Here is a 144,179-nt window from a genome sequence, read left to right as displayed (position 1 = left end):
CAAGGCCAGTTTACACTGCAGGAAACTGGCTGGATGCTTTATTGTATTACGACTCTATTTATTCAAAACCTCCCAAGTCAAACAAAAAGCAACTTAGATCAGGATTCGGTTCTTATGAAGTGATGGCCTCTCCCTGCAGGGACCACAACTTTCAAAGGGATAAGCCAAGAAGGGCCCACACTCCTGCTCCAAGGTATAGTTTGGTAGAAAGGGTGGAGGCTCGGGGTTTGGGCTCAGGACAGGTCCATGGCACATGGGGAGGGAAGATGGTGCTTTTTCCACCTGCAGCAACCTCTTTAAGATGCTTCTCCTTGTGATCCATCCAGGCAATAGCATCCAAACTACCTCAAAAGATGATGTTTCCGAAATATTTATGGATTTATGGGTAGAATGACATGATGTCTGGGATTTGCTGCAAAATAATCTAAGTGGGGGGCGAGGGGGCCTGAAAAATGAAACAAGATTGGCCATGAGTAGATGATTATAGAATTGGAATAATAGGTAAGGATTTATTATACTATTCTCTCCACTTTGGTATTGCCTGAATTTCTATAACAAAAGTTTTTAAAACATGGTGCTCGTGCAAAGGCATTAACATAAGGCTGTTACATGAAAAGTGGATTATGACACTATGTGGCTCTGAACTCTATGAAAAAATACTCTAGCTATCTGCAGAGAGTATTGTCTGGAAGGGAAGGTACCAAAAGTTTATGTGTTTATATGTGTATAGTGGAATTATGAGTAATTTAATTTTTTCTTTTTGTTTTTTTATCACTTTGTGCATTAAATGTTTTATATAATAACAAACATAGTAATTTGAGACAATATTTAAGGAGCATGGTTAGGGCTGCATCTCCCAGGATCTCAGGTCTGCGAGTCCTGGTCTGGCGAGTAAGAGAGAGGGGCTGCTGAGGAGAAGGGACTCCTTTCACTTCAGGGGGTGTTCCCAGAGCACCCATGGGGTGTACATTAAGCCCTGGCACCACCGCTTGGAAGAATCTTCACAGCTAGAAAAGGGCTGCTCTCTGCTTTTAGAAATCATCCTTTCCGCTTGCTTTCTCCCCTCCTTGCAGCTTAGAACCTGGACTTCAGAGTTCTCAGAGGTGGCATCATTAGGGGAAACAGCTCTGGGGTTGATGTCACGGAGGGTGGGCTCTGTTGTAGGTAAGTTTTGGGTCCTTGGACATCACCTAATTTCTCTGTGCCTCAGTTTCCCCACTGTCACTCTATCACTCTCCAATACACTCTCCACACAGCAGCTAGAGTGTTCTTTATAACAGACATCTGTTCAGAAAGCACCTGTGCTGAAAACCCCTAAATGTCTGCCCATCACTGTTACAATGAAGTCCCAGGTCCCAGAAATAGCTAACGAGCTCTCCCTGACGGCTCAGCTTCATGGTGGCAGTGTTCCAGCCCACTCCCATTTCCATGGCCTGTGACACCGGGTTCCTTTTGGACACTTGAACACACCGCACTCTCTTCCAGTTTGAAGCCCGTGCAGACATCATTCTTTCCTGTTTTCTTATATTTGATTTCCTTCCCGCACTTCACTTACCGACCTCTAGTCATCCTTCACTCCTCAGACTAAACATCACTCCCTTGAGCATACATCCCCTGACCCTCCAAACCAGGGCAGGTCCTCACGTTATACTCTCATATGAATTCGTTTTTTCATTTATTCAGCACATATTTATTGAGGGCCATGTTCCCACATTCTAGTGGGGGAGAGAGATACTGAACAAATAATTCTGAACACGGCCACAGTAATGGGTCTTGTGATGGCGTATCCCATAATAATGCAAATTAAGACAGACAGCAATCGGCGATTGGCTCTCATCCTTGGCAGCTGGCTCACCCCGGTCACTCCACGAGCCTCATGATAATGCAACACACATTCTACACGACTGAGCGTTTTGGGCCTCACTTAAGGAGTAAGGGCTTTACTGTGCGACCATCTGCAATAGGAAAAAGAAAGGGAGTGAAGTGCTTGTATCACCGAGGATCTAAAGCACTTCTTCAAGCCTACCTTCCCTACTATTTACTTATTTAGCTAGTGTTTAGTAAGAACCTACTACGTATCTATGCTGAGTGTCGAGGTTACAGAAATGAAGAGAGGTTCTGCTCTTATGGAGCTTACATTCTAGAGGAGGAGGTAGAAAATAAGTAATTAAAAAATTATAGAATGCATATGTGACATTGTGATTTATAATGAGAAATACATATTTGGTCTTCGCCTTCTTTTCTGGTGCAGAGCTCCTAAACCCTTGGCATTTCCTTGGTGACATTTGGACTGCACCTAAGCAGGTGGGCTGGTTGCAGGAGAATCAATCATGTGATTAGAGGGTTGGAACTTTCAGTCACCCCCCGCTCCTCCTGCCATGTCTGGGGAGGGGGCTGCAGGTTGAGTTCAATTGCCAACGGCCAATGATTTAATCAATGACGCCTCTGTAATGAAGCCTCATAAAAACTCCAAAGGATGGGGTTTAGGGAGCTTCTGAGCTGGTGAACATGTGGAGACTCTGGGAGAGTAGCGTGCCTGGAGAGGGCTTGGAACCTCTGTACCCTTTCCCCAAACCCTGCCCTGTGCATCTGTCCCATCTGGCTATTCCTGAGTTATATCCTTTTATAACAAGCTGGTAGTCTAGTGAGTAAACAGGTTTCCTGCATTCTGTGAGCTGCTCTGGCAAGTTAATCGAACCCAAAGAGGGGGTCATGGGAATCTCTGATGTATAGCCAGTCTGTCAGCAGCACAGCTAACAACCTGGGCTTGTGATTGGTGTCTAAAGCAGAGGGCAGTCTTGTGGGTCTGAGTCCTTAGCTTGTGGAGTCTGATGCTGTCTCCAGGTGGGTGGTGTCAGAATTTAGTTGAATTGTAGGCCTTGCTAGCTGGATGTGAGGGAAACCCTTCCCGCCGACACTCATTGGAACTGGGTTCTCAGGACACTTTTAGCATAGCAAAGGGAAAGAATTATTTTTCGGAAAGCAATATATTTTGCAAAGATTTCTTCTGCTCCACACAACCAGAGAATTTTATGACACAGACCAGTTTCACCCCCTGTGACTCAACCTCCTCCTTTCAGGCTTCATCCCAGGAACCCTTCTGTCTCAAGTAAAGATACCCATTAAAGTTTTCTTTCTCAATAAGTTACAACCTTCCTTCTGTGTTTCGTAGGTGCATGCCCCGTGTTCATCTCCCTAAGAAGTTTTATTTGTGCTCCTTGAGAAAAGTGTGACCGTGCCTATTCTGGCATGCTTCATAATGCCAGGCACACAGTGGGTCAACAGAGAGCCCTTCTGTGCGGCTGGAAGTTCCTCCAGGGCAGGGTCCATGACTTATTCCTGGAAGTCCAGCCCCTGGCACCGTGCCTGTCTAGATAGAAAGGTATTGAACTAAGACTTATGGAAGGAATAAAGGAATTGCTCCTTTTAATCCATTAGCAAGTTGTCATGCATGGATTTATTTAATTCTTTTGAATACAAATTATGTTTTTAGCCCACTGTAGTAACAATCCCTTACGTATCTGAGGGCTTTATAGCTTGCACTTTACCTTTGAATAATGATGCCTGATGGATATCTGGTGGATCAAGTGGTCCTTATTTTGTGAGTGGGGAAACTGGGCTTAGAGAGGTAGAAAGGCTTCACCAATGAAGCTGTGAAGCATGAGGACAAGGAGGAGAACTCAAGGTCTGCTACACCAAGGCTCTTGACACCACAGCTTTCCCAGACGTGACTCTTGCCTCCTTTGGGCACTGCTCCTTGGGTGAGCCATCTCCTCTCAGGCAGTAACCATCCCCAACCCATGGCAATAATCAGATGAGGTGGAACGGAGAGAATCATGGCCAGTTTCTTGGTGCTTTCTGCTTTCCTGTGACTCCGAGCCCCCGTCAGCCATCTCTGTGCCCGTGATGTGCCCTGGACACAGGCTGAGCGGGCGAGGAGGAGCCCAGGGGCAAGGGTGCTCTGTGGAGTTTGGCCTCCCTGTCAGAACTCCAAGCACCAGGAAAGGCGAGCAGTTTGGTTTCCATGGCAACCTGCCCACCGGATCCCTGCAGCTGCAGCCCCTCACAGGCCCCTGAGGCGGGGGCTGCGGGTGGCCCAAGCCAGCCCTGTGCCCACGTCAGCCCCCGCTGGGTTCAGGCCCTAGGCAGGCTGCTCATTCTAAGCTGGAGCTTTGCCTGACATGGTTCCCATGGGGACGGCTGTGGGCACATGCTGCCTGTGGTCAGATCCCCAGCTCCCAGCTGCCCTGCAATTCAGGCAGCTCCTCCCAGGCTCAGAGCCTTTGGAAGAAACAGTGAGTTTCAGGTGCCCTAGTCCCTCCACCCACTCCCCAACCAAAGGTAGATTTAAGAACCTAGGACTGGGAGGCTTCCTGTGTCACATATAGGGCATTCCTTCTGCGCCAGGGCCTAGGGACACCGAGATGACAGGGGCACAGTCCCCACCCTTAAGGAGGAGTGAGGAAGACGGCCCACTGAGCTGATAGTTACAGTGCAGAGTGGCCCGGCAACCACGGAACTAGGAACGGGAAACAGGAGGGATGGATCACCTGTGGGACAAAGTTTCAGAGGAGGGGCGGGAGGTGTTCCAAACGGAGAGAAGGACTCCTGCAAAAATGCAAGATGAAAGAACATGCCGTGTGAAATAACAAAGTTCAGAATGTTGTGGAAAGAGAGAAGGAAGAGGTGCAGCTGGGCGAACGAGCAGGAGCCCCAAATGGAGTTAATGAGCTTGGGCTTGAGTGTCTCCTATAGGGAAAGAGGAGTTATTTTACACAGGAAAGACCTGAGGCTGGATTAGTGATTTAGAATGCCACCAAGGATACTGTGAAGGGCCCTATTCGAGGAGGAGGATGTTAGAGGTGGGGAAGATAGTGAAGTGGCTGCAGAAATCCTGGCCCGGTAGCAGAGGCTGGTGACTACTCTCTCAGAGTCAGGGGTCTCCTTCCCCCTGGGGTGTGGCCAAGGACATTGATTCTGTACCTCTACATGGAAATGGCGGGAACCAGGAGACAGAAGATCTGCCTATCAGCCGACAGATGTCTCACCCTCCGACCATCACAGGTCAGGTTCTCAGCAGTACTCTTGGAGAGGGAGGTTAGCATGCAGAGTTTTATTAGGGAGAGCTCTCAGGTCAACACCTGTGAAGAGAGGGTACAGTGGCAGGGTTGGGAAGGAGGAGAAGTCAACTGTGATGCAGGCCTGACAGAGCCCTGGCCAACCCCCTGGCTAGCTCTGGAGCTGAGACACCTGTCAGAGTTGTCCTGCACTGGTGGGACGGCCAGGCCTCTACATTCCCGCCCCGGTTGGTCATTGGATGTGGGCCATCCCCAGGAGGGCATGACCTCAGGGAGGCAGTTGCCTGCAGCTGAGGCCATCCCTGAGGGGCTGGGTGCTGGAGTCTGCCTCCAGCACTCCTGGAGCCGGGCAGTAAGGTTCATGGAAAGGGATCTGTGCACAGTTCTTACCGTGTCAACCACATCTACCAACTTTGCCCTACTCGCTGTGGAACCTTGGGCAGCTCTCCCAGCTGGAAAATGGATGGGTCTGGACTAGGTGATCTACAAAGTCCTCTCAGGCTTGATCCTGATCTTGTGAGCCTCTGAAGGCAGGGAGACAGTAACAATCCAAAAATAATTTCCACGTACTGAGTGCCTACTACATGCACGTGCACTCTAGGCCTTCGCTCTTTACTTCGGTCATCTCCTTTCATCCTCTGAGACAGGTACACCTATGAGCCTAAGTTACAGAGGAGGATGCAGGGGTCAGAGCAGTAAAGTAACTGCTCAGGTCCTCAGCACCCAAGTGGAAGAGTCTGGCCCTGTGTCGAGTGTCTCATCTCTGGACAGAATGGCCTCCTTCCTCATTGCAGCTCCCATGGCTGTGCCAGAGGCCCCAGAGTTGTAAGAAGATTTGGGGGGCAAATACGTGACTGTCATGAAAGTATAGGCCAGTCAATGAGGCATCTCTCCCTGCCAGGAGCCCCATGTACCAGGCATGAGGCTTGCAGCGCCCCCCGCCCCCACCCACCCAGTGCCTACTTTAGCATGCACGTCTAGGGCCTGAGACTGTCCTCAGGGCCTCAGGGGTGGACCTGTGACACAGAAAAGACACTGCCCTCAGTCTTGAGAAATGCATCTGTCTGGTCTCTAAGCAGAAACACATTCAGTGAAAGTGGGGGAGCGGTGGGGAGTGGTGCTCTGAGGACCTGAGTGTAATTCACTTGGCTACCCTTCCTCCCGTGCCTGCACACCCTCTCTTCCCTTGTAAGTACTGTCTTCCAGGTGGACTCTGTTCCTACCTCTGCACCTCCTGACAGCGAATTCTTCAGCAAGACAGTCACCCCCACTCACCGTGTAGCCAGGATGTGCCAGGTGTGTGCCAGGACCTCATCTCACCCTCACAGCAGCCCTAGGAGACAAGTGCTGTCATCCTCGCTTCAAAGAACAGTAAATTGAGTCCCAAACACATGAAGTCACTTGTGTGGATCACACAGCCTTAGTGGGGCTGGACTTGAATCTAGACTAGTCTGTCTGCACAATCACAGTGTTGAGGGGATTAAGAGAGGATCGGGATAAAGGCACCAGGACCACAGAAAGGCAGAAGGACATAGTCTTGTGGGCTCCTGTAGGAAGGAGAGGGAAATCATGCAGTGCCAGAGGGCTGTTGGGGCTGGTTGTTCCAGAAGCCACGGCAAGGGGAGATCCTGAAGCAGAATCTTGGAATGCGATCTGGAGCTGTGGGAAAAGGGCAATTTCGATGAGCTGGCTTGGCGACCATTACAGGGAGCCTTGGAGGGGGTTTAAAAGGCAATGCTGAATGACACTTCGCTGAGGACTCAGGAGACCTGGTCTCTCGTGTCTAGGTCTCAGGGTTTCTTGATGTAAAATGGCGAGGCTGGGGGGTGGGTAGGGGAAAGCTGAGATGGAATGGTTTAGAATAGTGGTTCTCAAACCTCAGTGTGCATTAGGATCACCTGGAGAGCTTGTTAAAACAGATTCCTGGGCCCCACCCAGTGATTCTGAACCCAGAGGTTGGGATGGGGTGAGGTTCCCACTCCTAACAAGCACAGGGGATGCTGATGCTGCAGGTCCCGCCCAATCAGGCTGAGAGGAACACTGAGAGGCGTGGTGGCCTCTGCGGGCCCCTCCTACCCTGGCATCCCAGCTTTCTGAGACTCTGAGACCAGCTTCCCAAGCAGGGGCCCTCTCCCTAAGGATGACTGCTGCTGACCCAGGAAGGGGAGAAGGGGGCCCTGTTGCTCCAGGAGCCATGATTGAGAGCAGCTGCCACTGGGCGTATGGTTTTTGTGCCAACTTTACAGCTAATAAACCTGGAGCTCAGAGAGGTGATCCCAGAGGTTACACAGCTGATAAATCCTAGAACCAAAATTAAATCTTCAAGCTTAGCTGAGATCCAAGGGGATGAGGCAAAGTTGCTAAGGGGAACTCATCCGAGACCCTCAGGACCTAGAATGCTCATTGCTCTGCGGGAAGGGATAAGAGGATATTTGTTTGGGAGGCCTGGGGCTCTTGTAGGCATGAGACTTATTGAACCACCTCCCACCTCAAACTCCCAAGACAGAGAGGGATACTCTGCATAAGAGTCAAGGAGTCATCTGGAAAGAAATGGATTGATACCATGACCTTTCCCCTTGGGGTTCCAACTTACCAGGACATGGATGGACCAAGTGTAGTAAACATCATTCAGATTCTTGAACTTTGCATGAGCAGACAGCACTAGGGAAGAAAGACACCCTCCCAGGGAACAGAAGGAGCTTGGAGTTACATGAATTTGAATACTGAAAGAGGTGTGATTTTATTCTGTACCCCAAGCTCCTCGTTACAATAGGACTGGATGGGGGTGGTGCTGGCAAGAGAGATGTACTATTGCTCACATTATCTTTGAAATAGATTCACAATTGTTTAAATGACAATTGTTTTAAAGTCATAACTGATACCCGTTTTCATAATTTCAAAGTAAGAGAAAAAAATAGGTAGAAGAAAAGATGCTGAAATCGGCAATGGCGGTGAAGTCTGAAGGCGCCATCCTGAGACAATAGCACTTCATTTTACGGAGCGCTGTTCAGAGGAAAATTCACGGCCTGTTGTGGACTCAGGAGAAGTTGGATGAAGAGATTTTTATAAGAAAAGAAAACATTTGGGATCCCAAACCTCTTAGCCCTTGGCTGGAGGAAAAACTCAGAGATGGGCTAGAAGAGGCAGGGTGTGCTCAAAGAGCTATGCCGTGCCCAGGAGAATCGGGAGCTCGGAATACAGCTTAATCTAAATGGACAAAGGAAATACACAATGGATGTTAATGGATGATTCAATCCAAGATGAAATATGAGTCCAAGGAGCATTTCAATATAATATATATTTAATTGAAATGAACTACATATCTTAAATCAAAAATGATGTCAGCAATTCCATGCAGAGTGAGAATTGCTCTGTGGCCTTTATTTTCTCCCTCTCTAAATGCTTGTTTGAGGAGGGAACTGTTAGCTCAAGTATTTGCTGAATGAAGGTATGATTGAATGAATGAATGAATGAAGTTGAAATTGGCAGAGGAGGTTTTTGAAGATGTGCTTTCAATAATGCAGTTAGTTTTCTGTGCTTTCCAGGTTTTTGCAGTGAAAAGATTTTACTTTGATAATTAGAATAAAATTAGGACTGGGTGGGGACTGATTAGGAGTCTGTTCCCTTGGGGGAGAGTTTCCTGAGGGAGGAGTAAGATTCCCCACTCTCCTGGGCCAGAGATGGTACGCCCCTGAACCGTGAACCAACCATGGCGTGAGAGATGAAGGCAGATACTGGTCAGCCAGGCTGGGGCTGTCAACCAGCTCGGACCGAGTCGCTCTGTATCAGGAGCTGTGCACGGAACTGATATTCCAGGGGAGGGCACTCAGACTGCCTCTCCCTCAACAAGTTCACAGTTTGGCTGTGAAGGGCCGTGCACTTGGCACATGTAATTCTAGAACAACCTGTCTGTGCCTGTGTCCAATAAAGATGGCAGTGTTGGAGTGGAGCCGAAGAAGGATGAGTGGCAGATGGGTGGGAACTGTGTCTATGGAGAAACCACTGTGGATGCAAAGGAGAAGCGTATGTCCCGGCCCACGACCCGTCTTGCTGGTGAGAAACAACTGGAATGTGGCAGACCGTCTCAGATCTCTCTAGGGTATGCTTCCTGGCACTCAGAGCAGCAATTCATCCAAGGATTTCACTGCAGGAGGTCAGGGTGGGCTGGAGCTTTCCTGGGAGGAGCAGTGCTGTCTCTGGGCTCCTCGGGATGGGGAGGATAGAGGGATGGGGTGGGGGGAGACCCAGCAAGGGGATGGGCAGAAGGGCAGCCGAATGTCATCAGCAGGAGTAGCCTGTCCAACAGCACCTGTCAAACTTCAGGAATCGCCTGAGTGGTCCTCAAATGCATAGTCCAAAGCCTTATTCCTAGAGGTTTTTCTACTTTTCTTTCTTTTGGGAGGTTTGAAATTTTTCACAAGAATCTGCAATTTTCACAAGTTCTCTGGATTATTCTGATGCAGGAGGTCAAGCATTATGCTTTGGGTACTGGATTAGCACGGGCTGTCATAACAAAATACTACAGGCTGGGTGACTTAAACAACAGAAATTTATTTCCTCACCATTCTGGAGGCTGCGAGTCCAAGACAGAGGTCGAGCAGGTTCTGGTGAGGACTCTCCTCCTGGATTTCACATGGCCACCCTCTCACTCTCCTCACACGGCCTGTCTTCTGTGTGCACCCAGCCTCTGGCGTCTCTTTCTCTTCTTGTAAAGACGCCAGTCCTATCAGGTTAGGGCCCCATCCTTATGACCTCATTTAACCTTAATTATCTTCTTAAAGACTCAATTTCCAAATACAGTCACACTGGGAGTGGGGGTTTCAAACTATGAAATTTGAGGACACACAGTTTAGTCTGTAGCAGGTACCACTCTTGTAGAAGGACACAGGGGCCTGAGTACCTGGCAGAGGGTGGTGGAGGATGGTCAGTGACAGGGGCCAAGACTCCACTGAAGGATCTTGTGCAAGGAGATGACTGATGCCAATGCTGCCACCCATTCCCATTCATTTGAGGCTCTTCATGTAGCAGGCAGGAATTTTACTGCGCTGCATCGCTCGGGCACAAGTAATGCTACATTACTTTATTTTTCTAAAATTAAATGACGTGTCTCTGTGAGCCTCCACCCCTCCAGGGGCTGAGAACTCCATCTCAATCATCTTTGGGGCTCGTTCTCTCTCCACCTTCTCCTAGTGAGTCAAGTTCTCCAGGCCTTTCTTAGAAAGTCTGGAACACTTGGGGAAGGTGCACTGGCCTTGCACGGTGGCCATGCTCATTGTCTACACCTGCACGGTCCATTGGAGGTGGTAGGTTACCGCTTGGGCCTGCTTGGCAAGTCATCTTTTGCCAGAGCTGGGACACCCAGGGCCTAGAATGCAGCTTCCCTTTAATAACACAAGGCTGTTTTGCTCTGGTTCCGCCGTCTCCCCCGACCTCCGCTACTCCGCTATTCCTCCCAGCCAAACTGAATAGAGTACACCAGGTATCGAGGTCTCTAGCACTCGAGAAAATCCCCTTCCTGGTTCCGGGGAATGAATAATTCATCTTGAGACCCAGGCAGTCAATCCTGCCCCACCCATGCCTTCCTGCCCTGGGAGGGACCCTGTGATCTGTGCCCAGCAGGTGTGTGTGACAGAACAATGCCATCCCTCCTTCCTGGGGGCAGGGCTGGGGGAAGCTCAGGTGAAAGCTGCTGATTTGGTGTCTGTGAAGTTTGAGAACCACTGCTCGGCCTGCCGAGTTGAGCGATCTATCCCTCTCAGATCCTTGGAGTGTCCAGGTCTCTGGAACCTGGGGGCGATGTGCTGATCACCCAGCTCTGGAAGGCAGGGAAGAGCCAGGGGCATAGTTCTTAACTGTCTGAAAAGTAATGGGCCCAGAGAGACCCAGTGACTCCACAAGAATGAATAGATGGTAGAATGTCCATGGTAGGAGAGGACCTACAACTCATTTGATCAGTCTCTTTGTTTCACAGATGAGGAATCAGAGGCCCAGAGAGGGGAAGGGACTTACCCAACGTCACACAGCGGGCCAGTTCCAGTTCCAAGGCAGGAACAGATTCCTGAGACCCTGTCTCCCACCACTCTGGCCCCGCTCTTCTCATTCTCTTCTGATGGGGGCCTGATTCCTTTGCTTCAACTGAATCTTACAATTTACTTGGTTTTGCTAACTGTAAAATTACCAGGTACTTCATCAGAAAACTCGCAGTACATCTAGAAGCCCTAGGGACACACACACAGGTGTGCACATAACACACACGCCACCACTCCAAGGTAACCGCTGTTAGCACTGGCGGGCATGTTCTCCCAGGACGCGGAGACAAACACCCCGCTCAGAGCGCCGGGCCGCAGCTGGGAAGGCAGCTCTCCCGTGTCCTCCCCTCCCCAAGGAAGAGTGTGGACTGCTGCGTGCGGCCCTCGCCACCAAGCTCAGAATGGAAACGGGTGTCCACAAGGGGACCCCACCAGACCACAGCGGGCGGGGGGGGGGGGAAGAGCCTGAGACTCCCCTTCAGCGGCGCTAAACCCACTCTGCTTCGCAGAGACTCTGTGAGCCATTAGGAAAGCGGGGAGGTGCTCAGTGCATCTCTTTGAGACCCGGCGGCCATGCGTCCTGACCTGGGCATACCGCCGCCGAGGTGGGGAGGGAAGGGAAGGGACCTGGGTGCAGCTCCGGATTCCTTAGCCAGCACTGACCTTCTGCAGGGAGCTGTTCTGGCCTGTGGAGAAAGGGTGAGGCCGCGCAGGATGGTGAGTGCAAGAGAGAAGAGCACCTGTGCTAATGTGATACCAGCTGACACTTACTAGTGCTCATGATGCGCCAAGAGCCTTACACGATTATCTCATTTAATTCCCAGAAAAAGTGTGCACAGGTGGTGGAGCTGCGGGGGTAGAGGAGGGGTTCAGCGTGTGACTTTGGGGGCTGGGATTGACAGGGCTCCCCGCTGGGTCAACGAGGAGCACAGAGAGTGGGAGGAGCGAGGATGACTCCCAGGTTCCTCTGGTAAAATACCCTAAGTGAGTTCTGGGTCTTCCCCCAACTTAGCCCTGAACTCTGCAGCCATCAGCTGGGAGCCGGCCCAGTTGGTAAAAGCTGTGAGCTGCTGGCCACAGCTGCACAAGGAGAGTGGAAAGGGAGTAAGGGAAAGAGGCTGCTCTCGGGACCCCTGCCCGGTCTGATTCTGGCCCCCAGACCGTGTTCTCCCCACTGCTCGTATCCCCCATATCTGGTGGGCTCTTCCTGACCTGGCTGGTGCTAGCAGAAGAAACCACCAGGCTCTGGGGGCAGAACAAGGCAGCTCTCAGAAAAGACGGGAAAAAGGTCCACTTAGTCCAGTTATTTCTCTGGAAAGCAGAGCTGGGGGGAGCAGGATAGGACTCAGACAGTCAGAGGTTGCAGGCAGCCGCTGGCCTCGCTGCCTTGCAGAGTCCGTGACTCATTTCTATAGGGAGGTGTTGGTTTGCCAGAACTACTTCTGAGGCTCCCCCTCCTCCCATTCCTCCAGGCCCAGGCCCTGGGGGCTGCTCCGGTTCTCCCTGACCAACCCCCTGGGAAGCAGGGGTGCAGCTGGCAGGTGGGCCTCTCAGCCAGAGAGGTGTAGAGAAGGGGATCTGAGTGGGGTCAAGACAAACAAGCAGACTCAGTGAAGGGAGGACGGACACAGACTGAGCGCCCAGGGACAGGTGGCACGCCCAGCCCCTTCTCGCACGAGCCTCATGGAGCTCTCGCAGCAGCCCTGAGAGACTAGTGGTTTTATCTTTCCCATTTTAATGTCAAGTGCCCTGGACTCACTAAGTACTACCCTGCAGAGTCACCAGGGACCTTGGATGTGGACTTCCGGAAGACGTCCACCCAGACTTGTGGGGACTGGTCCAGGAGACAGGCTCCCCGAGGGCCTGCTTCTTTGGCAGCATCTGAATGATTTCCTAACAATCAAAGGCATGAAACAACCCTCTTCAAGGAATGAGAGTGAGGGTTCCTTGAGGCACTAAGGCTCCTCTTTTGTCATCTTTGTACTCCCAAATGGACTCTTCAAAATCTAGCAAATGTACACACAATGAGTATTTAATATATGGTGATAATAGTCGATGCTAACTGAGCCATATCCCGTTTAAAGACCACGACTACCTCATGAAGTAGATGTTGTCATTATTGTCTCCATTTTTTAGATGATTAGAGCCTCAGACTGAGGAGAGTGTCCAAGGCCACCCCACCGCTATTTGGGAGTGTGGACATGAGACCCGAGCAATCTCCATCGTCTGCCATGTTCCCAGGCCGGAGAGAGCAACAAAGAGTTCCTGCAGTGAGGATGGTATGGGCTTGGGAGCAGACTGCACACACCCACTCACAGACCCAGTGGCACCCTCTCTACCTCACCCCAGCCAAATTTATCTATCGCTGGTCATTTAACATCCAATTTAAATTCCATTATTTTATTCTGGGAAAGGAATATATAGGAAGTGTTGTGTCACCCTTCACGGTTGATGACAGAACCATTGTATCAGTTAGAAGTTCTCCACAATTGCTTGAAACGGAGACTCACTAAAGAGTTCTTAAAAAGTACATGGATCTCTTTCTCACTGACATAATGTGATGTGCAGAAGTAGGTGGTTTGGAGCCAATGTAGCAGAGCCCAGATTTCCTCAGGTCTAGCACTCATTCCATCTTTCTGCTCTGTCATCCTTAGATGGCTTCCATTCCTTAGTGTGCCTCATGGTCATAATATGGCTATTGGAATCCCACCATCACATGTGTATTCCAAGCAGGAAGAAGGATAAAAAGGCACATATCAATGGATTTAGCCCCCTCTTTTTTTTTGGTGGGGGGGAACATTGGCCCAGAGCTAACATCCATGCCAATCTTCCTCTATTTTGTATGTGGGATGCCGCCACAGCATGGCTTGATGAGTGGTGTGTAGGTCTGCACCCGGGATCCAAACCCATGAACCCTAGGCTGCTGAAGTGGAGCACCCACCACTATGCCACCAGGCCAGCCCCAAGCCCCCTCTTTTAAGTAGTCTTTCTAGAAGCCTCATCCAGCAATATCCACTTATAACTGATTGGCTATGACTTAGTGCAAGTCTACTTCCAGCTTCAAGGGAGAATTGGAACTGTATTATTTTTAAGGTGGGCACTTTGACACCTCTAATAAAATCAGATTTCTTTTACTAACAAAAGAGGAGAGTGGATATTGAGAGAGCCTCTCACCATCTCTGCCCCAACCTTACTTTGCCGTGGCCTGACTTTGGTGCTGGTGGTCAAGGACAGCCCTGGGGAGCATGTTCATAGACACTGAGCTGTAAGTGGTTTGACCAGCAGACACCTTGAGGGGAGTCTGGCCCCGCTCTCAACTTTTTCCAGCAGCAGCCTCAACAGCACAGCCATGGCTGGTTTGACCTCAGGAGGGAAAGCACCTACAGGTGGGGAGAATACCTCCCTTTGGCTTGGCTATGTCCCATGGCTGCCGTGAGCCTCAGGGGAGTTAATGCATGTAACAGCACCTCAAAAACCTTGATGGACTACTGTTGTCTGAGACCTCATTACTAAAATGGAGTCCAAGAACCAGTAGCATTGGCATCACCTAAGAACTTGCTAGAAATGAAAATTCTCAGCCCCACCGCAGCCCTGCTGAACCAGAATCTGCATTTTAACAAGGTTCCGGTTGATTCAGGTGCACATTAAAATTTAAGAAGCACTTCTCAAGAGAACCTTGGGCTTGTATCACAAGGGAGCCCAGGTGACAGGAGACAGGTAAGCTCACCTGAGACACTTCCTCCAGCCTGATTAAGTGTCTTGGGAAAGTCACTCTCCCCCGCTGGGCTCAGTCCTCCCACCTGTGATAGGAGGGGTGTGCACCAGACCTTTGCTCATAAAGTGTGGTCTTGGACCAACAGCATCGGCATCACCCTGCTAGAAATGTAGAATCTCAGGCCTCACCCCAGTGTGACTGGATAAGAGTCTGCATTTTAGCAACATCCCCAGGTGATGCATCTGCATTCAAGTTTGAGAAGCCCTGCCCTAGATGCTCTGTATCCTGAAGTGAGAGAAATCAAAGCAATTTAGGCAACTGGTCCTAGGGCCCCAGACTGTGATGTGGATGACTGGAGACCGCGGATTCCTGTAGTTCCACGGGTTAGGGTGAGTGGAGATAAACTCCCTTGGAAAGCTCAGTGACTGGCAGGCCACGGAGTCAGGGGGCATAGCGAGGCACACGGCTGGTACTGTAGGTGCCTGGGCTGGGTCTAGGGGGTGGATCTGGCTTGGGGGTTTCTCATCTGGCACTTCTCCTCTGGAGCCAGATGGGTACCTGGAGATGAAGCAGGAGCTGCAGGCGGGGCTCTGGGATGGCTCTGGACTGCGCCTCCCTTGTCCCCTTCTCTCTCTCCAGGGTGGAGGTGGGCCCTGAGGTGCCTGGGTGAGTGGTGAGCATGCCATTGAGCCATTGCTGCCGGCTTTCAGCAGCAGAAGGAAGTGGACCCACCTGCGCCAGTCTTCTTGCCACTGAACACTTGGTTATTAAAGACTCCTTTAAGACTGCTTGATGTTTTGGACTAAATAAAGCTGTGCTCCCACTCCAATTGAGCTTATAATGGAGTCTAATTTTATAACGAAGCCAATTAATGGCTTTGTAAATATGAAAGAAAGGATCCCTGCTTTTTTTCTTGACCAAAAGGCCCCAGAAGTTAGTCCTGTAAAAATGTCAAATCTGGCTTTAAAGAATGGCAGGACTTCTCCAAGGAGAATAACAGGAAATGACTCACCGAGGGCACCCCGAGGCCGCTCAGCTCTACAAAGGGCCCCCTGCGCAGTAATGCGAGGCTGCAAGGCTTCCAGGCTGCCGGGCAACTGCGGGGAGGAGAGGCCCCGCCCCTGGGGGCAGCTGTCCTCTCTGGCGGGGCTCTCTGCGGGGCCCAGGGACTGCTGGCACGCTGGCCCAGAGACAGAACAGAGCCGTGAGGCTGGGAGCCTGACAACGTCAGGGTCTGGCTCCTTGAGGAAAACTCACCTAGAAATAACACTCAATTACCCACACAAATCTGCCGGTCCACGGACTCTTACCTGTACTGGACTCACGCTGGCTCTCACCTTGATCTCTTTGAGATGCTGGGTGGGATCCACAGCACAGCAGGCGGAGACCAGGAAGAGGCCTCTCCTGGTTTCTCGTGGACAAACTCAGGCCTGATTCTTCTACTCTGCCATCTAGCTCCCTATCTGCCTCCCCTTTCCTTCCCTTTTCCCCTTTCCCCTCTCTCCTCCCCCTGTGCTATTTCCTCCTCAATCCCAAGTCTTGTCCTGCCCAAGGCATTGAGTCCCTGTATAGTCAGAAAGCAGAATCCACCTCAGACGGTTCAGTAACCATGAACGAGGTGACTGTTTACAGAGGTGTGGATGGAGTTGTATCAGTTATCTATTGCTGTGTCACAGGTTACCCCAACATTTTGCAGCTCAAATCAACAAACATGTATTATCTCACATGGTGTCTGAGGGGTGAGAATCTGGGAGTGGTTTAGCCAGGTGGCTCTGACTCAGGCTCTCTCAAGAGGTTGCAGCCAAGCTGTCCATAGGAGCTGCCATCCTCTCAAGGCTTGCCTGGGGCTGCAGGGTGCCCTGCCGGGCTCACTGAGGGGATTGTTAACAAGCTGCAGTTCCTTGCTGGCTATTAGTTAGAGACCTCAGTTTTTCATCTTATGGGTCTCTCCATAGGGCTGCTCACAACCTGGCAGCCTGCCTCCCCCAGGATGAGTGACCCAAGAGACAGAAAGCCAGAGGACACCCAAGACGGAAGCAGCAGTCTTCATAACCTAATCCGGAAAGTGACATACCATCACCTCTGCTGCATGCTCTTGGTCATACAAAACAAATCCGGTACGATGTGGGAGGGGACTACCGAAGGGCATGGATACCAGGAGGCAAAGATCACTGGGGGCCATCCAGAAGCCTGGCTCCCATCACGGTGAAACTGCTGAAGCACTCAGAGACTAGCACTGGCAGGAAGCATTCCCACCCTAGACCTGAAGTGGCAAGGGGAAGCCGGTGTCACTGGAGCCCAGGGGCAGCTAGACCCACAGAAAAGGCATGCATGACAGCAGCTGTAACAGAGGGACACAGGCACTGGAAGGATGCGGGAAGCGGGGAAAATACTGACTGCTTCCTCTTCCTTCCCTTCAGTCTCCTGCGGGTGCCTCCCATTGGGTAAACACAACTGAAGTCAGGCAGCAAGTGAGTCCAACTGAGGCAGCCTGAAAAGCTGCGTCTCCCTGGACACTGATCAAGGAAGAGAAGGGCAGAGAATAGATCTGAGGTGGGCGTGGCAGTAAATGGATTCTAGCTAGCACCCCATGTGTTCTCTGGCCACCCAAGCTGCCCTGGCTCCCCCTCTCTGACCCCCACCTCCAGTATGTCCTATGATCCAACAACTAAAGGGTCACACTGGCCTATCTCCAATCCCGCCCCTCACCTCCTCCCCTGTGGCCACTCCTGAGGACCCGCTAGCACTCGCTGATGTCCATTCTGTTTGGTCGATGCCCCAGCCTTACCAGCTTAAATAATTTCGTATACCATCTCTGGTCAGAACACACAGCAAAGGAAATAATTTGAACCGAAGCACAGAATACTGGCTCAAGGAGAGTTTTAGGGACTTTTGTCTAGAAAGGGGGAACCCCTGGTTCACACACTGTTCCACGTTTCTGAAGCAGCCTTGACAAGGAGCAGAATCAGGCTCTTGTGTCCCATGGGGAAGGGCTCCCTTGGCTTAAAAGAGGTGACTTTTTGGATTTGGACGGACTCTCTCAGGGCTACTAGTGTTCTACCTGTGATTTGTCATGCTGTGTGGGGCCCCAGTGGCAGGATAGGCACAAGGTACAGATCTTGGGGCAGCAGACAAGCCCGTGTTCCCGACAGAGTCTCTTCCACACCCGTGTCCCCGCTGTTCCCTGGACAGGGAGGGGATATGTAGGGTTTGAGGGCGAGCAAGGATCTTCCAAGTCAACCGGAGGGAAGTTAAGCAGAGAAGTTTCCTGAGGTTGAGTCCAGAGCTGCTTTGGAAGGGAAGAAGAAGGGGGAGGGCATTCCAAAGGAGGGAACCGGCGGGAGGAGGAGGCGGGGGCAGGCAACACCAGGATTAGCAAAGACCAGCCAGCCGGGGGCTGGCAGGCCTGCATGGGAAGTAATAAGAAGGCAGATTAGAGGTAAATTGCCCATCATGGCCTGCACAGGAAGACCCAGGCATCTTCTTTCTTTCTCCCTGGGGCTCACCTGAGCCATTTAGCCCAGGCCTGAGGCCAGCCGTGGCACACCTGGGGCCAGCTGATGAAAGGTCTGGAATGGCCAGTAGAGTCGGATGCTGGGCAGGAAAAGTGGCCAGGTCACAGTAACCTGGACTGTGCTTTGCATAATTCTTTGCATGTTGATTATAATGTGTTTACCCTCTGAATGAACAGAAACTCATCCAGAATTTCTCTCTCTTTTCCAACACCTCTGTCTTTTGATGTTTCTGCCCTCACTCTTCCCCTACAGACCTCCACCTCCAACCTGGATGGATCCCCCTGTTCTTGCTCTGCTCACCCAGAGATGAGGGGTCATGAGGACGAACGAGCAGAGCACATGTCTCAGAGATCATCTGAGGCAGCACTTCCTGTTCATTAATGTCAAAATTAGGCTCATAGAGGGCATGGGCCTTGCTCAAGGTCACACACCGAGTTGATGGCAAAGCAGAGATCAGGCCCCTGCTGCACTGTGAGGGAGGTCAGGGAGGTTTTCTCAGCATCGTGCAGAGGGAGCGGGAAAGCAGCTGTGGGCCCCAGTGGCTCTGAGAAAAGGCTGCTGTGGGGCTCATCAGAGCACGCTTAAGTGTAATTGACTTTTAGGCATTAAACTTTTACCAGAATGAGCTCACGAGGTCTGTAGGGAGAAGGAAAGTGCCTGGCACTTCCTGCCTCTTGGGGCAGCGTCTGGGGTGTGGAAAGCCCATCCTCCAGACTGCAGGATGCAGCCATCCCTTGGGAGGGAGAAGAGGGGTGAGGCCCCAGGAGAGAATGCAGGCTGGGAGCAGTGTTCAGTAGCCAACGGGTTCTCACTAATTCTATGGGGGAGGGCAGGGGGGAATGGGAACTAGACCCCCCACTCAACAGCCTTCAAGCAGTCATGCCTGTGTAATAAGTGACTTCTGCAGGCGTAGGGGAGAAGAAACAGAGAACTCAGTCCCTGCTCATAGGGAGCATCCATGCCTCCCCTGACGCTGCTCACTCACTGTTTTGTCCCTGTCCTACCATCAATCATGGACCTTGTTTAAATCACTGCCAATCTCTGGGCATCAGTTTTCTTATCTGCATAATGAGGAGGTGGACAAGACGATGTCTTGAAACTTTTTGAGCTTTGTCATTCACTAATGAGGGAGTTATTCCAATTCTTATCCCAAGAACTTCTTTCCAAACATTGAGGCAGCCTCTCCTCACCCCCAGGCAGAGTATCATCTTTGATGTGTCTCTGCAGGTATTGGGCAGGTGGCAAGGCTTAGTTGCCACCCTGGAACAGCAGCAGCCTCTCCCTTCAGACTTTAGTGCTAAAATAAGAGATCCAGAGGCTTATGGAGACTTCCCTTTAGATCCAAAACACTCAGAGGCTGGGCTTTTTTTTTCAGGCTTATTGAAGCATAATTGATATACCATAAACTACACATATTTAAAGTATACAATTTGATAAATTTTCACATATATTAGTCACTTGTAAAACCATCACCACAACAAGATAGTGAACATATTCATCACCCCCAAAAGTTTCCTCAAGCACCTTTGTCCTCCCTTCTTACCAACACTTCCCCCAGCCCCAGGTTGCCACTGATTTACTTTCTGTCAGTATAGTTTCGTTTACACTTTCTAGAGTTTTGTATAAATGGAATCTTACAATATATATTTGTTTTTACCCAGTTTCTTTCACCTACCATGAGTCTTTTGAAAATCATTCATGTCATTGCATGTATCAACAGTTCATCCCTTTGTACTGAGTAGTATAGTGTTGGATAGGTAACTACAATTTATTTATCCATTACCCTGTTGATGGACATCTGGGTTGTTTGCAGTTTGGGCAATTAAAAATAAAGCTGGAATTCCAAAAGTCCCATGCACCCCTATGTTCATTGCAGCATTATTCACAATAGCCAAGTCATGGAACCAACCTAAGTGCCCATCGACTGATGATTGGATAAAGACGATATGGTGTATATATGCATATACAATGGAATACTACTCAGCCATAAAAACAGACAAAGTCGTCCCATTCACAACAACATGGATAGACCTTGAGGGTATTATGTTGAGTGAAATAAGCCAGACAGAGAAAGATGAACTCTGTATGACTCCACCCATAGGTGGTAGTTAACATATAGACAAAGAGAACTGATTGGTGGTTACCAGGGGAAAGAGGGGGTGGGGAGAGGGCACTAGGGGTGAAGTGGTGTACCTACAACATGACTAATAATGATGTACAACTGTAATTTCACAGGTTGTTAACTATCATAATCTTAATTAAAAAAAATAAAGCTGGTATTCATATTTATGGACAAGTCTTCATGTGAGCATATGCTTTCATTTCTATTGGGTAAATTCCCAGGAGTGGAATGGCTGGGCTGTGTTTCAGGTGTAAGTTTAACTCCATAAGAAATAACCAACTCCAAAGTGTCTGCACCATTTTGCACTCCTGCCAGGATATAAATGACAGTTCTAGTTGGTCCACATCCTCACCAAAACTTGGTGTGGTCAGTCTTTTCTTTTCTCCTTTCTTTTAGCCATTCTAATAGGTGTGTATTGGTATCTCACTGAGGTGTTAATTTGCATTTGCCTAATGGTGTTGAGCATCTTTTCATGTACGTTTTTGCCATCTGTTCAAATCATGTACCCATTCTTTAATTAGATTCCTTTTCCTATTATTACTGAGTTGGAAGAACCCATTGTATCTTCTAGATGCAAGTTCTTTGTCTGATATACGTTTTGCAAATATTTGCTTCCAGTCTGTGGCTTGACTTTTCATTTTTTTAACAGTGTCTCTTAAGAGCAAATGTCTTTAATTTTGAAGTCAAACAATACTATACCCAGCAAAACTGTTCTTCAGAAATGAAGGAGAGATAAAGATATTCCCAAATAAACAAAAGGTAAAGGAGTTCATCACCACTACACGTGCCTTACAAGAAATGCTAAAGGGAGTTCTTCAGGTTGAAAAAAAAGGATGCTAAGTACCACCAAGAAAACACATGAAGGTATAAAACTTACTGGTATGTGATTGAAGGTAAGTCGTTGTTAGCTTTAAAAAGACTGTTATAACTATAAGATGTTTTACGTAAGCCTCATGGTAACAACAAAGAAAAAACCCTCTAGTAGATACACAAAAGAGAAAGAATTAAAGTTATACCACCACCAAAAATAAATCACAAAGGAAGAAAGCAAGAGAGGAAGAAAAGAACAAAGGAAATACAAACAGAATATAATTGATAAAATGGCAATAATAAGTCCTTATCTATCAATAAATACTTTCAGTGCAAATGGATTAAATTCCCCAATCAAAGACACACAGTGGTTGAACAGATTTTAAAAAAGAACAAGATCCAACAATAAACTGCCTACAAGAAACTCACTTTAAATGTAAGGACAGACATAGGCTGAAAGTGAAGGGATGGAAAAAGATATTCCATATAATAGTAGCCAAAAGAGAGAGCAGAAATGGTTATACTTATATCGATAAAATAGACTTTCACCAAATTTGGTTACAAGAGACAAAGAAGGTCACCATATAGTGAAAAAGGGGTCAATTCATCAAGAAGTTATAACAATTCTAAATATATATGCACCCAACATTGGAACATCTAAATTTAAATTTAAAGCAAGTATTAACAGAATCAAATGGAGAAATAGCAATACGATAACAGTAAGGGACTTTAGTAGTCCACTTTTAACATTGCATAGATGGTCTAGACAGAAAATCAATAAAGAAAGAGTGGACTTGAATAACACTATAGATCAAATGGACCTAACAGACATATATAGGACATTCTGTCCAATCACACTAGAATACACATTCTTCTCAAGTACACACACAACATTTTCCAGGATAGTTCATATGTTGTGCCACAAAGCAAGTCTTAAAAATTTAAGAAGGTTGAAATCACATCAAATATCTTTTCCAACCATAATGGTATGAAAATGGAAATCAATAACAGGAGGAAAATTAGAAAATTCACAGATATGTGGAAATTAAACAACACATTCCTGGGTCAAATAAGAAATCAAAAAGTATCTTGAGACAAATGAAAATGGAGGCACAACATGCCAAAACTTGGGGGATATAGCAAAAGCACTTTTAAGAGAAAATTTGGAGTGATAAATGCTTACATTAAGAAAAAAGAAAGAGCTAAGAAAAAAAACACGCAACGTAACTTAGCACCTCAAAGAACTAGAAAAAGAAGAACAAACTAAGCCCAAAGTTAGAAAGGAAGAAAATAATAAAGATTAGAACAGAAATCAATGAAATAGAGACTAAAAAGTCAATAGAAAAAAATCAATAAAACTGAGAGTTAATTTCTTGAAAAGATAAACAAAATTGACAAAGCTTTAACTAGACCGATCAGGCAAAAAAGAGACAGGACTCAAATAAACAAAATTATAAATGAAAGAGGAGACATTACAACAGATACCACAGAAATACAAACCATCACAAGAGACTACTATGAACAATCACATTCCAACAAATTGGAAAAATTAGAAGGAATGGATAAATTCCTAGAAACATGCAACCTACATGAAGAAGTAGAAAATTTGAACAGACCAATAATTAATAATCAGATTGGATTAATAATCAAAACTTTCTCAACAAAGAAAAGCCTAGGATCTGATGGCTTTATTGGTGAATTCTATCAAACACTTAAAGAAGAATTAATACCAATCCTTCTCAAACTCTTCTAAAAATTTGAAGAGGGGAGAACACTTTTAAACTCATTCTACAAACCTGGAATTACTCTGATACCAAATCCAGACAAGGACATTTTAAGAAAAGAAAGTTATAGGGAAATATCCCTGATGAACATACATGAAAGAATCCTCAACAAAGCATCAGCAAACTGAATTAAACAGCACATTAAAATGATCATACACCATGATCAAGTAGGCTTTATCCCTGGGATGCAACGGTGGTTTGACATATGCAAAACGATAAACCTGATACACCACATTAACAAAATGAAGGATAAAAGTCACACGATCATCTCGATAGATGCAGAAAAAGCATTTGAAAAATTCAACATGCTTTCCTGATAAAAACTTTCAACAAATTAGGTATGGAAGGAATGTACCTCCACATAGTAAAGGCCATATATGACAAGCCTTCAGTTAACATCATACTCAATGGTAAAAAGCTAAAAGCTTTTCCTTTAAGATCAGAAACAAGGCAAGTGTGCCCACTCTCACCACTTCTATTCAACGTCGTATTGGAAGTCCTAGCCAGAGTGATTAGACAAGAAAAATAAATAAAAGGCATCCAAATGAGAAAAGAAGATGTTAAATTGTCCCTGTGTGCAGATTACTAATCTTTTATATATAAAGTACTAAAGATTCCACAAAGAAACTGTAATAACCAATGAATAAATTCAGGAAAGTTGCAGGATAAAAAATCAACGTAGAAAAATCAGTTGCATTTCTATATATTAACAACACACTATGCAAAAAAGAAATTAAGAAGACAGTCCCATTATTGGTAGCTTAAAAACAATAAAATTCTTACGAATAAATATAACCAAGGAGGTGAAAGAACTGTACACTGAAAACTACTAGACCTTGATGAAAGAAACTAAAGAAAACACAAATAAACGGAAAGATATCCTGTGTTTTTGGATTGGCAGAATTAATATTGTGAAAATGTCCATACTACCCAAAGCAATCTACAGATTCAATGCAATCCCTATCAAAATTCCAATGGCACTTTTTTTCACAGAAATAGAAAAAACAATCTTAAAATTCACATACAACCTCAAAAGACCTGGAATCTCAAGCAATCTTGAGAAAGAAGAACAAAGCTGGAGGCAAAACACTTCCTGATTTCAAATTGTATTGCAAATTGTCGTAATTAAAGCAGTATGGTACTGGCATAAAAACAGACACGTTAGACCAATGGAACAGAATAGTGAGTCTAGAAACAAACCTACACGCATACAGTCCACTGATCTGACAAGAGTGCCAAGGATACACAGTGGGGAAAGGATAGTCTCTTCAATAAATGGTGTTGGGAAAACTGGATATCCTCATGCAAAAGAATAAAATTAGACCCTTCTCTTACATCATAAACAAAAATCAACTCAAAACAGATTAAAGGTTTAAACATAAGACCTGAAACCACGAAACTCTTACAAGAAAGTGTGGGAGAAAAGCTCTTTGACATTGGTCTTGGCAATAATTTTTGGACACGACACCAAAAGCACAGGCAACAAAAGCAAAATAAACAGGTGGGACTACATCAAACCAAAAAGACTCTGCATAGCAAGGAAAAAATCAACAAAAGGAAAAGGCGGCCTAGGAATGGGAGAAAATATTTATACACCATATATCAGACAAGTGGTTGATATTCAAAACATACAAGGAACTGATACAACTCAATAGTAAAAAAACAACCTAATTAAAAAACGAGCAGGGGCCAGCCTCATGGCTGAATGATTCAGTTCGTGCACTCCGTTTTGGCGGCCCAGGGTTTCACCGGTTCGAATCCTGGGCGCCGACATGGCACTACTTATCAAGCCATGCTGAGGCGGCATCCCACATGCCACAACTAGAAGGACCCACAACTAAAGATACACAACTATGTACTGGGGGGTTTTGGGGAGAAAAAGGAAAAATAAAAAAATAATAATTTTAAAAAAAATCTTAAAAAAAAAAGGAGCAAAGAACCTGAGTAGACATTTTTCCAAAGAAGACATAGAAATGGGCAACAGATACATGAAAAGATGCTCAATATCACTAACCATCAGGGAAATGCAGGTCAAAACCACAATCACCTCACACTTGTTGGGATGGCTATCATCAAAAAGACAAGACATAACAAGTGTTGGTGAGGGTGTGGAGCAAAGGAAACCCTTGTACACTGCTGGTGGGAATGTAAATTGGCACAGCCATTATGGAAAATAGTATGGAGCTTCCTTGAAAAATTAAAAATAGAACTACCATCTGATCCAACAGACCCACTCCTGGATATATATTCAAAGAAAATAAAATCACTGTCTCAAAGAGACATCTGCACTCCAATTTCATTGCAGTGTTATTTACAATAGCCAAGGTATGGGAAAAAACCTAAGTGTCCATCAATGGATGAATAGATAAAGAAACTGTGGTATATATTTACTGTATACAATGGAATATCATTTAGTCATGAAAAAGAAAAGACTGTGCCATTTGTGACAACATGAATGAACCTGGAGGAGGTTATGCTAAGTGAGAGAAGCCAGACACAGAAAGACAAATACTGCATGATCTCACTTTGTGGAATCTAAAAACGTCAAACTCAGAACCAGAGAGTAGAGCAGTGGTTACCAGGAGCTGAGTGGAGGTGATGGGGATGTGTGGTCAAAGGGTACAAACTTTCAGTTAGAAGATGAAGAAGTTCTGGAGATCTAACGTACAGCATGGTGACTACAGTTAATAATACTGTATTGTATACTACAAATTTGCTAAGAGAGTAGATCTTAAGTTTTCTTAGCACACCAAAAAAAAAAAAAAAAGTAACTATGTGAGGTGATGGATGTGTGAATTAACTTGACTGTGGTGATCACTTCACAATGTATACGTATATCAAACTATCATGTTGTAAACCTTAAACATATACAATTTTTATTTGTCAATTATACCTCTATAAAACTGGAAAAAACTAGAGAATGAGTCATCAGTGTGATCTGGCTCCAGAAGTGATTCTAAAATATAGAAAGAGCTTCGAGTATGGAAAGGAGGTGAGGGGACTTGAAGCTGCAGTGGCACAGCAGACACAATGTCTTTAGCTAGCCTGTATGCTCGTTCAGGGTGGCTTGGGTTGGGGGACTGATGGAGATTAAGGTGAGCTAAATCAGCACTCCCATGATGCCACACTTGGTACTCCCACTGTCAGACAGCACACTTGAAGTCTTCATTAATAAAAGTATATTGTCCAAAAGGAGGGGATAGTCCTCTCTTGCCCGCTGGGCACCAGGTGCTAGAGGAGATAGATTAACCAGAGTTTGCCTGGAGAAGGATGGAGAGAATGGTAAAAGGATGGAAACTATATCAAAATGTTAGGAACTCATATGTGGAAGTTAAACTTGTAGACAATGAGAACAGGTTAGTGGTTACCAGGGGAAAAGGGGGTTAGGTGGTGGGCACAAAGGGTGAAGTGGTGCACCTACAACATGACTGACAAACAATAATGTACAATTGAAATTTCACAAGGTTGTAAACTATCATAATCTCAATAAAAAGTTAAAAAGAATGTTAGAAAACTGAGTCTATTGACAGAACTGAGAGCGTTAAGTTTGGAGAGGGAGCACAGGGTCTCCCCGTGTAGAGGATGTTTCCACAATGTGAGAACTTTGTTTTTTGGTAAGGAAGATTGTCCCTGAGTTAATATCTGTGCCAATCTTCTTCTATTTTTGTACATGGGATGCTGCCACAGCATAGCTTGATGAGTGGTGTGTAGGTCTGTGCCCAGGATCTGAACCCACAAACCCCAGGCTGCAGAAGCGGAGCGTGTGAACTTAACTACTACGCCATGGGCTGGCTCCCACAACGAAGGAACTTCGAAAACATACATTATCCCCAGAGGAGAAGAAATGGTTGGTGAAAGGTTCGTAGACATTACCAGGACAACTGTACCCTCCTTCCAACCTTCATCACACTATCCCTTTCTGTTCATGGGCAGTGTGGTGTGGTGATTGATAACTTGAGCTCTGGAGCCAGAATGATTGGGTTTGAATCCTATCAGGGCCAGTTACTGGCTGTGTTGCCTTGAACAAGCCTCTTATTTTCTCTACATGCCTCAGTTTCCTCATTGGAATAATGAAGGTCAAAAATAGTTTCTAATAGAGCTGTTGTGAAGATTAAACAAGTAATATTGGTAAAGAGGCTACTGAGGCTAGAATAAGTGCTCAACAAATGTTAGCACTTGTTCTCTCACCGCCTCTTTGATTACTCCTTGTGTAGCGAGGGGCAGGACTGCCCACTGAATGACCCTGGAGGTTCTATCTGGGTTGCCAGGCAACAAGTTCTCTGGGACCAGTGGCTCCCCTTTCTTGAGCAGGAGGAGCTAGCTATACAGGATTTCAACTTCCCCAAGGGCAGTGGGTGCGCAGCTGACAGTCCAAGACAGCTCTCCGGAACAGCTGGCTCCTGAGCCTGGATCGTTCACAAGCAAGCTCTTGTGCTTGCTCAGTAAAAAGGTAGAGGAATAGGGAGTGCGATCCTTTCCTGGTACACAACCATGCTGGGCCCTGGCTCCTTGCACGCTTCTTGGTGGAAGGGATGAAAAGGTGGGACCATGAATCTTGTCTTGTTGACTGTGGATTTCCCGTGATCCCTGTCATGATCCTACACGCCTACCAAGCTCATCTCAGATGCCCCCTCTCTCTTGTGAAGCCTTCCTGTGAGCCTATCTCCACCCACACTCTCAGAGCAGAGGTGTGTCCCTGGTTTATGGCACTTACATTGCATTGTGTTGTCATCACACAAACACTTGTCTAATTCTCTTCCTAATCAACATATATGCTTTTGAGGTCAAGGGCCATTGGTTAGAAGTAATTTACACAAAGTGGTACTGCATGGGCCCTCAGGAATATGCCTGCCCATTGCATTGAACAGGGGCTGATTTGCCTGAAAAGAAGACTCAGAGGACAAGGTGACTAGCTTTGTGTGCCTATAGGGCTGTCTGCTTTGGACATTCAGCAGAGCCCCAGGACAGAGCTCAGCTCTCTGCCTCTTCAGGGTGTCCTGGGTCCTCGTACAGGGAGAGCTATCTCTGGGGAGTATGAGCTTTCTAGCACCTCTCCAGGATTTGGATAAGTCACCACTTTCTGCTTGGCTCTTCCCCCTTAGCTCTCTGGCTCTTTCAGCACCAAGCTCACACACAGATCCTGTGCAGCTCTTGGAAAAGAGCATGTCGGGCATTTGCTGCCATCTAGTGAAGGAAGCGTGGCTCAGCCTCTTGCTAAAGCCAAGCAGATCCTGCGCACTCCCCAGGAGCTGGCTCCAGGAATCTAGCCCTGGTGAAAGGGGACCATCTGGGGGTGGACAGGTGTGTGTGGAAAGGGCCAAAGCTTCTGCACAGAATAGATCATATCCACGCCCCTAAATTGTAATCTGGAATGAGCAACACCATATCCTTCTGGATCCTCCCCTTCCTCCAGCCAGGGAGGGATTCATTGCTACTGGAATGATGGCCAGCCGTCTTTTTGAGAAAACTTGGTAGGGACCTGTAAAACACCCAAAGTTCCTAACCAGAGGCATCTGTTAGGGAAGTCATAGGTTATCCCCAGTGCCTCAGGCAGAACTGGCCACGACTTTAGAACTGGTGATTTCACAAGGTGCTTGCAGCCCTGCATGTCTCAAAGGTTTCCTGGTTCTGGGACCACTCACTCCCCTTTCCTCAGCGTGGCACAAAGGCTCTGGCTCCACCAGGTGAGTGGCTACACACTTACTGGGTTACTGTGAGGTACAAATGAGATTATTCATGACAAATCCTTAGCCAGTGCCTGATACATGGCAACCGCTAAGTAAAAATTAGATACTGATAATGATTAGATAATGATATTATTACTATTTTGCCAATGCTCCAGGGCGCAAGGCTGCCTGCAAAACTCACGAAACTCAGGCCCTAGACATGACGACATCAAATTATGATTAAATCTTGTACACATTGAAAATAATCACCCCCTCAGCGAACCATAGCACCTGGTGCTGGCCTGCCTTCCACTGGACAGTGAGAAAAAGGTCACTCCAGGTCATTGATAGACACATCAGTTCCTCCAGCTTGTCTCAGGTACAGAATTCTAGGGCTATTTTTGAAGGGTTTTCCTCCAAACCCAGATTATTACAACGTAAATTCTTTGCCCCCAGTCCAGCCTGTTTTTGTTGGGCCTCTGGGCATCTCCAGTTTTTAGGGAGGTCCTGGGCTGCTCCTCGGGCCAATTCCTTTTGATAGGCCTAAGCTTTTCTCTGGGCTGCATTTCATGCAGACATTCAGCCAGAACTGAGTGTAGGGTTCACCAAATAGCTAAGGTCACCGGCTAACCAATATGTGTTATGGCCATGATGGGAGTATTCGCCACAGAAATCAGCAAGTGCCACAAATCATGGCTTTTTTTCTGAAGAGCCAATAGTTATACACTTATCAGCACACTACTGGCTCCCACCTTTAATTCCAAGCAAAGCACCACATTTAAACCACTACTTACACAACTACCAAATAAGAAGATTTTTTAGTGTACTATCTAAATGAAATGCACACTGAAAGTCTCATTCATTTATTTATTCACTTATTTTCCAAACACATATAACAGAGATTGTACCTGGTGGAAGGGTAGTAACTGACAAGTCAAGATCATGCCTTTAGGTTTGAAATAAACCCACAATATTTAATGTTGGTAAAAAATATCTGCAATAAGCTATTTATTTATTGGCAGTTTTTGAATTTTCACTTAGCTTGCAAAAGAGTTATATATAATAAGCCACACAGTTGTATTGGGGAAAACATCAAACAAAGGTATTGGGTAATGTATCGAGAAACATTTGGAAAAACACAATTTAAAATTTTAATATGTTTTTGTTTCTTATTCTTTTCTTTTGACATAATTTGAGCTGTGTTTCAATCCTAACATTAGTGTGTCCTCTACAGCCCTTTCCAGTGTCTTCTGCCTTTTTAAAACAGTACCAGTGGTTAATAGTCAGCCAGCCTTATCTTATATCTCTGTACGAACCATTTGAAATGAACATTACAATGTCACTTCTTTTAGCCGGAGAAAAATGAAATGGCTAGTTCAGTGAGTCCACTGCTTGTTATTACACTGAGCTGTGGACCCCTGGAGCTCAGACTGGAGGTGAGGATATGAGGCTGTGAGGTAGGGGTGGAGGTGAGGGGCTCAGTCGTAGTGTACCTTGCCCTTGGAGGCAGAGTTGGACAAGTCCCCATTGCAGAGCATTTGGAATGGTGAAGGGGGCCTGTCTTCCAAAGCACACTTGGTTATCTTCAGCATGTACTTTCGAAAGGCCTTTTGAATAACAGCAGCACATCTTTCCTCTTCCTTCCTCTTGGTGGTGGTGACTATGGGTTCATATAACTTCTTGAAAGGGTTGGCTTCCATGAACTTCTCCTCCATCATTACTTTCATGCTGTCCAGGCCATTGGAATCACCAAGTACCCTAGTGGTGAAAGCAAAGAGAATATCCAGGCAGTGGAGGCGATCTCCACTCACCATGGGCAAATCCATTACTAGAAATTGAAATTTATTTGGCTTTGCCACACGCAAAGGCTCGGGAAGGGCATCTGCAAAGTCAGAAAGGGCAGAATATTTGATAAACTGTGTTGCTTCTGGGTCAAACTTTTCCCAGACTTCATAGAACATTTCAAAGTCATCTTCACCCAAAGGGTCCTCACTTTCTTCAGTGGCTGTATTGAAGTTCTCTAAAATCACAGCAATATACATGTTGACAACAATGAGAAAGGAGATGATAATGTAACTGACGAAGTAGGTTATGGCTATGGTAGAGAGGTGACAGTTCTCTGAGTTGGTTTTACATGAATCTTTTGATTGCAGCATGGGGCTGAGGAGGGCATCCCAGCCTGCTGACGTGGTTATCTGGAAGAGACACAGCATGCTGCCTACAAAAGTTTCGAAGTTGAAGATGTCATCAATTCCAGACAGCCTCACTTTGCCAAAACAGCTCATACCAAAAATGGCATAAATAAACATAATCAAAAAGAGTAGAAGACCGATGTTGAATAGAGAGGGAAGGGACATCATCAGAGCAAAAAGGAGAGTCCTAATTCCTCGTGCTGCCCGAACAAGTCTCAGGACTCGGCCAATCCGAACCAAGCGGACAATTCTGAAGAGTGTTGGAGGAAAACGAATGTGCTCCTGTTTTTCTAAGGTGGAAACCATTGTACCTTAGGAGAAGGAGAAGGGTCAATCAACTTCCAGCAGGCACACTGGTTTCAGACCCTGCCTGTCTCTCCTGCCTTGGAGTCTTAGTGGAACCAACTTTTCATCATGCACAAATTAAAAATTTTATTTATCAATATCTGGGAAAATATCTGTGCCTTAACTTGGGAAATAATTTCCAAGGGCCATAGAATTTTAGATGGAACTTTAGATGGGATGGGATATCTAAAATATTGACGACACCTGAGGAAAGGAAAGAGAATGCAGTTTAAGGAAGACTTTTTTGTAAGTTATCTCATGCACATTAGCTATGTTGGGTATCTAAAGTCATTCGTTGGGTAAACAAATATAATAGTTTTGCATATTGATTGGATATATAGATGGAAAACAGACAAACTGCAGATGGAGTCTTTTTTATTAAAGTGCAAGGAGAAATTTCTGCTACTGAAGGTTGGCTTGAGCCTGAGCTGTCAGCAGAAATTGTGGAACCCCTGACCATAAAGTTCCTTAAAGGTTCCTAGCTGTATAGAGGAACTTGAACACAGCCTGCTCCAGGCTAGGACACGGCTGCAGGGAGAGAGCGGTGCTGCGTTTCTCATCTCTGGGCTAAGGCTGTCATGAATCTTTCTTATTTGTCAATATATTCATTCCAAGGACTCCTGAAAACCGAACTCAAAGAGCGTAAGGGACTAAATTGGAGATGTTTTCTCTGTTGCTGTAGACACCCCAGAAATGGCATCTCAAGCAGAAGTTTCTGCAAATAACTGAATATTTGGCTGAAAATGTCACCCAAGTGACACAAGGACTTAAAAGAGCTCACATTTTGGCCCAAATATTACAGAATGGGTGAAACATGCTTGCCTTGTGTAGACATGACCTTGATGTCCCTCTAAGTCACTAGGGGTGACAAGTAGCCAAAACTATCTGCCATCACCTAACAACTAAAGAGAACTAGCTGATAATGTACTTCACAGACTGTCCACTTGTACCAAAGAAGTTTAATTCATATGTTAACTGGGCATCCAACCCTGCTGAGATGTGGAATTTATTAACTACCAATTCAGCAACAACTGGAGGAGGTCCAACCTTGAAGGCCTACCTCCTCCAAGAATATTTCTTTGAATAATCAAGTCCACGGCAACCTGTTCTTTCTCTAAGCTCAGCTCTGTGCACCATGAGATTTGGTGTTCAACTAATTTCTCTGCCTTCTTCTGACTCTTTAAGGTGAGTAAGTCGCCTTAATACCTGAATTGGATTGTTAGCTCCTAGAGAGAGATTCACTTTGACTCACACATTTTGTATTTCTCTAAAAGCTTAGGAAAGAGCTTGGGAAAGTGTAGAGGCTAAGTGTTGGATGGCAAACCTAGTGGCAAAGGTATATAGAATGCTGTCCACATTGGTGAGTAGAATTTGGCTCAATGTGTGGATTTTCTTATCCATTGGAGCAAAATGCTATATGGTGTTCTTCAGTGGAACTGTAATTGCCTAGCAGTTGTTCAAAGCACAGAAGTCAATATTTCCACAAACTGTACAATACCTGGCACTGCCTGGAAGGAGTTCAATAAACAGAATGGAATGAATCAGAATAAATGGAATGAACGAGCTGCTCTCTGCCTATTGGAGGAAGGGCTCTCTAAGCTCTCAGAGGGCTGCCCCAGATTCATCCTACCGCCATTTTCTAACTTCACTGCTGCTGTCAGTTTCACCAGGACTTGTGATTGGAATTGACTAATAAAGATTAAAGGTCTGTTTAACTGCAAGCACATGGAAGGATCTGTTGCCAAACTTTACCTACATAAACCTCATGGCCTAGAAACCAGAACAGACTATGACCTGTGCCATTTTCTTGCTCTCTGAAACATCTGCATGGCTGCTATAGTGATAGGAACCAAAATATTTTGATCCAACATTATCTGTTTAATGCATCCTTTCTGGAGCTAGCACAAAAGCTTCCACTTGAGAAATCAGTTTTTATCACCTTCATTGCTTTCTGAACTATGAGAAGGGCCTCTGGGTAGTTTTACACAGAGTAAACTCTTCTGGTTTAGCCATGAAGAATTTAATTTCAAAGTTGGTGTGTGTTTTGTAAAAAGATATATGGTAATAACTCGTCTCTTTCTCTTTCTTCTTTCATAAACCTTATAGCTAATCCTGTCTATGGTTAGGAAAAATATACTGATTATAGATTGAGGCTGGTTGAATGGGGTCTAGGCAATAGAAACAGGCATAGTTCACACTGTAGTTAAGTTAAACCGGGATACAGAACAAAGAGAAAGCACTGCTTGTCCTTACGACACACTCTTGGAAGCCCTATCTGGGTTGGGCCATGGAGGTCCGGCATAAGAGGTGAGGGAAGGTCCAGCAATGCCACAGGACACAATAATTGTGATGTGACATCCACATGGATTTTGTGTGTGTGTGCGTGTGAGGAAGATTTGCTCTGAGCTATCATCTGTTGCCAATCCTCCTCTTTTTTTTTTTTTTTTTTTGCTTGAGGAAGATTAGCACTGAGCTAATATCTGTGCCAGTCTTTCTCTACTTTGTATGTGGGATGCCTCCACAGCCTGACTGATGAGTGGAGTAGGTTTGCACCCGGGATCTGAACCCACAAACCCAGGCTGCTGAAGCAGGGTGCGTGGAACTTTAAGTACTAGGCCACGGGGCCCCCACATGGATTTTGAACTTAGGAAAAACATGGGAACTAAATGCCAAAGCCTTAAAACTATAGCATGCACGTTAGGGTTTATAGTTGCACAAAAAAGATAAAACTTTGATTCAATTACCAGGATAAACCAGATACTGCCACAAAAACTTTTAAGTCATCTTAATTTTGTCTATTTCCGTTGAATAAATGATCCACATAATTATTTAATTCTCTATTTCAATTGTGTAGACAGTCAGGGGAATGGAAATTACTCTGTATCTCCTACCAACTTCCCAGTAGAGAATGGCATTAGTACACTTGCCTATTTTTTCAGAAACCACATTAAGCCTAATTTGTTGGTTTACGGATAGTTTGGACATACTTCCAAATGATAAGACTTACAAATTCACTTTTGACTCTCAGATTAAAGCGCTCCTGGCTGCCAATTTTACTTACTAACAAGAGAAAGGAGCACAATCACACAATCAAATAAATTCCAGCCATTGGTGAAGTAGTATTGCCTCAGAGCAAAGATTTTGATGAGACACTCAATTGTAAAGATGACCACAAAGGTCAGGTTGAGATGCTCGAGGATGAGTCTTTTCTCTTCTGACTGGTTATGTGATTCAGCCATCATGGTAAGCATGTTGAGGAGAATGAGGATGATGATGACGATGTCAAAGACCTGGTTTGTGACCAGGTCAAACACAAGTCCCTGGCATTTGTTCTGAAAAAAAAAAAAAAGGAATCATAGATCATTTTGAGTTATAAAAATAAAAAAATAAAATCACATATGTAGAAAAGGCACATACACCAGAATTTGTCCTCTCTTACGATCAAAGCAGTTTCTTAAAAAATGCAGACTCTTTCTACAGGGCAAGAAATTCTTGTATATATACTTTCATTTAAATTTAATTAAATAACTGGTTTTAAGTTGTAGGCTTATAGCTTTAATTCCATTTTAAAACAAAAAATATAAATAAATTTTTTAGTAACAACATAACTTTTATGTGATGGATGATGTTGTTTTGCTGAAATAAAACAGCTCATGTTGGATCCAATAATAAACAGATGAACTTTGGTCTCTATATTTCATCTGTTTCTGTATTTTGACTTCAATAATATTAATGCAGAGAATACCCGCTCACATAATTATGTGGGACAAAATGGAATTAACATATCCACGTCTCCATTTGTCAGTTCAGAGTAATCAGACCTTATACTTAACCAAAACTCTGTATTCAAGCAATTCTTGAATGCCAATTTTCTAATTCTTGTTCACTTGAAGATAAAACTAGATAAACGGGATTCTGATCCAATGATTACTAAAAACGGAAACAGAAAAACTGATTATTTCATATTATTACTGATGGCGAATTTGCATATTGGTTTGTACGTAGATGGCCATACTGCTACAAAGTGAGTATGTGCTAATTGATCTGATACAGGTTCTAACTCAAGTTTGCCTGCCTAATCAACCACGTGCAGTGAAATTACTCACTTATTCCACTACTTTCTTTAATCTAACTGCTGTGAAGCACTACTTTGTTCTTCACTTAGTGGAAAACTTTTCTTAAACACAAACTCAGACACTGACTTTGTATGGCATTCTTGACTATACATTTTTTTTTTTACAATGTATGAATATATTAGATTATTTTATATTATCACCTAATCAAAATATACATACCCTATTCTTTTTAGAGAACTCACAGATCCTTAAGAATTCATCTTTAGAACCCCAGGCATCTGTTATGGTAATCCAGACAAAAGATGATGTTGGTTTGTGGTGTAACAGTGGAGAAAGACATAAGCATTTAGGTTTAAGAGCTAATATGGAAGTAGAAAGAAGAGGAGTCAGAGAATGTTTGAATGGAGGAGGCGATGGGAAATTTAGGGCTGTGGCTATCATTTCTGGTTCGTGGAGCCATTCAACCAGCCAGAGATCAGAGGATGAGGAGTTTTGGAGGGAGATAATAAGATCTGTCCTGAGCACGTTGAGTCTGAGGTGCCAACGGGCCATCCAAGGGCCACGGGCAGGTAGAAGTATGGGTTTGGAGCTCAGTTGCAGAGATGGAATGCAAATGTGGAGTTCAATGGAACCAATACTGATATGAATTAAAACCCTTGAGAGTGAATGATATCACACAGGGAGAGCCTGGGGAATGAGGCGAAAGAGGGCAGAGACAGCATTGGAGGGATACTGCATTTGAGTCAGTGTCTTTCAAACTTTGCACCAGGAGCCCTAAAGCTTTTATCAAGGAGTCTGGAGGAGAAACTTGAAAGTCAAATGCACTTACTATGTGAGAATGCATCTGGAAAATCAGAAAGAACCTAGAGAAAAGATATTTTTAAGGGTGCTCTCCAGGGAAGCAGAAAGAGGGGTGAGAATAAATGCGAAGGAGGGTAAGCATTGGCCTTATATTCAACTCTAATATTTAGACAAATGGAGGAGATTCAGAATGTAAGTAACCTAAAGTGGTAGATGGTGAAAAAACGTCGTACGTCACTTTAGAATGTATAGCGCCTCCTATACTTCAGCATGATTTTTAAACCCAGGAATGAAGTAATCTAGGGATGCTTCAGGAAGAATCAGAAATGATTCGAGACCCCTTGCTCTACTGCTAGAAATGACATGCATCACTGCTCAGGTTAAAAGAGCTGTATTCCCCCCCTACACAATTGCTATTCATTTGTTCCAAAGTCAAAAGATAATATTTAGATTTTAGAGATTAAAAAACACCTGTGGGGAGGTGAAGTTGTAACTAAATGGTTAACAGCTGATTTGAAGTCTTAGCTCAAACTCAGGGACATCTGGGGATCTGATGTGGAATTTATCTCATGCAACTCTGCTCTCCGGAATACAGAAGTTAAGATAAACGTACAGTGTTAACTGGTGAGATTCTCCTTGGTTGCTGGAATCTCTCATTGTAAGCCGTGATTGGTGAGCTATGGATACACAGGGAGGGCTGTGGCCCAGCTCCTCCTCCCAGATGAGGCATGTGATAAACATGCTATAAAAGATAGTTAAGAAATGGAGGCGACAGCTTTCTTGCAGTAAAGAAGTCCACGCCCTCTTCAAGCGCATCTCTTGAAGCCTAGCATGTCCAGTGCAGTGGAGAGGCCTAGAACCTCTCCATCTTTGCAACTTCTGTTTGGCTGTGTGCTGCTTTGTTAACTTCATATCCTTCATGAAATAAACCAGTAAATACGTGGGAACATATTGTGTCTCACGAGTCTTTTAGTTAACTCCAAATCCGGGACCAACTGGTGCTGAGTCAGTGGGTGCATAACAAGCACATATAAATGAAAACTCTCTTCATCTTTTCCATTGGTTCAAGTTCAAAGAGGAACTTCAAAGGGAAACTAGTACTAGAAAGTGAGATTGGTACTTAAAAGCTAGATGACTTAGGTAAATTGAAGTTCCACACACTGTTGACAGATTAAACCTCCCCAAATAGAATTTTATCACTAACTCCTTGGTCAAAAAAATTCTTCACTGTATAAATTCTAAACACTTGGCCCTGAAATTCACAGACATTTTTAGTGCGGTGCAAATATTTAATCCTAGTAGGATTGACCCTGTCTGTGCCCTAAAACGTATTCTTTCATTCAACAAATAATTACCAAGAACATACTTTATGTCAGGCTCTATTCTGAGTGCTGGGAATAGCACTAAATTAAATGCACCTTTGAGAATTTCGGGTCTGGTGTTCGAATGAAAATCTCCAAATCCTCTACATGCTTCAAATATCCAGCCCCTCTTCCATTCTGAATTCCCAGACTTCTCAGGCCCCACTCACCCTGTGCCTTGAAAGCCTTCAAACTCGGCTTGTCAGAGCTACCAGCTGTGCCTGTTCTAGTGCTTTATCAGCTACTGCTCTCAAACCCCAGCTCCTCAATTAGACTGCAAGCACAGAGCAGCGCTGGGGCAGAGCAGCGCTGGGGGCCGCTCCTATCTTGCCCTGTAGTAGTTGGTAAAGCAGAATTCATAGAGAGCAGAGGTCAGCAAACTATAGCCCGTAGGCCAAATCAGGCCCACTGCCTGTTTTTGCTTAGCCCATGAGCTCAGAATGGGTTTTACATTCTTAAATGTTTGGGGGAAAACTCAAAAGAAAAATAAAATTTTGACACATGAAAATCACATGAGATCCAAATTTTAGTGTCTATAAATCAAGGTGTACTGGAACACAGCCATGCACATTTGCTCTATATTGACTGTGGCTGCTTTTGTGACACAGCCACAGAGTTGAGTAGCAGCAGCAGAGACCATGTGGCCTGCAGAGCCTAAAATATTTGCTGTCTGACCTTTTATAGACAAAGTTTGTCAGCTCCTAATACAGAAAATTAATCATAAATACTTGCGAAGTGGAAGTGAGTATGCATGACCTCAACTTCACAGCAGAAAAAGTTGGCAAAAGACATAAATACATTTAAAATCGGTCAAGATTAAGTTAAAAGACTGCTAAGTTCACATGATTGCAATGAGTATACACTAAGCACTTATTGTGTGCTCATTAAAAAGTAAATTAAAGTTATTGCCCAAGTTCTTACTACTGAATTTGATTGTCTAATTTTCCTAAGGACTTGAGCCACATGCCAGTGTATTTGGGTTTTTATTGAGTTCTTAGATAGTGTCTGTACATCAAAAAAGTAAAGGAGAACAGCATAGCAGACATTTGAGTTCCTCATGACCATGAATGGATTATGTATTTAGAATTAATCAATTGCTCTCACCAGTGGCCTTGGAATGGGCTTCTGAGGTTTTTTGGATCCTAATTTTTTCATTGCATTATAGTATTTCCTCTGTTCTTCTGTCATAAAAATGTCTTGGCCACCTAAGTATATAGAAAAGATGAGAGCTAACTATCATTAACAGTGTTTTGGAAACAAGCTCTGAATTTTCAGAAACAGTCTCAGTTACATTACATTTCTATCAACAATTCCTAAAATTCTGATGGGAAGCAAAAGAGGCTGAACTCTACGGGAGGGCTGAAAGGGAAACAGGGTTTAAACTATGGAATAGGGAGAAATGGTACTTTTATCAGTTGTAAAAAGAGAAATCCCTTTTTATAATACAAACAAAGATTATAAATTCTTTGCAAACATCTGCAGAATCTTTACAAAAATTGAACGTATTTCAAGTTGCATAAATCAAACCACAATGCGACAAAAATAGAAATTAGTAACAAAAATTTAAACAAGAAAATCCCACAAAGTGCCAATTAAAATTCTCTTAAATAAATGAATGCATATATCACTACTAAGAAAATTTCATAAAATCTGTCCAGAGCCATTCTTAAAAAAAAAAAAAGGAAAAAAGAAATCTTTAAATCTTTTCACTACTGAGCAAGAAAAAACAGAAAAATGAACTAGTGTTCTCATTTCTGGAAATTTGGGGGGTAAAATACGCAGAAATACTGAATGAAATAGAACAGATTTTAAACGTAAAGCTGAACCTGCACAAAGTAGGGAAATCTCCAAGGTCTGAAAATCAAGAGAGATAAAAAAGACAGAATTGTAAATTAGCCCTGAAGCCATAGTTGGCCTAAGAGCTTTTGCTAATCTCTGTAAAAACTAGAAGCTTGGGCTTTAATAACCACAAAGATGTCATGGGAAAAGGCAGCGAGCTTATGCCAAGGTCCCTGCAAGAATAGGGAACTCTCCAAGGGCTGCCAATGGAAGGGTGAAGAAGACAACAGAATCTGTCTCTTGGCAACAGGAGACAACGAGGAAACTGTCTCAGTGTGCACTATAGGTAAAAACCCAGCCTTTCCTGATAATTTGTAAATCCAGGCCTGCCTTGATGAGGGTGTAGGGTGTGAATTTACACCACCAGTATGGGCCAAAACTATACAGCCCTAAGACAGTCTTTTCAACAAATGATGCTGGGGAAACCGGGTATCCACATGCAAAAGAATGAAGTTGAATCCTTATCTAACATTAATTACAAAAATCAACTCAAAATGGATCAAAGACATAAATGTAAGATCTAAAAACGCTTAGAAGAAAACATAGGACAAATCTTCATGACACTGGATTTGGCAATGATTTCTTTGATATGACACCAAAGGTACAGGTAACAAAAGAAAAAATAGACAAACCAGACTTCATAAAAATTTAAAACTTTTGTGCATCAGAAGACACTATCAATGGAGTAAAATGGCAACCCACAGAATGGGAAAAAAATATTTGCAAATCATATATCTGATAAGGGATTAATATCCAGAATTCATAGAGAACTCCTAAAACTTAACAAAAAAAAAAAATCAAACAACCAGATTCAAAAATGGGCAAAGGACTTGAACAGACATTTCTCCAAAGATATTCAAATGGCCAATAAATACATGAAAAAAATGCTCAACATCACTAATCACTAGGCAAATGCAAATCAAAACCAAAATGAGATACCACCTCACACCCATTAGGACAGCTACTATCAAAAAAACAGAAAACAAGTGTTGGTGAGGAGTAGAGAGATTAGTACCTTCATACACTGTTGGTGGAAATGTAAAATGGTACAGCATCTGTGGAGAACAGTATAGCAGTTCCTCAAAAAATTAAAAATACCATTACCATATGATCCAGAAATTCCACTTCTGGGTATACACCCAAAAAAATTGAAAGCAGGTCTCAAAGAGATTTTGCACACCTATGTTCATAGCAACTTCATTCGCAATAGCTAAAATGTGGAAGCAACCCAAGTGTCCATTGATGGATGGATGGATGAGTAAAATGTGTTATTCACCCTTAAAAAGGAAGGAAATTTTGAAATATGCCACAACATGGATGAACCTTGAGGACATCATGCTACATGAAATAAGCCAGTCACAAAAAGACACATAGTGCATGATTCCACTTATATGAGGTACTTAGAGTAGTCAAAATCATAGAGACAGAAAGTAGAATGGTGGTTGCCAGGGGCTGGGGTAAGGGGGAATGAGGAGTTATTGCTTAACGGGTCTAGAGTTTCAGTTTTACAAGATAAAAAGAGTTATAGAGATGGGTGGTGGTGTGGTTGCACAACATTACAAATGTATTTCATACCACCACTGTACACTAAAAATGGTTAAGATGGTAAATTTTATGTTAGGTGTATTGTACCACATCAAAAAAAATTAAGAAAAAAGAAAACAGCCCTAGAAGTTAACCAGGTTGTTTCAGGATGCCTGGCAGACACAAGCGTCTTTTGTAATCATATGCATCATGATACTATTAATATTGTTGTTCTGAGACTGTCCTATGTGTGAGTTGTGAGATAAAGAAAATGAGCAATTATGGAAAATTTTAATGCTATCATCTCCTGTGCCTATGAGAACCAGGTTTATTGGTGTAGAAGAGAGAAGATACAAATGTATCAGAGAAGAGATTGAGTAAAAACCCTGTAGTCTTGAATTTGAATGATCAGTATTCATATTTCCACATATATATTTCATTGTAGTCCTAAATTTCGAAGCTCTGTCCACTGAAAAAGCTTAGAAGCAATGACAACGAGCGTTCCAGATTGTGGTCTTGGAACATCGCCTCCTGCAACAAAACCAGCACTCCTTAGAGAAATGGCTGATTCCAGATCTGGGGCAGGAAGAGAATGACTTAGGCCTGGAGCATCTTGGCATTCCAGAGAGCAAGGAAGTCGTCAAATGGGAAGACATAATTTGAATCCTGATTTGAAAAGAAAAAAACTTTAATATCAATCAATCAATCAACTAAAGAATGAATAAATAAATATAAGAAGGGCCAGCCCCATGGGTGAGTGGTTAAACTTGCACTCTCCACTTTGGTGGTCCAGGGTTCCGCTGGTTCGGATCCGGGGCGCAGATCTAGCACTGCTCAGTAAGCCACACTGAGGCAGCATCCCACACAGCAGAGCCAGAAGGACCTACAACTAGAATATACAACTAGGTACTGGGGGGCTTTGGAGAGAAGAAGAAAAAAAAGAAGAAGATTGCAACAGATGTTAGCTCAGGTGCCAATCTTTAAAATTAAATAAATAAATAAATAAATAAATATAAGAAAACAAAAGACAAGGAAATCTGAACATTGGCTAGGTTGTGACAAATTTAAAGAATTCACGTTAAACTTTTTAGATGTGACAATGGAATTACGGTATGTTTAAAAAGAGATATGTTCTGAAATATCTGTGGATGAAATGAGATGATGTCTGTGATTTGCTCTCTAAAAATATCTGGTGGCAGGATTGGATAAGGGCATAGATGGCATAAGGATGTTCTTAATTCAATAAATCTTGTGCTGGGTGATAGTTATTTAGGTTCATCTTAGAACACTCTTGTGCATGTTTGAAATTTTCTGTAATAAAAGGTAAAACAAAACAAAACAAAAATGCTAGGGGCTGATCAAAACAGTGATTTCAGAATGTCAGCTTAAATCTAAAAACACAAGGCCTGACATCCAAATTGCAGGTGTTGACTGCAACCAAGCTGCCTGTTACAGGGGTGACTCTACATAGCACACTCCCAAGTTACAGCAGCAACGCAGCTGCATAGGACAGTGAATGGCTCTCCCAACAGACACCAAGGCTAACCTGTATCATAATACATTCAGGATGAATTATAAGAGTTCAACAGAAAAATTAAAAAGAGCCACAAAACAACTAGGAAAACCAAAAGTGAATATTTAGTTATCTGATTTTAGGATTGAGAAATACTGTCAGTTCATAAATGCAAGAACCAAAAAGGACAAGATTGGCTGTTAGACACCAAAAAAATGCTAAATGTCTGTAAGTCAAAATGTCACCACAAAAACAAAAGAAGTAAGACCCAAATTGGACTTATTATATAAAAACATAAGAAAAAGATGACAGTCAATTTTAAAAGGAGATAAGGGCTATAAATAGATAATACTAATGGCCATCAATCAACCTGTGAAAAAGTGTATAACCTCACAAATGATCACATAAATGAATATAAAACAATGAGATAACAATTTTACCCATCAAGCTAGAAAAGATAATAAATTATAAAAATTAAAATGATATAGAGTAAACAGGCATTTTCATATCTTGCAAAAGGAGAGTACTTAGCACAGCATTTTGGCAATAATATCTTTAATGCCTTAAATTCTAGGAACTTCTCCTGAGGAAATAGTCACAGATACACAGAGAGAATTTCAAGAATGTTCATGATTGTTTTAGAAGAGCAAGAAATTTAGAAATGGCCTAATATTGAAAAGAGAGGGGAATGATTAGCATAAATTACAATCTATTCATAATATGGGGTGTAATTCAGCCCTGAAAATTCTTATAACAAAGATGATTTCATGACATGGGCTCACAACTAGTGGGGAGGAGGGGAAGCTAAAAAATGAAAAATATCGTGCAATATCATCTGTGTAAAAAGAATACATAGTTAGAAAGTAACTGGAAGGGATTGCACTAAATGATGAGGCTTAATCTAAAAGTTATCATTTGGTGGTGACAAATAGAAATGGCAAACAATAGGATACACTGGAGTATATGAGGAAGCCATTTGGTGTAAACCTAATTCAGCCTGACTTTGTTTTTGCAAAATGGCCTGACACGGCCATTGAGCATGCATTATATATCTGCTTTAAGCATTTCCTATGTCCCAAAGACAAAAATAAATGGCTTTAAGATAAAGCTGCAACTTCCCCCACATTGGCATTTCCTTAAGGATAGGCATCTTTCCCTAGGCTAGGGACTGATTGCTGCGCTCACCTGTGACCACCCAGCTCAACACAACAGACCTGCCACCCTGCTGTGTCCACAGACCTACTACCTGCTATGTCCATCAATTGCTGTGCCGAGAGATCAGTCTCGTGACTATTGTAAAAGGGACATTTCAGTCATGTGAAACATGTTCTTTGAGGGTATATAACCACTCTGTACACCCCACTTCTTTGGTGCCCTTCCTTCCTCGGGGAAGGAAGGCCCTGGACTATGGTCCTCACATTGTGGCTCAGAATAAACTCACCCCAGTTATCATTTATAGATTGGGTATGGATTATTTGCGTCGACAGTCATCACCTTGGGGGTGATTCAAATTTTCTTTTTATCTTCCTTTATTTCCCACATTTACTACAAAGCTCCTATGGATTATAGAATCAGAAAAATAAACATCTGTTTATTACAGCACATGGGAAAAATATCTCCCTAAAAAACCTTCCTCTTCCCCAACTATTTTCTTTCCAAGTAAATTCAATAAATCTGCTGAGACTTGGGTGTTGAGACCCAGGACACAGGTTTGCTGAAAGACAAGAGTTCATTCTTTTTATCCTGGATAACAAGGTACACTGGAAAGGTTACTAGACTACAGCATCATATATGCTAATCCTGGTAGTTGTCTTTCTATTAAGCTTCAACTTCAACAACATCCTTTGTTTAAGAGGGTAGAATGGACAGTGAAAACAATGATTTAATAAAACCCAGCTGTTTTCAGTCCCTTTTCAGCCATATCTTTAAGAATCTTCTCCAGGTGGTCTCCTCTTTGTTCTTATGCAGATGATAAAGGCTACTTTGCATAATAATCTAGACCAGAATTATGTTCCATTCAAGCCCTTTGGAGAAGAGAGGTGAAAATACCAAATCAGGACAACCCCCATACTTATCTTTCTTTGCTGTTGGTTGAAGTTGTCAATAATAACACCAATAAAGAGATTCAGAGTGAAGAATGAACCAAAGATGATAAAAACTACGAAGTAAAGGTACATGTATTTGTTGTGCTCAAACTTTGGCTGTTCCCATTCCTGTGAGGGATTTTTTAAATGAGAGAAGAAAACAATTACTGGGGGAAAATATAAGCCATTTTTACTGTCTTATCAAAAGACCAAAGTGTTTCTCAGCAGCAGCATTAACTACACTGCCTCCTCCAGACAGCCTTGGCCCCTGCAGGGAGCGCTTCTTTCAGTTTCCTAGTACAGCTTGAGTGGTGCCATGCAGTGGGGAGGGGGTGTAGCCAGAGGGTTAGGCTTTTTCTCCTAAGCAATGAAGAATCATCGAAAGGCTGTGAGAGAGAGGAGTATCATGATCATGTGTATCCTTTGAAAAGGTCTCTAGGATGTCTGCATGGACACATAATTGGAGGGAGCCAGACTGAGATGAGGCCACCAGAGAAGGGACATGCTCACCTCAGGCAGAGGTTACTGACTATCAACTCTTGTTGAACAGCTATATCCTCATATAGAGCCCACTGTTGTATTTAGTCTGTGCTTATGTCCTGTCCCTCTTGAATTCCTAGTGCCTACTCTACCTTGTGACATGTAGATTCTCAGTACACACTGAATGAATGAATGAATGAGTGAGTGAATGAATGAATAATCAAGCTTTGGAATGCACACAAATGGACTACAACCAAACTCCCCCAGCTCAAGGTGTGACCCAAAGCATCAGAGATTCCTTTCTGCCAAGTTCTTCACATTGTCCTTGGCTTTATGCAGTTTGGGGATAGGTGGCAGGAGGATTTCTCTTTTCTATCCCCTGATCACATTCAAAGATACAGCTATGAGTGCTGATAGCTCTGTAATCTGTTGAAAGTATTTCTGATATTTGTGATTCAACAACCACCAAATAGACTGCATAATACAGGTAAATATTTGAAAATCCTAGGTTTCTCTTTTGCCTTGAAGAGTACCTGACCTTAGTCCTAGTTGACTTGAGGCATCCACTTGTTTGAATCAAGGATAGGGATTAGCACGGAAACAATACAATGGACAGAAAGAATTAATATTCAGCATCTGACATTTAAAATAAGATTATGCAGTGGGCTGATAGTCTTGCAAAGGGAAGTTCAGACAGAAAGAGGGAAGAACAAAAGCTCACCCCACTTGTACCTAGAGAATTGTCAGAAAAAGAAACAGAGAGACAGAGGACATCAGAGCCATGAGATGTGTGTCCTGATTCTCCCTCTTTGGATTTGGAGAGGGACTTGGAGCCCAGCAAACCGAGGGGAATATGGAGGGCAAAGAGGATGTTCTGGTTCAACTTGTGTATTTTTCTAAGAGGAAACTGCTGCTGGGAAGGCCTAGGATACTGAAGAGTCTGGAGTCATATAATCAGACAGAGAGGTCTCTTGAACCTTTTTCAGTTCTCATGTCATTTGGACATGGGGTTGATAGCCGTGGGCCTGCCATAGTGGGCTTCATAGCACGGGATGGGAATAGACTGCAGGGCTATGGACCATGTGGAGGATATGGCAAAGAATCAGTGTTTGAGACCAGGAGGAGTCAAGAGGGGAGAAAGGCCCATGGTGTCACCAGTCACAGCTTCAATATTTGAGACCAACAGGATGTTTTGTGGCTACAAAGACAAGGGCCATTATGCCAGAAGCCAGCACCCACCAGCTAGACTATGCCAGGACCAGTATCAGGACAGGCACCCCTCCACGCTCCTCCACCACTTATCATTCACTCAGGGAACATATATAAGCCACACACCTCTTCCATCATACACCTGCATAAGATTTCCTTCCCATCCCCCACCTCCACTTCAAGAGAGATGGATGCCTAAGGTAAACTAGGGTGAAGGTCATGTACTCAAACAGATTTAAAAAATGAGCACGTTAATATTTTAAAACATTTCCTTTGTTATAAATTGCCTCTACTACTATTATAACACTACTCACACCACCTCTACTGCTTCTACCATCTCACACGTATTGAACACCTACTATGTGTTAAGCATTAACTCTGCACTCTCAAACAGAACAGCACACACATGTGTGATGATAGGGAAAAAATAAACAATGCTAATTCCATTCTTGATTCAACTATTTGCTCATGCTTTGGCTTTGGGCAACACCCTTCCTTTCTATTCCTCAATTTTTCCAACTGGGAAATAGACATGGAACAGATTGCTGAGTATTCTCCCAACTTTGGGAATCCATGATACTTTTTATTTAACTGCAATTTAACAGTTGACAATCATCAGAAACCCCTTTAGCCTCTGGGGAGCCTGGAGCCATAGGAGAGTCTCTCTTGCTCAGACCTGGTCCAATCTTAATGTTTTCCCAGCTAAGGGAAAGTACCCTTTGAAATTTGGCTTCTGCCTGTCCACCTAGTTGGAGAAATGGTAGGAGAGGAAAATCAAGACATCCTGTGGTTCTGTTGTTTCTGGCTCCACCTCCTACATGAGTGGTTTCTCTTTGGTTACTATGGAGAAAGAGGACTGGACTTCAGAGCACATTAGGATGCACTACTCTTGGGAGGATGAATAGGAACCCTTTTTATCCCTGTTTCATAGTGTTTCTTTCAAGGGAAACAAGGCAAAGAACCCTTGCCACTGGAACTGTGAAGAAGGAGGTTCCATATAGTCATGATATTTGACATGAGCACTATAGAACATTGTAGAACACAAGCTCACCTTTGTGGAATCAACAGCTGCATACATAATTTCCATCCAGCCCTTAAATGTTGCCTGCAACAAAAGCAAAGAAATACGATCACAATTATAGACTTGCTGTCAACAGGCAAATGCCACTCAAAGGCAAGCGAGGTCCAGTGGGCAGATGTATATAAGATGATGTTCCACCCTTCCAGGACAGACTGTCCAACAAAAGAATAGTAGAAATGAATTCAAGGATGGCTATCTTGGTTTTTTTCTTCTTCATTTGTACAAGATAAAAAGTCTAAAAACAAAAGAAATTTCTGCCTTAAAAATTGCTAGAGGGGCCGGTCTGGTGGCGCAGCAGTTAAGTTCACACATTCCGCTTCTAGGCAGCCCAGGGTTCACTGATTCAGGTCCCAGGTGCGGACATGGCACTGCTTGGCACACCATGCTGTGGTAGGCGTCCCACATATAAAGTAGAGGAAGATGGGCACGGATGTTAGCTCAGGGCCAGGCTTCCTCACCAAAAGAGGAGGACTGGCAGTAGTCAGCTCAGGGTTAATCTTCCTCAAAAAAAAAAAAAAAAATTGCCAGAGAAGCTATGGTCCAACTGCTGGAAAGAGCCTTAACCAGACATCAGCTGGTCAAGGCTCTTTTCTGATGCTACATAGCTTGCAGTGTCTGTCCAAGACCTGGCAACTGTCGTTTGACCCAGGACTGACTTCCAACAGGGAACTGTTACTAATGGTGTGGCTTAGCATCTGAGGCTCCACTTCTCTCTGGCTGGAGCTCTGGAGAGCAAGGCTCCACAAAGGACAAGATGAGATACACAGCCCCTTACAGAGGCATCACTTGGATGTTGAGGCTCAGTAGACTAAAAAGTTGGAGATGCTCAGTGGGGAACAATTCCAGAGGGGATTGGCTCCCACATGAGGAATTGGGATTTGATTGTATTATCTCATGGAGGCACTGTATTTTTATTAGCTGAGAAATGATTAATGATTCTTTTAAGTTTTCTCCCCTCAGAGTGAAAAACATAGCAACGGTACTTACCACTTGCAGCAGGGCGAGGTAAGCCATTCCCACATTGTCAAAGTTGACTTTTGGGGTGACCCAGGAGAAATTTTCACTTTTACAGTGGGTTATGTTTGTAATGAAGCTGTAATTTATAGTTGATATTTCTGTTCCATTAACGCATCTTCCAAATTTTCCACAAAAGAAGTTTACTCCCAGGATACAAAATATGAGCCAGAAAATGAGGCAGACAAGCAAAACATTCAGAATGGCAGGTATGGCACCCATGAGAGCATTAACTACCACCTTAAGGAAACAAAACAGAAGGAAAACATAACAGATTTGTGGGACTCACCAAGCTCTTGATCCTCCCAGGATGGGCATGACGTGCAAGGCTGGATCTCTTGGAGCTCCGTCTTTACTCTCCACCCCCTACTCCCCTACCCCTCACCCCACGGCAAGCCCTGCTCTCAGCTCTATACATAATGGGTCTTTCTGTTGTCACCAAGGATCACTTGAGAAGCGTCCTCTAGTGATGGTCTTAGAGACTTATGGGACACAGCCCTAGGTTTGAAGGGAAGCCAGAGCCCATCTCAGTGCTGTCACAGAAGCTCTTTTAGGATGGAGACCATATCTTAGACTTCTCCCCATCTCTCAGATTCTAAGCAGTGAGCTAGATGGAAAGAAGGGCAGGAAAAGATTGGCAATGTAAGGGAAGCCCAGCTGAAGAAGAGCCACTGGCCTCTCCACCTTTCCCTGCTAGTTCACCTTCCTCCCATCCACCTGAAGAACGTACCTTCATTCCTTCAAACTGGGACAGCGCTCGCAGGGGCCTCAGTGCTCGGAGAGTCCGGAAGGACTTTGAGACGTTTAAGTCAAGAAGACTGGCCACAGAGACCTGGTGGGAAGAGATGCCACAGGTAGTGCAACTGACTTGATGCTCAGGGAAGCCAGTATGGGGTTGAGAGTCCTCATTCTGAGAGACAGATGCTTCATGCCCACGATGGATTATCCAGACACAGAAAACAGCCAGACCCTCCTGGAAAGGGGACGGCAGGTGGAGAGGCTATTTTTCTCTTTGTCTGGGAAAGTTAGAGCCCATACAGGTGAGAATGATGCATTTCTATTATTTGTTTAATGAAAGACAAAGAAAAACTGAGAAATTTTTGTAAATTAAGGAAAACCAAAGACACATGACAATGATATGTCGTGAGGGGTCCTGAATTGGAACATGGATTGGGGGGAGGGGTAGGTGGTGGTGGGTGGGTAGAGAGAATTAGTCATAAAGGACCTTGTTGTGACAATTGACAAAATTTGAAAATGGATGTGGGTTTTAGTATTGGACCATGTTAAATTTCCTAACTTTGATAATTGTACTGTGACTGTGTCAGAAAATATCTTCATTCTTAAGAAATACACCCCAAAATGTTGAGGGGTAAAGGGGCATGGTGCCTGCAACTTAATCTCAAGCAGTTTAGAAAAAAGCAATAGAAAATGACAAAGCAGATGGAGTAAAACGTCAGTAACTGGTTAATCTGGGGAAAGAGTATAAGGAGTCCTTCTCCACATTATTTCTTGCAACTTTTCTCTAAGTTTGAAATGATATCAAAATAAAAAGTTACAAAGAAATAATAAATTTTCCCTCCCTCAAATAGCTCCTTTTTGGGAAATTAAATCCAATTTTCTCTCGGAACATGCTTCTTCCCAATGGGACAGGACTGAGGATTGGAAAGCTCTGCAAATATACTAAATTAAAACTTAACTAATATGCTAAACTTAAGCTGATGACCACCATTTGTAGATTTTCAGCCGTTCTCTCTTATTGATTATGCAGCCTTCAGAGGCTCAGCTTGGAAGGGGAGTTGCTCAGCGAGACAGGAAGTGAATTATGATACTCCTGACTAAGCTGATGTCGAAGTTCACTGTTATCTAAAAACACCCCCCACTAATCTTGCCAAGCTCATTGCAGTAAAAATTTGCAAATTGAGAGAAATTGAGTTAATATGACAGAATAACCAGATTTTAAAATTTGTAATCAATTTTCTTTTAAAATCACCATCAATTCAAAATGTTTTTATTTATAACGGTTTTTAAAATAGGCCTTTTGTTTGTGATAGCATTGTCTGTTGAGAGAGTTATTTAAGCAGCTGTTCCCCCAAGTACTCCTTCTACCTTGTTCCTAGCGAGAGGGAAAAGGATGTCAGAGTTTAGCGGCTCTTCTGACTTTACCAAATGACTGTTATCATGGGTGGGGAAGAAGTGTTCCTAGAGGGACACTGTATATCTTTTCACCTGGAATTTCACCCCGTCTCTGTTCCACCAAACTGCGAGGCTTCGATGAGACACATAGACATAACAACACCCACCTTCTTTCCCACTCTACAGCATTCTTCAGGGTGGGAAATCTGCCAGTTTTATCTTATTTTTTTTTCTATCTAACTTGCATTTATCTGTCTGAACTATATTTTTGAGATACATCATGTTGATATATATGCTTATACTTTGCTCCTTTTAACTGTTGGGAAATATCACAGCATATTCATGAATATTCATATTTTATGACTATGAAATCCATTACCCCTTCGTGAATATGTAGGTTATTTCTATTTCTTTGCTTTTATGAACAACAGCAAACTGGACAGACACGTGCATTTCTCCTGAGTACATACACAAGCATTTTGCCTGGATTTATAACTAGAGGTAGTATTTCTGGATTGTAAATCAGACTCATATGTAATTTTACTTAGTGCAAAACTTCCCCCAAAATGACTGTACCAATTAAATTGTTAGCAGTGATTACAGACTCCACTTTCCTATGTCCTTCTCAATAATAGATATTATCCAATTTTAAAATTTTTGTCAATATGATAAGTAAAAAGAAGTCTTTCATTTTAATATGCACTTCTGTGCTAAGTGGTGATATAACTAACATGTATTTCTTCATACATTTACTTGCAACTCGAGTTCTTCTGTGAATTGCCTGTCATCCTTCTCCCATTGTTACGCTGGGTTGTCTTTTTTTCATTATCCTGTAGGGAGTTTTTATATACTGTGGATAATAATGATCTCTTATGTGTACGGCAAATACTGTCTCTGGGCTTTAGCCTGTCTTTAACTATAATTATGATATTGTTGAATAGAAAAACAAAAGTTTTATATTTTGATATAGTTGAATTCATACATATATTTTTGTGGTTTTGTTTCCATTTTTATACTCCAAAATTATAAAGATCATTTTATACAATCTTGATTAACAAGCAACATAAAAGTGTTACTCACATACATTCTCTCATTTAAGCTGCACAGTAATGTTCCAAATTAACCAGCATCATGTATCACCTACTACGTTACAGACAAGGAAACCTGAAGCTCAGAGGATCAGTAACCTGTTTTAGGTGGAATTGGGATTCATACCTTGTTCTGAATGATGCTAAAGCTAATGATAGTAATAGTGTACCACACTTATTGTGAGCTTTCTCTCGGATTTACAAAGATATATAATCATAAGATTATTTCTTTTTTTGTTTTATTCATTTTTGCTGCATTCATTTTGTTATCAATGTTATACTTGTCTCAATAAATACATCTGCAACCTGCCTTTCGTTTTCTTTTCTTTCTAACAATCTGAATAAGGTTGTGTTAACTGCTTGTCTTAGTTCAGGCTGCTATGACAGAATACAATAATGTGGCTGGCTTATAAATAACAGAAATTTATGTCTTATAGTCTGGAGGCTGGAAAGTCCAAGATCAAGGCACCAGCAGAGTCAGTGTCTGGAGAGAGCCTGCTTCCTGGTTCATAGAGGGACCTCTTCTCCCTGTGTCTTTACATGGCAGAAGGGGTGAGGAAGCTCTGTGGGGTCTCTTTTATAAGAGCATTAGTCCCACTCATGACAGCTCTGCCATCAGGACCCAATCACCTCCCAAAGGCCCCACCTCCAAAAACCAACACATTGGGGAGTAGGTTTCAACCTATGAATTTTGGGGGTTCAGACATTCACTATATAGTATTACTCCTTGGAATTTTGGTAAAACTTTGTCAAACCATCTGGGCCTGGTGCCCTTTTTTGGCAGTGTGGTATTGGACTCCTGTTTTGATATTTTAAATAGTTATTGTTATATTATAAATACTTAGGCTTTCCATTTTGTATCTGGTCAAATTTGGGCAATTTATAGTCAACACTCTCATTTTTACTCATGTGAAAACTTACGTCAAAAGAGGGAAGCACTTTTCTTAAGGTTACACAGAAAGAGAACAGACAAGGTAGCTTTAGGACCAGTCTCCTAAGTTTAGGTGAGGAAACCACAGGTCCCTAGAAGGGAGATGCCAATAATCTGTCCACTATCATGGATTCCTCACTATAATCTAATAAGATAACGAGTGCAGAGTGATTTGCACTCTGGAAACTGATAGGGTTAACAAACACGTGGATGTTTTTATTCCATTTTTTGACTTCTATCGGAGCGTCTATGGCACTGTTGCCTTTCTAAAATGCCTGAACCACATGGCTTATTTGTATCTACCAACAATATTATGGTTCTCTAGCAGGGTGTGCTGACCGCATGGCTTATGTTTATACATTTGTGATATCTATTTCCTTAAATAGCAAGGACAAAGGCTAAATAATCAGTTCATGGTAGAAGATATGGATATTAAAATCAAGGTCTTTGGAGTAAGACTTACTAGGATTGAGTCTCACCTCCACCACTTCAAGCTGGGCAATCTTGAACATGTTTCTTAGCCTCTCTATGACTTAGTTTCTTTCTATGTATATGAGAAAAATAATAGTACCTATCACATGGATTGACTGTGATAACTGAAAGAGAAAATGTATTTGAAGTATACGGCAGAGTACTTGGCAGAGAAAGCACTCAATAAATGTAATCTACCATTACTATTATAGGCCTTAGCATCACAGAGACCAAGGTGTGAATCCCAGTTTCACATGAAACAAGTTGCTGATCATCTGAGCTTCAGGTTTCTTTGTCTGGAACGTGGTGGGTGATATATAACTCTGTTTAACTCATAACATTGTGCAGACTAAGTGAAAGAATGTATGTGAATAATCCTCTTATGTTGCTTGACAATCAAGATGGAGAGCAGCCAAGTCTGTTGGCTGCTGACCTGCTTACAAGTCTTAAAAAGAAATGGAAAGTTGGAAGGAGGAGAGAAAACGGAGGATACTCAAGTTATTCCAGGTATACATCATACATGAGCAGTGCTTATAGAGAGAAGTGGATGAGTGCCATCACAGAAAGGGTTGGGGTAGTAAGCATATGAAATGCAGTGTAAGAGGAAGGGGACCCCGGAAAGGCAGAACTTTGGATAAATGACAACTACTTACAAGTTCTGTGAAGAAAAATTCTTGGAGAGGCACCCACATGAGGCATACGGGCACAGCAGCTCCTATATGATCCCCTATCCCACCCCATCCTCCATCCCTACCTGCATGGGATACAGAGATGGCAAACTTACAATCACAATGACGAAATCGAGCCAGCACCAGGCACTGGAGAAATACTTCCCAAATCCAAAGGCCACCCATTTCAGACCCATCTCGAGGATAAAAATGTATGTGAAAACACTGTCAGTATAATTAAGTAATGCTTGAATATTGGGTTTGTTAGTAAGGTGAATATCTTCAAATACCTGAAATGATAAAGCATAGCCATAGGCCAGTTTGAATATTGGCACAGAACTCCTTGTTAACTTTACTTTTTATTTTTCTCCCTTATCTGAATAAACTAGTATCTCTCTTGATGATGAAGTTTTACTCAAAAAGCATTAAGGCTGAACTTTTCCAATGGAATCAGTTGCTTGAGTAAAACTGGAAGAAGGGAAATCCTATTTCTAGACCTCTGTCACCACGATAGACTTCTAGGCTCTCATCACCGGACCCTGGAATATAAAAACATCTCCCTAATGGCTCACCACATCATTTCCTGGTCTTCCTAATTCTTTCAACTCTTGCCAACAATATCTTGCCAACTTTTCCAGAACCACCTAGAGGCATACACATCTTTTTCATCCTTCTAGTTACCTTAGAGGCTCCGTTCAGTGGCTCTCCATTGCTTATAACATCCAGTCCAAACACCTTAGCCCACACTCCAGATCCCGCCAACCCTGAGTCACATCATCTTCCACCCAACAGCCTTATCCATTTACCCTAGTGTTCCCTACAGATGTGATCATTTTGTATGTGCACCGTGACATGCAAAAGCTTGGGAAGCTCTGGTCTAGAGCTCCCAGTACAAATTACTTTGAATATTAAACATTCATTCAGTGTGATTATGAAAATGAGACATCCTAGCATTCAGAGAGACTCTTTTTCATGCTACATCTAAACATTTCGCTCACCCAAAGTGTGTGTGTAATTCTTCAGGGTCTATATAACTACAGTATAAGTGTCCTTTTGGCCCTTACAGAGTTGCTGAGGATGAAAAAATAGAGAGAAGGAGCCCCGGCACTAAACCTGCCAAGACATTTGGGTAAACACTGAAGGCAAGAAAGAAATCAGCCCCGCTGCCAGGGACTAAGGTAATCCATAGCTTCATGGCCCTGAGGAAGAAGAACGCAAACGAGTAAGACAGTCTCACTTCCAACTCCCAAGTGGGCATCTGACTGGAGAAGGCCCTCCTTCTCCTCATCTGTCCTGCTGACTCCTCAGTAGCCTTTAGATCTCCATTTAGCTAATATTTTCTACAGGAAAGTGTCCTTCTTCCACCAAGACTGAGTTAGGTGCCCATCCTACATGGCCTCATGTCACCCACTGCTTCTCTGACAGTAGCACTGAGGCCCTGGTCTATAATTGCCTGGACTCCATCTATCTTCATTACTAGACTCCAAGCTCCTAGAAGTTAGGGTTCTTGTCTGTGTATTTTCCTCTTGTGGAGAGACAAATCTGAATATTTTTGGAAGCTTATTTTCTCTCATTTTGGAAACTTAGCAACAAGCTGGCTCAGCAGGTCTGAGTTTGCTCAATGGAAGAGCAGACTGATATCAGTAACTGAGCTTTGGAGTCTCCCACATTATAACGAGGCCATTTCCTAATCCAGGAAGCCCCCATTATTATATAGCTCCCCAGACCGGAGCTTCTCAAACTCTAACGAGCCCCAAATCACCTAGATTCTGTTCAGCAGGTCTGGGGTGGGCCCAAGATTCTGCATTTCTAACAAGTTTCCAGGTGACACCGAGGCTGCTGGTCCATATACCACATACAGTGGCAGGGGACTAAATGTTTTTTGTCTCCATTTCTGTACAAATACATATAGTGAAACAGGGCCTAGATCCCTCTTCTGGAGCCCTCTGTATTGTGTGTTCAGCCTTGCTCTGCCCAGCCTACACTGGCCTCATCTGAAGGCAGATGAGAACCAGGAAGATTGTGTGCCCTCTGCTACTTCTCTGATTAGAAATTTTCTTGTATGGCACCACGGGGCATGTGTCTGTAGCCTTTTGACAACACCATTGCTTTTCTACTGGCCAGCACAGGGGTTGGTAGACACCAATTACCACTGAGGAATAAATGAAAGAAACCTACCACTTGAATAAGAGTAGACAGCTGGTGAAAATATAATCACCAGAAGATGACAGGGAACCCTAGATCAAGGGTTAGCAATAAAAAGGAAGTTCTGTGGGATAGTTTTAGAGAAATTCGCTTTTTTGTTTGAGGAATAATTTACATTGCAGTAAGTAATAATGGAGATATCTGTTGATCATAGGCTCTGGTGGGCCCCAGTATGTGCTCATTTTCTTTCACCTAGAGATTATATGGGTGTAAAACACTAACCGGGAAGATAGTGGTGAAGGAGCAAGCCATTTCCTTGTCCCTTCCATTTACTACTGACTTATTGTGAAATGTTCTGTGACTCCAAATCAATAAAGGAGAACTCAGGAGTCCATTCACTTACATAACAAATAGTAAGAGAATTTAGTTCTCTATTATGGCCATTTTAGGGGGAGATACAGGAGAGAAGGGGAGGGAGGGAGAAAGAGAAACATGTAGGTGACAAAAGAGAAGATACTATCTCCCAAGGGGGGAGGGGGGAGGGTGAAGAGGAGGCAGGAAGGACCAAAAGGTGAGGAGGGAGAGCAGGAAGGAGTTTATGACCACATGGCTACGGAGGCTGATGGAGTCAGAGCTATTTCCAGACCTCACTGGGACACCCACCCCTTAATTTAGAAGGATCTGTCATGCACATAAATCAGCATCTCTTTGTCCCTCCTCTCAAAGGATCACTAGTGGTGGAAAATATCAGGACAACTTATTTTATCCTAATCTGGTCTCTGTAGCCTTCTCCTGATGTTTTACCTTTTAGAAATCGGTACTATGGTCTCCAGGAAAAGAGAGGGTGGGAGCGTTCTAGAGAAGGAAACACATAGGATAGAGAGAAAATGTCTAGAAATCCTCTAGAATGATGAACAGCCCTGGGGTCAAGGGCCAGACTCCAATAGCCTCTTCAAAGTGCTGGTTTTTCAAACATGTAGATACAGAGCTTAGATTGGTGGTTACCAGAGGGGAAAGGGGGCAGGGAGGAGGGCGAAAGGGCTGACTGCGCACACGTGTGGTGATGGATGAGAATTAGTCTCTGGGCGGTGACCATGATGCAATCTACACAGGAATCGAAATATGATGACATACACTTGAAATTTAAAAAAGAGGTAAAGATAAGACATAATTTCTATAAAAAAGTATATTCCCTTCTGGCCCTTTAGGACATTTTCAAAGGCTACTTATCAAAAAAAGAGTCAATAGGATTAAACAAAAGTTTATACCATTAAGCTCCAGTGAGGAAAAGATTCAATTCAGAGGAGCACAAAAATATATGTATAGAGAATAAAATAAATTAAATCTACAACTTAATCTTCAAACAGGACACACTTAGTTAAATTTTCTAAGTATGTGATACGATAGGATTTAAAGTCATTTGGTTTAAATTCATAATTAAAGAAATAAAGATACCACATTTATTAAGTAAGCAAATAAAGTGCTGGTTTTTGCCATGCTTCCCCACAGGTAAATTCTTTGGCTTTGGGATTTCCCAGTTGGAGCATGACTCCAGAAGTTGTTGTGCAAAATCCTATCCTCAAGGGGATCCAGCAGCAGAGATCCCATTTCTGCCTGGTCTCCCCACATTCACAGCCCCATGAAGGCTCAAGTCAGAATGCAGCTCCCCCAGATGCCTTGATCCCCAATGTCCTCACAAGACTGTGATAATTTACCAGTGCCCCGCTGCTCAGCAGAATCACAAAGATAATAAAACTCTCAAACCAGCCGTGTTTCACTATTTGGTAGCAGGTTTTCCGCAGGTTCCACCAAGTGATCCAGGAAGACTTCCTCTTGACCATAGCACAGCATGGGAAGCAGCAACTTAGGACTGCAAGGAATGAGCAGCAGCACTCTCATTAGAGTCTGTAGTAATTGCATTAATAGGCCCAACTCTTCACCCCTCCCTTTATGCCCGCCCTGCCCATCCTGTGCCTTTGCAATTCCTCCCAATAAAGAGGTGGAGTCTTTTTCCAACCCTTTGAATCCGGGCTCAGCCATGTGACTTGATTTGGCCAATGGAGCAGAGTGAGAGTCACAACATGCCAGCTCTCAGCCTGGGCTTTGAGAAGCCTTTCATATTTCCACTTGCTTTCCTGCACCAGCTCCACAAGAAAACCAGACTTGGGCCATCCCACTGGTTCCAGGAGGAGGAGGCTAGACATGTGGTGCAGAGCCAAGTTGCCCAGTTAAGCTCAGGCTAGAGTAGCTAGTCATTACCACTCACACGAATAAAGCCAGCCAAGATCAACAGAGATAAGCAACCTAGATGAGCAGAATCATGCAGACACATGTTTATTATTGTATGCCACTGAGGTTTTATGTTTGTTTATCACGCAGCAATTATTTTGGCAAAAGTAAACAATGTTCTAAGGATTGCAAGGAACGAGGTGAGGATGGACATAGGCTTTGTGAACCACCCAAACCATACGTGGAAGAATGTGATCAGTTGTTGAGGTGTTTACACATAGCTGAGCACTTGATCTCAACGCACGCAAGCCTGAAGCATAAACCACATCACCCTTTTCAACTGTCTCCTCCTCCCCTCCTCCAAATTCTGATTACAACATTCCACTCCTTTCCTCACCATCTTCCTAAGCCACAGTGAGGTCTCCTCAGTCTGCCCCTTGCCTTGCTCTATCTTTCAGAACATCAGTAGGTTAATTTCCCTAAAAGGAGGCTTTTTTCCATCTTTCATTACACTCCTCCCTTCTTCTACCCACCTTGCTTCTCCATCTCCACTGTTGACATCCTGTGCACACCTTAAGGACCAGTCCAAATAAAGTCAGGAGAACAGTAATCTATCCCTAGCCTGACTCTGACCCCGTGGGCAGCTTTGGGGTTGTCAAACAACCTGGAATGAGTTTGAAATGAATTCTTGGTGTTCTTTCTGAGACCAGTCTAGTCTCAAACTTACAGTGAAACTTTTAATTTTTAGATTCATTCATTTAAGTTATTTTTTTGTCTATCTATCTATCAACATTCGTTGAGTCCATAATCTTGGCCAGATTCTATTCTCACACTAGAGATACAATATTGATGAAGTCACTGTCTTTGTTTTTAAGAACTTCACGGGAGAGACAGACACAAATAAATTCCCACAATAAACATAGGGAATAATGAAGGCAATTAAAAAGGAACCATTACATTCACTCAAGGAATCAGGAAAGGCTGCATTTATTGATTGCTCATTATGTGCCAGATACTCTTCTAAATGATGTGCATTCACTCATTTAATACCCACAGCAACTCTTTGCAGTAGATACTATTATAATACCCATTTTATAAATGAGGCACAGAGAGATTAAGTAAATTGAACAAGTCACACAGCAAGTAAATAGAGAAATCAGAATTTGAGCTCAGGCAGTCTGGCTCCAGATTTGAAGCTCCTAACTACAATGCTATCCTGCTTCCAGAGAAAAATCTTGAGGGATGAGTTGAGGGCCTGGCAGGAGCTCCAATCAACCCTCGAACTTATGGTCAAATTCTTTTGGTGTATGACCTCAAGTGCATGATGACAATGGGTATACTGGGGACTATACAAAGTGACAGACATATTTCTACTCTAGTTGTTGGGCTGTGTAAGCTGAGCCCACCAGAATCAAGAATTTCCTGAAATCCCCTTTGCCTGGACCTGCAAATGGCCCCAAGAATCTATGGGTGTTCCCCCTTCACTTTTTCCTCCAGTAGAAGCAGAAAGAAGGCATCTTCAAAACCACGGAACTTCAAAGAATAAGAGAATCCCATCCAAATATTCTGTAAACTGGATGCAAGAATGCTGCCACTTACCTTTGGGCAAACATCTCCCTGGGGTTTTTTTGGGAACCATTTCAGGTACCTGCCCAAAGGGATCCTGTGGATCAATGGTGCTACATTCTGAGAACACACTGGTAGCATCAGACTTCTGCACATCAGAACAAAGGAAAGGGGGATCATTTACCAAGACTCTCTCTCACCTTGGTCATACCTAATACCTAATTATACGACTTTCAGAGGATAAAGCTAGCTAGGCAAAGCCTTCTAGGTATGAGAGCTATCTGGAAAGTGTCACTCTTGTTGGGCCCTTTTCTAAATGCTCTGACCAGACCTGATTTCAGGAAGAATTCTCTAACTGCTCTCCCCTGGCTGAAGAAAAGCAAGGTGGATGACAACACAGTACCTCAACATTTTCTCCCTAAAAGTCATACTTCTGATCATCTGCCTAAGCCCAAATAGGGAGGAAGCCAGGTGATGAGAAGAAGGCTACTTCACTGGGACTGTAATTTTCAGCTACCTTAACTCCTGGAGTAACAGGTCTAGACCAGTGCCAGATTTTGCCCTCCAGGAGACATTTTGGCAATATCTAGAAACATTTCTTATTTCACAACTGGGGGGTGCTATTGGCGTCTAGTGAGTAGAGGCTATGGATGCTGCTAAACATCCTGCAGTACACAGAAGAGCCTACCACAACAAAATTATCCTGCCGCAAATGTCACAGGAGAGAGGTTGAGAAACCCTGGCCTAGGCCTTTTCTTAAGATCTGATTCCAGCAGTTTGCTCTGCACTAATCTTGATACTTTTCCATAGTGGCCGTCTCAGAGAAGGTGTATGGATGAGCCACATATTCCTTCTGGGGACACCCTGGGAAAATTACCTTTCGGGAATTTTGTTCTAACAGAGAAGCACCGTCTTCAGAGAACACGTCAATTTCCACACTTTGAACTCCTGGGCTGCTGGACTTCTTGGTCTCCTGGTGGAGTTCAGAGGCCTGACACAAAGAAGCCCAGAGTAGAATTAATATTGCTCCTGGACATCTCTCTTGAGATGAAACAAGTTTGAATTCTATTTGGTTTTCTGTTTGTCATGAAAATTGTAACATTATTACTCTTTTTCTATTTACTTTTTAAAACTGCTCCTGGAAAAACTCAACATAAAATAATTCTGGGAAAACTACTATAGGAAAAAGATAATGAAACTTACTCAGAAGTCATATAATTAAAACAATATGGTTTTGGTCCAAAATTCACCAAATAATTCAGAGGTGAAACTTACTGTATCCTTTCAGCTCAATGGCTAAATAATAAATTATTTGATAAATGGTACTGATATAATTAGCTATCCCTGAAGAAATACTACAATGCCAGTATACAGTAAAAATAAAATCCATAATCATTTGATAATCCAATATAAAAGTAGAGGAGTAAAAATGTTAGAAGAATCATTTGGAAAATAAATTTTTTATCCTTTGGGGTACAGAAGGTGGCTTGGCAAAATAGAAAACCAAAAGGCATAAAGAAAAATATATCACTACATAAAAATGAAAAATAAATTTTGTCTGATGACTTGCAGGGATATCCAAGAAGGATGTTTGAAGTCATCCTAAAATCTGTGTGAGGGTTCCTGTGAATCTGACATTGTAAGGTCATAATTTAAGAACACTTCTCCCTTTTGAACACATGCAGTGACATACACACACGCACACACGCACAAGCATACACACAAAAAACAGCTAAACATATCTGTGGACCAGACACAGAACAGAAATATAAAGTAGTAACCATTTAAAGCACATAGCAAGTAATGGTGACTAAAGTGCCCATGTGAGGGAAGGAACCACAGCTATGTCCAAGGTTTGAAACTTTGGGCTGGGTTGAAGTTCTCTCACTTAAGAGAGAAAGCCAAAACAAGCTGTGGCCAATGCTTGGAATTACAATTATACAAAGCAGTGTACATAAGGAGGCAGGAGGAAGTACAGACTCAGAAACAGGACCTGAGCAAAGGTGCCCACTGGTTCAGTGACTGGATGTGCACTATGTCTCGTATCACTATTAGACAAGAATCTCAAGTTGGCAATATAAGACTTGGTTCTGAAATGGATGCCCTAGAAAGGTCTATTAAAGACATGACAGAACTTGGATTGCAAAGAGGTTGACAGATCCTTCCACTAAAGGTGAGCTTTCAGACTAACACTGCAAAATATATAAATAGACAAAGATAAAATAGTGGTCCCTGAAACTTAACTACTGGGAGGTGAATTTACATAAGGACAAAAGAGAAATTAACATAATAATCTGAAAATGTTATTAAAATTAATAAGTTTAGGATTTAATAAAAAAGATATATGGAGTTTCACTTGATGACAGTGTAAGAAGCTCCATGGACAAGTTCCCCATGGACATGAAATAAGCATAAGCAGTGAAAAATATTTTTAAAAACTCATTTAAAGTCTCTGGAAATAGTCCTAAGGGCATACAGTAAATGAAGAAACATGTATTCAAGAAAATCCGCAAAATTCAGTAATAAAAACAGGAGTCCATGGCACTTGAGGCATGATCAGCTCTATCGCTCCCCACTCCTCAACTCAGTTTCATGGAAGCCCCACTCTAGGTGGATGTGACCAAAAAGATGGGGCTCCCTCTACTCTCAGCTCCCAATCCAGGGATACGTATCTCACCAGGAGGTGTAGGTCACCAGCTTGTCTCATCCCCTTCAACTCTGAGTTGAAGAGGCTAAATTCCTGGTGAATGTGGCCAAGAATTTGTGTTTGCTCTTTCAATTCAGCCTCTATTGGTAGGACAGAGACTCTGCTTCAGGTTCAACAGCTTGAGAATACTGGGGCCCTGATCACCCTCACCCCAGGTAGTTTGTATGGCAGAGATTCCATGCATGAAGAGGGCAACTGAGAAAATGAGAGGCTACTGCTCCTCTGAGTATCTGGAGCAGTGGCTAAGATATTTGCCCAGGGTGGGAAGCAATCCATAAGAAACAAGAGCTCTGAAACCCTCCACAAAAGAACTGACTTTATTTGAAACACAAATTGGGGAAGTTCTAGCCTAAAGGTGCTCTTGAAAACAAAGGAGATTTTGATGGTAAGCAAATAAGAAGAGACCCATAGCTTTTCTTCATTAAAGGCAACAAATAAACCACAGGTTAGCAAGTTCACCACAGAGAACCACGGAAAGAGATAGCCAGGAAGAGTCTTCCCAGGGTTGGAACAAATCTCAAAGCCTAGCCTTAAAAGTACTCCTTCCCAAATTTAATTAGATCAGACTATGGAGCAGTTAATGCCCTGTCACATTGTCAAAAACAACAGAGTAATTAGTGGAGCCTAAAAATTGAGTGTGATAGCAAATGAGGAAGACAGATTAACAGAGAGATCATGGAAAGACATAATCAAAGGGAGCCCTGCTAAAACAACTGTCACTGTGGAGTGACTGTGTACAAACCCAAGACTGTGCCCTCTGAGGAGTGACATCCATGACGTGTGGGGGGTGGAGGGCAGGAAGAGCAGGGAATAGATTTCACTAAAATAGTCTACCCAAGTCACCAAACAAATAAGCCCCAGAGAGGAGAGAAGGGAATCAGTTCCAGAGTTGCTACAATAAATTAGTTAAAATGATCAATTTTTAACAAAAATTATGAAACATGCAAGAAACAGGAAAATGTGATCCATACACAGGAAAAAAGCAGGCAACAGAAACTGCCTGTGAGAGGGTCTAGATGTCAGAGTTAACAAAGAATGCAAAGCAGTCATTATAAATATTTCTAGAAAACAAAAAAATAATATTTAGAAAAGGATGCTATGATGACAATGTATAATCAAATAGAAATGTCAATTAAAAGAGAGAAATTATTTTAGAAAATGGAAATTCTGGAGTTGAAATGTACAATAACTGAAATGAAAAATTCACTAGAGGGAGCAGGAGTACATTTGAACTGGCAGGACAAAGAAACAGTGAACTTGAAGAGGGATAAATAGAGATTATGCAATCCAAAGAGCCCACAGAAAAAAGAAGAAAGAATACTTAAAAAAAACTCAGAAGTATGTGGGACACCCTTAAACACGTCAACCAGAAAGATAGGAGGGAGAAAGAGGAGCAGAAAAAAAATACTCAAAGAAATAAACTTCCCAAATAAGACTGAAAATATTAATCAACACATCTAAGAAGCTCACAGAATTCAAAGTAGGATGAACACAAAGAGATCCACACCTAGACACATCATAGCAAAATTGCTGAAAGCCAAAGATAAAATCTTGAAAGTAGCGAGAGGAAAGTGGCTCATCCATATACTAGGGGACTCCAATGAAATTAACAGCTGATTTCTCATTAGAAATAATGGGGACTAGAAGGCAAAGTGCTGAAATTGAAAAACAAATGTGAACCAAGATTCTTTTAAATTATTTTTATTTTTATTTTCTTTTGCAGAGGAAGACTCACCCTGAGCTAACATCTGTGCCAATCTTCCTCCATTTTGTTTGTGGGTCACCGCCACAGCATGGCTGATGGGTGATGCAGGTCTGCTCCTGGGATCTGAACCTGCAAACCTGGGCCGCCAAACCACAGCGTGCTGAACTTAACCACTAGGCCATGGGGCCAGCCCTGACAAATAAGATTTCAATATCCAGCAAAACCATCTTCCAAAAAATGAAGACATGGGGCCAGCCCTGTGGCCAAGTGGTTAAGTTTGTGCGCTCTGCTTCAGTGGCCCAGGGTTTCAACCATTTGGATCCTGGGCATGGACATGGCACCACTCATCAAGCCATGCTGAGATGGCATCCCACATAGCACAACCAGAAGGACCTACAACTAGAATGTACAACTATGTACTGGGGGGCTTTGGGGAAAAGAAGAAGAAAAAAAAAGATTGGCAACAGATGTTAGTTCAGGTGCCAATCTTTAAAAAAAAAAAAAAATGAAGGTGAAATAAAGACATTCCCAGATAAACAAAAATGGAGAATTCTTTGCCAGCTGACCCACCTTACAAAAAATACTAAAGGAGATCCTTCAGGCTGAAAGCAAATGACCTTAAATGGTAATAAAAGTCCACAGAAAACAGCAAAGAGCACAGGTAAAGGTAAGTATGCAATTATAAAAGATGATATAAATGCATATTTCTTTTCCTTTCTTCTCTTAACAGATTTCAAAAGAAATTGTGTAAAACAATATGTTTAAAATTAATGTATTGTTAGGCACATAACATATAGAAATAAAACGTATTTGATAACACCAGCACAAAAGAGTGAGTGGGAGAAAAGTTGTATTAGAGTAAGGAAATGACACCTGAAGTTTATTCAAATTCACAAAAACAAATGAAGGGAGCCACAAATGATAAACAAGAAAATTAATAAAATAAACTCTATAAATATATACTTGCTTTCTTTTCCTTTCTCAGCTTCTTTAGTAGACATATAATTCTACAAAGCAATAATGCTAAAAATATTATTGGGCTTTTAACATACAGACATGTAATACATACAATAAAAAATAGTACAAAATGGAGGAGAGGTAATAGAGCTTTATATGAGTAATGTTTCTGTATCTCACTGGAATTAAGTCAGTATAGACCAGACATCACTTCTAATAAGTTAGATGTATATGGTAGTTCCCAGAGCAACCAATAAGAAAATAACTCAAAAATACTGTGAAAAAATTGTGAAAGGAATTAAGATGTTACACTAGAAAATATTCAAATAATGCAAAATAAGGCAGTAAAGAGGAAAAGAGGAATAAAAACATGAGACATATAAAAAACAAAAAGCAAAATATTAGAAGTAAATAAACCAGATTGATAATAATATTAAATATGAATGGGTTAAACAGTCTAACCAAAAGGCAGAAATTGTCAGACTGGATAAGAAAACAAGATCCAATTATGTATTGTCTACAGGAGACACATTTTAGATTTAGAGATACAAATAGTTTGAAAGTAAAAGGATGAGAAAAGATACCATGCAAGGAACAACCATAGGAAAGCTAGACTGACTATATTAACATCAGACAAAATAGACTTTAAAACAAAAAAATCTTCTAGAGATAAAGAGGGACATTTTGTAATGAGAAAAGTGTCAATACATCAGGAAGATATAACATTTATAAACATTTACGCACCTAAGAGAAGAGCCACAAAATATAGGCATACTTTGTTTTATTGTGCTTCATTTTATTGTGCTTCACAGATTTGTGTTTTTTAGAAGACCCTCCACTAGCAAAAAAATTATGACTTAATGAAGGCTCAGATGATAGTTAGCATGTTTTAGCAATAAAGTATGTTTTAATTAAGGTATATACATTGTTCTTTTAGACATAATGCTATTGCATACTTAATAGAATACAGTGTAGTGTAAACATAACTTCTATATGCACTGGGAAACCAAAAAGATACATGTGACTTGCTTTATTGTGATAATCGCTCTATTGCAGTGGTCTGGAACCAAGCCTGCACTATCTTGGAAGTATGCCTGTATAAGAAACAAAAACTGACAGAATGGAAGGGAGACAGAGACAATTTAACAATAATGGTTGGAGACTTCAATAACCCATTTTCAAAAGTGAATATAACAACTAATTAGAAGATCAACAAGGAAACAGAAGACTTGAACAGCACTATAAATCAATTATATCTAACAAACATCTATAGAACACTCAAGCCCAAACAGATACACATTCTTCTCAAGTACACATGAAACACTTCCCAGATAGACAACATGCTAGGCCATAAAACAGCTTCAATAAATTTAAAAGGATTGAAATTGTACAGAGGATGTTCTCTGATAACAATGAAGTAAAATTAGAAATTAATAACAAAAAGATATTTGAAGAATTCACAAACATGTGGAAATTAAACAAAACTTTCTTAAATAACCAACACGTCAAAGAAGGTATCACAAGAAAATAGAAGAGACTGTAAGATAAATGGAAACAAAAATATAATATGCCAAAAATTGTTGGATGCAGCTAAGGCAGTGCTTAAAGGAAAATTTGTAGCTACAAACATCTACAATAAAAAAAAGAGAAACATCTCAAATCAATAACTTAGCCTTGTACCTTAAAGCACTGGAAAAGGAAGAGAAAACAAAGCTCAAAGCAAGCAGAAGGGGGCCAGCCCCATGGCTGAGTGGTTAAGTTCGTGCGCTCTGCTTCGGCAGCCCAGGGTTTTGCAGGTTCGGATCCTGGGCAGGGAGCTAGCACCGCTCATCAAGCCATGCTGAGGTGGCATCCCACATGCCACAACTAGAAGGACCCACAACTAAAAATATACACAATTATGTACTGGGAGGCTTTGAAAGAAGAAGGAAAAATAAAATCTTAAAAAAAAAAAAAAAAGCAAGCAGAAGAAAGGATATAATAAGTATTCAAGTAGAAATTAATAAAATAATAGATAAAATTAATGAAACCAAAATTGGTTGTTTTAAAAGATCAGCAAAATTGACAAAACTTTAACAAGACTGATCCAGAGAAAATAAGAGAAGATCAAATTACTAAAATCAGGAATGAAAGAGGGGACGTTATTATCAACCTTATAGAAATCAAAAGGATTATAAGGAAATACTATGAATAACTGTACATCGACAAAAATGGATAAGTTCAATGAAATAGACATATTCCTAGAAATATAAAGCTACCAAAACAGATTCAAGAAGAAATAGAAAATCTGAATAGCCCTATAACAAGGAAAGAGACTGAATTTACACTTTTAAAACTTCCTGCAGAGACTTCCAGTTTCTGGTTTGACATGTAAGAAGCCTGGAGGCCTTCACCCCATCCTAACAAGTAAAAAGCTGAACAAACTGGAAAATCAACAGCTCTTCCTATATCCGTAAGAGAAGTGAGGACCAGGACAAACCACGGCCCCCAAAATTGGAGAGAAAGCCAGGAAAATACAGAGAATCACAACTTACCAGAGCAGAAACCCATGGGCAAAAATCTCCGTGGGAACCAGTGCCAGGGTAGGGAAACCTGAAGTATAATTAACAAATTGCTGGAGGCTCAGTGTGGACAAGTCTAAGAGATAAAAGCTCTAGGGGACAAGGTTATCAGGGGACCCCTATACTTTCATGAGTTTTACCTCTTGGAGCTCTACCAGATTCTCACGGTGACTATCAGAGACAAATCCCCTTGCGCTTCTGGCAGGAGGAGCGGAAAGGAAATCACTTTAAAATATGCGAGAGCATTCTGTTCTTAACGACTGTCCTCAAGAGAAACTAGTCAATCGGAGCCTAACCTGGAGGGGTTTTATCAGGGCCTAACTGACCTGGGTGAAGGGAAATACCCAATTCCAGTCAGCTCTCCATTTCCATGTGGAGAGAGGGAAATACTCAACTCCAGCCCACTCTGGCCATTCTGTCCCACCTACGGGGATGAAGGTGGACTGCAAAGGACCGTGAAGTTCACAGTCCAGAGGCACAGGCTCACTGAAAGACTGAGACTTAATCACAGGAATACAGAATGCTCCCATTCCTCCCACACCTTACCAACACATTACCAAAGGCCTGTTTGTAGCAGTTCCATCTACCTAGCACATCATGTCTGACTATGAAGAAAAAATTATAAGGCATAAAAAAGGCAAAACCAAAATAAAACAGTTTGAGAGCAAGCACCAAATCCAGACTCAATATGGCAGAGATGTTGGAATTATCAGACCAGGAACTTAAAACAACTATGATTGAAAAGCTAAGGGCTGTAATGAATAAAGAAGATAGCATGTTTTCTTAAACACAAGCAATTTAAGCAGAGAGATGGAAATTCTAAGAAAGAATAAAAAAGAAATGCTAGAGATCAAAAGCATTGTAACAGAAATGAAGAATGCCATTGATGGGCTTATTGGTAGGCTGGACACAGCTGAAGAAAGAATCTCTGAGCTTGAGGCTATCTCAATAGAAACCACCGAAACTGAAAAGCAAAGAGAAAAAATATGGAAAAAAAACAGAACAGAATACCCAAGACCTGTGGGGCAACTACAAAGGTGCAACATACACATAATGGTAATACCAGAAGGAGAAAGACAGAAATGAATAGAACAAATATTTGAAACAATAATGACTGAGAATTTTCCTTACAACGCTATATGTCAATTATAATTTGTAATATGATTTGGTTGGACCTTGAGGACATTACGCTCAAGCGAAATAAGCCAGACAGAGAAAGACAAATACTGTATGGTATCACTTATATGTGGAACCTAAAAAAGCCAAATTTGCAGAAACAGAGAGTAGAATGGTGGTTACCGGGGGCTGAGGGCTGGGCGAAATGGGGAGATATTGGTCTAAAAGTACTACTGCCAATTAGGAGATGAATAAATTCATGGAATCTAATATACGGCATTTTAATTATAGTTGACAACGCCGTGTTATATACTTGCAAGTTGCTAAGAGAGTAAACCTTAAATGTTCTCACCACAAAAAAGAAATAGTAATTATGTGACATAATGGAGGTGTTAGCGAATGCCACAGTGGTAATTATATTGTAATATATAAGTATATCAACACATTGCATACCTTAAACTTACACAATGTTATATGTCAATTATATCTCAAGGATAGAGAACAAAAAGATACAGAAGAGGAGGAAGTCTACTCAACTCACTTGATGAGGCTCATACCAACCTGATACCAAAACCAAGCAGACACATTACAAGGGGAAAACCCAGGGATGTAAAATCTTTAACAAAATATTAGCAAATTGAATCCAAATGTATATAAAAGGATAATATACCATAACCAAGTAGGGATAATCCAAGGAATGTGTAGGTGATTTAACATTTAAAATAAATGAGGAAAAAAGCTGTGATTATCCCAATAAATATAGGAAATGCATTTCAGAAAATTCAATATATATTCATGATTTAAAAAAAAAACCTCCTAGCAAACTAGGAGTAAAGAGAACTTCCTCAACTAAGATCTTACTTAATGGAGAAAGACTTTATGTTTCTATCTAAGATTAGGAGCAAGGCGAGGTATATACTCCCATGATTCCTATTCAACATTATACTGAAGGCCCTAACCAATGTAATAAAGTAAGAAAAAAACCCATACAGATTAAAAAAAAAAAAGTAAAGCTGTCTTTATTTACAGATGAACTAATTATATGCATAGAAAATTCTAAGGAATCTACAAAAAGGTATTGGAATTAATAAGTCAGTTTACGAAGACTGCAGGATACAAGGTCAATATACAAAAGTCAATTACATTTCTATATACTAATAATGAACATTTGGAAATTGACATTTTAAAAATTACATTTACAATAGCATAAAAACATTAACTATTTACGGAGAAATTTAACCAAATATGTTATGACTCATACACTGAAAACTACAAAAGACTGCTAAGAAAAGTTAGGAAAATCTAAATAGGCAGAGAGGTATACATGTTCATGAATCAGAAGACTTAATGTTATTAACATCCAATTATCTATAAAATAATCTATATATTCCCTGTAATCCCAAACAAAATCCCAGTAGTCTTTTCTATGAAAAGTTGACAAGCTGATTCTAAAATACATAAGGAAATGCAAAGGACCCACAATAGCCAAAATAAATTCAATAGAGAACAAAGTTATACAACTGGCTTTCAAAACTTATTATAAATCTACAGTAATCAAGAGAGTGTGGCATTGGTGTAAAATAGATATATATATCAATGAAACAGAATTAAGAGTTTAGAAAAAGATGTATATATAGCCAACTGACTTTTGACAAAGATACCAAGTTGATTCAACGGAATAAAAACAGACTTTTCAATATACGGTACTAGAATCACTAGATATATATACAGGGGGAAAAAAGACAACTCATACCATATACAAAAATTAAACTGAAAGGGATCACGGACTTGAATTTGAGAGTTAACCTAGAAAATTCTCAAACAAAACGTATGAGAAAATCTTTGCAACTTTGGCTTATACAAAGATTTCTTAGAATGAAAACAAAACACATGAACCATAGGAGAAATATTGATAAATTATACTTTACCAAAAGTAAAAATTTCTGATCATTGAACGATACCATTAAGAAAATAAAAGGTGAACCACAGACAGAAAATATATGCAATATACATATCAGGCAAAGGATTTGTGTTCAGAATATTAATAAACTCTTAGAACTTAATAATAAGAAAACAAATAGCTCAATAAAAAGACAGTAGACACTTCACCAATGAAGATATATTATGCAATATCATTAGCAGTGAAATAAAAATTAAAACCACTACAAACCCATTAGAATGGTTAAAAATTAAAAAGGCAGACAACATCGAACATTGGCAAGGATGTGGAGCAAATGGAACTCCCATACATTGCTGGTGGGAAGATAATATGTTACAACCATTGTGGAAAATTCAGGAATATACAAACAGCAATGCTGCATCCAGAATGAAGTCCGTAGTTGTTTATTTAGGGCATCCATCACCCTGCCACTCCCTGGCAGCCCTCACCTCCCACCACTCCTTACCTATGAGCCCCACACTTGTCCCTGAAGAGACTGAGTTTGTTCCCACCACTGTCTCTTTTTCTATGCTCTTCACTTCACTTTCCACACACTCTCTTTCCTCACCTTTCAGCCGATCCACACTCTATATTTCTTTTAGGGCTCAATCAAAGGCTCTCGATTCCCCTGTTGCTCCAGCCCACTCTGATCCTGTTTCCCTCTGAACTCCTCTGACACCTCCCATCTGTGCCACGTGTGCAGGACCATGATGAGAACCAGCCCTGGGAAGTGCATGTGGGTGTTGAGGGGCAGCCACCACATTTTATACCCTTATGACCCCTGCACAGTGCCCAGAACAGGGCAGGCAACCAGTGCCCCATGACAACTCTAGCTCTGCATGACTGCTAAGTCTATCTGTGAACCTTCGTACCTGGTTTCCAGCCTCAGGTTGTGTGAGAGGTTGTGCATTATTTTCATCAGGACATTCAACATCATCATCTTCCTCTTCAGCAAGTGGGGCCAACCAAGTCCGACCATACTCAACACTCAAGGTCTTTGGTGCAGAAATTAGTATACCAAACTCTTCCCACGTGTCTGGGCCCTTTTTCATCTCTGTGACCAGGGGGATGATGTCTTTGCTCTCTGCAGCAGAGCCTCCTGTCACCTCTTTTTGCTCTGGTAAGTTTTGCCTCCTGTACCACTTGTGACAAAAATGCTCAAGATTATGTAACACAAAATAAAAAGCCCGGCGGAACCGATCCAAGGCTAACTGGACTTCGGTTTTCCTGGTCTGTCCTTCCAAGCTTCCACCTCTCTCCTCACTGCTGAAGGAATTGAGCAGCAAGGCAATGAAGAGATTGAGTACCTGGGAAGGAGGCAGGGACACAAGGAGAATGGAACATTTAGCAAAGGAAAGGATACAGTAGGTTTCCAGAACAACTTTTCCCCAAGACTCAAAACAAAATCAAAAGAGAGTTCTATGTCCTTCTGTCTCCCAAGAAAGCTCATCTATAGAATAAATAAAAGGAGAGAAGATTGAGGAAGTAATAGAGACAGCAAGATAAGACAAAAGAAAAATTGAAATTAAAGAGTGCAAACAGCCAAATCACATTTATCTACATATAAGCAGCATGTATTGTAGACTCTGGAAAGGAGACCCACATGGCAAAATAGAAAGTGTATATTCCTTGGGGATCAGCCTGAATCATGAGCTTGGATTTTTGTTGGAATTGCCCACAGGGATATGGGTCTTATGTCTAAGACTGCTGTGGAGTCCACTCCTGTTTGTGCAGGCTCTTTAGGTCCTGCTGCCCAAAATGCAGTGAAGTCTTGGGGCTGAGCTGGAGGGATCTGAACCAAATCTGCAACTGTTTTGTTGAAGCATATATGACTTTAAAGGCAAATCATCCCAACAGCTTCCTACTTTAGTTTTTTGCTTACACTTAAAAACCCTCCAATTTATCATCTTTACCTTCTTAAACTCCCTTGTTTGTGGCTCTCACCAGCTCAAAAATATACAACCTTTGAAGAGAGGGGTTCTTTCCATGTGAATGGGTCTAGTCACCCTTCCTCAGCTTCACCATGAGAATGCCCAACTCTGGTTCTTTGCTCAGTCTCTCCTCTATTTGCTAAGTTCTCCTTGATTCTTAAGTGCCCTTCTCAAGCACTGCATCTTCCACAAATCCTTTCTTAATGCTCTCTTCCCACTCACTTTGGTGATATCCTGTTCTTCTGAACTTTTTTTATCACTTATTGTCTATCTACCTCACTTATCAGGTACTCAAGATAACTTTGTGTGTGGATAGTTAATTATATTTGCATGATGGCCCCAACTTGATTCTGAAGATCTTGTGCTCAGGTATCCTTGTGTGTCTGCTGTCTCTTCATGCCCTCACTGCTGTACATCTAATTAGCCTCTCCATAAATATCTACATTTCCAGCTGCAAGTAACAGACTCAAGGCAACTTACACAAACAGAAAAGGTAATATAATAAGTTTGAAAATAGATCAGGGGCCAATTATGACACGAAGATAGGTTTGTTCTGTCTTTTCACTCTACCTTCCTCAGTGTGCTCTCTAGCTTAGGCTAGTTCTCGTCATGGTCACATCATCTCTGCAGTTCTGCCAGAAGTCACAGTCATAAAAAGGCCAGAAGTATAAGGACCATTTTTTCTCTCATCCCTTCTTTTTTTAAATAGAACAAGAGGTCTTCTTCGGTGAACATCCCTTTACACCCTACTGACCAAATTAAGTCACAAACTTCTACCTCAGCCAATCACCAGCAAAGAGAATATGACTATCCTAGAATAATCGCCTGGAGTAGAACAGCTACTGGGGCATCAGTCAACATGAACACTATCTGACAAGGAGGTTTTGTTTCATGCTTATTACACTTTCCACAAACCAAATTCAAATGCAGATTTTTAAATATTATATAATAAATTTATAATATTATATTTAGAATAACAATTTTCACCAGTGAAGTGCTGCAAAAAAAGCTAATGCATTTGTGAAGTCTATGTATTTAAAAAAAATCTAAGACACTCACCACGAGTTTTCCTATCACCATGATCAACAGAAAGACAATAATGCACAGTGACGGATCAGCTACTTGCATGCATTCCCACATGTTTTCAATCCATTCCCCACAGAGGATGCGGAATACCACCAGAAAGGAGTGGTAGAAATCCCCCATGTGCCAGCGTCGTAAACATGGGACTGTAGGAATACAGGATTTTGTATTTCTTTTTTCATAACCGAATTTAGAGCCAAAAAGCTGCATGCCAACAACCGAGAAAATAAAGACCACAATGGCCAGGACCACAGTCAGGTTTCCAAGGGCTCCAACGGAGTGGCCAATTATCTTAATCAGTGTGTTTAAAGTTGGCCAGGATTTGGCTAACTTGAAGACCCTCAGCTGTAAAAACAGACAATAAACAAAAATGGAAGAAAAGCCAGTTAAGGACAAAGTCCATCTGCTCAGCTATAAAGCAAATGACATGTTCCCAAACCACAGCATTTATGACTTTCAAAAATCTTTTCAAAGCCAAATCAATCCTAAACATGGTCACCAACTCCCTGTCCCAAACTAATACTTATCTGTATCGACTTTTTGTGATAAAAATGGAAATATTTTATTCTAACATTTTCTTAAATGATAAAGACTTTGGGATCATGATGGTGAAATCGAGTATATGTATTTATTATATAAAATGAATGTTTTAGAATCCTATTTAATATACCAGGGGTCGAAAATATGGCCTGAGGGCCAGATCCGGCTCATTGCCTCTTTTTGTATGGCCTGAGAGGTAAGACTATTTTTTACATTTTTTAAATGGTTGGAAAATAATCAAAAGAAGGATATTTCTTTGTACATGAAAACTGTATGAAGTCCACATTTCTGCATCTGTAAATAAAGTTTTATTGGAACACAGCCATACCCATTTGTTCTCGAATGTCTACAACTACTTTTGTGCTACAATAGCAAAGTTGAATGATTTTGACAGAAACCATATGGTCTGTAAGGCTGAAAATATTTACCATCTGGCCTTTTACAGAAAAATTTTGCTAATTCCAGCATTATATATTCCAGGTCACAAGTTTAAATCTAAGTTTTATAACAAAGATGAGAGTAATATGACGTTTTGTACCTAGGAGAGAAAAGGCAATCAGCTACTCAAGACATGCACACTTTTTCCAAGGAGAAAATTTTTTCATGGAACCTTACAGACCTTGCAGGAGACAATAACCTTAGAGAAAATACAGCAACTAGCTTCATAGGTTATTTCTTATAGTAACTTTCAATATAAAGTGATGATTCACTCCAAAGTACAATCCTGTTAAGTACCAGCTATTCATTGTTGGAGTGGAAATATTGCAGGTCAGTAGGACTTATGTCTCAGGAGAAGGACCACCACTGTCTACTCAGAGGGGAGTCAGAGGCATATCAGGGAGAGACTGTGGTTCTGTTCTCATACACAGACAACAGACGCCACAGAATTCCTTGCCTCGGAGCATGGCTATAATAAGCCTAAACAATTGTAAAGCAAATACAATTTTGCTCACCCAAGGCCAATAAAACTTTAAGAGAGTAGCCTAATAATGCCTTACTTTGAGCAGTGTGATCTCCTAACATATCCCAAGTACACGCTTAGATAAGTGAATCAAAAGTCTTACTCTGCAGGCTTAGAAATCCTATCCATGTCAAAAAGAAAACAAAGTGAATCTTTGAAAGAGGACAAGAGGCCACCTTTTGTGGTGTCCCAATTCCCCTCTCAGATGTGGTTTCTCTATAGCTTTTTATCTATACCTCTCATGGGATCTGTCACAGTCTACTTTGCCTCATGGTCATTTCTGGCCCTGTCTTACATCATCCCTGGACTGCAAACTCCTTGAAGACAGTACTTTCCTCATCTTTGAGCCTTCCCTCATGTCAGCTCATATCAGGCACTCTGCAGAGCTTGCCAGAATGCCTCCAATAGTTAGTGGATGGAGGGCAAAGACTACAGAATAGGAATGTGGCCCTGGCAGTAGTGAGGAGGGACCTTGTGAGATAGGACCTGCCAGCAGCAGCTGTCCCCCTCCTAGGCTCTGTAGTCTTCATTCCCTTGGTGAGCCCAGATGTGAGTGTGCCTGACTCAGAGCTCTGTGGGGGAAGAGATCATCAGAAAGGTCATACAAAGAAAGAAGCAGAGTCCAGACACTGAAAGACACAATTTTGCATCTGCTTGCCTAAAGAGTCGTTTTGGGGGTGGTGGGAAGTAGGGGTTCAGCTGAGAGAAGACCTTCTTGGACTCCCAGGAGTATTAAAGACTTAGGTGGGAGGAGGAGTGCAGTAGATTCTCGGGTCAAGGTAAGATAAGTTAAAGTTTAATCTAAAATAGCCATCGAACTCACTCAAGTGTCTTTTCAATACTGGCGGCTAAGTGATTCAGTAAAGTAAGAAAGTAAGTGCCTTACCACTCTTAAGGAACGGAAAAATGGCCATTTTTGTTTTCCTGCAACTATACTATTCATCACATCTGCAAAACTCAGAAGAGCGACGACACTGTCAAAAATGTTCCAGCCTCGGCGAAAGTAGTGGTAGGGATCGAGCGCGATGATTTTAAGGAACATTTCTGCCATAAAAACGCCAGTGAAAACCTACAGTGAGACAAAAAAGAATGAGAAAAGGAAGCTACCTCTCTTGGGAGATACACTTTGAAGAATGACCCAAAGGAATTACAGGTCACAAAGCAATAAAATGCATTCTCACGGTTGACACAGTATACCCCCAAGTCCGTGAGGAAGAACCATTTATGGCTGCAGCATGAACCTCACTCTGCCTTTGCTCCTTTCCACCCATCTCCGTGGTGCCCATTCCAATGTTACCAAGCTCACAGACATCAGGATGAAGAGTAAATATTATTTCCCATTCTGTTGAAAATAAGGCAAAATTGGGTTCTTGGTGGATAGCACAGTGATAGGAAGTGTCAAGCAATTTCTCCTGTGAATTCTCTTTAAAATATCAATAAAAACTCCAAAATGGGGGAAAGTACACAACAGCTCTGAAAACTAAAGATAAATGTCCTCTATAGACCAGAATCCAGGAGGAGTTCACCTAATTTCTCAATCTCAGCACCTTGACCAGAAAAAAATTAAAAAGAGGCCCAGAGCAGAGAATAGAAAAACACTACCAGGGACAGAAAAATGTCTGTGAACAATTCAAGATATAGGAGAAACTCTAGATTGGTCATGGTTGAAAGGAAGATTAGTGAGTTGGAATATAATCCCAAAAACTCATTCAGAATATACGGCTCATCATTCCAGATCAAAATATTAGAATTAAGAGGGGTGGAAGTTACAAAAAATGCTAACTTATGTGTTTTCCATAGGCAAAAATAATTTTTTTGTCTTTGTCTTTGACAATTAGATGCAGACTTAAGGAATTTTCAAAATGTTGAATAAGTAGTAGCCAAATTAAAAACTAAATCTATATTCTATATCTTTGCAGAAGGTAAAGCAAAGCATTTCCTCATAGCAAATAGCACATTCTCTATGACACACACACAACTATACAGAAATGAGAAAAACAATACTACAAAAATAAAAAGGTAATATAAAAAGGGTTAAAGACTTTAAAAATGTTGTCAGTTATAAAACTCTCCTTTACAGTTCTGAAAAAAAATCCAAAAATGCTTAAATCTCCTTATTAAAAGAAACACATGATCTGTTTTTATAAATAATTCAATGACTTACTATTTACTTTTTTTAAATCCCTAAAATAAAAAACGCAAGTTAAAATAAAACGGTTGGCAAAGATAAATCCAGGAGAGGCAAATAAAAAGAAATTGAGGGTGGCAAAGAAGTTTTCAAGCTTTTATCTATCTTTTCCCTTTAAACATTGCTGCCTACCCCACTCAATGCCACAACCAGGGCCTAAAGGCATGCCTGTTCTACAGGTATTGCCTGTTCTAGTTAGTTGTGTGGGACTGACCCCGGCCTCCTTGGATCTACTCCTCCTCCTCCTATCTCCTTCAGGCTTTAGGTGTCTAGCCCTACAGCCTCCCTAGATGCCTTGGGACCATTCACTTTGCAGTCTAATTCAATTGCTACTTATGGCTTCTTGGGAGTTCCATGTACTCCCCTGATTTGAGCAATCCCGAAGCCTGAGAGTCCATTTCCAACTCCAGACCCACAGAACTCCACAGTCCAGCTTAATCCTGGTCCACCCATCAGAGGAGGGAGGTTTGGATGTGTTCTTTGGAACTCAAGGTTCCAAGGCCTCCCTCCACCACCACCATGGGGGCGCAATAGATGGGATGGCTGCCACCTTTGTATTCTGCATCTGGGGAATGGGGAACATGGAATGAAAGCACAGGCTATGAGGCCAGCTTTGCATGTTTCTCGTCAATTTTCAGGAGCCAGGGTGCATGTCCTCAGACACCGACAATGTCCCTGTGCTTCCTTCTGCCTCTGGAGAAAGTTAAGAAGAATGTCACTTAATTCATCAGCTTCCGACGCCTTCACCTCAACACCCAGGAAGCCTAGTCAGTGGGAAATCTGAGAGGGGGCTGTTGGCCATTTCTCACAGTTTGATCAGCAGAGGAATGGATGGACAGACCGCTTTTGCCATTGGGAAGCTTTGTTCAGGGAATGACTCTGGGTTCTTTGGGTATTCTCTGAAACTTATCCAATAACTCTACCCACCAGGAGGTGCTGAAAGATGGATCTGCTGACTCTTGAGGCAGAGACCATGGCCCTGAGGGCACAACATTCTGCCTCCAAGTGAAACAACACCATCAGCCCATTTCTGGAATACCTCAGCAGGAGGCAGTTGAATACACTGGCCAGGAGTCCAGAAGACCCCAGGCTGTTAGAAGGTACTGCGTGTGTTAGGTTTATCATGCAGCATGGAATCAAATCCATCTCATGCACACAAACGAGGCACTTCTTCCCGAAAGCAGTAGGCAGAAAGGAACTTAAATGCAGATTGTCTTTAGGAGAACCACCCTGGTTTTGTACTGCAGTCCCACTGTACCCTTTCTCCTCCTGGGAGGGATGTGCGACTGAGGGTGACAGGTGTGTATCTCCAGTTCTACAGCATCCTAAAGTTGATGCATAGAAGCAGCTCTGTGGACCAACTCCTGATTCAATAGGTACAGTGGGTACTCATCAATGTAAAAAAAAAGAACTAAAAAATACATGCATCCATCCATCTCTATATGTGTATAAACTACCTGGAAATACTCTGCAATGCTAAAAATGATCATCCTTGCTAGTAGGACCATAGGAAATGAGTTTCTTCTCTGTATTTCCCTTCTTTGTATTTTTCCTTATGCAAAAAGTTTTTTTTAAGGCATGCATTGCTTTTTAAATTGGAAAAATAAAATAAACTTTAAGAGGAAAGAGTTAGGCATTCTGGTAAGATTTTTAGCCCATTAACTCATTAGCTAATTCTAGTAACACATTCAGTGGATAATTATTCGTTATTTCTGCTATTTGGGATATTTTCCCTTGGGGAAAAAAATGCCTTCTACAGGAACTATGAATTAAAGTGAACAGTTCCTGAAAAGTCTGCTCCCCATCTTAGTTTTCCCAATTTAACTGAGACTAGATCCATGCAGTGAGAGACACATCGAAGCAGCTCAAGTCTGGAACCAACCCCACCCCTACCCCACAGGCTCCACATACCCCCTCCCAGGAAAGTGTACCTCCCACAGCTGCCAGGCCCTGACTCACCTTTCCAGGGGGATAGTACTTAGTAATGGCATTTGTGACAAATGATGTCATCAATATCACCAGGGACCATGGGCCTCTGGCTATGGTTAACGTTTTCTTAATTATTCCAAATAGTTGACCTTTTGAGACGTCTACTTGCTCTGGCTTACCACTGGATAACTAAAAAGACACTCTAACATACTGGAGGGGCCAATGTAGGTCCCACGGAAAATTACTGAACTGGGTAAAAACAAAATCCTGACAGTCATCTTTTCCCTCTAGTCCCCCTAAGGGGAACAAAGGCCTGGGTTGCATTAGGCCACATTCACAAAATGTTTAGACTTTGAAAGAGTTATGATTCAAAGTTTGAAATACGCTTATATTTTAAAAAGCCTAAAGTTACCAAATTCCCTGTATTCAACATCGTCTCAAAAGTCGAGTCCATGTTGTAATGCTCCATGGCCAAGAAGACAGTGTTGATTATGATGCAGATGGTGACGGCCAGCTCAGTAAAGGGGTCAGTCATCATGGTTTTCAGGGCCTTCTTAATACGAAGCCACTGGGGGCTGCAGTCCCACACGAGGTATTTGGATGCCAGGTTTTCCCCACATGGGAGGCAAGGTTCCTGGGATTTTTCTAGTTCTGGAGAAGAAGAATGAAAGAGCAGTTGAGGTGTTAGCTCTGAACCAGTCTGGCTGCTCTTTGAGTGAGTGCATTCCTTCCTCCATCTTCCCTAGGGTCGCTGTGAGGCAATGTAATCAGTCAAGAAGGGCATTGACTGGTGTAGCCAGATAGGTTTCCCACATATAGCTTCCATGTGGTATAGTCAAGTACATCATGTCTTTACACTTATATTGAGCGTCTGGGAGCTGGGCTGCACTGTTAGACATACAGATGAGGAAGTCAATGCTGACTGGCTGTGAACCCATGAGGGAGAGACACACAAGCCCAAGTCATGTTCACTCAAGGCAGACCATGGTGACAGCTGTAACAGAGGCACAAGGAGCTACCAGGGCTCAGGGGAGGGAGAGATATTCAGGCAAGGCCATCTATACGCACTGAAACAAAACGCACTCAGTTTGTTGAGTTCAGGCCATAAAGCAGCTGCATCCTTGATTTTTCTGATACCATTTCAGAGGACTCATGTAGGCCAAACAAGGTGATGCAATAGGCTCAAAAGTGCTAAGGGACCCATTTGACCCCATCCTTGCAGGGACTTGAGTCCTGCCCTTCAACACCAACCCCTTAGTTGAGTTGCTGTTACCTGCTATTAATCAAGTCAATCAGATGGCTCCAGACTATCTACAAAGGTCTTCTATTGTCCACGCCAGATTCCAAACTCTGACTTCAATGAAAACTGCCACCTACTGGAAACTTCTATGTCTTCTCTTCTTTGGCTATCATTGTCACTGAAACCTCCTGTGACTACCTGGCCTGATCGGGAGGTTCCATTTGTGCTCTTGGTCCCAAATCCTATCCCAGGTCTAGCCGGTTCCCACACTACCCAAGTGCTGGCTCAGGGTGGACCCACAGGGAAGGCCCACTTTTTCCAAACCACTTTTCTTACATGCTCCAAAGATGTGTAGGCAGTCACTCTTTGTAGAAAGTACAGTTAGTTGCAGAGGGCTTCTAGGGGCTGGTGACAGGGAGAATGGAAGGATATCATTGAAGTTACGCTCTCCCTTGGGCTGGGAGGCAGAACTTACCCTGCACAGTGATGGTGAGGATACTGACAGCACTCAGCGCCCTCTGCCTTTGGATGGGGTCTCCACGCTCATCACCATGGTCCAGTGACAGATTCTGGGACAGTCGTTTGGTTTGTTCTAGGAGGTGTGGCTGTGAGAGAAGGCACAACGGACTTTCTAAGAGAAGAGGCTTTCTCTCCTCAAAACGTTACAAACGTCTTTGTTTCAATACCACATGCAGCAAAGATGCTTAATATTTTATATAGGCTGATTCACTTCAATGTCATGGCATGCCAAATGTCAGCTTTCTAATTCATATTTAATAAATAAGAGAAATATGGATTGAACATTCATATTTCTTATGTATGTACCTTTGTAGAGTCTTACCTACAGAAATTTTTTTTCTCAAAATTTTCTTTCTCAGATTTGTTCATTGTCAACAAAGAGCAAAAAAATTTTACAAAAACTAACGAGCAATGGTTCAGGGTAAATAAATGGTTCAAGCAATAAAAAGGCTAATTTGGAAACAACGTTTGCCAGGGGTGGAAGTGGGGAAGAAGTTTAGAAAGGTGGATTGGGGCCAGAGAGCGAAGTGCCTTGAACGACTGCCTAAATAGGTTTTAAAACAGTCAGAAACTAAAAAGAACAGTCAAAATAAATATCACAAAATCTATACACTAAATCTCAAGCACTCTCTCAGGCTACGCCCAAGAGCTTATTGACTCTCATCTCACCTACAAATCTAATGTCTCTGGAGACTAAAGGACATAAACCCTTAACTATCCAGAAAACTCAGGTCCAGATGGTTTATTTCCCCAAAGTTCTGATCAACCAGGGCCCCAGAGGAGACCAAATAGCTGATGAGCTATTTTAAAGACAGCCTTTCTTTTCTATAGCTATTTCTTGTTCTAGTTAAAGAGAAAAGACACTTTATGTTAAGTGTCTGTGTCTCTGTCTATTGTTTTGTGGAAAGGGGGAAAACTTCCAAAATATTAAAAAATATTTGCAGTCTCTTCAATATGTGTGGTCCCTCTCCCCACCCCATTCTCGGGCATGCACATCCACCTTCTGCCCACTTTGTCTCCCTTGTTCTATTTCAGGAAAGTGGCTCTTGCCATTATTCCCCAGCATCTTCAACATTTTCCTCTCTTCTGACTTCTCTCTCCACAATTAAAACATGTTCGAACATTCCCCCACCTTAATGATAAGAATAGCCTTTTTTCCCCTAGTGCCCATCCTCCCATAACTTCATTTCTGCATATCCAACTCCCTAGTCAATATCCACGCTGGGAGATCCCATAGGCACCTCAAAATTGGCACATCCGGAACCGAACTTGCCATCTTCTCTACCCCCAGAACATGTTCCTTTCCTGTCTCAGTAAATTACCCTCCATCAAGTCAACTACCCAAGCCATAAACCAAGTATCATGCCCACCCTCTACAATTAGTCAATTGCCAAATTTTATCTTCTGTAGATCATGTAATCTGTTAATCTCTCTTGATCTTCATTTCCCTAATCCTAGTTCAAGCCATTGTCATTTCTTACTTAGATTACTGCAACAACTTCTTCTTCTTCTTTTTTGCTGAGGAAGATTAGTCCTGAGCTAACATCTGTGCCAACCTTCCTCTTTTTTTTGCTTGAGGAAGACTCACCCTGAGCTAACATTCGTGCCAATCTTCCTCCACTTTATATGTGGGTAGCTGCTGCAGCATGGCTGATGAGTAGAATAGGTCCCCACCAAGGATCCGAATCCGTGAACCCCAGTGCCGCTGAAGTGGAGCATGCAAACTTAACCACTACAACACTGGGCTGGCCCCTGCAACAGATTCTTAATTGGTTGCCTCCAGTCTTGCTCTTCTCCAAACCCATCTCTTCAATGCATTCAGCATTTCAAAATGTAAATTTAGTCATATCACTCATTTGATTAAAACTTTTCAATGCTGCTTACCCCTTGCTCTCAGTATAAAGGTTGAACTCCTTGGCTTCAAGGCCTTTTGTGATGGTCCCATTCTTACCACTACAGCCTTTTACCACCCCCAACCCCCAATCTCATCTCACATACACACACACACACACACACACACACACACACACACACACATGCTCGCAAGTTTCCTACTGGGTCATGTCCTCTTGCCCTCCCTTGCTTCCAGGCCTTTGCCTGTGCTGTGCTCTCTACCGGCAGTGCTACCGTCTTCCTTTTGCCTGGTTAATCCACCTTTTCAGCTTAGACACTGCTTCCTCCATGAACTCTGTTTTGATTCACTGCTCTTCCCATAGCCCACCAAGTCTGGGTTGATTGTCTGAAGTAGATGCTGTCTTGGCCCATCCATATATCCTCAGGCCTTACCTGAGGGCTTTCTCTGGCCCCACGAACCTCCTCTGCCCTGATGCACAGTAAGCCAGAAATACAGAAAAGTATAATCTCCTGACCTCAGTAGTCTTTAACCAATGATGGATGAAACTTGGTGTATAAATACCCTAGTGCCCTCACTCCAGTGAGATTAAACTCCAACTACCTTCAATGGTAAGTGGCTTGATAGTACATGTATCGCTTCTCCCTTCCCCTCTCAGTGCTTCCTGGAACCACTTCCCAAATAATCTACTCGCACTGTAGCACTCAGGGTTTGCTTCAGAGGGAAGCCCCTAAGACACTGCTCCTCCTCTGTTCTCCCACAGCGATCATCATGTCAGTCGTCACATTGAATAGTGACTGCCTCTTTATTAGGGTGTCTTCATCATTAGCTGCCTGTCTTATACATCTCATCTACCCTCAGCACCTACCCCAGTGCCAAGCAGATAGTAAACACTATCAACACTTTAAATAGATGTTCGTAAATAAATGGGCAGTTGAATAGACACATGGACAGGAAAGTATGTGCAAATGGATGAGTGGATAAGTGGGTAAATGAATGAATGAATCCTTTCAATTAGACTGACAACTTGATCTGTACCCCTGAACAGTGCTATAGCATCATTAATCCCTAAGCCAGGACTTGCCTTTTTTTGGGAATCTTCATCAGAATCTGTTCCTGGAAACTTCTCTTTCCCAGAGTCTCTCAAAAAGAAGGATTTCCTTTTCTTATTACCAAATAGCTTTCTCTTCTTTGGGGAAAAAGATGATGCTTCAAGGGAATTAAGTGAACTTCTGTCAATTCCCATGGCAACCAGAGCCTTAGAGAGTGCACAAAAGCAATTAATGAACAGATTATACCTCCTCATAAAACATCGCAATTGACCTTGACCTAAGTGAGCATTCTCTTCTCTCTTCTGGTAGCACCATACCATTTAGATTGCCCATCATCTAACTGGAATATACCGGCTTTGTCATAATTTATCTGTGTAATATGTCCTGTTTGTCCATGGAGATTGCAGCCCTCAAAGGCAGGGTTGACTCATTCATATCTCTGTATCACTAACCCTAAGCACAGTGCCCAGTATGTGCCAGGCACTTAATAAATGTTTGTGTCTGATGATGCATAGATTAAGCATTTACAATGGGCTTTCCTCTGACAGATCTCTGTGGCGGATAAGGAGTGTATAAAACATGGTCCCTGTCCTGAAAATCTTAGAATTGAACTGGAAAAATGTAAAGATACCAGGGAAACAATGAGAATGGCCTATGAATATGACAGGAATTTCAAGAAGGGAGAGATGATCATGGCTTTTATCTCTAGAACCACCATTATTGCCTTCCCAAACCCTCTCAAGTGAACACAAACATCTCCAGATTCCCACAACAAAGCCCAGGGCAGAGCCTGAATTTACATATACACAAGTTTTATCCTGTAGCCAGCAGTTTGGGATCTGTCCTAGAAGGCTCGGGTTTCAGAAGGTCAAAGAACATCAAGACCAAGGGTTCCCTGTTCTCAAGAGTCCTGTGTCTGGACATCTCATTGAGAGACAGCGGCAGAGCCTGTCTTTCTGCAAGGGGCTTAAATTCTCAGAAGAGCACCAGTAAAGAGCACTACACCCCGGCCTCATACAGCACCCTTGAGCCTCAGGCCCCATGGCCTCTACGGTCCCCGCAAGCAGACCCCATGAGCCCCTACCTCCTTCTCTTTCTTTAACAGCTGCTGGGCTTCCTGGAACATTTTCTCCTTGGCCTCTGTCTCAGCAGCTACATTCCTGTTCTGTTCCTCGTAAGCCATGGTGACAACAGCCAGAGTTAAGTTAATCAGGTAGAAAGAGCCCAGGAAGATGACCACCACAAAGAAGAAGACTGAGTAGAGCCCCGAGGTAACCAAAGTCTGCAAGGGACAGAGCACACGCTTGCATCTGAAGCCTTCTTCCACAGGGCGGTGACCAGCACCTCAAGCAGAGATTGTATAGTAGCAATCGGCTTCCCCCAGCACTGGTGGGCTCAGCTGCCTGCAGCATCATCTACGGCCTCCCTAGGCACCCAGAGACTCCTGATGCCCTATATCTCAGTGAGGAAATGCCGTCCATACGTTCCCATGGAAGTCTCAGTGACTTTACTATGATTTTCTCAAGGGTATTTGCATTTTAAAACTAAAAAGGCAAAAGAGATAGCAATGCTTCATGAAAACTGAAGCACTAGTGCTGGAACTTCAGGCAGCAGGGAACCTGGGGAGGGGTAATATTTCAAGGAAGTGGAGTTTTTGTCCACTATTCTTCCAAATATCATGTTTATAAAATTTTTTTTGATGTTTCTAACAGAACTTCTAAAGCAGAATTTAACAGTACAACTGTTAAGGCTGAGGAATAGATGACAAAGGTGGAAGATAGATGGTAGGTCATAAATAAATGATAGAGAGATAGATCAGTGACGGGGAGAGAGAGACAATAAATGGATAACCTGTTGATAAAGCTTCTCCCACGAATCTTGGGTCATAAGCCGGAACATGGCAAGAAAAGACCAGCCAAAGTTGTCAAACTTCGTAAAATTATGGTCAGGATTGTCATCTGTGTGTCTGCATTCAAAGTCTTCAGAACAGGCACTAGATATTGGAAACAAGTGAACAGAGAAAGAATTAGATTCCCCACAGCCCAGCTCCCCATCTTCCCCCATGGCGTTGGTTCCTCTGAGGGCCACGGGCTCACACCTGAAAGTCCTGGGTGAAGAGTACCTTTAGAGTGGCCATCCCCCTGTCTGACAACCCTCCCAGCCAAACCTTAACCTGGGCACCCATTGACTCTTTCCAAATAGATTGATTAGTAAATTCATATTAGCAGTTTTTCATTGAAAAATTAAGTGCAGTGACATAGTGAACAACCAATGGTAAAAAAGGGCTTACAATAAATAAGAAGTCTCCCTCTCTCCCCCAATCCTAGTCCCACTTCCTAGAGGCAACAGTTTAACAGCTACTTTTGTACCTTTTCCATGAATATAGAAGCACATATATATCAACACATATCTTCTATAATACATAAACGGGAGCATCCTTTGAACGCTCTCTTGCACCTTGCTTTCTTCATGGAACAGTGCAGCATGGAGATCTTTTCCATATCAGCATACAGGAAGACATCTCACTTATTTTCATGTTTTACAGTCCTGTGACTCACCTACTTGCTCTGCTAATGATGAATACTAAGGTTTCAGTTGTTGGTCTTTTGCTTTTACAAACATTTGGGGTTTAGTCTACAAACAATGAGTATCTTACACACAGATCTTTGCCCACATCACCAAAGCACACCTCACTAAGTGTATCTATAGGATATACTCAGGATATGTAATTCCTTAATTTTTAATAAATATAGTATTTTTATCGAAATAATATATGTGTGGTTTAAAAATCACATGGCACCAAAAGGCCTGCAATGAAAACCATTCCATCTTTCTTCAACCATCATTTACACACCCCAAATTCAACAACTTTTGATTCTTGTACATCCGTATCTCTAAATATAATGCTTATACTGATATTTGATTTATCAATTTTAGTCCTTGTTGATTAACTTCCTGTTATGGTAGATGAGGGATAGCCCTCCAACATCCCTTCTCACTTCATCACTACTTATATCAGTCTTCATAGAAAAATATTGTGGCCTGTGTCGATGGCTCTTCTGGGTTGGATACATTTTTTCTTGGCTCCTGTGTGTTGCTCTTTCCAAGTTTTACTCCCTCATTTTTCCGGAAAAAATCTCAAGTGGGCTTCTTAAGAAGACTGGGTGATCTTTGCATACACGAGTATACCTTTATTCTACCTTTACAGTTGATAGATAGTTTGGCCAGAAATAGAATTTTGGGTTGAAAATAATTTTTCCTTAGAAATATGAAGGCACCACTCAGCTATTTATCCTGTGTGGCTATTGAGAATTCAGATGCTGTTTTGATTTTTTTATTCTTTTGTGAGTGACCTTCTTTTTCTCTTTGGTTTTCTGATCTTTTCCCCACGTTCTGAAACACCATGACAATGGACTTGGCATGGTCCTTTTTCATTCATTGTATTGTGACTTTATGGGACATGGAGGGACTTGCATCCTTAATCCCAGGAAAATGCTCCATATTATTTCTTTGCTAATTTCCTCCCTTTTGCTTTTTCTGTGCTCTATTTCTGGAATTCCTACTTCGTCAAAAGTTGGAACTTCTGGATTAATGTTTATCCTCATATTTTCTGTCTCTGTCTTTTGTTGCTACCTTCTGGGCTATTTCCTCAACTTTATCTTTTAATTCTATTATTGATTTTATATAATCATGTTAGCAAAAAAAGATCTTTCTTGTTCTCTGACTGTTCCTCTTTCATAATAAGCTTTTTTTTTTTTTTTACGAAGATTAGCCCAGAGCTAACATCCATGCCATCTTCCTTTACTTTATATATGGGATGCCCGTCACAGTATGGCTTGATAAGCAGTGCTAGGTTGACGCCTGGGATCTAAAGCTGCAAACCCTGGGCCACCAAAGTGGAGCGTGTGACCTTAACTGCTACAACACTGGGCCAGCCCCAAGCTATTTTTGTTTTTATGTATACAACATCTCTTTTAATTTCACCAAAGACCCCATTTAAAGCTTTAAAAGCCCTTTTTGGTTCCCCAACTTCTTGTGGTTTTGTTCACGGCTCTTACTGACCAAATGTTTGCGTCCCCCAAAAGTTCCTATGTTGAAATACTGGCCCCCAGTGTGATGGTATTATGAGGTGGGGCCTTAGGGAGGTAATTAGGTCATGAGGGTGAGCCCTTATGGAATGGGATTAGTGCCCTTATAAAAGAGACCCCAGGAGAGCCCTCTAGGCCTCTTTCCATCATGCAAAGATACAATGAGTAGACAGTAGTCTGCAACCCCAAAGAGGGCCCTCACTAGAACCCAACCATTCTGGTGCCCTGATCATGGACTTCCAGCTTCCAGAACTGTGAGAAATAAACTTCTGTTGTTTATAAGCCACCCAGTCCATGGTATTTTGTTATAGCAACCTAAAGTAACTAAGACAATCGTCGCTTTTTCTGTTTCTTTATCCCGGCCTCCTTTACACCAAAGGCTTTTTCCAGTGCCCAGTAAGTCTGGGTTGTTCCGTCACATTTAATCAGACGTCCTGACAAGCTGATGGGTTGTTTGCTTGGTCGGCAGAGTGGGATTTGGTGAGTAGCAGGCTTTGCTTTAGGGTGACTCAGAAGGGGGACATTCATTGTGCCCTCTTTCCCACCAGATCTCAATGAATTCTGCCAAGTTTCAGTACCCTTATCTTCCAGGAGCCTGCTGGGGCTGAATCTACTACCATACCTAATTTCCCTCATTTCCTTGTTTCTTCAATCTCCCTCTCCCTGGACATGCCTTCCATTAACATATATAGGTGATTAAGTCTCTCCTCCAGTGTTCCCATCTCAGCAAAGGCACCACCAGTCACTCACACCAGAAATAAGAGAAACACCTATAACAGTTTTCTCTCCTCTGCACTTCCCACCGCTATCCTACACATGCATCTGTGTACGCATATGCACACCAACACCCCTCTTCAATCCATAGGTCTTGTTCCTCTCTGTCTCATAAATGTCTTTAGAATTCATCCATCAATTTCTCTTCACCTCCACTGTACAGCTTAATGACTCTCCTCTGTACTAACATAGCTCCTAAGTGGCTATCTCATCTACTCTATCCACCCATTCTCCACACAGCAACCATGGTGATCTTTAAACATATATAATCTACTCAGGTCTTGTTTCTTTTGTGATCAAGGTCAAAACCCTTGGCACTGATGGCCTACTAAGTCCTGCGTGGTTGGCTCCTGTCTCCTGCCCTTCTGCACAACAAGTTGCTGTGCTTCTTATCATCCTCAACGTGTCCGCATGCCCTGAGTCCTCCACCCTTGCTGTTCCTACTGTATGGAATTATTTGCTCTATGTCCTCACTTACCAGAACCTATTATTCACACTTCAGATCCAAGTTGTAGTCATGGGTTAGTTAGTCCTCAGGGAAGGAGGCAGTGAGCAAAGGTTGAAAACCAGGCCTGGGCCCTGAACGGATGAAAGCCTGCCTGGGAAAGTGACCTTGGTTTTGCCATCTCCTTGGAAACTGCCATGTTATGATCAATATGGAAGGTCATGGACTAGGAGTTGGTTTACTGTAAAATTCCTGAGCTTCGATATGACACCCCGACTGAGAGAGTCATGACTGTCACACAAGCTTAGAGAGACAAGGACACTACAAAGACCAGTTGGAAACCAAGGCTGCCTCTTCTGTGTGTCTAGGTCATCCACCCCACCTTGGACTTTGCCTACAGTAACCATACCTGCCTTGCAAGGATAAGGGGTCAACGAAGAACTGAATGTGACAGCTGCTGGGCCCCTCAGTAAACGAAAACACTGTGGGTGCAGTGTGTCCTGTCAAGGATCATTCTAGACAGCTCAGTAAAACTTGCATTAGATTAAAGCCTACTGTGCCTGTGAATTTGACCTAATCTGAATCTGTGACCATCACAGATGGCATTAGAAAAGACTTCTCTAATTTTATAGAGAGAGTTACAGCCTCCACCTTCTCTCACAGTAACTGCACATCTCTCTCATAATACTGATCATACTTCCAAGGATTTACTCTACGCCTCTCTTCCCTACAAGATGTCATTTCAAGTGGGCAGGGTTCCCTTGTTCATACTTGCATTCCTTGGGGCTAACACAGAGCTTGGCACACTGTAGGTCTTTGACACCTATTTGTTACTGAGGAATGAATGCAGTCTATTTTACTGTAGTGCCTAGCATATTATCTTAATTTGAAATACACTCAATAAATCTTCACTGAATTGAATCTCTCACCACAGAGAGCACTGATATCCTGAAACTAGGAAGGGTATCTTCAAAGGGCCAAAGGGCTACCAGCTGTTGGGGCAAATGTGTATGAACACACATACAACTGTACACGTAATTAGAGGCAGTGGCGGTCAACAGATCAGCAACAGCAGAAGTATGCTCTGATGATCTTGCATCAGAGCAATGCCACTGAATATGAAACCAGGACTTCATAGGGCTCTCAATCATAATGTCCTTTCTTACCTTTGAAAGTCTTGAATATTCACTCCATGAAATCAAAATATCACTACATTTTCAGTAGGTTTCTTATAAGCTACAAATTCAGCATAACTTGGAGAATAAAGCTGCTCTAAACACTTGGAAATAATTTTTAATTTAATAATGCACATCTAAACTTGCTCAGATACATGAAACAATGAGTACTGTTTGAGAACTATCATTGCTGCTTCCACAAGTCACTAGACAAAGACTGTTTGCCACATCACTTCAAAAGGTCTAGAGATGTTCTGCTTGGAAGAAAAATGAAGAGTATAAGCCTCTTACCTGCTACCCTTCCAGGAGCCACACATTCTGAATTCAGTGGGATTTTTCTTTTCAAAGCAAGAGTCTGAGAAGGGAAGAATCATAAATTCAGATTTTAAAAAAACACTGAAATGAAAAAGAATAGCAAATATGCCAGATTATGCTTGAAACAGATGGTTCAGAACTCTCTAAAATGATGGAAGTGGATGTCCAGAGAGGAACTGGAGCCTAAGCCATCAGGAAGGAGCAAGAGAAAAGGAGGGAAGGGAAGAAGGAAGGAGAAGTAGGAGGAGGAAGCAGTGCACCACCACCACTTTGCCCCTCAGGACATAAAACCAAACCAGAAATCACCTCCTGAGGGAAGCTGGACACAGACTCAGCCCATGAGAAGCTCATAAACCAAGAAAGACATGGAGAAAGTGTAGCCACATCAAATTGGTGTAGGGTTGACCTCAGTGTGGAAAGGGAGCGACATAGAAAGAAGTGATGTTACTGGAGGAAATACTCGAAAAGGGGGCTGGGAAGTTTCTCGTTCCCTTTGGCCAAATTCGGGCATTCTGAAAACTTCTGCAAAACATGACAAAGAAGTGGGCAGAGATTTATGTGGGAAAGCATAGGTGCTGACATTGCTTTTGTGGATGTGGCTTCGGGCTTTTCCTTCTCCATGGAAACCCAAAGAATGAGTCAATTCTCTAAGAAAGGCATCTGTCTGCCCGAGAAGCCTGGATGCATGAAGTCATCCCTTGCTCATAAGAGACTTTGTAATGCAGATATGTAGACAGTGTGAGTGAGGATAAATAAAAGTTAACCATGCACAAGCTAAGGAGTGAAAGATGGGGTATTTACCGTCAAGGTTACTGGAATTCTTACAGGACTTCTTGACACATCTCTGGCTCAAATTTCCCATGAAGAGCTGCTGACCTACCAGGGCGAAAATGCTGAGGCAAAAGAGAGTCAGGATCATCACATTGACAAGCTTCCTCACAGAGCGCAGCAAGGCCCCAACAATGACCTTCAAACCTGAGAAGGAGAACAAGTGTGGGGAGATGCCCCTACTCATACACACACCAGACACAGGCAAGGGGCAGACATGGGAGGGAGCAGCCAAGGCCTTATCTGATTGTAGGCTGGAATTGGAAACTGGCCTGACCTAGGATTCTGATGCCATGAGTTCTATTCCAACTCTATGCCTTAGAAGCTGTTTGTCATCGAGTGGTCCACCAGTCTAGGACTTGATCTCTTCGCCCTGCTCTACATCTGTCACAGGGTTGCTCTGAAGAGCAAATGAGAAGACTTCGAGCAGAAACATGCCACACAGGCATAAGGCATAACTTGATGACAGCTGTGCAGGCACCTCCACAGCTGGGGGTCACATGCAGCATTAAGGCCAAAGTGAGGCCACCCTAGAGAAGGAGTTAGAGTTGTATTAAGTTTTACTAGTCACTAACTATTACGAGGTACTTGAGGTTCCATGAGACATAGCCAACTTGAGGGGCAGGGAGCTGGAAGAAGGAGAGGAGGAGCTTTGTCTGGATCCAAATATGAGGATGTCCTAGGAAAAAACTCAGGTTACTAGTTATAACAGGGGTCTTTATTTCATTCATTCAAGAAATATTTACTAAGGACCTACTGTGTCCATGGCACACTGTTAGGCTGACAAAGTTACAAACTAAGAGGGACATAATCTTGCAGTATGCTGGTAAATATTTAACATCAGCTCTCTGAGTGGGGGTTGGAGGTGTATGGGGAAAGTCTTCGTTTGTAGCATTCACAGCTTTCCTTGTTTGCTGAATTCTATAGCAGAGATTCCTCTTCTCTCTCCACACACCCCTCTCCCTCAGCTGGTTTCAAGATACCAACATGACATCCCTGGATGCAGAGTTGGAAAGAGATGTGCACGGTCTGCTGGGGAGCCAGAACAAGTCAGCCCCAGTACACCACTGAGTTATTGGCTCTGCTCCCAACACAGCTGGAGAGATAAACAACCAGATTTGAGTTGTAATGTGTGAGATGACACTAAGTGAAAGTTTCAACTGACCAGTGTAGGCCATGAACAGTAGACTTGAGAACACAAGGCAGCATCCAATAGGAGGCTAAGCCTGCACTGGATGACCTTCCCACAAAGTATGAGGCCACAAGGGGAGGAGCCTTGAGGCCAAACTGGGACATTCACTATGTCCCCAGTTGCAGCCAAACAAGAAGTTACTACACCTCATCCAAGCTTGATTTTAATCTATAAAAAGAGGCTAGAGTCTTCTCTAAAGCAACACAATTTGGATGAAAGATGTTTGTGATTCCTGAATAAGTTTTACATGGTCCCATAGAAGATTGTACATCACATCTTTACTTCCAAAAGGATCCAGGGATCTCATGTGTTCATCAGTCAAAATGTAGACTATGTTCACTTGCTTAGAGGGGAAGGAGACACCAAGGCTACTAAGTGACTGCCTGAATGTATATTTGACCGGTATGAAAATACCAGGGACACAGCTCATGCAGAAAGCCCCTAAATCCGCCAGGAAACCACGGTCAACCTTGCAAAAGAGAGAGAGAGGGAGGAGGAAGGACAAATTCTACCTAAGTGTCCTTCTGACTGTCAGTTTCTTTATCACTATGCAATTGCTTTTGTGGAGTTTCAAAAAAAAATAACCCACTGCCTCTGTTTGAAAATATCCAAATTGCCTGTAGTTTTGGTATTAGAGCTAAGCCATTGACAGAAAATACTAGAAGAGGAGGGGAAGAAAAGGGAGGAGAGAAAGGACTCCAGAGAGGGAATATTTTTTAACAAAGATTTTTTTTTTTTGTAAAAGAAAGGAAAGAGGAAGAAGAGGAAAAAGGTCTGCCATAATAACCTCATTTTTGATAAACTGGAATTGATAGTCACAACACATCTTTGGCTTCATCCTGATTCAGAGCACCTTCCTTACCTGGCTTCCAGGAGACTACCTTTGCTTTCCTTCCTACTTCACTGGTAGCTCCTGCTCATCTCCTTTGCTGGTTGCTCTTCTTCCCTCCCCTTTAAGGTTGCAGTGCCCCAGCACTTGGTCCTGGGTGCTTTTCTATTCTCCATCTTTGCTCACTCCGTTGGTAATCTCATCAGATTTCATAGCTCTAAATATCATGCATAGGCTCATAATTTCCAAAATGATTATCTCCAGCCCAGACAGTTCCCTGAACTCCAGACTTGTATATTTAATTGCCTACTTGATACTTTCACTTGGATGTCTCAAAGCCATCTCAAACAGAACATGTCCAAAGCTAAATCTTAATCTGACCCCCAAGATCCACTCCTTTCACAGTCTTCTCTATTTCAGGCAATGATGACTCCCTATTTCCAGTCACTCAGGCCAAAAACCTCTACTCATTCTCGACTTTTTTCTTTTGCTCACACCACACATACAATCAACCTATCAGGAAATGCTATACTTTTACCTTCAAATTTATACAGAATCTGATCACTGTCCAACAACTCCTCTACCACTACCTGATCTGAGGGCCCCACCATGTCTTGCGCGGATTATAGCAGTGGCCTTTTGCATCAGTTTGGGTTCTCCGAGAAGCAGATACTCTGTGATTAGATGTGCAAGAGATTTGTGGGTGAAAAGCCTGTGAAGAATAAAGGGGAGGGAGTAGAGTTGGCAGAAAGAGCCTCAGACTGTGACACAGGGCTGACACCTGGGAAAGGAGAGTGGTAAGAAAGCAAGCTTGGACAGGAAGTGCCTCAGACTATAGTGCTGCTATGAGAAAGTGTCAATGAGGTTGCTGGGGAGCCCCTGGACCAAAGTCCTCCATGAGAGGAGTCCCATGTCCTTCAGGACATGCAGGGAAAGTACAATCCTGGTATGAATGCAGTGGTGAACCAAGAGAGGTGGCAGTTGGGACCATTAGTCAACTGTGCTCCCTAGAGCAGGAGATCTGAGCAGCACATTTCCATGGTGACCACTAAGCCTCCTATCTGCTTCTGCTCCTATCCTGCTTCTGTCTTTGATCCCTCACATTCTATTTCCCATACAACAGCCAGAGTAAGCCTTTTAAAACATAAATCAGATCATGTGACTCCTCTGCTCAAAGTCCTCACATGGCTCCCATTACTCTCAGAGCAAAGCCCAAGTCCTCTCAGTGCTTAGATGGCCCCCCTTCACCTGGGTGGTCCCACCTCTATCACCTGGCCCCTCACTCTGTCTGCTCCAGCCCCATCCATATCTTTTCTAATCCTCAGTCTTCTGACTGGCAGTGTCCTATGCTCAGAACACTCTTTCCCATATATCTGCTTGTGAAACTCTCTCACCGCCTCCATATCTGCTCATATCTCACCTTCTCAGTGACACCTATTCTGACCACTCTATTTAAAATCACAACCTGCTTCCTCTAACCCCTGTTACTTCCAATAGCCCTCAAGTTGTCTACTTTTCCATTTTATTTTTCCATGGCACATATCACTTTCTAACATGATATATAGTTTACTTATTTATGAGAGTTATTGCTTAGTGACTGTCTCCCTATTCCCCACCCAGAATGTAAACTCCACAAGGGCAAGGATCTTTGTCTGATTGCTCACTGATACGTCCAAACAGCTAGCACAGTGTCTGGACATAATAGACTCTTAATACATATCTGTTGAATGATCAAATAAATAAGTAAAACAGTTTGTTTGTTTTTGGTTTACAAGACATATTGAGAAATTTTAACTATAAAACAACATTCTCTCCCACTAAAAGCCAGTGTTAAAAGTTAGAGTGACTTACCCGAAACTACTGAAATTGCCTTCAAGGCTCTGAACACTCTAAAGGTACGCAGGGATGACAGACTGATCCCACTGAACTTATTTGGCGAATATGACACAAACCTACAAGACAAAGCACAGAGAAAGCCCAGGCTTGCTCAGTGCTGTGGCTGCAGAGCATATCTCCACAAAGGCCACAGGTAAGCACGGCCTGGGGCCTGTGTCCACCAAGGTGAAGCCTGCAGCCTCACCTTCCCAGCCCCATCTTTATCTCAGGGTCTGGAAATACTACTTTCTACTGTTATAGACCATAGATGGCATACGAAGCTGTTCTCAGCTAATTTTTATACTTGGACATAGATGAGGATTCTTTGAAATAGTCCATTCAATTGTGGCTATATCCATGAATAAAAAAAAATCAATTCAAACATTTATTGGCTGGCTGTCAAGTTGCAGGCCCCAATGCACTTCCTGAGGTCTCACCGCATAGTCAAGCCCGAAAGGAAGCTAGCAGGTCTGGCTCCAGAGCCTGCACTTTTCCCCACTGCACTACACCACCTTTCAATAACCAAGAGCACCCAATCATTGAACTTCAAATGTAAGACTCTAAAATTAATAGCAGCTACATCAAAGGGCTTTTGTGAATATTAAACAGAAAAATACATGCAAAGTGCTTGAAACAATGGCTGGCACAAATTAAGTAATGTTAGGTTTATTATTACTGTACTGGCAATGAGCCATTGTTCTTCTTGCTTTTTATTTTGCTGACTCCGTCTCACAATTCAGATGCCAAATTGATGTCCTCTCTTTCAGGAAGAACTTCAGCTCTCTCAAAATGGACCATGGACTTAAACAAAACAGCCAAAACTATAAAACTTCTAGAAGAAAACATGAGAGAAACTCTTTGTGATCTTATAATAGTGAAAGAATTTTTAGATTCCTTGGTTCTTCCTACATGCTCTGACAGCCCAATACACGTGTAGCTCCTATCCTAGCACTCATCCTATACGAGATTGTAACGGTCATTAATTGCTTCTCTTCCCCTCTGAACTGTGAGCTTCAAGAGAGTGAAGACCATGTATGATTTTTTTTCATTATCACAAACCCTGTATCTTACATAGAGCCTGGCCCATAACAGGCCAGTGTTTGGTGAGTGAACGGCTGAAGGAACGAAAACAGGAGTATTGACCTAGAAATGGATTTGTGCATGGAAGCCTCTGGCCAACTGGCTACATGGTGCTGTTCAGGACCAACCAACACTGTACTCAAACCTCTAGGCATTACTGGGCCATACTCAGCCACTCACATGGATACATACAGAGCCCTGATGGGAGCCAAGGGGTTTCTTTCCTACCCCAAGTCTCTTCAATAAAATCTTTAATATTCTTACGCTGTTGCAATGACAATGGAGTCCAGCCAGTTCCATGGATCTCGAAGGAAAGAAAACTCATCCAGAACAAAACCTCTTGCCAATATTTTTATCAAAGCTTCAAAAATATAAATCCCAGTGAAGACATACCTACAAAGCAAATCATTCAGAACAAGAAGGAACATGATAAGTGATGTGAAAAGCAGAGAGCCCATCTGTCTTATCTGGCCTTAATGGGTTTTACTCTATTTCAATGTGACGATTAACATGCTGGTCTTCAGCAAACCTGAGTTCAGAAAGGCAAGCTCCTCAAGCAAGTTTCGGTATTTAGAATTTCTGAGAAACAAGCCCATGTATAAAGTTGTAAAGCTGATTTTCAATGCCTAGCTTCATGGCCATATTCTTGAGAGTAGTTTCGGCCAATATGTGGGGGTTGTAGTTTGTCACAGGTATTCTAGAGTTGTCACTCTGATGTACAGAAGGGGACAATGGCAAAGGAACAAAGAGAGTAAATGATGAGGCTAAAAACTGAATCTTTCCACATCCCATGTTCATGGATTAGAAGATTTAATATTGTTAAGATGTTCATACTACTCAAAGTGAGTAGTAAGCAATCCCAATCAATGTAAACCCTATCAAAATCTCAATGACATTTTTTGCACAAATAAAAACTCAATCCTGAAATTCACATGGAATTTCAAGGGACCCTGAGTAGCCAAAACAATCTTGAAAGAAAAGAACAAAGTTGGAGATCTCACACGTTCTTATATCAAAACTTATCACAAAGCTAAAGTAATCAAAATAGTGTGGTACTGGCATAAAGACCACTGGAGTAGAATAGAGAGCCCATAATAAGCCCTCGCATATAGGGTCAAATGAGTCTCAACAAGGGTGCCAAGACTATTCAATGAAAAAAGGACAGTCTTTTCTACAAATGGTGTTGGGAGAGCTCAATATTCACATACCAAAGAAGGAAGTTGGATGCTTACCTTACACTACGTACAAAAATTAACTCAAAATGGTTGAAAGAGCTACATGTAAGGGCAAAAACTATAAAACTCCTAGAAGAAAATATTTGCAAATCATATATCTGACGAGAGGTTAATATCTGGAAAATATAAAGGACTCCTATAACCCAACAACAAAAAAATCAAATAATCCAATTTAAAAATGGCCAAATAACTTGAACAGACATTTCTCCAAAGATGATATACAAATGACCAAAAAGCATACGAAAAGATGTTTAATATCACTAATCATGAGGGCAATGTAAATCAAAACCACGATGAGATATCATCTCATACTCATTAGGATGGCTACTTTTAAAAAAATGAAAAACAACTAGCGTTGGCGAGGATGTGGCGAAATTGGTACACTTGTACACTATTGGTAGGATTGTAAAATGGTGCAACCACCATGAAAAACAACATGGAGGTTTCTCAAAAAATTAAAAGTAGAATTGCCATATAATCTAGCAATCCCACTTCTGGGTATGTATACAGAAGAATTGAAAGCAGAGGCTCAAAGAGTTATTTACAGACACATGTTCATAGCAGCACTATTCACAACAACCAAGAGGTAGAAGCAACCCAAATGTCCATTGACAGATGAATAGATCAATAAATGTGGTATATACATACAATGGAATATTATTGGGCCTTAAAAAGGAAGGAAATCCTGTTACATACTATGACGTGGATGAACCTTGATGTCATTATGCTAAGAAAAATAGACCATTTACCAGGAAACAAACACTGTGTGATTCCACTTATATGAGGCACCTAGAGTAGTCAAACAGGTAGAGACAGGAAGGAAAATGGCGGTTGCTAGGGACTGGAGGGGAGGGCAGAACAGGCAGTTATTGCTTAATGGATGAAGTTTCAGTTTTGCAAGATGAAAAGAGTTCTGGAGATGGATGGTAGTAATGGTTGCACAACTATTTGGTACTTAATATCAGTGAACTGTATACTTCTAAAAATGGTTAAGATGGTAAATTTTACCTAATGTCTATTTTACCACAATTTTTTAAAAAACGACTTCCATTTTCTTCCCTGAGTCCTTCATCATGTTCTGCCATCTAATTTATTTCCCCTCTTCCCCTTCCCCCTCCTCCAAAACCCCCCACAATATCCTACCTCTCTTGTAATAATCCCAAGCTGTCAAAAATGCTGCATCTGTGTGCACATGTGCACACACACACACACACACAACACACACTGGTTCCACTTTGGGGACAGAAACAATCTGTTGATTCAGAGTAAAAGAAGAGAACATTTACTGGTAGAATATCCACCCACTGTTAGCCCTCAAAGCTAATGAATTAAGGTTTTGGGAACCTGAAAACTCCCAAAGCAGCCAAGTCCATGAGCAGAAGTGGTCATGAGGCTGCCACAGGCAAAAGCTCCTCTCTGCTTCAGCCTTTTTCTAAGCTGCTCATCTTTTAGGCGACAAATGAACATAGCAGATAAATTAATCTTTGCCCTGAAATACCATCTTTTAAACTCAGGTATAATTTATAAAGTTATAGGTATTTTGAAAAAAGGCTGTAATTGCAGACTTGTGGGATTTCACAAATCTTCATCTAGATCTTGAGCAAATGAGAGAGCAGCCCCTGACTGCCACTTGTGCTTGGCCATCAAGCCTCCCACCTCCCACCACCACCATTCTCTCTTTTCCAACAGAAGCCTGGCCAACGGGACAGGCAAAGCAAGATGACATCTGATACGGAGTAGCGCCATGCCCACCAGCAGAAAGCAGGACTGGGGAGCTCCATGACGGGGAGACCCCAACCCACCAGGCAAATGAGGTCCTCCAGAGTGTGTCACTGTCAGCTCAGGCATAGTTAGGGTTTCCAGTCAGCGCCATGGGTGATGCCCAGCTAGGTTACCAGAACACCACTGCCTGTCCTAGAGGACTTCTGAATTCATTCTCTGAGAGCTATTAACTTGGAATCAATTTCCTCATGGAAAAGTTTTCTAACCAAAGAAAACTGGAGAAACTCTCCCCCGCAGGCTTAACCAGTCACTCAGCTGCATGCCTCCTTTTATGAGGATTTTTTTTTATTGCTTTTTCTCCCCAAATTCCCCCAGTACATAGTTGTCTGTTTTTACTTGTGGGTCCTTCTAGTTGTAGCATTTGGGATGCTGCCTCAAGGTGGCCTGACGAGTGGTGCCATGTCCACGCCTAGGATCCGAACCAGTGAAACTCTGGGCCGCCGAAGCAGGGCGCGCGAACTTAACCACTCGGCCACAGTGCCAGCCCCTGTTCCGGAGGAGGACATTTTTACCAGCTTCCTCCCACTCCCACTTTCATGCATCTTCTGCCATCCAAATGCTGCCAGGTGAGAGCAGCTGCTTCTCCTACCACCCTACCCCCCAACCCCAGCCTCTCTAATTCCCTACAGCCTAGACAAGGCTTCTTTCATATCTCTGCCTTATGAGTATTTTAATAGTGAAAATGGCCTTCAAGCAAATTAGCTTCCAGTTGGGCCACTGCTTCCTGTTAATGGGAAGAGAGGACTCATTGTATCTTTCCAGAAGTGCTGGGTAGGGCAAACCACTGCTAAGGGAGCAATGCCCGCTCCTGGATCTGTCTCCTTCATGGGTCCCACTCTGTTGACCACAAAGCCTTCCAGGGATGCTGCAGTAAAACGATGAGCAGCAGCGCCTGCACTCTCAGTCAGCTCCTCACATGAAACAGTCAACTCTCCAGAGGAGAGACCATTTTCCTCAGTGATGCTACCAGGATGGTTTCTATTCCCAGAGGTGTCCATTGTGGCATATAGAATCATATGAAATTCTAGAAAAGGCAAAACTAGTCTAGAGTAACAGAAAGCATATCAGTATTTGCCTGGGGTTGGGAGTAGGGAGTAGGAGATTGCAAAGAGGCATGTGGAAACTTTTTAGGGTGGCCGGAATGCTTCATATTTTGATTGTGGTGGTTTCTATCACATAGTTAAATATGTGATAGAAATAAATGGCCTCTTATTTTTTATTCAATTTATTATTCAGTATATTCCTGAAAGATTAAGTAAATGTGTTAAACCAGAAAAACTAGGATTTTTTAATCAAAATATAGAACTTTCTAAGTTAAAAACATCAACTTACGTGTCTAAGTAGCCAATTAAATATTACGAAAAGTTAATATTTTAATTTTACAAAGAATTCACTCAAACTGACCAGCAAAAAAAACACGACACATGGGCAAAGATGGGAATACACAATTCACAAACTAAAACAAAAAAGTTTCCATCTGGAAATTAAGGAAATGCAAATATTTTTAACTTCATAAGTTAATGAAAAAAAACTGCAATGCTGGCAAAAATGAAGCATGACTGGTTATTAGAATACAGAGTATTTTGATAATGAGTAAATTGATACACAGAGAGTAGCTTTATGCAAAGAGATGCTTGTTGCAACGCTATTTACAGTAGTAAAATACTAGAGTGGTTAAGTAAATTATGGTTTATTCACTAGACAAAATATTGTATAGCCATCAAAATGGACTCCTAGAAAGCCCATGTAAGCACAAAGAAAACCACTTAAAAGCTAGACATAAAATTTGTATGTGCTGTTTATTACAAATGTAATTTCAAGTAGCCTTTAAAGACAATTGTAGATATATATATATAAAACTGACTGCTAGCATTTGTGTTGAGGAACTGGGATTATTTGTGATTTTTTCTTTCTCTATCTAAACTCTGATGTCATCATAATTCTTTTAGGTCTATTTGTTTAAAGACTTAGGACAGACGAATTCAGGATGAACACTTACTCGGCATTGTCGGCATCCTTATTACTCCTGTCCTTCTCACTAGCTGTGGCCATGAACACGCAGTTGATGATGACGGTGCAGATGATGAACATGCTGAACAATGTGAGCGGCGTCCGTTAAGGCAGCTACACTCCAGGACGGCACGTGTCATGAGTCGTTGTAGTGGAGGCTGTGGGCAGCCCTCCAGGTATCCTTTTCTGCAGGTGCTCCTGTCCTCTAACCATAAATGTTGGCTGAGAACAACTCACAACTGTCCCCTCCCCTGAAGAACTGTCCCCGGCGAATGGCAGCCTCCTCACCTGGAGGGCTACAACCGCCTTTCACATGTCTGATGGACAGACTTACAAAAATCTGGCCCCTTGCTTCCGGGCAGGGCAGCTCTGTGACACAATTCGTGTGCAGGAGCTTCCCGTGGGCTCATGCTGACGCAGTCTCAGCTGAGACCCCATCCTTGTTTGGCTCCCCCTTTTGCTCCAGGCTGCTTCCCTTTTTCCTCCTCCAGAGAGCATTCCCTTACTAAATCACTTAAATAAGAATCCACATCTGGGGCTCTGCTTCTAGGGAACCCAACCTACATAGTTATTCCTTCCCATTCTCCTCAATACATCATTATGTCTACCAATCCATGTCCTTTTCACTGCCCCAAGTCTAAAACTACCTACTGTCTCCCCACCCCCTGCACACATCAGACACGCTCAGTAATTCCCACTTGTCTTTATCCTTTAAGATTGAGGTTGTGAACTCGAAGTCTTAAGAGCCCGGCAAATCATACAAATGGGTGAAACGGGCTGATGTTGGTCACAGAGAGAGGTGGAGACATGATGAAGCAGAGCTTGCAGGTCCCCTCTAAAAGAGGCAGTGGTTTCTCACCACACAGATTTTTTCCAGGTAGGAATGCAGGCCTGGCCTTGACAGAGGTTCCACTTTTCAAAAGAAGCTGGAAATCTGGATGTTTAACATTAGAGAGCATTTCCAAAAAGTTTTAAACACTGTGTAGGTCCAACACAACACATTTATCAACTACATACAGTGCACAGGTTGCCAGGTTACATCATTTATTTGGGTCTCAACTTAGATGTTCCTTTCTCCAGGAAGTCATCCTTGATGCCTCCAAAGCACAGTGGTATCTCTCCACACTACCACTTCCAGACTGCCCATCTGACTAAAGAAATCGCCTGCCTTTTGACCCACCTCCTTCTGAAGCCAAAGGATCCCAGAGCGGGGGCCACGCCTTGTTGATCCCCAGCACTAACACAGCCCCTGCCACATAGCAATAGGCACTCAGCCAGTATTAGTTGAAAAAATGAACTGTTTCCACTCAAAAAACACGTGAACATCTTGGGGCTCATGCACTTTTCACATGACCTAGACTTAGTAAAAGATGCAAGAAAAGGATATGAATGGACTGAGATTCTAATGGCTAAGCCTCGGATTGAATTGAAAGGCCCAAAAATGAACAAGGCACGTTTGGCACTGAAGCGGTAGATTGTTCTCTTTTTGTTCAACACCATGAATGTCTGCAAGACAACAAAACACAATAGAAATTACATGCAGTGACACAACAATATTTATCATGAGTTCATTTAGAGAAACTTCAGTGGAACCATGATTTGAGGCACGGCTTGGCTTATCATGATAACCACAGCTTCTGACTGGAGAGCTGTCATTCTGAGGCCCATGGTATTTTCTGACCAGCCTACAATGACTCTGGAAGCCAACAGATCCCCCCATGTGGCCTGGGTCTCACTCAGAGTCCCAAAATAATTGGTGGGTTTTGGACTGTTCACCCAGTGGAATACTCTGGAGGCTCCAGAAATGGAGAACATAGGCCCTGCAAATAAAAAAAAAAAAAATAGAGGTGAAGAGTAACAACTGGGGCAAACAAAACCCTTCATATTGTACCCTACGGTATGTATCCATGGAGATAAGAACTAGAACAGAACTGGAAGACATGGAAGTATTGAACATTCCCATTCAGCAGATTATTTTAAATTATTTTGATTACTAATGAAAACTTTGTAACAAATCTTAGCATAGTCAGGGACCTAGAGAGTCCACATTGTTAGGCCTGAGCGGTTCTACATGAGATAGTCTGCCAGTCAATTCTGATCTTGAGGATCTTTAATAAAAAAGTCACCAAGGTTTTTAGACTTGCTCTGCCATTCCTCCTGTGCACATAAAGGCAAATCTGCCTGTGGTTCTCAACCGGCAGGGGAGGCCCTATAGAACGCATCTGGAAAAGCATGTGGGTGTTTTTGGTTGTCTGTCACAATGACCAGAGGCTCTACTGGCCTTTAGTAGGTAGGTCCAGGGATGCCAAACTCAGGACAGACCTGCCAAATGATGCATTGTCCCACCCAAATTGCAAAATTGGGCCCCATTGAAAAATACCAAACCCATGCCCATTTCCTTCTAGCACATCTTCCTGGGCTCTGGGAATGAAGCAGCCCCTGGACAACAACCTATCACTCATAGGCTTCTCACATCAACCCCCAGACCTCCCTCTTTCCATTTAACTGTAAGCTGGCTGTCCACTTATGTGTCCCCAAGGCTGTTAGCTACAAAAGCCTTCACAGAACAAGGGTCATCCTGGTCTCACCGTGCCACTGCTCCTTTCAGATTTGTGAAAGCATACTTGACATGTAATTCAGCTTGTTCTCAGACAGGAAAGACAGGCCTTGTCGCCCAGGCCCAAGACAGCAGGATGGGTGCTGCCTTGACTGAGGTGCTAGAACTTCAGCCACTGCCAATCATCAATCTTCCTTCATCGAGTTGCTGGAACTTACTTGTCTGCTGGCCATCCGGCTGCAGGGAAAAGTGTGGACTAGGATATTTTCCAATGCCTCCATAAGAAAATGAAATGGGCTATAGGATTCTTCAAAGGTATGAGCTCAGGAGCTCAAGAACCACTTTGGGGATTCTGTACCCCTCCTTTGGATAGAAAGACAATTTTAGGGCAGACAGCAAACCTCTTCTTAAGGTGGGTGACCCCAGATTAATAGGTAGCATGATATGGTTCTGCTTCTGTCCCCTTTGATTTTGATATTTTATTAATGCCTCTTATGACTGCTTTAAATATTTTAGCTAATAGTGCATTTAACTACACTTGCCAGGGTTTTAATAACTAAAATGATAGGTACCAGCTCCTCCTGTCTGCTTGCTGACACATCTGCACCCCTTTCCCTACAGCTCTTCAAAATGGAAGCTTCCAAAGAGAAGAAGTGACCCATGACTATAGAAAGACCCATTGGGTTTGAGTCCTAGCTCCATCCCTCGCTGGCTGACTTCCCCATCTAGGCTTTTGTTTCCTCATCTGTACAGCAGAGTGCTAACGATAGCCACGCATACTTCGCATGACTGTTGAGAGTACCAGCCACGTGAGGTCATGGGTGTGCAGAGCTCTAAATGAGTATCATGTCTTCTGATTTAAGGGAGGGTCCAGGCTGAGAAGAGATGGTCCTAGAACATCCACCCAGGCTGGAACAGAGCCTGTCCTCACAGGACTGTCCGCAGCACACCGAGCTGCTGCCAACCTCGTAGGTCTCCTATCCAACTCTGAGGCAGAAGGAGGCCTCCAGCAGTTAACTCACCTCCAACGACTCTGCCTCCAAGAAGCCCCTGGAATTCTGGGGCATAAGGAGAAGGAGAAATATTGGAATATTTTTGCTCCTTCATCTCTCTTCCCTTTTCTTGTCCTTCCCACTCATACCTCATTTTCCTCTATACACACAGTCCCCATTTGGCCTGGTAACCCTAAGTCTGTCCCAATTCAAGGACATACAAACCAGGCAAACTTTCTTTGGAGAGATCAGTTTCTCCTGGCTGCCAGCAAAGAATTTCTCAGTGTCCCATATTTTCTAGGACTTCCCCCAAACTCCCCAGCCTCCTTGCTCCCTGACCTCAGTCTGATGAAGTGGGTTTTCCATTCTCTGCTGGATCACAGTGAATTGATGACGTCAAGGTCTTCTGAGCCTTCCCTGAAAGGGAATGGTCTGCAGAGGACTATCCTCATTGCCCCAGGCCTTCAAACAGCCATCAGAGGAGCCCAGAGTTCACACTTCCTCATTCAGGAGCCCCTTTAAGGAACTTTCACTAGAATTTCCCTGCAAGAACTACAACCAGGTAGATGAAACAGCAAACCTCACATGTTGGCATGGGATTTACATGTAATATGCATGTGCCTACTTGATTACCTTATTCTTAGACTTCATTTATTGAGCTCATATTATGCATCAAGTGTTGGTCTAGTGCTTTGACCTTCATAAATCTCATTTAATAGCCTAAAAAACCTATTGCCTAAGAGACTTGCAAGATAAACTCTTGTTGCCAAAATGGAGATTTCTGGACAGCAACATTAATCCTTCATATCAGTATAATGCTTTACAGTTTATAAAGTGTTTCCATAGCATGTCTATGCTGTAAAGTAGGGAAAGCAGGCATTATTTCCATTTTACAGATTAGAAAGAAGAGGATTAGTGAAGTGATTTACCCAAAGTCAAAAAGCCAGTCACTTGAAATGGCCTATACTCAACTTTTGTGACTGCTGGTCCAGTCCTCTTTCCTGACACCATTTTATGTTTTCTCTGTTCTCCTTTTAACCTTTCCGCTGCTCCTAGTCCTCATCTTCTTCTCCAAGACATCCATTACAGAGAGAAAACAAGGACTAAAAGGAGTTCTCAGGACTATGAAGGCAATGACAGGGGTGATAGCAAAGGAGAAGCATGGCCTCCCCTCTGCAAACCCCAAGATCAGTGTTTGAAGATCCTCATAACACTAGTTATAATGGCATGGTTAGAACATCCCAGCCTCCTTATGGAACTACCTTATGATTTTTGTAGAATGGGTCCAAGTCTTCCAGGGGCTTTGCTATCAGCTCTTTGGGAATGTCGCCATAGAGCTTGGGCAACTTCCTGGAGACCTTTAGGTCAAGCTGAGGTCGAGGCTGGGGTTCTGCCGCTGTCTGGTCTTTGGACTTCTTTTTCTCCTTTTGGATGGCAATCCGCTTCTCAATTGCAGCCAGAGAGTCAGAAGTGAAGGGGCGGAAATTCCGTGCACCTGGGAAGATCACCGGGTAGCACAAGTTGTCCATCTTCACCCTTGGAACAGAGAGAAACAGCACATCCTCATAGAGCTCTGGGAGGCAGAAATCACACAGCCTGCCCTGGACTTCCACTCTCCAAAGATGATGTCTTGGGGGTCTACAAGAATTGAGACTGAGGTGAGGGGGCTTGGGAGTTCATTGGCTGTGGAGCAGATCAGAAGAAGTGAGCACCACTGTGGACAGAACAGGAAATTTGGGCATAGGTAAGACCAAAGCCAGGCATCATTCCTGGAGGATCTAAAGATAGGTGGGAAGTTGAGTTCAGGAAAAATGGGCAGAAGAAGTCCAGACTCTAAAATTGAGACCCAAGCATGGAGCAAGATAATAAGACTGAACTAGCTGAACTACTGAAGTGAGGCCTGCAGAGGGTGGACAAATGGCCATAGTGTGAACAGGAGAGGAAGAAATGAAGAGTTAAGTAGGCCACAGCTATGGTTGCAAAATCAAAACTAAGTGCATAGGTCTTTTCCCACATTTGGTCAGCAAAGCTTTTAAAATGTGATGGAATGGAAACAAAAGAGCCATAAACATAGGCACGAACATTTATACTAATACCTATGATCCCGTGACAGCTCTCTTACTTCTGAGACCCAGACCTGGCAGAAGTGAGACCCTAAGAAAGCAGAAAGGATGTGCCAAAGCTAACAGGGTCACTCCATCATAGGATGATAGCTCTCCCTGGCCCTATCCCTGACAGCCCCTTCTACAAGGATTTTCTCTACATCCCCAGGCTTAAAACTAGACTCTGAGAAAAAGCAGTAGTGTTCAGGTTGAATGACTTTATTCCTGATGTCAGGCCTCCTCTTCCTTTCTTACTTACTAAATGCTGATCTAGGATTCACTCCCAAACCACTCCAGGGAATTACAATGGGGAATCCAACATAGCATTGGGGTTTGTTCATTCAACAACTATGTGCTCAGTGTCTCTTCTAGGCACAGTGGTAGAGAGTAATGGTGAAAAAAACCATAGTCCCTCCTCCTGGTCCTACAGTTATGCTGTCATGGTGTGATGGAGAAGACAGATAAAAGACAGGAGATTTCAATACAGTAAGACAAATGCTACTATAGTGAGAAGTAGAGGGTGCTATGTCTGTGCATAGGATGGGTGTCTAACCAGTTTTGCAGAATCAGGGATAGCCTTCCAAAGCTTTAATGTCTCAGTTGAGACCTGAAGAAGATGTAAGACTTAAACAAGAAAAAAAGGGAACATCAGAGTGTTGCAGGAGAGTAAGCAGCATGTACAGGGACCCTTGGGTGAAAAAGAACATGGTGTCCATCAATGGGTTCTGTGTGCCAGGAACGGAGATTTTGTGGAGTGGAATGGTCAGATAAAGCTTCAATCAGCATTGTGAGAATGTGTGGGGCCCTGTAATCCTTAGTAAAGACCATGGACTTCACCCTGAGGGTAATCTAGAACTTGGGACAGAGGATGAAGGAGATGAGGAGGCTACAATAGGAGAAATGAGCTTGGAAACTATTGCAACAAATCACAACCACTGAGGATGGCCTAATGGAGTGGATGAATTTGAGAGTCATGGGAAGGGAGGAATTTGAGCGAGAGTAAGGAACCAAGCTTCCTGGCTTGGGCAGCTAGGTCAACAATGGTGTTACTCACTCAGAGAGAGAGAGCACTAGGGAAGGAAGAAGCTTAGGGGTAATAAATTCAGTTTAAAACACGTGGAGTTGAAGTCGCCTATATGATCTGCAAGTGGAGAGAACCAGAAGGCACTTGAATACAGGGGAGTCACAGCTTATACACGCTAGGCTCTGAAAATAGCACATAAGAAAAAAACATAGTCAAAACTTCTCTTGAAAATCCCTCAAGAAGGCACCATACTGAAGAACATCCCAGCTCATTGGTCAGCAAATTCAATACAGCCAGCCTTTCTTCTAGTGTCAGAACCAGTCACACTTTCCTCAGTTAATCCCAAAACAGAGTAGTTGGATTGTGTTTAAGGGCCATGACAAAGGCAACATATGTGTCTTTAGACACACTGAAGGAAATGTGATACTCACAATGAATGAGCCATCTGTCAACTGAAATGAATATGGAACCTTATCTTCACTGCATTCTGTCCCATCCATTCAGGGTCAAGCTCTTTATGGATGCACCTGGATGAGGGAGTTGATCATACTACTTAAATTCCTCTCTCTCCCCTCCCATCCCTCCATTCCTCTTCCTTTCCATTCCATTCCTCTCTCTTGCTCATAAACATATATAATTGAATTTGTATAAATGAAGTGGGCATATAATGAGACTCTACTATATTTGGCTCTAGAGCTCATGAAAGACATGTAAGACAGGGATGAAGTCTTTTGTACTCAACAGCATATCGATGTTAGTTGATCGTATAAAATGGATGAGCCAAGAAAGACCCCGGATAGCAAAAACTGGACCTTACACTAAGTCACAACAAGGAATCCAGTGTAGGGGTTGCTGCCATAACAATAAGACTATTAAAAAAGAAACTGGACATTGATCCTGACATTCTGACTCTGGGGATATTTTGCCTGGGTTCTTTTTTCTCTCATTTTTTTTGAGGAAGATTAGCCCTGAGCTAACATCTCCTGCCAATCCTCCTCTTTTTGCTGAGGAAGACTGGCCCTGAGCTAACATCCATGTCCATCTTCGTCTACTTTTTTATATGTGCGATGCCTACCACAGCATGGCTTGCCAGACAGTGCCATGTCCGCACCCATGATCCAAATCGAGAACCCTGGGCCACTGAAACAGAACGTGCGAACTTAACCACTGCGCCATCCCCTTTTTTCTCTTTTTTTGATAAGGAAGATCGTCCCTGAGCTAACATCTGTGCCAATCATCCTCTATTTTGTATGTGGGATGCTGTCACAGCATGGCTTGATGAGCAGGGCACAGGTCCATGCCTGGGATCCAAACCCACAAACCCCAGACCGCAGAAACAGAGAGCAAACTTCACTACCATGCCACAGGGCCAGCCCCTTGCCTGGGTTCTTGAGGAAAAGAAATTTGATAGAAATAAATAACACAAATAAAACTGACAACCCTTGAAACTGCATATGTTAAAATTAGTTATAGATGATGAAATAACTAAATGTTACCTTAAAGGAAACATTGAAAACTGCAAAAATTGACCCAGAAAAAAAAAGGATTTTATAAAAATTATCATCTCAAATCTGACAAAATAAAATCCATGCAGTAAATTTTTCTTATTAACTGAAAAAAATTGACGGAAGAATCAAATATTTTTAATAAAAGTAGACTCAGGAAAATTGGACTATGGAAATAGATGCTGCACAGGCAAAGTTTAATTAAATTAAAAATCAATATGGCACATACTATAATTGGTAAAATTTGGAATGATTCAAATCTTCTTATGCCAAAAATACTTAATTCTGAAAATTTTCTTTACAGAAAATAGATTGCATTGCATGGAAAATTGGTTGAAGAATTAAATTGGCTAAGTGCAATTATGTGCCAAGCCTTACTAATAATCAAGTATGAAGTATACAATAATCAAATTTTTCAGACCCTAAATGACTCTTTACAAAAAAATTATTTGAGTATATGCTCCCAAACAATGAAGAAAGAATCCAAAAAATGGAGGATGATGGAATCCAAGACAGAGTGCTTCGAACCCAAAAGTGCAATAAAAAAATTCCAGGGTGACTTCAAGCCACTTCAACTGGCTTAAAAATCAATTGATCCAACTAGAATTAGAAGTCAGAGAGTCCTGAGAAAAACCCTTCAAGAATAAAGTAAATTCCCTGTAACAAAGAATATGATTAAGAGACTGGTTTCTTAACAGGTAAAAAAGAAAGGTAGTTAGAAGTGCCATCAAAACAAATTGTTCTTCAGAAAGTCATGTTTTACATATGAAGCCAACTAAATGGTTTGGGCAGCTTTCAGAATATAAGAATAGGAAGAAAAGAGAGTCCACTTGATCTTGACACTTAGAACATTCTCCTTCATGCAGCAGATCAGTGACATCAGAGTCCACCTCCTTCTCTATGGGTCCAAATATGGTTTTAGAAACTAGTAGCTACAAAATCATTATATCGTGAAAGTTATATGTTAGTTTTCAATTTTAACAATCATCCTATAGATAAAGCAAAATTAATTACAACTACAGAATAGAATTTAACTATTATAAAATTTTATTGCAAGGTGAAGTTGGAGAGAAAAGATGAAGAGAATCTCAGAGACACCAATTTCCTCATCCTAAATACTTGGAGAATCAAGACATTCTATGGAAGGTTGATGGATCAAGCAGTAAGAGTATAAGTCTCTCTCTTAAAATTATGCAGGTAATCAAGTGCAAACCAAATGAAAAATATATGTAACAAAAACTGGAAGAATCATGGGCAAGGCAGAAAGATTATCGTCAGTAAGCTAAATTCCTCATCTTGCATAGGGACAATTCAATAACTTCCACTTAACCTTGATAAATCAAGAAATAGAAGTATAACAGAAATATTTTAAGTTAGTGAGACAAGGACCAGAAGACTGAAAAACTGAAATGGGTAAAAGTGGGACTCAGGATACAGGTGAAGGGGGAGATATTTTATTTTTCATGTTATATTCTTCCCAACAGTTTTTCCTTCCGAGCTATTTGAATTATGTGCATGTATGTGTAACTTTTATAGGACTGCAAACTTCAAGAGCTCAAAGCATTCTCTGATTCAAAATAGAAAGTCAAAATATCAGGTACAATGATAAGCTCTAAATCTCCCCAAATCACAAAGGAAGCAAACATAATCTCAACTTGCAGTCCTAATCCAGGAGGCCAGTGACGTGTGAATTATGATTTGATGTAGGAAATCACAGAGAGTGGGAGGCTCACGAGGAGGCTCGGCAAGATCTCCGGAGGTGATAGGCTAGACTTGCAAGGGCAGTGGGTAGCTGCCTGTCAGAGAGGCCTCTGCACTGCTCCTCAGAGGCCAGGCCTGGGCAGCAGGCTCGCAGGCCCACTCCCACTGAATAGACAGAAAAAAACACTCACCTAGGAAAGAGAACCAAGGCCTCACTTCCCTAAGCAGAGCCTCTAAATTCCTCAGGAATTCACTCACAGTTAAGATTAGGTAGCTCCAAGCCTTACTTCAAATCTATAAGCTTTATAGAGGTATTTAGATCTGAACTCCAATCATTTGTTCATTCATGTGGTGGGTGCTGGGATTGCAAAGTGATATAAAACTCCGTCCCAGTCCTCAAGGGTCTTACAACGGTGTGGGGATTCAGGTAAGCCAAGGAGGGAGGATGAAACCACACAATGAGTATGGCTACACTGGGGGGAAGCATTGGGTGCTGTGGGAACCCAGAGGAGGATGGGTTGTGAAGAAGCGGAAGCCGTTGAGCTGGGAGGAAAGAAGGAGGTGTACACATGTGTGAAAGCACTGAGGGTAGCAAAGGGCTTTCGTTTACTATTTGTGACTTTATCCGTAAATATAAAAGTGACATAACCTTACTGTGCTGGACATCTTCAGTTTGTCTTCCAGATCTCTCCCCTTCCTTCTCCATCCTGCTCAGTGCCCCAGAAGCTGATCCAGGTGGATTCCTCAGTGGAGTCCCTTGAACTCTGGTTTATGGCTGGGTTTGGCCAATGGGAGGCACCAGCAAGTGACCCAGAGAACGGTGGAGAGTGAGGTCAGGGTTACCTTCCCCAACTCTCTCCCTCACGGCGGCCATAGCCCACAGCTCCTGTCAGGTGGCCCATCCACACAACTCTCTCTCTGGCTCTGCAGCCCTCCCCTCCCCATGCCCCTTCAGATATGGGGTGTAACGGCACCCCTACTTTCACCATACCTGAGAACCGTGCCTTCACATATTTCTGTCACTGAACTCTGCCCATACCTTTGTAAAATGTCCCTTTAATAAAATATTTTCAAAATGTCCAGTTTGAATGTACGATTTGTTTCCTGACAGGGCCCTGGATGATAGAATCATCCATTAGATAAACTTTAGAAAACAAGAAAAGGAAAAGATCATCAACAAACCAAAGCCACTTAACACATGCAAGTTTTAACATTTTGGTTTATTTCTTTTCTGTAGTCTTTCCGTGCAATTATTTACATAGCTGTCATTGTCATGCATATGCAATTTTACCTCGTGAACTCTTCAATTAACTCGATATCACAAACCTTTTCACAATGATAGATATCATTTAATGGCATCTACCCTGTTCCAGGTAAAATTTTGAGTGTGTTAACGTACATTGTATCTCATTTAATCCTCAGAACAATCTCATGAAATAAATATTATCCTCGGGCGATTTCTGAAAGGAAATGTTCATCTGGAATTAAGGTGAATTACTTGTGGCCTTCTTTTAAGAGGTAGAGGTTTTAACCTTACATCTTCCTTGACTAATGTTTCTCTCCAGGTGGGAGCCAAACTTGACAACCTGACCCTCACGCTCTACCCTAACCAGTAGGGGAAGTCATTGAGGAAGTCGCAAAAGGTTTGCAACTGCATGCCCAGGACACTTTGGGATCGATCTGGTCCGCACAACCTGAAATGCCAAAGGTCCACACTGAGGTTAATAAGAGCTATGAGCTATGGGCTAAGCACTGTGTCAAATGCTTTAACTGGATTATCTCTCATAATTTCCCAAGAAACCTACAAGTTGGGTATTATTATATCATCCACATTTTACAGAAGAAAACATTAAGGCTTACAGAAATGGAGACGCTTGCCTATGATCACATTAGTAAGTGTTAGAGAATCGCAATCACAAGCAATCACTACCATGCAATTCCACCTACCTGCCTAGTTCTTCATACTTAAAGCTAAGACATCCCAAAGAAGCAAGAGAAGGGAGTCAGGAGGAGAAGGCCACACAGCTTCCAGCTGCACTGGGCTGGGTTGATGGCACCCTTACTGTGTGTGACGTACTTCCCAGGACATCAGCCTCACTGCAACCTCCATATTCATGTCACTCCCACAGGCATTGCACTGGTTCCACCATGACACCCTCCTACTCACCCAACCCAGACACCTCAATGGTAGATGTACCCTACAGGATGTCCCTTCATCTATTTTGGGTGGAGGTCTGAGTAACAAGTTCTTAACTTTAGTGACCATAAGCCATGTTCATTAATGTGAGTTACAAAAAAATAATATCCCCTTCCTCCTTCGTAGATCCCATAAGAAAATCAGCAAGCAAATGAACATGAACAGGCTTGAACACAATTTGATCTCAATCCAAAGCCAACCCCAAGATTAGTCAGCTAAGTTTTCAGAAGAAAAAAATAGTGTACATGAATTTCCAAGTGAGTTAATTGGCCACGGAGAATTCAGAAAATATTTGGAGGATTTGCACCATAGCCTCAAATGGAAACAAAACTCGAGCACATCTTTTTTAGAAAAGTCTAGTTCCTGACACAAAGTCCACAATTGCAAGCTTCTACCAGGCCAGACAGCCATCTCCTGTCCCCATTCCCTCTCAGAGCATCTGAAAGGAGGAGAACCACCTGATGGACCCCATCTCTTGAGCCATGTATTTTGTACCCGGCCTCTGCTTCTGATTTTAGAAGGAAATGGTTATAAAAGGCCTGTACTCCATCTTGATGTAAAAAACAGATGAAGTTGCATAGAAACATGTCTAGCCTTGAAAGGACTGAAGAACAGGGCTGCCCTCAGCCCAGAGGACTTACCTGCCTCTGCTAAGGCGACTCCAGACAGCAGCCCCGGTGGTACGTCTCAAAGCTCTCCACAGAGCAAGTCTCTCGCAGAGTCGAGCTCCTGCTTCTGGCCGTCAGAGTCTTTCTGGGAGGGGTGACTCGGAAGCTGGGTGGAGAACTTGGAGGAAAGCAAATGGGAAGAGAGCCAAAGTGATTTTAAAGAATCGTGTAGGAAACCCTGTAACTGGAGAAGCGACTGAGATGGTACTTACATTTATACTTTGGAAGCATCTGCCTTTAATCAGTGCTTAATCTAACTCTGCAGAAAGCATCATTAATAAAGAAACAGGTTGTTTTTTTTCTTTGGCCTCATCCAAGTGGGTGAGAGAATAAGAAAAGTCTATCTGAAAAGCCAGGCTGTGCTTCTGCATCCCACTTAGCCTGCAGGCTGCCTGACCCAGGGCTCTAGGGTCTCCCCCGCAGGACCTACCAAGACCCACAATGTGAAACTGTTCACAAGGCACCGTTCAGCTCCTCCTCCCTTCTCTTGTCTTGTGCCATCAAGACTGGGAGTTCAGACCTAGGAAAACACACATTTGCTTACGTAGCTGTCATAAGGGACACCAGGAAGACCCCTTGGCCACCAAAGCAACTCTACAATGGACCTGTCACCAAAGCCAAAACTCCCCCACATAAGCTTCCATTTTGTTAATTCTTGGGGAAAATTTAATTCTCTCTCTAAATCTCACACCATAAGCTATTTTCAGCCATTGTCACTTTTCAGAGGCTAGCTGACAGCCAACTGAGATAAAGGAGACAAGATAGGTGTTTACAAGGAGGTAGGAAGTAGGTGTTTAAAGGAGTGTTGGATTGGAATCACAGGCAGATTTCGGTCCTGCCAGAGGGGCACTGAATACTAGTCAAAAGAACAAGGCATCAGTCCCAGCTCCACCACTATAAGATGCGTGATACTGGATGGATCACTCAATTTCTGTGAGCCTGATTTTCTCCCTATAAAATGGGATAATTCTTTCAAACCTCCTTAGCCTTAAGAACCAAATGTGATAATAGCTGTAAAAACACTTCACAAATATTAGATATAAGTATCTGTTAATTTTTAAGAGGGAAGAGGCTTGGCTGCTTTTGTCCCCTGCTAACTCAACACCTGGATCCTGCAGGGAGGAAAGAAATCACAGACATGGGATTAGTACCAGGCCTGGCACAGTGTATATGACCTGACTTTTTAAAGCAGTGATCATAAATTCTAAACCCTTGTCTGATTTCAGGGTGATTCTCAGAATAAGAGAAGACCAAAGAATAGGAGAAGTACTTAGAGTTAATAAGCATTTTTTACGTGGATAAAAACATGTGTGCATTTGGAGAGGAAAGGAGGCTTCTAAATCCATTATCTTAAAAGGCCCTGGCCTTTTTAAATATAAACTTTTTGGAAATATTATTTTCCTAAGCTATTAAGTCGTATTCAGACTTCCCACTCTGAAGTTTCAGAGAATCTTTCTAGCTCCATCTTCAAGGTAAAGGCAAATGATTCCAAATGTAAGGACTTAAGTGACAAAGAGTAATACACAAACACAAGGCACCCGAACAGTATGAGGTTTGCCATCAGGACTTTCCCAGACTCACTTCTCCTGTGGAGAACTTAGAGAAGGCAAGTATGCATTTGAAAGATGGAGCAGAGCACTCGTGCTGAGTCCTCATAAGAAGAGGCTGTCAACCTCAGAGAACAGTCAGAATGCCCCCACATTTGCATCCCTGGAGCTATATAGCATTGTTAGCTCCCTCAGGTGCTAGAAAGCAGCAAGGCTCTGTCAGTCTGTCCTGCCATCTGATAAGCTGGTCAGCTTCAGCATCAGTGGCCAAGTAAGGTGCATTAGCTTTAGCAGTAGCCATGCCTTCCATCTGTTTTAACAAAGATAACATTGAACGTCCACTATCGCAGAGCACCTGGAAATATCAAAACAAGACCTGAGCCCTTGAGGAGCACACAGGCTGTTGTATGAGTAAGAAAGGTATACAGAGAACTATAGAATAAGAAAGAGAGCATCTGCAAGCAAGATGCAAACAGAGGACTTCACAGCATGGAGCCAGGAGCAACTCATCTGGGGAAGGTTTCCAAGAAGAGGTGGGATTTGAGCTGAGGCTCAGAGGATGAGTAAGAACTCAACACACAGAGAAAGTAGGGATGGGCTTTCCAGGAAAAGCACAGGCAAGAACACATAGGCCTGGAAGGACAGGGCATGTGTAGAGAATCTCAAATGGTTCCATGAGGATGGAGTACTGACGGGGGGAGGTGCATAAAAGAAGAGGAGTCTAAGATGAAGGGATGCTTTACATGGCCTTGTACACCACTTGAATACCACTGAGTCTGAACTTGAACTTGTATTGAGTCACAGGCATGGCACTGGCATTGTCTTAAGCTTTTGATTATTTTGTGTATAACTACCAAGTCTTCTGTTTCCCTAATGTGCACCACTGCTGCTATCTCACTGACAATAAGACATCCGTGCAAATAAACAGATGTTAATGGGTAATGCTGAGGGTGTGGTATATGCCACAGCAGAAGGTATGAGCAGCCAAAGTGAACAGAACATTTTGTGGGAAGACTTGGAGTGAGCAAACCAGGGAAGAATGGCTGTAACTGATTCTGGGGACGCAGCTCTGAGGAAGCACAGAATCCATTTCCTAGGAAGCACTTGCCTTCAGCATTCTACAGGAGAGTCTTAGGTAGATCCTTATAGAAAATGTGCCTGCTGAAGACACAGTTTCATGATCTTGTTCACTGCTATGGCCCCAAGTTTACAACAGTTGATCTCATTTAATAGATTCTTGATAATTATTTATGAATGAATAAAAGAACTGCTAACCTCCTCTAAGTCCTTTATGAAACCTAACCCTTGCTCCTCAATCCTATATGCCTGCTTCTGGGAAGGAAGCCCTGGCAGGTCCTCCTTTGTTCTTCACTCTCATCTTTCATTTCCAGCCAGCCTCACCTAGTACAAGCCCTTTTCGCCCCTTCCCTGGATTGTCACAATGGCTTTCCCAATAAACAGTCTGCCCAAGCCCCTTCCTGGTAGACTGCCCCACGTACTGACCAGTCCTGCCCAGCCACATACTACTCTTCTCTGTCCTCTGCCTTGCCCAGGCTCTGAGCCCACTCTGAGTATTGCTAAGCTGCCCTCCTTTTGCCTTTTTTTTTTTTTTTGCTACTTTTGCTAATCCCTCAATCTCTTGATTACTGCTGCTTCCATAAAGCCTTTCGTGACCATGCCATCCCTCTGCAAGCTCCCTCTGTGTGATTAATCATCAATATTCCAATAGCACAGTACACTGTATACTTTTATCATCAGTTCTACATCATTTCAAAATTATTTTAGATATTACCATTGTGTTTTGGTTTGGGCTCCTCCAAAAGCATTAGACAAACACTTTAGTGCAGGTGTTTATTTGGGAAGTGATCACAGGAGACAGGAATGAGGGAGAGAGGAATGGAAGGCTAAGAAGGGAGAGAAGCCAATAAAGGGTGTGCACTTGAGAAGATTACTGATATGGCCAACAGGGCTCAGCCTCTTGGGGGAGGCTCTGAGGAACCATGTAGAATGTATTTGAGAATAAGGAGACTGGGCATTTATCCTCTGGCGCATATCCCCACAGAGACACTATGGTAACCAGCCTCCAAGATGGCCCCAATGATCCTTATCTCTGATATTCTCATCCTTGTGTAGTCCCATCCCAAACTGAACAAGTATAATCAACATGATATTGCAGAAGTGACAAAGTGTAATTTCTGAGGCTCAGTCATAAAAGGCAATGTGGTTTCTTCCTTGCTCTCTTGGATTGCCACTGGAGGAAGCTAGCCACCATGCTGTGAGGACACTCAATCAGCCCTCTGGAAATTCCAAGTGGGGAGTAACTGAAGCCTCTTGCTAATAGCCAGCACCAACTTATCAGCTATGTGAGTAAGCCATCTTGGAAGCAGATCCTTCAATCTCAGTTAGGGGTTGACTTCCCTCCCACCTCCAAATCTCTGGGCTATGCTTGTTCATGGGCTGAGACAGCTCCCATGGCTTTGGAGAAAGCACTGAAATAGTTAAGCCAAGAGGAGCAAGGCAGACCCTTGAGTTGGGATGCTGTTAGTATGCAGGAACTGTCCACCATGGCTTTGGCTGAAATCAGACACAGGTTAAGGGAATGTGGGAAGTGTACCAAAAGCATCTCTATACTTGGAAACTTCCTAAAAGATAGTTCCTGTGTATTCTTCTTTTCCGTCCACAGGTTTGCCAGAGGGTTGCTCATACATGTAGGTTGTGAGCAAAGGCTTCAATGCCCAGCCCATGGTGTCTCCTGCAAGACAACAGTGAAAATTGCTCCATCCTCTAACTTCCACAGTTCATTCCTCGTACCTATATTTAGCACTTAGTGCACTCTGCTTTCATTTTCTGATGTGTATTATTGAGAATTATTTTAATTGCAAGTAACAAATTCCTAACCCTAGCATATAGTATAAGCGAAAAAAGAGACTTCATTGTCAGGGAATAGGGGCGTCATACAAAATCCAAGGGAAGGGAGGCTGCTGACGCTCATGAAATAGAACCAAAGACTGAAGACCTGCAGAACATTGAGGAAGTTTTGTCTCTCCTCATCTCTTGTTTCTACCACTATTTCACAGTTCCTCTGCTCTCCTTTCTTACTGTACACTGGCTCTCTCTGGTCCTCGCCAACCTGACAGAAAATGGCCACTCTTAACCACTGTGTTTATATGTGGATCCCTTTCATTCTCAGATACAAAATTCCTGGGGAAGGAGCTTAGTGACTCCACCTGGCTCAGGGCTCTGATTCTGAAGCAATCAACAGAGGTGAGGGAGCTGGAGGTCAGGCAGATCCCACTGCTAACCTGAGGATGGATCTAGGAGGAGCAATTCCTAAAGAACTCTCCAATAGAGATAGCACCAACGTCACACCGTTTTAAGGATAAATGAGGCAATATGTATGAACTTCCCTTTGTATACTCTTAAATGTTATACAAAGATACAATTTATTGTTATTTGGGAACTAGTATAGTATACAGGGAAAACAGACACACACACACACACACACACACACACACACACATACACACACACACACACACACACACACACACACACACATGAATTAGAATCAAAGGCCTGGCCTTGAATCCCACCTTATTCTGCCACCTAATAGATGTGTGATCACTTTTTAAAATTTCTCTGAGCCCTGGTTTCTTCATCCAAAAATGGCACTCATAACACCTATTATACAATGTATTCATGAGATTTAAATGATTAAGGGATAACACTTTGTAAACTAAAGTATGAACTAAAATAAATGTATGTGGTTGTGGTAAGAGTTAGCATGTACATATGTGGTCTCCCACTAGGTACCACGTCCCTGCCCCACACATGGATACAATTACACACATACTCCTAATTCTTTATACCCACCCCAGCCCCTACACATTTAAGCTCCAATAAGTAGTAGCTACAGTGGATTGCTGACTTATTTGTGCAGAAAGGAGGGAGGAAGAGGTGGAGGGAGGGAGTGAGGGAGGGAACAAGGCAGGCAGATAGGCATGCTGCCAACCTGAGGCTGGGATAGGTGGCCAAGTCTATATGGAAGCCTAGTGAAGGGACTGGCTGGAAGTCAAAATGGATATAATTAACTTAAGACTCACAATAAACTTGTAGCCACGCATAATAGGTTTCAAATGTTTTCTCAATTTACCCTGGCTTCATTCTTCTCTGTTTGTCTTCGTTAGGGTGGAAGGGAAGGGGAAAAGGAAAGGCAAAGTCTTAAAGGAGCAGCCCCACTAAGCTTGTGAAAGAAAGAAATGGGTCCAGGCTTTGAACAAAAACTCAGTGGCCTGCCATGACATCAGATATCCGCAGGAGGCCACTCCTTAGAGAACACAGAGGAAGGGAGATGAGCTGTAGCGACAAGAAGAAACACATCTGACCTGACTGTGAAGCTGCCTTCTCCAACCCGCCGTCTAGTGCCCCCTCCACCCCGCTCCTCATCCCTTAGAGGTTGAAGGTGGTCCAGGGGCTGCAATGTCCCCTGAAGAAAAGCCCCAGTTGTTTGGTCATTTCAGCTTTCTTTCTTCATTTCAGCTTTCTTTCTCTGCTTTTTCCTGACGAGGCAGAAAGTGGATGTTGGTATTTCTGGAACAAATTTGAAGGCTTCTGGAAATGAATTCACAATGTGCACAGAAGAGAGACAATGTCTGTTAAGTGAGGTTCAAGTTCAGAAAGAGAACAACTGGGTGTCACAGGAGAAATCAGAAGACCTTCCTCCTCAGTTCGCCACTGAGGAGGCCTTGGGTTAACTGGCCATGCCCAAACCTAAACCTGATGAGGCTCAGTTCTCTCTCCAAAATCATGAGCACAAAATCTCCCTGGCTACCTCCTTATATGGTGGCCCAGCCAAAACCCCAGGTGTGCTTGACCCTGTGGCCATCTGTCAGCACTAAAAGAACATGTCGTTTTATTTGTAGCACAGATGTTAGCTGCTGTTCTTCTGCTGTTGCCTGTTTCCACTCCTGCTGCCCCTCACTTCTGGCCCTGGGGATCTCTCTTGGCCTTCCTCAACCCCACTGGACCCTCAGTTCTTCCTTTTCACCCCAGTTTCCTACCACCTTTCCTCTCTGGAAGGAGGCAAATTTCTTTTGATGCCTTGAGCATAACAGTTTCAAAGATGCTCCCCTCTCTGTTTTTACATGCATGCCCCTGGGGACTTACCCTCCACCTCAAGCAATTTATCAGAGTATTTCTTTCAAATAAATAATATGCTCTTCTCAAAAGAAATTTTAATAAAGAGCATGTCTCCACCTCACTGGATTGCCATAATTTGGAATTAAAGGTAATATTGTCTTATTTTGTTTGCTGTCAGTTTTATACTTAATTTAAGAAATTAAAATGGATACCGGAAGTCTCAGCTAATTTTTTTTTGAGGCCTCATTTTTAAGACATTTTAGTCAAGAGACACATTGAAATCAGCATATGTGAACAGGTTCCTAGATGCAGAGGTCCCTCTGCAGCTTCTCCCTCCTCAGCTCACTCTCCGGGATTATGTGTGTCCGGCCAGTGCAGCCTGATCATACCTTAGCTCCTTGGAAAGCCAGTGAGACCTCTCCTCCACAGCACCCAGCATGGTGCTTCCTTCTGGGAAAGGGTCAGCACAGTGGGCTGTGGGCACACCCTGACTATGGGACCTTCAATGTCGGTCCAGAGCCCTAGGACCTTGCTTGAGAGGAGGAGCCTGCATGGGTGCTCCCTTAGCCCCTGTGAAGGCTCACGTTTCCCTACTTCCACATCCTTGGGCCCATCCCCCACCATCAGGGCGCCCAACAGGCCTCAAGGTAGGGGGCGAGGTGCTACCAGGGCCCCTGTGGGGGGCCCAGGGTCTCAAAGCCTCAGTGACTCAAAGCTATCATCCCTGCTGCCCAAGTTCTGCTATTACCACCCCAGCCTCAAATCCAGAAACACAGGTGTCTGACGAGAGTCCCTAAGAACCCAGGTGTGCGTTCACACTCACTCATACACTCATACTTATACACATACACATACACACACAGCCCAGCAGAATAGAGATGCGAAAGTAAATAGAGGCAGAAAACCTAAAACTTCATCAGAACCACTATCTGATTTCCCCTGTAAGGTTGTGGTTCCCACACCCCAAAAACCATGGAGTCAAGAAAGGGAGGCTCAGGGCAGCCCCAGAGGCCTAGTGGTTAAGTTCGGCACATTCTGCTTCAGCAGCCTGGGTTCAGTTCTGGGGCATGGACCTACTCCACTTGTCTATCAGTGGACATGCTGTGGCAGCGGCTCACGTATAAAATAGAGAAAGATTGGCAATAGATGTTAGCTCAGGGCGAATCTTCCTCAGGAAAAAAGAAAAGAAAGGGAGGCTCACAGGCCAGAAGATCCAAAAGAGGAGACAAACCAGCAAGCAGGCAGACAGAGAGCCCCCCTAATTGGCACTGGCCTGGTTAAGGCTCACCTCCCTAACCTCACCTCACCTGCTGTCACACCAGATGGAGGCACATGCCCAAATCCACACCTGTGTTCCTGCCAGGCCCCAGCATAGGCTGTCCTCTCCTCTACTTGCTTCCCAAATCCACACCGACATTCAGAACTCAGTTAAGTCCTCTCCTCCAGGGAGCTTTTCTCACAGCAAGGTCTTGCTTTGCTGACACTGACAAATACTGTCCCCTTCTTCCTCCTCTGACCATTTCATGTTGAATGAGACTCATCACTCCAGTTTGGTTGAAAGCTGGTCCAGGGCAAAGACTGTATCCTCTTCCCTTGCACCTCTCAGCACCCTGCCTGGAGTTCATGCCCATAAATTAACATTCAAGTTCCCTACTAAATGGGTGAAGGAAGCTAGATGGGAGATGGCTCAGCTGCTTCCAGAAAGACACTTGTGCTTCAGAGCTCAAGGAAAGCAGGAGGAGGGTGGGAGAAAGGGAGGGAGGGAGGGAGGGGAAGCGCTCACTAAAAGCTTATGGAATACACAGAAGAGCTGAGCATCACAACAAAGACTCATTTAAAAGGGCAAAGGAAACACTAGATGGCTGTTAATGGTGAACTGAACATGATAAATTATTACTTAAATCACTTGGTTTCACTCCTTGTTGTTACGCACAGTTAATTGGAGGGAACAAAATGCTGGGCCTGCCTGAATGGGGGTGGGAGGTGTGAGCAGCCTCAAGCTTGTAGCTTGTCCAGGACCACAAAGTCATCATGTGGGGATGACAAGCATGGGGCCAACCTCGCATCCCTTTGTGGCCAGCTCCCATTACCTACGCTTTGGTCACCCTCAGCTAGACCCTAAGGCAGAGAGAATCAGAGGGGAGGGCTGAGTGGTGGGAGGTCAGCTAATGATCCCCCAGGCTCTGAACACCAACTTTGCCCCTGGTGGGGCCCATTTAGATGTCTCTCACCCTAAAGAAAGCCAGATGGCCTCAATGGCAGATTTAATCTCTGTTCAAAAACTTGGATTTTGACTGTCTTTTTTTCTTATGTTTCTGTTCGTTCACTATATATATCCTGAGTTCCTACTAAATTGTAAAGCACTTAGTGGGGGAGGAGGTCAAAGGAGAAGCAGAAATGAGCAAGACACAGCTTCTGCTTCACTCAGTTGGGAGGACAGAGCCAAGCATATTGAACTCATTGTGGGCTGCAGAGGAAAAAAATCTTTCTAACACTTAATTTAAGACAAAGAATCTGTTGGAGTCTGGGATTCTATTAATAATCCTGTGGCCAAAGGGAGAAGAGGAAGGCAAAGTGAGCATGATAATACCATCAGCAAAGAAAGAACTTTAGAAACATATAGAATTGCTATAGACTACAATTTCACAAGTAATGTTTATAGGATGATTAATTAGCAAGGCTTGGAGAGTTATAGTTACATGATATGGGAGATAACATTAAAATACTAAGTCCACATATCTACAAGATGGTTTAACAAGCACTTTCAAAAGACATTTTTGTGATTACAGAAATAGAAAAAGAGGGTTATAAGAGATAACACAGGTGTAGGTTTGAAGACCACGTCCCTTTTCCTAAACACACATTTAAATTTATATTTAATCTTATGTTTAAAGACTATTCTCAACGTTCAGTTTTATCACAAGAAAAAGTGTTTAACTGTTATACTCCTTTCAATGAAGCTTTTGTGTAAGCAAATGTAATCTCAAGAGAAAAAGCTTTTTCACAAGGCTGTTAATTAGACTCACAGGCTCTCCTTGCAGTCAGGAGTCAGTACTAAAAAGGAATAAATAAATAAACAAATGTGTGTGTGTGTGTGTGTATATATATCTGATATATATACACATATATATATCATAATTAAAATGGTAACAAAGAAAGGAATATGGGGTAATGATTTTTATATTAGAAAATGTGGAACTTAAGACCCTGGAGCAATAGTTCCACCAGTATGGAGAGTTAGATACCTTGCATAATTTTTGCAATTGAAACAACTAAAATACTGGATAAAATATTATAAGATGAAAAATTAAAACACATAAAAAGTCCTGAGGACTCTACAGATAAAGGGAAAACAGAAACTCTTGGACAGAAGAGAGTGTTGGGACTAACTTTTACCTAAAGGATCTCTGCCAAGCCTTGGAGACCTTATGCTTCTGTCTGGATGGCTGCACAGTGCATGGGGCAGGACAGAAAGCATGGGGCCCATCTAAAGTGGGATATTTAAGAGGGGTCCACTGTGTAAAACTGGAGCATCGAAGGGCTTACACCCTCAATGTAAGGTGAACAAAAAATAAAACCTGCCTCTAGGAGGCTGGCAGAAGCAAACCAAATCTTTTCTGGAGAAATTCCACTCTGATCCAGGCCTCAGGCAACACCCACAACAAGGTTTTAATAAAACTTAGCAGTTCACAATAAAAATAACAAAACATACCAGAAAATAGGTCACTGTGAGTGAGAACCAGTCAAAGCAATAGACAACATAAAGATTTTAGGTACTAGAATTATCAGTCAGAAAATTTAAGAACTAATAGAAAACCTTAAAAAGATGAAGGGACAAGAGACTATAACAAATGATCTTATCAAATTTTAAAATGAAACAAACAGAATTCCAGAAATTCAAATATTTAGCAACTTCAATTAGAAATGTAATACAGAAGTAAAACAGCAGATTGGACACATATGAAGAGAAAATTTTAAAACTAGAAGATAAATATAAGGAAATTAGACCAAAGCACAGCACAGAGACACAAAATGATGCAAAATAAGTAAGAGACATGGAGGATAGAGTAAGGCCTTATTTATGTCTAATTAAGCTTCCAAAAGGAAACAATAGGGAGAAGGAGGAAAAGATAACATTCAAAGTATATTTCAGTAATGGAGAAATTCCCAGAATTGTTAGAGAAACATCAATCTTATTCCAAGAAGCTCAATAAATCCAAAGAAAGATTAAAAAAAAAATTTAAATCAAAAAAATCTCAGAACATCAAAAGCAACCAGATTCTGAAAGTGGCCATGGGGAAAAGATGGATCATGTACCAATGAGTGGCAATTTAATTGATGGCTGACACCTCAACAGTACTAAAGGAATCTAGAAAGGAATAGAATAAAATGTCCAATGTACTGAGAGAAAAAATGTCAACCTAAAATTCTATGTTGATAAAACTATCTTTCAAGAACAACAGAGAAATATAGATGATTTCAAACAAAAACTAAGAAAAGGTTATCAACAAAAGATCCTCACTAAAGAAAATGCTAAAAAGTATACCTCAAGCCAAAGAAAAATCTTCCCAGATGGAAAGTCCAAGACACATGAAAGGATGGCGAGTAAGTATATGTTAATATGTGGGTAAAGCTAAGCAAATACTGACTTTGAAATTAATAATAATAGCAGTAACAATGATAATAATGCCTAATTTGAGGAATGAAAAGGTAGGCTAAAAATGAAGAACTGGGTAACAGAGAGAGGAATTAAAGCATTCTCAGGTCCTTGTATTGTCTAATTCAGCAGGATGAAAATGTTGATTAACTTTAAACTAGTGCAGGCATGTTAAAATAACTTGCTAAGAAATAGACATAGAGTATATAACTTCCAAACAAGTTGAGAAGAAAATTATAAGAAAAAGAAAAAAAGGTAAGAATAGAGATTGTTGGACATTATGCAAAGTGAAATACGCTAGTCACAAAAAGACAAATACCGTATGATTCCACTCATATGAGGTAGCTAAAGCAGTGAATTCAGAGACAGAAAGAAGAATGATGGTTGCTGGGGGCTGAGGGCGAGGGGAGAATAAGGAGCTGTTTAATGGATATAGAGTTTCAGTTTTGCAAGACGGTAAGAGTTCTGGAGATTGGTCTCACAACCATGTGAATGTACTTAATACTATTGAACTGTACACTTAAAAATGGTTGATGGTAAATTTTATATTATATGTATTTCATCACAATTTTTTCAAAAGAAAAAAATGAGGGGGCCAGCTCCATGGCCAAGTGGTTAAAGTTCCACATGCTCTGCTTTGGCAGCCTGGGTTTGCAGATTCAGCTCCTGAATGTGGACCTACTCCACTCATCAGCCATGCTGTGGAGGCATCCCACATACAAAATAGAGGAAGACTGGTGCAGACGTTAGCTCAGGGAGAATCTTCCTCAAGCAAAAAAAGAAAAAGAGGAAGATTGGTAAGGGATGTTAGCTCGGCGTGAATCTTCCTCACAAAAAAAAAAAAGAACAAGGATTGTTTAAAAAATGGAAGGTGTTGGGGCTGGCCCCATGGCCGAGTGGTTAAGTTCGCACGCTCCGCTGCAGGCGGCCCAGTGTTTCGTTGGTTCGAATCCTGGGCGCGGACATGGCACTGCTCATCAAACCACGCTGAGGCAGCGTCCCACATACCACAACTAGAAGAACCCACAACGAAGAATATACAACTATGTACCGGGGGCTTTGGGGAGAAAAAGGAAAAAATAAAATCTTTAAAAAAAAAAAAAAATGGAAGGTGCAGTATAAAAAGAAAACTTAGTAAGATAGTAGAAATATGTCTTGGTATATTGGTAATCACTATAAAGGTGAATAGACTGAACTCTCCAGTTTCAAACAGTGTTGTCATGTTAGATTCAAAATAAAAAACCCAGTTACATGCTTGTCATGAGACACAATTAAAACTTAAGAGGGGTCGGCCGGGTGATGCAGCAGTTAAGTGTGCATGTTCTGCCTCGGTGGCCCAGGGTTCACCGGTTTGGATCCTGGGTGCTGACACGGCACCACTTGGTAAGCTGTGCTGTGGCAGGCGTCCCACATATAAAGTAGAGGAAGATGGGCACGGATGTTAGCTCAGGGCCAGTCTTCCTCAGCAAAAAGAGGAGGATTGGCAGGAGATCCAATAGGCTCAGGGCTAATCTTCTTCAAAATAAATAAATAAATAATAATAATAAAAAAAAACTTAAGAAAACAGAAATACTGAAAGTCAGACAATAGAAATACATATACTGTCATAAACTAAGTTTCCACATTTATGAGCATTGTTTCTCAGTTTTTACACACTCAAAATATCAACTCACACCTCACATAAGACATTTTTGAATGCAGGGGCCCTTACTGAAGACCTGGGGAGATGGTGGCAGGGGCTTACGTTCTAGAAATACAAACCATTTCCAATAAAAGGTTGCACAATCCTGATCTTAAAATCTTTGGTCACCCACCCTAAAGCTGGCCTCATGCGACCTCCCTGACTTCTTCCTTCTCCCTTCCCCTGTCTCTCTCTTGCTTGCAACCAGGATCTGTGATTCTTCCTGCTCCTCGTGCGAGCAGTTCAGCTTTCTCCAATCCCTCTACCCAAACTCAGAGGAGCTGGGAGGTGGGTTACCTTCCTGGGAAGGTAGTCATTTGTCATTCCACGTAGAAATAATTTAATATCTGATACTGCTTTGAGTGTGATCATTCAAGAACAGTGGTTCCTGACCAGGAATGAGAAGAAAACACTCTGAAAAGCTTCTTTTCAGACCCCCTTAATCAGACGTCCTATGGTGGATTTGGATCTATGTGCATCTCTGTTAAACAAAAGAAAAAGCATTAAATAAATTACCGTTGCTGAGTACATGATGATTACTCAACAAACAAAAAAGAGTGGGTTTTTGTTCCACTCTGAATTTCCACCAGCCTAGTCCAGCTCTCATAGTTTGTGTAAATGTTGCCATGGTTTCTTCTCTGGCCGGCCTGCTTCCCACTCCTCCTCCCGCTTTATCCGCCTCGCACACGCCGCTTCTGAGACCAGAACGACTCCGAAGGCCTGGAGCGCTCCCCATTAGCTATTGAATAAGAGTTACATAACCTGGAACAAGTGGCTTAAACTCTGTGCCTCAGTTTCCTCATCTGTACATTACGGAAAACAATAATTTACATGAGGTCATGAGGTTGAAATGAGAATGAAGAGTTAATATTTGAAAAGCATTTAGAACATTGCCTGAGACATCGTAAGTGCTCAACAAATGGGAGGCATTACCACCGTTAGTGTTATTTTTTGTTGTCTTCTCTGGGTCACAATCTCTGCCTTGCAGATAAAGGTGCACAATATGACCTGTCCCTTTCTAGACTCAATTCTCACTGCAACCCAAATTGTATCATCTCCATTGCCGCTAAACAGGCCTAGGAGTCCCCATTTCTACACTTTTGCTCATTCTGTAACTTCTACCTGGAATGCAGGCTTTTTCTCTATATATACTGATTAATAGGCAGATGGTCCATTTTTTCAAAGGTGTAATTCAAGTGTTACCATCTCTCCAGGCTTTCCTCTTCTTGCTATCACTCTATACCAAATCTGTATCACTTCTCGCCAGGAATATTTGAATAGTCAAACCACCCTCAGCTTCTCCCCACCAACATCACCATCCTTGATGCTTCCAGAAAATTCTTTTCTCCTTAGAAAAACATTCATTGATTGCCTGTGATGTACCAAGCTCTGTTAGAACCTTCTACAATATTTCATGACTTATCACAGCCACCCACATAAAGCAGGTATTGCCATCCCTATTTTAGAGCAAAAAAACCTGATACTCAGTGCCAAGGTCACAGAGCTGGTGGTGGAGGGGCCAGGATTTTAAACCAGGTCAGATAATCCTCCAGCACCCACATTTCTTCCATGAGAGTTGCCTCTGTGCCACATTTGCAATTTTTGCCAGTTCTGCCTACCACCTATATGACTATCAACTTACTATTTTTATTTAAATCAATTTTTAGCCTTAAATATATTCTTCTAAAAAATCTGTATGTTACTATTACCCATTAAAAACTAATAACACTTGCCATAAATAGAAAGTAATCCTAAAAAAATAATACAGTGAAGAAAACATGATGTGATTAGACTTGAAATACAATAGGCAATGCTAGAGACAAGCCCCCATCGTGGCTCACAGGCCCAGCAATGTCTAGACCCGCCCCTCTAGCCTTGTGTCCCTTCATTCTTCCCCTTGCCCTTTCCACTCTGGCCACAACAGCTTTCTTTCTTTTTTTTTAAAGGAAGATTAGCCAATCCTCCTCTCTTTTGCTGAGGAAGACTGGCCCTGAGCTAACATCCATGCCCATCTTCCTCTACTCTATATGTGGGATGCCTACCGCAGCATGGCTTGACAAGCGGTGTGTAGGTCTGCACCTGGGATCCGAACAGGTGAACCCCAGGCAGCTGAAGCAGAACATGCGAACTTAACTGCTGCACCACCAGGCCGGCCCCCACAACAGCTTTCTTTCTGTCCTTAGTGCTTGCCATGCCACCTACAGCCACAGGGTATTTGCATGTGCTGTTCCCTTGCTCAAAATCCTTTTCCTCACCTTCTTAGCTTTCTTAAACTCTTTCCAGCCCTTCAAATATCAGTGTAAGTTATTTCCTTGGGAAAACCTTCTCAGATCTCCCTGATTTGGCCAAATCCTCCCACTCTCAGTCCTCAGAGCACTGCTGGTCTTTCCTTAGCACTTATCCCAGTGGCAGTTTTCCACTTGTTTATGGGATCAATTAACATCTGTCTCTCTCTCCAGATTATGTAAATTCCACCAGGCCTATGACCACTCCTGGTTTTGTTCACCATTGAATTTCCAGAATCGAGCATGGTGTCTGATACATTGTAGGTATTTAATAGTATTTGCTGAATGAATAAGCGAATGGATGATTCCCAGAGTTTTGAGATATAAAGTAGTAAAGCCCTACAATCCCTTGTGGGTGTAACTTTTCTCTTCCCTCTCCACTTCTGTATTCCAGTTTGATCATGAGGCATGGGAGTCACTGCAGGCTTCACCGGTGAGGCCAGAACTGCTTTCTGGGGCCACTGAGGCACAGCAGGGCATGCTGCTCACAGGACTTGAGAGCAGAGCTTTCTGAACCTTCTGAGTCCTCCAGATACTGCCATTTCCATTTCCACATCCATTCTCTGCAGACCCGTGCCATGTCATTCACTTGAGACCATGACAGACAGGGACTTCAATGTGTAAAAACAAACACATAACTAATAAAATTTAAAGTGGACTTCCATGAAGCTTTTAAACTTTACCCTTCATAAAACACGTCTCTGCCAAATCTGCATAGCATTTCTCTGAAATCTCTTCTGACTTTGTTTCCCCATCTCCACTGCAATTTATAACCCACACTCTCATCCTCTGGCATCTGGACCGTTACAACAGACCCTTCCAGCCCTTGTCTTCTCTAATTGATTCACTACACAGTTAAAAACTCATATATGGGCAGGTTTCCTCTTCGCTGGGAAAACTGAGTCCCCCAATTCCCTACGAAATCTAGACTTCCCCAGCAAACATTTAAGGCCCGCTTCGGCATGGTCCCAAGCTCATTATTCAGCCTCTTTGCTCAACAAGGAAGAAAGCTGTTCTGTGGTCACCCTGAGATTTGACCCAGGCCTGCAGTCCGCCTACAGTTCATATCACGTTTACACCAGTGCCAGCACCTGGGGATCAGGCAGAAGGAAGAGTGTGGGGGCCTCAGCACCCATCCCCACACCCAAGGAAACACTCAGAGAAGCAGGTAACCTGGCTGCTCAGTGCACCTAAACGCTGGGGGGAGACATCTTTTTCAGCATGATTCCATGGATGCGAACGAAAGGATCTCTTTCTGCATTCTTTGAGAAAAAAATGACCAATTTACCTTGAAAGAACAGAACCACTTACTTTACATGGATCCTAGAAAATCCATGGAGCAGTGCGATCAGAGAGAAGAATGGAAGAAAGAAGGCGGCTCACTTCCAGAGGCAAAGTCGTTTTTAAAACATTTTTCCAGGAAGGGAAGTTAACGGGTGAGCAGTGCAACAAAAGTCCCGGAAGCACTGCAGGCAACTGTGCTACCGAGATCTCAGTCACTAGCGGGAGTCAGGAGTCACAGCTCCTACCAGCTGTCACCGCGGCGGCCCAGGCAGGTCACTTCCCTCTCTAAGTCTGTAAAATGGAGATTGCAAACTGAACGCCAGCGGAAAGGCAGGAGGACAAGAGAGGTGCGCAAGAGGGTGTTGAAAACTGTAACCAAGCTTCAAGTGGATCTGAGCCCAGGAGAGATTTGGGGGCTTTTCAACTTTCCACTAGGTAGTTGTGTCTGGCAGGGGCGTCAGGTCAGACCCAGAATCTTGTCCTCAGCTTTGATGGGTTAGAAACATTTCATTTACTTAACAAAATAGTCATGTCTGCTCTCCTAGGCAGCCTCTTCCTAGGATCAGGATTCCAGTGAAGTCAAATAGATAACTAGAGGTTTACTCACTGGGGGTGGAAGTGAGCCAAAGGGGACTGGGTAGTTGTAGACATGTTTTGTTTTTTTAATAACCAAAACATACACAGAGCCTAAAATTTGTGATGCAGTGGAGAACTGGTTTGCCTAAAACCCAGGTAAGACACACCAGAAAGCCAGACAGAGTGCCTCGCTCCCTTGGCTGCAGGTGAACAAATCTTGACATTGGTTTTCTCTGGTCTTCCTTTGTCTACCCTCTCTGTAGACTTCTACCCTTCTGCCTGCATCTGTTATTAACACGTCACAGTTTCCAAGGTTATGGTTTATTTTGTGTGGCTCCTTATCTTCCTCATTCAGAAAAATTCTAATCTCAACATCTGCTTGTCTATAAGCTTTCTCCGGAGTTGGGCTTCCCATCTATTATGGAAATTCTTATTATCCAGGAATGTCACTTCCTGACCTGAAGGACAAATGCAAGGTGTACAACTGTCTCCCCTTGCACCTTAATTACATTTCCAAGAAGCAGTTCAGAAAAACAGACCCGGAAGACGGCTTAAATTTTGCTCCAATATGAATCAGAGCTCTGTCAGCTGAGGACTGAAAACCAAGGGGAGTCAGTGCCCCCCAGGTCCAGCCCTATGGTGGTGTCCTTAGGGATCAGTCTTCAGGTTCTCTTTTTGTACTCTTATCCACGGTCTCCAGACAGGGCAGCAGGCCATGTGACTTACGGCAGATTTTTCAGGTAAAGTGCAGTGGTGGTCATCCCAAGGCAAAGAATGAGGCTAGCAACAGGGCAATCTACAGGAAGGATTCCAGTTTAAAAAACATGAGGGACAGCAAGTGGCTCCATTCAACCTCAGACTTTCCAGGGGGTGCGATGAATCTGATAGGAGGTGCAAAGCAAGATAGCATTAACCCAGAACCAGGAGACGAGAATAAAACAAAAGTACAGACTGAGCCCAACACCAGGCCTTGTTTGGAGTTGTGAGGACCAAAAAGCTGAGCGCTCAGGAGAAAACAGTAGCCCTGTTGCTGGCTCTGTTGGGACCACACCTGGAGCAACTCAGGATGCAGAACTCCGGGAACTTTTAGTGAGTGCAAAGGGCATTTTTCACAGAGCAAGAGGAAATTAGCTTCACTTCCAACAAAGTGCACAAATTGTCCTAGCCCACTAAGGCATCGTTTTTCTTAATGGTTTAATGGGTCCTGGGTAAACAGTAGGTGAGCCCCTGACTTGAATGGAAAAGTCTGAGTTTATATAATACAGCCCCACAGAACTAATAAAGCAGGTTGGGGAGCTGCTTTAAAGCTGCTGCTCCTCTATGAACCTAAAAGGGAGATGAAAGAATCCTGTGGATTGTTCTACTAGAACAAACTTAAAGAAAGGTTTCATTTATTAAGGGAAGAAGATTTCTCTGAAAGTAGGAATCCAGTAGAAACACTGTGTGAAACATACAATGGCAAGACATTATGTAGTTACCTAAAATGTGTCATCCTACACAGTAAAGATGGTTGATGGCTCAGGAAAGGGGTGGGGTAGGGAAAGAGAAACCAGGAAGGAAGAGCCCTCCCCCAGGGTCAGGAACCTGGGCTGTCATGTAACATCTACCACTAACTATGATCTTGGGGGAGCCCATTCTAGGCCTTGGTTTCCATATCTGTGCAGTGTGGTAATAATAATAGCAATGAACACATATTGAGAGCTTTCTCCATATACCACACACATATTCCAAGCGCTTTATGTGGGTTACTTCATTTAATTGTCACTATAATCTCAGGTAGGAGGTAGGAGAAGAACATTTCTGGTTTCTCTTGAAAAATCAGAAAGTCTGACAATGTTGGGCACCAGTCCAACATGGCAGAATAAGCCAGAGCTGAGTAGAAGCCATGCTGTTTTAGATGAGACTATTAGCCACAGCCCCTACACTCCTATTGTGCTGCTTATTTTGTTTATGGGACCCAAGTGGTTCTTGCAGCATATGGGCTTGTGGTCCCTAGATTAGATGGTCTCAGTGATTTCCCCTCTGCCCCTGAGAGTTGATGTTCTTTGCTCCATGTCACCCTGCCCAGAGTGCTCAGGCCATTCTTCAATACTCAGGCCTCAGACAAAGAGTGCAGGACATTGGGCACCCCATTCGAGGACTCCTAGGAAGCAGAAGCATTGGGAACTGAGAAAGGGTGCTACTATGCCCTGTGAAATAAGAGTTTCAATGGACACTGGGCCCTCTGCAGCTTGCCCTCCCCTGTGCCAGGAGCTTGAGTCTCATTTGAATGGAGACAGGAAGTAATGGAGGAATGAACAAGGAAATTCTGAAACTCTCAGGGACTGTGCCAAAACAAATGAGGACCCTCCCACCCTAGAAGCAAGACAAAGTGTGACCCTAAGGTACCTCTGTGCCTCAGTTTCCTCATCTATAAGTTAATAATAGTCCCTACTTCACAGGAAGATTGTGAGAAGCAGAGCAAGAACTCCCTTAGGCTAAGGGCTCTAAATGTTCTAGTCCTAGTCCTTTGGCTATCATGACAGACTCATGGTTTCATGAAGGAACAATCTATCTCTATTTTGAAAAACAAAAAACAAAACTCCTTTCTGCTTAAGCTAGCTTGTGCTGGGTTTCACCTGAAGTTAGAGACAGAAATTACTTAGAGATAAATGTACACATTACAAATCCTTCAGTTTTGCGTGCTTTTTCAAATGTTCTCTTTCGAAATGGGCCTCTAGTGAAGATAATAATCAGTTCATTGATTTGCTCCCAGGAGAATGGGGTAAAATGAAGTCCTGCTCATCACATTTCTAATTCTTTTTAGTCTAATTGCTTTGCGAAGGTTTCTATACCAGTCGTCCTTCTCCAAGCTCTACCTCTTTCTGTCCTCAACCATCAGGCCATAGAAGGAATCCGAGAGCAGTCTTGCTCTATGACCAGCAGGACCTTTTCACTAAGAGCTCTCCTAAGAGCCTTCCCCACACTGGGTTTACTCATTCTTCGACTGAGGTCCCTCCACTGGGGCAGGTGCTCTGTTCAACTGGAAACCAGCATGTTCAGAACTCCCTGGTATCCACCTCTTCTTGGCTCTTCAACATTGCCTTCAATCAAATGAGCTTCCCCTGTCTTCCCATAATTACTATTTTAGTTTAAATAGGAAAGAGTTGGTTTCTGTTGCTTGCAACCCAAGAACCCTAGCTCCAATATGGTGCCTCAGTGAGGGCAAGGAAGTAGATAGTCAAAGGGAGGTGTTTATATTGAGTTGTCAAGGAAGGCCTTTCTGAGGAGGTGAAATATGTACTGAGGCTTCAATAAAGTATGGGAACAAGGCAGACAAAGGTCTGGGGAGGAGCATTCTGGGAAGGTAACAGCAAATACAGTAGACCTTGAGGTGAGCACATAATCAAGGAGCAGCAAGGAGACCAATGTGGCTACAGTCAAGTGAGTGAGCAAGAGAGTGGTAGGAGATGAGAGCAGAGAGCCAGGCAGGGGCTGGATCATGGAGTGTCTCTAGGCTGCAGTGAGGAGTCTGGGTTTTATCATGTGGCATGAGCCACTGGAGAGCTTAAACAGGAGAGTGACATATTCTGATTTTTTAAAAAATATCTTTCTAGCTGGCTGTCTTGAGAACTGACTGTGAGAGACAAGTGTAGAAAGTAGAAATAGAAAGACCAATGAGGACACTATTTCAGGAGTCCAGGAAGAGGTGATCATGGCTTGAGTGTGAATTTTAGCAATGGAATGGAGAAAAGCTGACAGACATTTCTTATGGTTTTAAGGAGAAGCTGCCTTAAAAGACTTGCTGGTGTGGAGTGTGAAGGGAAGAAAAGAATCAAGGTTGACTCCTGGATTTTGGACTGAACCACAGAGTAGATGGAGTTGCTATTTGCTGGGAGGGTGAAAACTGTGGGAGAGAGAGACTTGCCATTTAATAGTCTGTATCAATAAGCTGTTATTATCTCACAGTTTCTGTGAGTCATGAGTTCAGGAGTGACTTAGCTGAGTGCTCCTGACTCATGGCCTCTCGCGAGCTTGCAGTCAGGATATGGGCTGAGGCTGCAGTCATCTGAAGTCTTGGTTGGGGCTGGAGGATCTGCTTCACACGTTGCTCACTCACTGGCTGGCAGGTTGTGCTGGCCTTTGGAGGGAAACTTCCATTCCTTACTACCTGGACCTTTCCACAGTCTGCTTGAGTGTCTTCACAACATGGCAGCTGCCTTACTCCAGAAGAGGGATACAAGATCTCTTATGACCTAGCCTCAGAAGTCACATCTGTTATTCTCACAATATCCTATTGGTTACACAGGTCAGCCCTATTCAGTGTGAGAGGGGACTACACAGGGGCATGATCCTAGGAGGTGAGAATCACTAGGGGCCATCTTGGTGGCTGGCTCCCACACCATCCACATAGATGCCAGAAGGCAGTGCAGACAGAGCCAGCAGGTGTGTCTGAGGGGCCCAGCTAGCAGAAAGGACCTTGGGAATAGGCAAGGCTGGAGCAGAAGGGTCAGATTCCAAGAGATACAAACAGGTCCACATTCCAGATGTGTGGAATGGACTTCAGTGCAGCTGGATGTTCCCCATTAAAGCAGGAGCTGGGCTGGACAGACCCTGCTTCTGCCCCACTTGTCAAAATCCTCACAGATTACTGCTTGGGTTAAGAACATACAGAGGGGCCCACCAGCGTTAACGAATGGTGATATAGGGAGGTGACCAACAGAAGGAAGAGGAAACCCCAAGCTGAAGATATAAAAGAAATCAACCAAGGCTACTAGTCAGTGTTATGATGCAACAATTCCCCCCCGCCACCCACTCTCTCTCTCTCTCTCTCTCTCTCTCTCACACACACACACACACACACACATACACACACACACACACACACAAACAACACACACGTCCTGTTTTACAGGAGTCACTGTCACCTTGCAGGTCTAGCTAATGGCACAGGCATGCGTGGGACCCATATTCCTAGCTTATGGCTTCTTACACAGGTGACAGGGTCTCTCCCAGTGCCTGAGCCCTCTCAGAGACTCCGTAAGGAATGTGGGTCGAGTACTGAGGAAGGTATTGATTTCCCCAAGACACACTGAGACCCAAGAGTTGCCTCCTAAGAGAAGGCTGCATAGGAAGGAGGCAGCTGTCCTCTTGTGTGGTCTGAAGGGCTGCAACTTCACCCCCGAGAGGGTCAACTTGTGAAGACTATCAAAGTCCCTCTGGGCACTGACCCTACAGTGATTGCTAACCGATCATATTTACTGAGTCTGTCCCTAAAAATGCAAAGAACAGGCCCTGTGAAGACCCAGGGCTGCTCTCTCAGGGAGCCCAGATGCCCTCTTGCTTCAGACTCAGCCTTGAGGAGGAGTTCTCTTAACAAAGGACCACCCCACACCTGTCCGGCTTCACCAGTGGCAGGACATTTCCCCACCCTGTCCCGGCCTCCAGCCCACATCTGTAGAGCTAGCACATAACTCGACAATATCACGCCATCCCATGAGGAATTTGGGCACAGATGCAGCTGAGCCTCAGGATTAAGCCTGAAGGCAACAAACTGCCCTGCCTGCAGGACCAGGCACACAATTTGCACTGCCCAGTGCAAATAGGAACACAAGGTCCTTTGTTCATAAATTATTAAGAATTTCAAAATGATGACAGCAGAGCATTAAACCAAGTGCGAGACCCCTGTAAGTGTAGTGCCCTGTGTGACGGCATCGGCTGCACACACAGAAAGCCAGCCCTGCCTACCCTGTTACTTCTCTGAGTCCACAGCCTTGAGGCCTGCTGTTGACATTCATCCAGCCAGTCCCCCTGTCTCCTCTAACCCTGGGCTGAGCCATACAGGACTCTTAAGGAGAAATTCTCTTCCTTCCTCTACTTATTGTCTGTCTCTCACTCTCTGAGCCTAGGCAATTTCATCTTCCCACCTCCCTGGCCAGGTATACATCCTTTGGTCTCCATCACCAAAGTTTCTGAACCATCCCATCCCTCCTTCTTACAATTCTCTTCCTGTCTTAGGCAGCTCACACCTGCCCTCTTGGATCACCTTAAAGTCTTTTCCTGCCTCATGTGTCCCCACACTTGCCTCTCACCTGTGTCCAGCTGCACTCCATCTCCCCGCCATTGTTCTCAAGGCCTCCTCCTCTGTCTCTCTCCACTGTCACCAAGCTTCTGCTTAACAAAAGAGTTCCTTTCTAATAATGCCGTCAGAGTTGTATAGGACAGCTACATTTTAAAGATATTTTATAAGTGACAAAAGATTTTATTTTTATTTTTTTAAAGATTGGCACCTGAGTTTACATCCGTTGCCGCTCTTCTTTTTCCTTCCCCTTCCCCTTCTCCCCAAAGAGCCCCCAGTACATAGCTGTATATTCTAGTGTGAGTGCCTCTGGTTGTGCTATGTGGGACACCGCCTCAGCATGGCCTGATGAGCAGTGCCAGGTCTGGCCCAGGATCCAGACAGGCGAATCCCTGGACTGCTGAAGCAGAGTGCACAAACTTAACCACTAGGCCACAGGGCCAGCCCCCACAAAAGATTTTTAAAGTGACAAATAAAGAGATATTTATTTTACAATAAATTATTTTATAAATGAGAAAACAGAAATTTGGATGGTTTAGGTGACTTGTTCGAGTTCACACAGCTAGTTAGTGGCAAAGCCAAGGCAAGATTCCGGCACCTGCTGACTCCGACTACAATTCCTAAAGTAATTAGGAATTAATGGGGTGATAAGGGAATAAGGGAATAAGGACATAAAGGAATAAGACAATATGGTGATTTTTTAAACAATGGCTACACGCTCTTTGGCACTATTGAGAGATGGGGGGTCTATGTCCCATCCCTTGAGACTGGGCAGGTTTGTGACTGCTTCAACCAATAGAGTGGGGTGGAAGTGATGCTAGGTCAAAAAAAGTCTGCCTGGTTCTCTTGGGATGCTGACTCTGGGGAAAGCCAGCCTCCATATAAGAGCACCAAATACCCTGAGACTGCCATGCTAGAGAGGCCACATGTGGTGCTCTAGTCAACAGGCCCAACTGAGCTCCCAGCTGACAGTCAACATCAACTGCCAGCCATGTGATGAGGAATCCTGGATATCTAGCCAGTTGGACCCTTAGAAGATTCCAGCCCCAGATGTCAAGTGAGCTCTGGCCTGTACATCTTCCAACCTGAGACCCCAGACATCGTGGAGCCAACAAGCCATCCTCATTGTTGCCCTACCTGAATTCCTGCCCCACACAATCTGCGAATATAATAAAATGGTTGTTGGGAGACAATCAATTTTAGGGTGATTTGTTATGCAGCAGTAATTGGAACAGATGCATACAACCTGTGCACCTGTCCGCTGATGTTTAAGTCATAAATTTCACATGATTTCCTCTAACAGCTTTTCAGAATTCCCTTAACAGGCAACAAGAAGGGGCCAGTTTTTGGAAAAGGTGCTTAGAGAGAGCAGAGCTTTCCTCCTTTTCATTCACACTCCTCACTCCAGCCAGGTCTGCTTTCTGAAAAGAAGTGGACGGGCGAGGGTTTCAACTCCAGTGCCATATTAACCTCTCTGAACTTCAGTTCCTCCTCTATAAAATGAGGGATAGGGAGTAATTCTCATTTCATGAATCTGACAGGTGATCCAGGGAAAGCAGGTGTAACCCTTCAGCACACACTAAGGACAATCATTAAGGCCACCTACAGTCTGTTTCCCCTCTACCCACTCTACAGCCCCTCCCCTTGTCTTGACACCTGGTAGATATGGCCTGACTTTGTCAAAATAACTTTCCCAGCCCAAGCTATTAGCTCCACAGAACCTCACACAGCTGCCATCCTTCCCCTCTAGTTTGTACCTTCCCAATAAAAGCATTGCCTCTTTTGATTACAGGAGAATTCGCCACTCTAATTGACTTCCAGGCATTAAAGTTTTACTGAGATGATCTCAGAGGCTCCTTAGGGAGAGGAGAAGTGCCGAGCATTGCCGCCCTTAGGGCCCTGGTGCTAGCAAGAGTTTCTAAAACTGTTTGCTCTAAATTTTGGCAAGACACCTTCTGGGGAATATAAAGAGCAGCTTAAAGCAAGGGAAGTGCTCAATTTCCCTCTCACCCTAGGCACTGGAGGGGAGGGGCAGCAGGGTCCCAGGCCCCCTGCTGCATCTCACTGACCTCTGCAACAGGGGGCAGAGCAGGACACAGACATGGAAGTCCTCACATTCGCATTCCTGCCCTAACTCTGTTCACGCAATGCCTCTGCAGAGGCACAGAGAAATGAGAGGCCTAACACCTGCCCTCAACAGGTCAGCAATACACGTGCACATATGACCGATATTGAGACAATATGAGACAACAGAATTAGGTGCCAAATTATGTGGCATAATTAGCACTAAAAGAGGTAAATTGGAGGAAGAGAGAGGAGCAGGGATTCGGGATAATTGAGGAAGGTTTCCTAGTAGAAAGGAAACAAGGGATAGATCCTTGAGAACAATAATAATAATATACCACTTGCTTTGTGCCAAATCCTGCCCCAAGCCCTTTGCATACTTTAACACGCTCACTCCTCATAGCAACCCTCTGAAATAGATTCTACTTTCAATCCCATTTTTATGGATGAGAAAATCATGGCATGAAAAGGTTGAGTAACTTGGCTAGAATCAGAGCTAGTAAATGGTAGAGCCAGGATGTGGAGCCAGAAAGTCTGACTCAGGGTCTGTGTTCTTCACCACTACACTGTACTGCCTTTCAAGGCATTAATGCAAGATGAGGAGAAAGAGAAAGGCCTTCCATGCAGGAGACATTGGAGACACAAAGGCACAGAAGTGGGATTGTGCTCTCTGTTCAATGGCCAATCACATCTTTCCTCTGTCTCCTGGAAAAAAAAAAAATCATATATATGGTCTTATATGCTTAGAAAATTTCTGAAATGATACACACAAAAAAATGTTATCAGTGATTACCTCTTAGAAGTGGAAATGGAAGGGAGGGGAGTGAAGGGAGGGGAAGTATTTTTATTTCATACTCACCAAATGTTAGAAAATTTTGCCTTGAATCACTTTTCAAATTCCATGTTGTTTTGCAAACAATGAACAAAGGAAAGACTCTCCTCCCCATGCCCCCACTGTTCCCTTCCCCACCGTTCCCCTAAGAGAAACAGCTGTCCAGAGGGGGAAGCAGACCAAGCTAGGGCCAGTCCTTGGGCTACAGGAGTATGCAAGGAAGATGAGCCTCCGTATCCTATCCTCTACCCAGAGGGAGCTGGGGACTCACCCTCCGGCCAGTCAGGGAGCCCATTCATGAGGCCCAGGAAGCCAGGCTTGCCCCCACCCTCTCTTCTCTCTTCTCTGAGCTTCCCCACCTTTCCACTCACCACTGCATGTTTGCAGAGATCACAAAGACAGCTGCCGACACATGTTTTGCAATTTTTAAAAATTAATTGAGAACTTAAAAAAATTGAGAAATTCCATATAAAAATCTGGATTTCTTACTTCTTTTGACAGAACCAGAAGATCTGGCAATTCTAGGCCTGCATTTTCACCAGGCAATGTGGAAGGTGACATGAGGCTGCCCCTTTCTACAGGATGCACGCTCTTTACCACTCCCCATAGTCTCACGTTAAGGTCAAATGTCACTTACATTGCTATTGCTTTTGTCATAATCTATGCTATTGCTTTTCTTACAACTGGCGTGCTTCCTCAGCTACATCACCTGCCGAGTCCCTGTATGCAGTTGAATTTTCAGTCTGTGGTTTAGATTGCTAATAATTTCCAGTTGTTTCACAATTCCGTTCTTCCCAAGATTCTTGGGTGCAGGAACAAAGTCCAACACATCCTTTGCATTCCACACATCCTCCATCAGTGAAGCTTTTCAATGAAGGCCTGAATAATTGATCTATCATGGTTAAGCTACAGAGTAAAGACCCAGATTTCAATCTATCCAGGACTGGCTGTGGCCAAATCATCCATGCAGCTCAACACTCAATCCTCCTCAAGAATGCTCTGGGCTTTTATACCCAAAACATTGATAGACAACACACTGCTCTCCCCTGGGCCTATAGTTTTTCTAAATATAACTAACGACTTCCGTTATCTGTCTTCACAGACAGCCTGCATCCCTCTGGCTGATCTATCTTCCCCTCTTGACAGTCAACTTCCCATTACATCTCTCTCCTGCTCTTGCCTATTATATGAATGACTCATGTAAAACAAAAGGAGGAATCTCTTTACCTTCTATCTGATTAATTTTAAATGGTAAAAATACCCTTACACTCACTGTACCACCCTAAAACTCTTTCACACCTTTATTCTCACTTAATCCTTACAGCAACCCCATCAGGTGGCATAATCACTTATTTTAGAGATTAGGAAACCAGTGCACAGATAGGTTATGTGAATTGCCACGCATCACACAGCCCAGCTAGGACCTGACTCTAATCTAATGCTTTTCTCCATTTTCAAGAACAGGTAGAGTTGACTGATTGTCAGGAGCAGTGGTTAATGCTACACTTGGCCCACTCAGCTGTAGAAACCAGTTGCAATGAGAAGAGAAAGGAAAATTAAATTCTCCCAAGACACCCTCTGCCTCAGGTCACCTGTGACTGTAGTTGTTTGGGGTGACTGTGACTCCCAAGTGCTTGGGGATCCACCTGGACTTCTCTGGGGTGGCCATGAGAGAAGAAGGAACATTTCTGAAGGGTGACAGTCCTCAGACCGAGGGCATTACTGGAAGTCTTACTCATTGAAGAATCCAGGATTAAGGCTATGAGAATCAGCAAAAAGGGGGCCCTACCAAAAGTGAATCTCAAGTGCCACTTAGAGGCACTGAACCAAAACTGTGTCTAGCCTTTTCTCAGCTAGGTCACGCCATATTTAGGTGTCTCAAAGTTATGTTGACTGTCTTAGCTCGGGTGCTATAACAAATACCATAGAGTGGGTGGCTTCAACAACAAACACTTAGTTCTCACAGTTCTGGAGGCTGGGAAATCCAAGATCAAGGTGCTGGTAGATTTAGTGTCTGGTGAGAGCCCACTTTCTGGTTTGCAGATGGCCACCTTCCTGCTGCGTCCTCACATGGTGGAGAGAGAGAGCAAGTGCAAGCTCTCCAGTCTCCTCTTATAAGGGCACTAATCCCATCATAAGGGTCCCATTCTCATGACCTCATCTAAACCTAATTACCTCCCCAGAGCCCCCACCTCCTAATACTATTACATTGGGGGTTAGGGCTTCAATATACTAATTTGGAGGATGTGGAACATAAACATTCAGTCTGTAAGTCTGACCTTGGTTCCTTTTTCCTCCCTCTAAAGTTATTAGTCTCCAATCAAATACGTTTATATTAAACAGGAGAGAGATTAACTTTACTACAAGAAACAAATCATCTGTGTATCATAAAACCAGGCCAATGGAAGCTTCCAATCACTGAATGAGATTTCATAAAATTACAGGGAAGAACGGTAAATCCAGAAGAAACAGACGTCTGAAAAAATCTACACATTCAAAGAAAGAAAAACCTAAGTGTAAACACCTCTAAGAACACTAGTAGTTAAATTAGTAAGATTCAACAGGTAAAGGTTGGGATGAAATATATTTGAAAAGTCAAAATGCCTCCCAGGACCACACCAGTCCATTGCAACCTCACTGATAATATGTGCAGTAGAGAGTAGGTGGATAAAGGAGTTGGTCCATAGAGAAAACGTAGTCAAAAAGCAGAGTTCAGCAGCACCTATGTAGCATTCTCCAGAGCAGGCGATGCCCAGCAAATAGGATATTTCAATTGGCTTAGAAAACTGTCCTTTTCAAAGATGAGTGCATCTTGCTGTCAAGCTCCATGGCATCAGCCATCAGTTATCCAATTAGCCCCCTCTGCAGGAATCCCGGCCTTCATGATTAAGTGGCTTCTAGGAAATATTTTCCTAAGGAGGACTTTAGGAAGCTGCCATAAGGACCCAGTTCTCTTGGCAGATTTGTTGTTCATTAAATGAATAAATCAACATCAACCGGGTGTGGGCTTTGAACTTGAGACCTTTCCTTTGAGAAAACTGAAGCACTCAGAAGAGAATTCCCCAGAATCCCACAATTACATCCACCTACCTATTAGCATCGGAATTCATATTCACTGCCTTCCCTCTTGTAGCAAATTGCAAAGATTACCACAAATTCTTTCCCTCTCTGAATCTGTGTCCCATTGCAACGTAATTATGCAGCTTCTTTCATTGAGAGGTAGAATCTATTTCTCTAACTCTTGAATCCGGACTTGGCCATATGAGTTGCTTTAGCCAACAGGACATTAGTAAATTTGATGCAAACAGAAGCTTGAGAAATATTTGCACATTAGGGCTTGTCTTCTCCTGGTGAGCTTAGAAATCTGAGACCACCCAGTGAATAAGCTCAAGCTAACCTCCCAGCAGATGAGAGGCCATGTGGAAAAAAACTGAGGTACCGCAGTTGACAGCCAGACAACTGCCTGACATATGAGTGCCAAACAGATGATCTGAGATCATCCAGCTTCCAGTTAACCCACGAGTTGACCATAGCAAGCCCACGAAAGATCAGTCAAGCCAGCCCAGACAAAAGGAACCACCTCCACTGACCTGCTAAGCCACTAAGTTTAAGATGGTTTGTTATGCTTCAAAAGTTACCCAAAGCCCCTCCTATCACCTTTGATGGACTCTCTGTGGTCCTGCCTAAAGCCAGTCCCTCCCCTTGTGCACCTGTCTCATCCGCTCTTGTACATTTAGAGACACAATTTCATCATTTCTCCCTTTCCTCTTCTGCATCAAAAATGTTTCCCACTTTAATGAATCATTCCTACCAGCTTACAAACATGCTGATATTTCCTCATATTAAAAAACAAAACCTTCTTTTGACTCCACTTTCCCTTCCAGTTTCTTCCCCAATTCTCTACTTCTCTTTGCAGCAAATCTCCTCAAAGGT

General features: G+C 42.9%; 1 protein-coding gene across 1 annotated transcript; it reads right to left on the bottom strand.

The window, feature by feature from the left end:
* Nucleotides 1–29,693: 29,693 nt before the first annotated feature.
* On the bottom strand, nucleotides 29,694–114,144 carry SCN11A (sodium voltage-gated channel alpha subunit 11). Its single transcript, XM_046674074.1, has 27 exons — nucleotides 114,097–114,144; nucleotides 106,189–106,462; nucleotides 102,765–102,883; nucleotides 101,367–101,468; nucleotides 96,615–96,743; nucleotides 95,247–95,347; nucleotides 91,348–91,521; nucleotides 90,523–90,586; nucleotides 85,601–85,742; nucleotides 84,834–85,031; nucleotides 83,782–83,955; nucleotides 80,802–80,931; nucleotides 79,499–79,737; nucleotides 75,856–76,038; nucleotides 73,445–73,813; nucleotides 71,327–71,761; nucleotides 60,347–60,460; nucleotides 59,503–59,617; nucleotides 57,390–57,544; nucleotides 53,646–53,819; nucleotides 48,969–49,070; nucleotides 48,212–48,478; nucleotides 47,195–47,248; nucleotides 44,442–44,583; nucleotides 38,599–38,699; nucleotides 34,318–34,588; nucleotides 29,694–31,222 (listed from the first exon to the last, which is right to left on the bottom strand). Exons 2-27 carry the CDS (start codon nucleotides 106,453–106,455, stop codon nucleotides 30,198–30,200), a joined length of 5,346 nt encoding a protein of 1,781 aa, XP_046530030.1. The 5' UTR covers nucleotides 106,456–106,462; nucleotides 114,097–114,144; the 3' UTR covers nucleotides 29,694–30,197.
* Between the last annotated feature and the right edge of the window lie 30,035 nt (nucleotides 114,145–144,179).

This window comes from Equus quagga, chromosome 1 (assembly GCF_021613505.1).
Source record: "Equus quagga isolate Etosha38 chromosome 1, UCLA_HA_Equagga_1.0, whole genome shotgun sequence".
In the NCBI taxonomy this organism is placed as follows: Eukaryota; Metazoa; Chordata; class Mammalia; order Perissodactyla; family Equidae; genus Equus; species Equus quagga.
This window is presented reverse-complemented; position numbering and strand designations above follow the sequence as displayed.

Bases quoted from the DNA above. Each gene is read 5' to 3' on its own strand.
- SCN11A (XM_046674074.1), bottom strand. From the start codon at position 106,455: ATGGACAACTTGTGCTACCCGGTGATCTTCCCAGGTGCACGGAATTTC. The intron at 91,522-95,246 runs GTAAGTCACTCT...TCTCCTTCTCAG, and splicing joins GGCAATTTCAGTAGTTTCGG to GTTTGAAGGTCATTGTTGGG. The intron at 34,589-38,598 runs GTGAGAGCAATT...TTTTTTTTTCAG, and splicing joins AGCCCATTCCAAGGCCACTG to AACAAATGCCAGGGACTTGT.